Raw genomic sequence first — 121,896 nt, 5'->3', positions numbered from 1 at the left:
GTTGAGAGTCACAGTCGCCGCAAAACTTCCCCTACCAGGGATCAGTTTTGAGACTCCTAAGCTTTGCTTTGAATCATTATATTCGCTGGCTTTTTATTTATCAAGTTACAGGGATTATAATGATATCGTAAATTGCATAATCCGTCGCCATCGACTCAAGATAACCACTCGAGGTTCAAAAGGGCTCCTCATCCGCTGTGTCGTCGCTGTTCTTACGTGGTCGGGGTCTTTACAAAAAATCCCAGAGAAGGGCTCGATGAAGGACGTGTACGGAAAGGAAAGTGGGACAAAAGCTGAAAAACCGAACGACAACACGAGATGAAGATCGAACACACGCAATCTTCCGTTTCGGAGTAGGTAGGCCTACCGAATTAGCATAGGTTTTGCCTCCCTGGTCCAGGTGTAATGTTTTTAGACGTGCCGACTACTACTGAACAGTTTATTCGATGAAATTACTTACTAATGTAGGCTACTTGTACAGTATACACCTGTGGATACTGCGAACGGCACTATGCAATAGTGAGAAACCTTATTATTGCCTACTTTATCAGGGAGCGAGCACCAAATCTACCAGTTGGATATGACTGCGACATCAGTAGTCGGCTATATCATGATGAATTTGGAAATCCTTCCTGACCAAACGCAACAGCACAGCAGCAAAGTAATTCATCGCCGATATCTCGTCGCACTGCGGGTGATTCTAATTTTACACTAAACAAGCAAGGTAGTAGGTAGCCTACATGTAGGCCTACAATATGTCACTAAGTCTACATAACACTCAGTGATTCCCTAAATTCTCTGTTCAACCACGATCACGCTGAAGATTTTGGTAATTCATGATATATTCTCAAGCAACATTTTAAAATAGGTTCAACAATCGAAATAATAATGACTGAAATACTGTGAGCATTGAAACAAGTCCCCCTTCAAAAAAGTTACAGCACTGTCTGGTAATTCCGGTTCAGCGCCCATCACTAGATAAAATATGAACATTGGAAAACGGGGAAATGCCGCGTAGTTCTCGACAACCCTATACAGCGATGATTGCTATTATGAAAACATCACTCGACGATGAAGTTCCGCCAAGCACGGGTGAAACCTTTTTGACATGTGGATCCGAAATAAATAACTCAGCGAACCGCTGGTGACACATAGGCTTTCTCATAGTTAAAATAGCCTACCATCCCATAAAGAATTGGTGACGATGATGGTAATACTAATCAATAGAGTGCGATATCTGAATATCCGAGAACAAACCGCGCGAAATAGCTTCCATATCATTGAAGAAATTTTGTCAAAAATATTCTTCTGAGGAGTCAGCATATGCAATATACATATTCAAGTAGGTCGCACAGCATTCAAAAGTAGCAGTTTTCACATGTTTTGGTGTTTGAAAGCAGCGTTAGGACAGTTTTGTATCAATTTTAAGAGAGAACTGCGTCTTACACTGAAAACATTTTGTACCGTAGCGTTGGGTGAAAATTAAGGAAACGGGACTTTCAGGTACCAAATTGTACTTTCATATCTCTACAGTGGGTGGAAATGAGTCGAATACAGCCATTTTTACCGAGATATATTCCGGGGGGGTGGAGTGGGTTGTTTTCTAGTACCACGCCAAGAAATCCCAACCTACTCCTCGCCTGGGATATATCTACACAAGCATTAGTGCGTTTGACACACTTTCCCCACTGGAAGGATGTGAAAACTAAATTTGCCATGTGAAAGTGGCGTCTGCCTGATTTACAGCATACGGTGGGTGAAAATCTGTTCAATACACCTATTTTTCATCCATGAGAGAATATCATTTTGAAGATTGCATCTACTTGCACCGTCAACAGTCTGAGACGCGTTGTCCCGATCCACATAACATGTATATGGAAATTTTCAGACCTTTACTAGTCCTACCGCAGTAGCTATTGCACGTCTTGGAAGCGCTACTGCTACTTGCACGGCAGTATCATCCCTAACTACTTAAACCAACCCTGATAAACCGGACAGTGAACAGGAACAATCTTTACGAAATGAAAACGTGGCGCCGGGAAGTTACAATCAACATCAGCCGGTCACGGCCCAACAGGTAAGTGACATCAGCAACATACAGCGCACAATACTACAACGATACCAGTCGTGCGATATCACAATGCTGAGGATGAAAGCTTTTGTAGGATAAAACGGATTAAAATTATCCAACCGAGATGACACCGTTACAGAGCGAACAGCATTCGTGTGACAACAGCCAATCGTTTTGGCTTTGACAACAGTAACGGAAATCTCGATGAAAGAAAGTGGAACAATGATAAAGGGTATGTTATAAATAAGAGCTGAATTGAGATAATCTTTTGACGCTTGACTCGGGTACAGAAATAGGCATGGAGTCACAATGATTCGGCAAACGAGGGCACAATGTTCCAAATTAAAAAAAAACAAAACAGTAAAATATGAAAACGTAATGACAATTGGTCCACTATCCGTAGCGATCGCTTGAGCGGTAAGTTTTACCGTCGGCAGGATTCGCATTTGGGTTTACACATTACAGTACTGAATCCGAATAGCATTTCCCCGTCGCGATTACGGACTACGGCACCGCTGCATTCGGAATGGAATTCGCGTCTTGAAGCGCTCTTGTCAATGGCCCACGGGGTCAAAGTTGACTTCTCACGGATCGGAACGGTCGCTGGTATTGTTTTCGTGAGAAGATTCATCGTCGTCTTCGTAATGACTTGTGCCGCTGTGATGCAATCTGATATTTACAAAACGGAAGCCGTCGCTAACAGACAACGCCGTACCTGTGACTCGAAGGGTCGAATGTTCTTTGCAATCTTCCAGGCGGTGCTGCAATATACAGTATACACTGATTTAAGATGGTGGGATAGCCGAATTTGTAACTGACTTGTAATGTCTTGGAATAAAGGAAGGACAGAAAACGTACGGGCAAAGCCAATCAACAATCCGTTTGTTCAAATTAAAACAGCCTAATCGCATCCCAAGGCGAGTCCAAATTTGCATTATAAATAACGCTGTGTGTAATAATTCTAGTACTCGAATCCTGATCAAGTATTAGTTGTGGTTGTGTAGCGTGAGTAGGCAGAACGCGTTCGAGCACTCCAAAAACACATAAGTACTTCGTTACTGACCACGTACGGACCACATGACCATACTTTGTCAATTTATCACAACGAAAGCAATGTACAAGTGAAAATTTCCTGCCGGAGCGAACTCGCAATTGAATAATATATATACGATGTGTCTACAGTAGGAGTTTGTGTATAATCAAAAATAGTTTATTGAGCTTGAGGCCATCTGTTGAACACGATTATTCGAATTTGTATGCCGGGACAACACAATCAGCGGTACGAATGACATAAAAAGTTCTTTTGAACTCTCCGCTAGTTGCTGATGATTACCCCTCACAAGTGCCAGGCAAAAATATTGCTGTTCATTTCAATAATATACCATTCAATTGTACATTGAAGTTCTGTTTCTCAGAGAAGCTCTTCGAGTAGTTATGTTTTTAGACTACTGCCTCTTACACCCAACACATTTCAGCAGATCTGGAATGCTTACTTTTTTAGTTACTTGTAAATCACTGCTTCCACGTAGACTTGACAAAAAATTTACAATGTTATTTCTACTTGAGTGCCCACAATGACTAAGAGTATTACTTCTAATGATCTGAGTCGAGCCGTGATACACGATTTTTCGAGTACTGAAATTATATTTTCATTGCCACTAAAACCGAATTAAGATAATTAGTTTCAATACTATTTTTCTACTTTGGAAGACCTTAAACCTCGACTAGTCGTATCGTAGCATACGAAACACGTAGTACAAAGCTAAACGAACGTTAGTGGTAATGACGTATCTCATATCTGTGACTTCACACGGTAACACCAAGTAACTTACCCGACGTTGCGTTGGATATGTAACCGACCGGCGGCCGTGACTTTTCCAGGCCTTCATGTCTCGCCGCAGTCGACCCAAACAAACCATTTGCCATAAGCGACGGCACAAGAAATGAATCGCACGAATTGTGACGAAGAGACGCGCGAACCCCGGACAACAAAGACGGCGACGTTCCTCCGTTGTTGACGTGAAACGAGTTTCTGCTCCCTCGCGACAGTCTGGACACGGACGGATTACGGCTGCCTCGTGATCGCCGCGGCGTCCGTCGGTCTCCCGTGTCGGAATCAGACGAGCTGCCGAAAAGCGAAGTCCCGTTTCCGAGCCTCCGGTCCGCGTTGGACCATCTACGGACGTCGTTAGGCGAGGGGTTCAGCGAACGTTCGATGCATGTTGACGTGATGGGATTCTCGGCAGACGAGAATAAGCTGGCCGGCGCTGTGTGGTCTCTCCGGATGGCGTTCTGGGAAGCGGAGTGGCACAAATTTTAGCAGGTCGTAGTGCAATTCGTAGGATAAAATCGAGTATTACATTACCTGACAATTTGGTGGCGATATCAACTTTTCTAGGCCAACCGTCCAGATTTTAACACAGCTTAATGGGAAACCCGAGTTTTATTGCCGTCGACCAGGCGCGTAGCCAGCCGAAAAATAAGGGGGGTTGAAATAAAAGGGGGGGTTCGATTTTTTCGAATTTAGTAATGTGGCATCAATTCATTAGGGTTGTCACTCTTTAATCACAATCGCTAATCAGCATATACATAATAGCATTTTATCCAAGCCATCGAGAAATAGGAGCCAAAGCATGGTAGGCCCAAGACGCGGTGGTTAGGCTAGCGATATCTTAAGTACTAGGCCTATTGCAGATGCGATTGTGTAGGCCAGCGAAGATATCGTGCGCACCAAGCCAATGCAGATGTGATTGTGTAGGCCAGCGACGATATCGTGCGCACAGGGCCTATTGCAGATGCGATTATTCAAGCCAGCGGAATTAGGCTTGCAGGTGACGCGGTAAATCAGGCTAGCAAGGATTGCCGAACGCGCGACAATGAATGACCTGATTTCGCAATCATCTCAGCGGGAGATCGTGTCGCGTTACATTGTGCAGTACAATGTGCATTGTGCACGGACAATCTCGCTAATTGGAAACACGCGTTTCTAAAGGAGGGGTTTTCGACCCCCGAAACCCCCCCTGGCTACGCACCGGCGTCGACGATAGGATTTAAGAGTTTCAAGGGCAAATCCTGTTGTGGATTCAACCGTCAAATCCAAGTTAAAATCCTGAATTCCTTTCGTATCACAAACGGGTCTAAGTCCAAATCTGGTAATGTCCTAAATTCACTCTGGACTCGCAGGAATATTGAAAATCATTAAAATCACAAATCGAATTCAATCGCCAAATCCAATTCGAATAGAAAATATTAAAGCCAATCTGGAATCTCTTAAAATGTGTAATCTCTTAAAATGTGTATCCTAAACATTTTGAGGTACATGCCACCTTAACGATACTATAAAATTCCCACCCAACATATTGTCACTACTCTCAGGCTTAATTATTTCATCCACCTAACCACTCCATAAGGTAATTTTCAACATGCGTAAAAATCATACCAATGGAACGAAACACACTCACCAGGTTGGGTGTATGCAAGTCGTAGCTTGTCCTGCTCTGCCCTTCGCCGTATATTCTATTCGCTCTGCGTTGCTCTGTAACAAAAGAAGTGATAGTTTCGCCCAGTGGCTCTACTTCTGCCCCAGTCAGCCATGGGCGGCGGGCGCCTACCACAAAACCATCACGACAAGCTTGGCATGACCACTGACCAGAATCGCCACCTTTTTCAGTGATACTTGTGAGTTGTGACCGATCGATTCCTCAGGTTATCTCTAAATATCATAACGTGGTTGCCTATCATGCAAAGCGGAAAGCCGTCGTTACCAAATCGGGTGTCTTTTCAGAATATGACCGCTTTTGTAGTAAGACATTAGGCGCTTTCTCAAGTCGGCAGACGGCAAGTAAATTATGAGTTAGCGCAGTCCTACCTGTCGGTCAATATATAGTCTGAGGTGGTCAGTAAAAAAGTAGGTCTACTTCAATGTCTTTTGAGTGGTCACGCGGACAAGTGGTTCTCAGCTTTTTGTCAGTTACGTACAACCTGGAAAATTGCACCACCTTTTCGTACCACAGAATATGAAAGAGACATAATTTGGCCGAGTTCAACTATATACTGTCACCATAGTCTCATTCTTTCCGTACTTATATCGCAAGGAAAACTCCACGAGCCCATCACAAAACCAGCAACTTACCATAACGCCATGAAACCCGCGCTACGTGATTCAAGCAAAAGACTAATTGTGTTCTCGCTTACAGGCATAACAGGAAAAGGTAGTCGGAAACACAGTACTTCAACTTTGTCCGTGATGTTTCTTTGCGCTTGTATTACTCATGGGTCTGTTTTCCATAGCACATGCGAAGATAGTTATTAAACAACATAAGCCTTAACAATGCCGTCATATTGATACTAGTGATGCAAGCTGTCGCAGGATCTAGAAATTTGCCGCGAAATATATGGGATACTTGCATCTTCACTAGAATGATTTTTCCCAACTACACATTATATATTTCAAATCTTTCAATTTCCAGCCTCATGTATACTTGAGTTTGCCACAGTACTTTCAGTACTTTCAGATCTAAGTTGACATTAGTGACTACTTGATCCCCTCAATCACGAGGCAGGATGTCACAAATACATCGCAAGTTTTCAAATAGCGATCAGGCTATGAAAAATTGTTGGCAGTATACAAAGTACGTATACGTCTCATAACGCATCCGCGTATAGAATCAGCCGTCCAATCAAAGCCAAAGACAATCGACAACGCGATTGTCGCGAGTACACAATCTAAACTCGGCGGCCCGTGTTACCCGTCAGTTCAACAATTGAACGCAAACACTTCACAACTGGAGTGTGCACGACTGACGCCACATTCACACGTTTCAAACAGTCATAATCAAGCTTATGTAAACAAAGCAGAGAAACGGTGTGTCCTTATGGTACTACGCGGAGATTGGGCAGTACACAATCACATCGAACGTCATCAGACTGCAGATAAAGATCTTTTTACTCCAAGGGTTATTTTTTGACTGAATTTGTTTTAGCCACCACTGCCTGTATAAATGTACACTGTACAATGTACATTCTAGCATGTTATATGCACAGTTGTTCATAAAGTGCTTGCACCATTTGAAATTACAATGATCGCATCTGGTTGTGCGTCTGATCTGGTGAGAATCGGACAAATAGCTTCAAGATAGTGTAATGGTGATGCGTTAGGCTTCTTGATCGGTAGGTCGTGGGTTCAATCCCTGGCCGGGTCAGACCAAAGACCTGATTACTGATTAGTAACACTGGCATCCATGACTTCCCCGCTTGGCGCTCAGCATTACCGGGATAGCATCGAGGGTTGGTGCAAGACTTAGAAATCCTCACAAGGCCATACCGGTATCTGCACCTTCCTTGTCCAGCAGCATGTGCACATCATGCATATGCACAGATCGTGTGTATGTCATGAGTTGGTGTGTATGCCGCAAAAAAAACATCAAGGACAAAAATACATTGGCTTGGACATCACTACTTTGACTTGAGTATCCACAATGATTACTTTGACCAAATCTGCTGTTTACTTTCTCAAAGCCTAACGCCGCCAAAAGACCGAACGTTAAGTTATCACTATCAGTCTTACCAGCGAGAATTCGGGCCGTACTGCCCCGGCTGCCGTGCCTGCGATGGGTCTTTGCCGAGTTCGATCCGGACGGGAGGAAATGGTCATCTCTGTTGGCGATGGGTTGTACTGAACCTTGTCCTTCCGATGTCCTAAATGTACCATAGGTTTACTCAAGACGGCATGAGTGAGCTATATAGAAGGCCAATGGTTGTCGCGCAAAGCCATTACCAGTAGACTGCAAGATGCTTGCTGTAGACCAGTGGTTCTCAAACTGGGGGGCATGAAAGCATCTGAAGGGGGGCGCGAAGCGGCGGTTAACTAAAAAATCTTTTTGCGCTTTGCGCGATTACCTACAATCGATAGTTCTTGCTTTGTGTAGTCCGAATTTCATATTAGAGAATTCCCTCATCAACAGTCATAACCTTCAATGCCCTCAAACTATCTGTTGGGATTGGTAGCATTCTGGTTGCATTTTTTGATATGGCAATAAGGGGGGCGCAAAATTTTTCACTATCATAAATAAGAGGGGCACGTCTAAAAAAGGTTGAGAACCACTGCTGTAGACCAAGCGACAATACATTATGAGATCAGTGCTTTCCAACTGTTATTAGACTCATCCATACATTTTATTTGCAAACATTTCATCAGCTCAAACCAATCTCAAATAATTACAGGATAGGATAGGACGTTGTATGTTTATGTCCTCGATGTTTTTGCGGCATATAGGGCCTACACCGACTCATGAAATACACAGCCTGTGCATATGCATAGTATGAGTGCATGATGTGCATATGCTGCTGGACAAGGAAGGTGCAGTTACAGCTTTGTATGGCTTTTTACAGAAAGAGAAAATGAGAAGACTTAACTAACTCAAATATCCATTCGAGTATTCTTAACTGAATCCAGTAATGATTCTAATGTTTTGAGTCCAGCAGTCAGAGATGATCTTTCCGAGTAGTGAATGTATATACATCTTGCCACTACTAAGGCACGGAAATCTATTAAGAAGTATAGTTTTGGTACTATTTTCCAATGAGGAATGCTGTAAACCTCAAACAGTCGTATCTCAGCATACGAAACACATATTACAAAGTTACACATGTTACTGTAAATGACATGTCTGCGAAGTCGTGATCAGCCCACAGCTTTGCGCAATGAAATAGGTATGGTCGACAAAATAGAAAATAATCTTCGATGTGATGCAGAGCTGGAATCACATTCATAGTGGTCGCATAAAACTGTCCACATCATTCATACTGTTCCTATTATACTGTACTATTTCTGCCAACACAATTCACTGAATTACAAATCGTCTAGGACAGTGGTTCCCAACCTTTTTCGACTCATCGCCCCCTTTTCAAGCTCCACACCGATCATCGCCCCCCCAAATATTGGGAACCGAAAAAGGCCAACTTTTCGGCTCGACATCGAAATTACACTTTTACAGCTAAATTTTCGTTGGGGCGCCTATGGACAATAAAACATATATGTATATATATATCGAAGTTTTCGGTCAGCACAAGGGCATTCCTAATCGGCCAAGGTCTTCTCGCTGCTGATCGTTCTGGCATACTTCTCGGAGTCGTATGTTACATGGCCTATAACTTAATATGTCTTGGAGCGTCGTGGCGCAGTAACGGCCGTCGTCAAAGTCTTCATTTCCATAAGTCATGCGTATTGTTGTTGGGGGAAGGGTACCCCTAAATCAATATATATGACAATATTAAATCGCGCCCAGCGCGAAAAATTTTTGAAAAAGTTGGAAGAATTTTTTAAAATATTACTCTGTAATTTATGTTAATTCACGAAATGATTTTGGGCCCCTTCGAGTTCGTCCCCCAAATTGGGGGTTTGTGGTGCGGCAGTTACGGTCCTGACTCCATGTAGCCGTTTTAACGCGCCATCGACCCCCTACGTCCGTTTTCGCCCCCTTCGATATTTTCGCCCCCCTAGACCGCGAAATCGCCCCCTGGGGGGCGATATCGCCCGCGTTGGGAACCACTGGTCTAGGACCTAGGTAATGTCGGAGATATAAAATTGGGATTTCAATGGGACGAGGGTTTCGAGTTACTAATGATGGCTATGAGCTAGCAATGGCTGCAAGAACATCACACAACAGAACACCGGTATCCCGATTCACGTAATAGGACCACACATGTGTTCTAGTTGCTTGGCAATTAATTAAAAAACACTAGACCATCAATTAACTAGATTGACAGTTTGTACAAGCCGGTTCCTCAGCCCAACAACTTTTGACAAATGCATCACAATGACAGTTAAGGAACCACTGTACTTAATATCCTGGTATCAAGTTAATTTGAATCATTGCTAGTCGGCAAAAGTAAAAGATATGCACACTTTTCATCCGCACGAAATTTGTGCCGTACGTTTATGAACTTGTTCGCACAGAAGTGCATATACTTCATAATCAGTCAGACTAAATGTACCAGTAGATGAAAAATGCTCATCCAAACATTTGTGTTCAGCGTGGATTGTTTTCTGCACCGTGTTGAGACGTCAATCCAATGGAGATCACACAAACAATTCCCCCACAAACCTCGACAATTTCCTTTCCAACTGCATTATACACGAGCTGAGCTCAAGGTAGAGGTTGTTGGTGTGCTCCAGCTTCTGTTCGTAATGCTCCCGTATGTCTTGCGCGTGCCTGTGAAACATGACGTGTTGCATAAACAAGTAAACCACACCGCATACTCTCGGGCCTACCGCAGTTCCTCCTGTCTTTGTTTGATAAGATTATCGTTGACTTTGTGGATTTGCGTGCCGTTGATTTTGTAATTCTGCAAGCAGGCCGTGATTTCGTCTCGCCAATCAGCCTAGGTATGAGGAATACATGACAGAGATGGCGATGCAGACCGGGGCAGTAGTTTGGCAGTTTTCAGTCTGGCAAAGATTTTGCACCATGCGGCACCAAATAGCCACTTTTGTCCACGTCAATTCGGACAGTGATGACTAATTATAATGTTTATGCACGAATGATCATTCAGTTTCATATGATATTAAATAAATTACAAGTTACCACTAATACTTATAGAAATGCCTATGGTTAAACAAGCAATACTAATACGATATTACAATTCCATCTATCACGTCTCTGAAAAGCCAAAATCTGGCCTAGTGTTAGGCCGTGAAAGCTCTGTGTGATCTGACAACCGTGATATAAAAACATTGATTCAACTATTTGCAATCCTCACACAAACAATTCATATTCCGGCATTACGATGGATGTTTATTTTTTTGCAATTTCATCGATAGGCTACAGTTAATAAATATATAACACCTACCGATTCAGATTAGGGTTTGATCAGATAAGATGACCTCCGAAAAGGACGTATCCTTTCCTATCCCAGCACAGTTGATAGAAAATACACGGTCAACTCTCTCACAATGTAACAAACTGGAACATTCACAGATGGGTTGAAGATTAGTTGTAAGTGACAGTGCTAGCAGCCGCTGATATGCTGCTCATTTTAAATGGTAGTAGAGCTGTAAAATCTCGCATGTGGGGTAGGCTAGCATCATCCGTCGATCTCACCATTAGCAGGCTACTTTCCGAGTGTAAGCGTTCAAAAGTAACCAGTCGGAGTAGATGCAATGTACTTGATTATTCGGTTCAAGTAGAAGTATTTTGCAATTTTAAGGCAAACGAGACAAATACCTGGGATTTGAAAAAGGATTCTTGTGGCGTGGACAAGAGATCAGCCGCAGCAATTTCGATGTGCCGCAACACCTGTTCAAAGTTGGGTCTGTTACGGGGCTTCGGTCTCCTGCAAGTGGAGAAGTCGGTTGTTAGAAGCTGGACTGCTCTGTTCCAACGTGCACCGTACTTGAATACTATAGCGATTAGCAGGTGTGGTAACACTTCAACAATATTTGACAAATGTCTGTATCAAAAGCAGGGGAGACCCCCATGGGGTCGTTTGCCTATTCGCTGGGTGTCGCGGAGACAAGTACTTACCAATTACTATTACGAAAATGCCAATGAACAGGATGCTCTTCTCGGCTCATGTCTGAGTCTTGTCAAAGTAGTTATCATTGGTACTTGAGTAACAGAAGTGGAAGTAATGTATATTTCTACTCAAGTACAAGTAGAAGTAGCGATTTCGAAAATTAGATTTGCTCAAGAGGTTGTGCACTTTCAGCACTTAATCCAAGGCTTCTATTTTTGAAATTGCGGGGTGCAACCTCTTGGCTACCGTAACACAAAAAGGTCGATGACACTGCAAGTAGCTGCGATTATTGGAAAATGAATTCAGTGACCGTGTCCTAGGGTTACCATACGTCCTCCTTTTTAGCAATTTGCCCCCCGTTTAACCATGTTGGCTATTATAACCGTGATGCAAACGGACCCTAAAACTACATTCTATTTTACAAAATTCCAAAGTTTAAAAGTAGGTAAGTTTGCAAAAACAACTGTTCAGAAGCGGAAGTAGGCTAGTCTCAAAACACAAGCACTTGAGTAAACTATGCAAGAAGGCAAAACCTACAGAGTACCATAAAAAAAAAACGTAGGCACTTTATTACCGAGCACCTCTAGAACTTGATCAGTTCAGAAACTCACCAGCATTGATGCATCAGCAATCTAAACCCCTCCGGACACGACTGCGGAATGGGAAGACTCATAGAATCGCCGCCGACGCCAAAAATAACCGCCGACGGGTCCACGTCCAGATACGGGATCTGACCGGTCAGCAGCTCCCACAGAATCACCCCGTAGGACCTGAGGAGAGACACAGTTAAAGAGCCGTTCGACTTTTTCTCTTAATTGCGAGTTACCAAATGTCTATTTTCACAGAGATGGGTTCGTTTCTGATCACTTCCGGAGCCATCCATGCAACCGTGCCTGGTGACGGAAATGTTACATTGCTACACGAGTATGACTATAGGAATAGGACGTTTTTTGAATTTTTCTCTTCCTGTTTCTGCGACAAAATACTGGCTCATGTAGCTTAGCAATGCACGATACACATAGCCCAGACCCGAGATCTGTGCATATGCACACCATGCATAATGCGTCCAATGACATTATCCAACTCTGCGTACTGAGTAGCGACAGGTATTTCGAAATACTGCCAACTCGAATAAGACTCCAATATATCTCCATGCGCAAATCGAATCACTAGCCTTATTTAAAGAACGGTAATTATTAAAATTCACAGCAGTCAATCTGTCTCACCATAAACACTAATTGGGCAGTGTCAGCAAAGTCCTCTATGTAACGACAGCATTAAGTAAACATAGGAGCTCATTGACCTAACCAAGATCATGGTTCAAAGTGCAATTCAATTTTGGAATCATTCATGTCACTCTGCACCATTGTCGGTGTTGTCAATAGAATCCGTTTTTCACAATTACTATCATAAATGCGGGTGATGATTTCTGCTCATCAATGTCCGTGCCTAGCAAGGATTGAAGTAACAGTTTTATCTCGGGTTAGGAAACTTGACTGACCTGCGAAAGACATTTTGACGCTGACATCGTCAAATTTCTTTGACGTTCCGAAATCGGATATCTTCAAGATATCGTCGTCGGTCACAAGAACACTGAGAATAGGTATGATACTTTATTACCCTCGAGAAATCGTGTAGAAATTAAGTCAAGGAATTGTACAAATTAGCCACATGCAGCGTACGTTCAACATTAAGAGCAATTTGCTTCTAGGAGCTTACAGCGAATTACATATTGTCATCAATCATAATTGAATGAAGTTACATTACCAGAAAGTCTGAATATATTGCTTCACTACATGCCAGTAGGACAATTAAGATTATTTATTTGCCTGCAATAACTCAATCAGGCTCCTACTAAGGTACTGGCTGAGTACAGAGATTATCCTGCTTGCTGGCATATCTGACAACAAAGTCAGTATAACGAAAAGGCGTAGCCTGCAGGACAGGGGCCAGCAAAGAAAAAATTCAAACGGGTAAGAGGCAAGGTCTTCCTTAAACAATGTGGCATAGATTACAAATAAGTTCCATTTGTTCACATTGATACAGGCTAATTCCTTAAGAACTGATTGTTTTGATCGTTTTGGTAGCCTGCTGTAAAATCATCAATCCTGGTAATCATATACAAACCAAAAATGTGCTACTAGTATGAATGTATATAATTTGAAGTAATATCTAATAGGGCTAGAATGGTGGTACAGTCAACATCAGTATCCATTTTTAATGCATTTAGTAGATGAGCATCTGATCAATTCAAGATAACACAATCTTACCCAACATGATTCATACCAATTCAGATTAGCAAGCAAAATTAAGACAAAGGTAGTAGCCTATTCCATGTTCCAGTGCTCCACACACAAGCAGCCATGTGCACAGCTGTTACTCAACAAAGCCTGCATTATAGCACAGCCGTCATACTTCATCAATATTCATAAGCTCCACTTCATGTTAGGAGAATATTTCTATGATCTTCATTAGACAAACCCATTCCATGACTCATCTACCCAAAATGCAAGTAATATATTATAGTACAGAAAACGGTTGCATAGTTCTAGCTGCAGGTCTAAACATTACCTGTCTTTCTCCGATATCAAACAACATATTCATTACAATGCTACAGGTGTTATATTTCCAAAACCACAGCATCTACTAATTCTAGTGACTATAAGGGCTAGGTATAAACTACTGAGATGCCATTATTGCTAGTCGAGTACTGTAGATACTGTACTTATTTCTTCAAAACATATACGAATCTACACATCAAATTACAATTATTCCAGCATAATTCACAAACACACATTTCAAATGTGCCCAAACCTGACAATTGCAATTATAGCCATCTAACCCGAGAATTGCAATTATAGCAAGCTATGGCGACCTTCCCAATCGAGCAACACCCATGCACTCGCTACGTTACATAGCACAAACGGCGACTGTACTTTGGCGATTTAAGATCTCGGTGAATGACTTTATGCTGATGTAGATACGACATGCCATGTGCGATGTGCCTGGCCCAGTCCAACAGAAGATTTGGGGTGATGAGGCGTCCGCTATGCAATACCTCGTAAAGGGGTCCTTTCCCACAATACTCCATCACGATACAGTAACACGACGGCGATTTAGAACATATGCCGCTGAAATGATACGTTTGGCAAAATTTGAAAATCAACATCATACCGGCGGATATCGGATCTTGGCTCACATAAACGAAACGATGTTTTCGTGCTTTAATTTACAGATTTCAGCCGCCTTCAAAGCTTCGTCTTGGCGTTTCACTTTCTTAACGGCCACACATCGGTTATTATATCTCCCCGAATACACAGCGCCCTGACTACCGCTTCCTATCCATTCTTGATCCGTGATGCTATCGAATGGGATCTCCAAATGGCCTGGCAAAAACAAAACATAGTCAATACCGGCAGGGCACTAAACAAATAAGTCCTACACCACCAACTGCCACAGAACACAAATGCATCAATCGTGACGCTAAGTTACCTTGATATGTTCCATACATTATTTGTTTCTATGATAGCTTAACTATAAGTAAAATTTGACACAAAGCTTCAAAATGCAAACTTCGATATGACCAACGTACTCAGGGTCAGAGTAGTGCTACATATCAAACAAAGACATAGAGAAACGCACCTACTTCGACAGCAGTGCATGTGAAAGATAAGAATTACTCAACATGACTTCAGACCTGTTAGCATTGCGGTATCTCGTTTGCCAAACATCGACCAGAGTGGTTCCATGCAGCCCCACAGACCGAGCGTCCTCTGTCGGGTCGCGGTCTTGATACTGGCATTGTCGGACGCATCTTGCCTCGTACGTCCGACACCATTGGAGTGTTCGATATCTGTGAATGGCAAAACGAAACGCGTAAGACAACCATGGACGATTGATACCAAATCGATATTCATACAATCATAATAAATATCATATGATATAGGTACCACAGCACAGAGAAAATCATAATTTCGACGATTGCCCGGCATTTCAGCATGTGATACATTCTGATACAATGAAAAACAACAGATTGGCATGTGACACTTGAGCGTATAACTCCATAGTCCCAACTCAACCCTAACTCTAATTTAAACCCACATTCCACATATAAAGCTTATAATTATGCCAAAGGACCAATATCGACGCCAGGATCCCCATGAGAAGTGTTTCACAATTATGGGTTATCGGAAATTCTAAGTGATGATTTTTACTAATTCATGGAAATATTTGAGCAATAGCATTGTAGAGTAGAGTATTGTTCAATATGATGAGGAATCAGTGCTATCAACATATGGGAGCAAACAGGACTGAAACAGCACTTCGTCAGCCCCCCCCCCTCCCCATAAGCTGTGGATGATGACGTATTCGGAAATTAAGGGTATGCAATGAATAAATATTCAATTAGTAATTACACTTTGTCAGGGGGGCTTGTTATTAATTACACTATATTGTGGAATTACATAATAATTTTGGGTTAGCTTCTAAACCCCCCCTACTTGGGGGTTTGAGGTACCCAATAACGGTCCTGGGAAAAAGTATAAATAGAGGTACTTTACTTTGCACAGAACCATATGGTTCAGATTCCTCTGATGTACTCCTTTTATAATGTCCAGTTCCTTCCCCGTCAGATCTTTTACCGCGGATGGAGAGTTGGCTGAAATTGTTCAAAGATGAGAGAACTTGCAGAGATATATATTTCAATTATAAGTTATTACTATGAAAATGTTTTTCATGCTCTCATACCAAGGAGACCTTTGTGACAAATCCGAGCCTCATATCTAGTAATAGTGGTGAGATCATCCTTGTGTGCAGTCCAATAAACAGTGAAACCACGGAATAGTTTTTATTTGGAAGAGAGCAGTAATAACTGGCTATACAGTATACACACATCAAAGGCTGAGTAGCCTACTCAAGGAAGAAGGTAAATGATGTGGAGTGGATGACAAAAATAGAGCAGAAGATGATGCTGATTAAAACCAGTTATATCCTTATTTATTTTCTTCATTTCTAATACGTCTTTCATTTGATATAAATAGTGTAGAACTTATGACCAAAACAAATGTCATAGACCTATGTGTTGGTAGCGTCTTATAGATTCTTTTGTGGAATACGGGGATCTTCCTCAAGAGATGCGATAACTTTTACAAGGCCTTCTTCACAGAGTATGGATCAGATAGCTCATTACAAGAAAACAGAAGCAAGAAACAATTCGGCCCGGCATGAACGTATTATCTCAGCGAATAGAATGCGGCCTCCCGTCGTCTTGACGAAACCTATCACGTGTCACTGGTTCTGGTACAAGTCAAAAAATAATCTGAGGTTTCACAGATTAAACCAGTGGTTCCCAACCTTTTTTGGTGTCAGGGACAAGTTTAGAATTTCAGAGTACGGTGGGGGCCGCACGAATACACTCATTAAGTATAGCAAAAATTATAAAGTAGGGTTACCATACGTTCTCTTTTGAGAGGATTGGTCCTGTTTTTCGATTTTTTTGAAAGTGTCCTCGCCCAAATGTCCTTTTTTGAAGTTTTGTCCTCTTTTTACGAATTTTGGTTAAATACAGGGCAAAATCGACTGAGATACAGTAAATCATCACTGAAGTAAAGTTCCCGCGGGTATTTCGGGAGCTGAGCAGTAAAGTTGACATTTTTTGTAGTCAACCAACCACGAAGTGGGGAATATTCACCATTTTTTCAGGATCTTCCACCAGTTTTTTAAGTCTGAATATTTTTAAGAAGTGTCCTCTTTTCAGATTTCCAAAATATGGTAACCCTATTATAAAGCATCAACGCACGTATCAACTTGACCAAATGATTGCAGCTCTACAGAATTTTTGTCTGCTTTAGATCAATGAAAGTTCACTAAATAGAGTAAAATTGAGGAGAACTGGACAGCTGCTGCCGGGTTTTGCCTTGACCATAGATTTCTAACATACGGATTGACGCACACTGCACAGCACATCACACACGGTTTAAACGCTGAGAGGCCTACTGCTGAGCCCGGTAAAAGCAGCGTAATTGGTCGTCCTATAGTTTGCAATCCGAGCGTACAAATTTAATATGTCTGATTCAGAAAATACAAATTTAAATATGGCCAAGGCAATGAAACGAACACAAAATAGTCATAAAAATATGAAAATAGGCATTGCTCCGAACAATCGCTCGACGCCATTGGCAATTGTTATGGTCATTGCGTTGCCGCGCTCCAATTGTTCAGAACGATCGACCTTCGGCGGCAACTTTGGAATAGTTTTATTGCCCTGGCGAGATTGCAATTCGTATTTTTGGAATCAGTGCTGCACCATATCAATAAAGACCGGACATATCAAATTATTCGGACGCTTCGGTCGCGAGCTATAGGACTACCAATTATGCTGCTATTAGCCGGCTCAGCAGTACGCATCTCGGCGTATTCAACCACGAGTCACGTGTTGTACATCTATCCTTAGATTAGTTATCAATACCTATATCTATAGCTACTGCTCGTTCAACTGGAAAGTTAGGGCACATTGCATTGAAACAACAGTGACGTAACGTTAGCACTCTACTCACAACTTTCCCGCAATTTTAATTAAAAACTTCAAACTCCAAGCCAAGCAAGAGTATTTTATAAATATAAATTTTATTTTATGTCATAAATCGATTTCTTAATATTTTTGTGGGGGCCGCAAGAAGACTAGCTGGGGGCCGCGGTTGGGAGTCACAGGATTAAACTATGAAAATTGATAATAGTAATCAACATAGTGATACATTCTCACGAGATGATGTATTTATCAACACAAAAAATTCAAACATCGAGTTCAAATTTTACTTGACATCCAAACGTAAGACCTTGGTAGCTTTCACACTCTATTTAATGTCCCCTTGCGAATGAATATAACTTTATTATCCAAAGATATACTTCATTCAGGACACAAAATGAAGTTCATAAAGCATTGTGATATAAAATGAACATTAGTAGGAAATATAATATAGCATCAAGGCCGAGTATTGATCCTAACCTGCGCAATGAGTTACACTTGAGTACTGCTTGTTTGAGAAGAATTGGTTTCCACAAAAACTTGCCATAGGCCTGTGTACCGTAGGTCGTATTTCAATATTTAACTGCAACACATTACTGTGATTAACCTACAAGGACAAAATGAAATACTACAACTATCCGCATGTACATGAAGACACAAAATAATACCTTTGCGCAAAGTCCAAGTTGCAATCACTCCCATATGTCGGACTTGTGATAGCACCATTTCCAGTGACAGAGCTCAGGCTTGTTTTAAGTTCGACTGGTTCTGCAATTGCTTCATTCGACAGCGCCATTGCGTACTAGGTCAGCAAATCTTAAAGACCATTCAATATCACATTTTATTTACGCCTTCTTTTGCCATTGTCAACTGGTACCGGTACGGTCCGTCTCCAAATAATGATATTGCTATAATTATCACTATGACTAATAAGAATTGAAAAGAAAATTAATTTCAATCTACTATACAAAGAATTCCTCAAGAGTAGGTAGATAATTATAATAATAAATTCGGTTGATAAGTTCAATTTCACCCAATGGTACGGTAATCTCAAGCTTGCATGATTTACGGGGAACACTAAACGATGGCGATCATGGGGAACACTGGTCGCAGAGTGGAGCCTGTCAGTGGAGAATACCGAAGAACTGGAAGTGCCGTAAATTTTTCATATATCATCATTATAGTAGGCCTAAGATCGAATCATTGATGCAAAGGGAAACTAGAGGCATTTGGACAATGAAAGATTTAGCATTATTTACCTTTATCAACTTTAACATGAATATTGCGATTGCAACGGGAAATTTAGTTATGGTTATGAATGATGGTATATATACTCACTGTACTGTTCACTTAAAGACTCAATACTCATTACACATTAACCCCTCAAGGTATCGCCTGGTATGAAAAAATGCAAGTGCATTTTATTGAATATAACTTAACCATAGTAGTTTTACAAATACAATATCATATACATTGTAGATCTGGTACTCATAAATAATACAACATCTGCCTCTAGTCTCCCGAGCCAGCAACCACATAAACAACTTGCCTTCGTCACGCTTCAATTACTCGTAGTAGTCACAAGACCACTGAGTGGTTTCAATGAAATTTTGCTGTAGACAGAGAGAAGAGAGAGAGAGAAGAGAGAGAGAGAAGAGAGAGAGAAGGGAGAGATAAGAGAGAGAGAAAAACCATTTGGCCTAAATGTCGTTCTTTATGCAACACCACAGCAGTATCGTTAAAAATTGGATAATCCTGGAATCGAGTCGAGTCGGAAAGGTGATCTTTTTTAGTCAACGCAGCAAGATTTGCGGTAACAATTTTAAAATCAGCGGTTTTCTATCAATCAATCAATCAATCAATCGTCATATTATATTTTCATCTGCCGAAGACACACACAACATGTATAATGCGATATGTAAGACACACAATGCGATGGAATGAACAGCTGAGGATGCCGAACGACCAACCAGTTAGGGAATTTTGATTCCACAAAAAAAAACACCAAAGCGCACAATCATACCCTACTAACGGTAGCTGAACAATATATTATACCTTGGAGAAAGGAAGTTTTGGGTATAGCATTTTTTCGTCATAAAATGTGGTTTGACTGCGTAGTATTTGGTGGAAATATCTCCTGTATTTTACTGCTTGGCTGTTAATTTCCTTTTCGTAATAACCGATTCCAAGGTGGACGGCGACCGGCAAATGTCGCATAGAAAGGAATATGGAAGAACAGAGAAAAAAGGAAAACAGACATATACGTTGTATTCACTAAAATCAAAATTGCACTAATATCCAAAAAAAGATTTTGCAATCAAAACGATATGACCACATTCAAGAGGTGGTGTGGACAGTAATCATGACCATTATGACCCTGTTATATATCCGGCAATAATATGATATCCGAGTACGCATAGACCAAGGTGAGTCTTCGATGGATAGATAACAATTAACAATGCGTCGATGGTTTATGGTTTATGGTTGGATAGCGAGATTATCAAATCATTGAAGAGTTTTCTGACACTGTTTTTTACTTCAAATTTAGTCAGATTAGCCAACGGCTAGCACATTTTTCACGTAATGAGCAGTGAATACTCGTCGAATACCGTAGGTCTCATTCTAAGTACATTTTCATATACGCGAGGTGACAGCAAACAGCCCATTTGCTTACCATTTCTATTGATGAATGAACATCCGGTTGCCAGCAGTGAAATAGCCTGCCACAGCTACAACAGACTGTTGATGAGTCTTCTCGGCAGGACTGTCGGTTGTGGGCTATTGAATGAGTTATTGCTTTCGTCTATGAATCGTATTTTCCTTCTTGTTTTCACATATACACCAGGTAACCGAGGATATATACTGACTCACATAGATGTCAACTTCAGGTCCTCATATAACTCTGGCTCATGTAGAGAGTTTTTCTCCATTTCAGACGTCACTATACTAGTGGTAGTCAGTTTAGATCCGTATAAAATATTGTGGATCATATCTCAGATCGATCGAAGTTATTCAAGAATTTATTAAATTGTCGACTTTCGGATTGGTATATACACAGTTGGAGGAACCAGAGGGTGAACTCTGGGATGGAGGTCTTGAAGGCCACCTGCGAACTTGTTGATGACTTCGTTTCCAGTGGATCGTCAGTGGGGATTGATAGCTCGAGTGGATTTTGGAATAACTTGTCGAAGGATCATTCAGCTGCCCAGATGTAAGACAATTGGCGTTTTCCGCGATCTCGGTTCAGTGAATTCGAATGGAAGAATTCTGTGTTTCTTTCCATTCCTCTGATGCGGTTTTAAAGTAGCGTCATTCGCATACCCGGTTACGTGCCGCCCGTAACCGGGGACAATGACAATATAAACGGATGCTGCATAGTAAACAAATGGGATCACCTCCTCATAGTGATTTCAGTTACAGGGTGTTTTAACATTCTTAAAATAGTCGACATCAATGTCCTAGCTCTGAGTCATTTTGCGTGTCATGCAGATTGAAACGCGAATATTAAAGCCGGAAATCATGACCAAGCTAGTCGTGACTGCGTGCTAACTTCGGAGTCACATCATATGGCGGGAAAGTTGAGACAATTATGCTGTTATGACGTATTTTATTCAATTAACGCGAGTAGGTTTAGGCTACACTGCGTTTTCGTACTATTAGTTACCATGATCCGACGGCGCAAGGATGAGAAATATTTTCATTACATATAATTCACATCAGAGTCCACATATACATGTGGAAATACGTTGGAACATATAGTACTACCACAGATATCACATGCGTGCATGACGAATGCATCACGCACACTCGCACAGTCGCAGCACTCTCTGTAACTTTCTGCAAATAAAAAAATATTTTGACAAAGTGATAGGTCGCCGTCGACGGGAATCCACGTAAGGCATAAGCGCATAAATTTGTATATTGTCAGCGCGTGAATTATTCCATATGCAACATACATAATTCAATAGGCAAGTGAAATAAAACTATCATGTCGTGGTATGCGGGTTAGTAAAGTACGGATACATGGCTATAAATATAAAGTCACCATTGCTACAAGCTTTGCCGCGTGGGAAATATCTGCAATATTACACTCTAACGACAGTGTTGACAATGACTAGTGAAATTTGATACTCCCTATGTAGTCCAGACTCATTCATTCCGCCTTGCTCAAGGATCGCTCTGAAAATATGAGTTATGTAACAGAAAATAAACACGCTTCCCGTATAATATATCGCCAATAACGGCTATCGTGATTTAATGCTAGAAATTCTCAACGAAATGAGGAAATATTGGTATTCCCATAGTATTTATCATTTTTGCACTCACCAAGTTAAAGATACACTAGTGCACTACCCAGTAAGCGCACTGAATAGGCCTGTAGGTCGCAGTATGTCCACTGTCCAGAAATGACCAGGACAAATACTTGGGGTAAAATGAGATGCTATTGCGAGAATATAGAATCCCAATGAGGTAAACGCGCGAAGTTGGAAACTTTACAGGCACATAACCGGTTTAAAAGATTCTCGAGGTAACCTATTTAGTATTTATACTGGCGTGATTGGGCAATATCGTTATTTTGAATATTTAGCACCGGGTAACAGTTGTTGTCTATTGTGTGGCTCAAGTCGCCATGCAGCCAGTGTTATTTGCTCATATATCGTATTTCAGTCTGTATAGGTCTAAACCAGTGTGTCCTAACCCATTTCGACTCATCCCCCCCCTTAAAAAGCTCGACACAAATTATCGCCTCCCCTCCCCCCATATTTACGGATCCGAAAAAAGGGACATATAAATGGGAAATTTATTCGCGTAACTCTGAACGCTGGTAAATTGAGTAAGAAGGGTCGTTTTCCGTGACATTACTCGAAAAATTACTTTCCGTTGGGCTGACCTTTTTTAGTCAACGTAATACAATGAATAAGCCGTCTTTGTTTCTCAAAATCGCCCACTGGGGGCGATATCGCCCACTTTGGGAATCCCTGGTCTAAACTATAAAGTCATGACAAACAGATAGGAATCCTGAATTTACTAGTCGTGAATGTAAGACGTAGTTATATAACAATAGTGCTTGCTGAATGAATCATCATGGAATGCAGAGAAGCATTGCTTATAAGTTTTGTCCTGATGTTACAATGTTCAATGCGTTATTCAACTCCGCCTTAGCGGACGCTGTTTCTGAATTTATCATTTCTAATGTAGGTTTATTTTAATTCCATGTTTCCGAAATTGTCTGATGTGTTCTGGCCCGTGGTGATCGAGTGCCATATCCGCGCATTGAAACCTGTCGAGTTGTGTTATTGTGACACATTCGCTAGAACATAAGCATAATCCCGATACTTATTTCACAGGTATGCAGAATGTCTCATATACAAGTACATCGCTTTGTCATGCGGGCTGGGTAAGTCAGTTTACACAACATCAACGTGTATTTTTTTGATATTGTGGCGGCTGATGAATTCTATATAGCAGTGTGCTACCACCTCGATTAACATCGTCTGATTCTTAAATAGTGGATGTTTCATTTCCGGTGTTACACTGGCAAATGCGCTCGATTGAATTTATTACCACCGTTTCTATGGTGTAGTGACGTAACAGTTGACCTTAAACAACTTGTTGACACCGGTGAATCCGCACACAACCTGCTTCCGCCGATCTATTCATCGCTCCGCTTCTTCCGCCAGGCGACAAGCCCTTGTTTCCGACCTTGACACAAATCAAGAATATTTGCGCTCCTACCGAATCCGCGGACGGCATGACCGTGTCGCCGGTCGTGGCCGTCAAAAGTTCCGGGTCGTCGAAATCCAAACACCACACCGGAAGTGACGACGTGAAATCGACCCCGAAGAGAAAGTTCAACGTGGCTAGGCGACGGAGTGACGACGGAAAAAAGGGAAAAAAAGACGGGGTGGAGTCGGGCGAATTTCGCAGGAAGAATTCCAGGAACATGTCAAAGTCGATGCAGTCGTTAGAAGCTACTGATCAACAAGGTAGTGTAAACTGTTAAGTATATGTATAAATGTATTTGTAACATATGATTAACACACAGTATAGGTTTACTCACGATATTAGTTGAATACAATATAGTTTTGAACACAAAACGCAGTGTGTCAAGCATTAATACTGAACAGTTAAGTGGTCACTGGTCAGAGGGTCTCGTCCCCGTCTGATTTCGGTCCTCAGTATTGCAAATAGTACGAGATGAAGGTCATGTGTCAGACATAAAATGTGACTTAGCCAGAGGGGCCAAAAACTTTCTTACCCCAATCTAATTTTGGTTTCAAGATTGTGACGTCATTCATATTTGTGTCGTCGCCGTAGGAAATTTACCAGTTACACTCTTATTGCACACGAATATCAACCGTAGAGTCACCACGCTGGGTCTAATATAACGTGAAAATTTTGAATCATCGGTGACGTCAACCGGGGTCTACGTAGGCCCCGCGTCAACTCATTTACGATTCGCTTGGTCACTTAATTACCGAAGCCCCGTATCGTGAACGCTATGCGTTACCATATTTGGCAATATTTTGTCATTATTTCCAAAACGGTATATATCGCAATCTCATTTTCAACCTTCCTTCAAGACAGGAAAGTGTCGAAACGACTTGGGGTAGTCTTTGAGATCAGACGCCAACCTGGTCCTAGGCGATGGAAAGAGGAGGTATGCACATGCACACTGAATGAAAAGTAAAAGAAGTTAATGTAACAGAACAAGCGACAAAATGAGGTGGCATGTGACGAATGGCGAGATCGATATGTCAGGTCGCGGTCCGGTAAAGTAGAGAGCTGACCAGTATTCATTGGAAATTTACCATGACTGTCGTCAAATATTCGTACTCTTGACATGTCAAATCCGTTTGGCCAACCGGAGTAATTTTTTGCAAGCAAAAATTTGAGAGGCGAATCATACAGAACACTATATGTTACCATAAGTTAGTAATCGAAGTTGTCGAGACTGTATTAAGAATTTGCATTGGGCGCAAGAGTAGACAGACTGCATCTGTATATGCTCCTTCGCAAGACAGCAACGCATTTATTTGACTACAACATTCGTAGTAAGCAAATTTCGCCATTCCTGCGCGTATAGTGCTAACATACCGCCGCCGTATTCTCTCATTTTGAAAATCGTTTTTTTTCTTGCGTGCCGATGCATTTTTCTCAATGGAATGCACGCGAGTATACTTTTCTATAACAATGTGAGAAAAGTGCCGTTGTGTGTGTTTGTCGCGCATTTCAGATACTCTTTCTGTACTCAGTGCGCACCAAAGGCCACCACTAATCTGTTCACTCAGCAACATTTTCGTTTTTAGACTAAAAAATATCCGTATCGCCGTTCCTCTGTCACCTTACGGCATTCGCTGCAGCTACTTTCGCTGTTGCGTTTCGTGATACGGGGTAAATTCAGGTTTGCTATTCACGAAACTGTTCGCTCTCTGTTCAAGCATTAGACGATTTGCAAACGCAACTAACTCCGAAAAATATGGGCTCAGCAATTCAGCCCTGCATGCCCGATAGTCCGCACGTATGATATATTCGTTAAAATACAATACCTGATCTGATTGGGCCGATTTATTGTATGTGTAACACCTACCACTCTAACATGCAGTTCTCAATGATATCACAGATAACAAAGTCGACGAACAGGACAAAATAGCGCAACGCAGCGTCCTACTAACGCTCAATTACGTTTCGAAAATGTGCGATATGTCAAGATGGGACTTCACAAAATTAAGAGATGTTTTCCTTACCTGGAACAAAGGTAAGCGTTTGCTTTCAAAACTTCTATTGCACAAAAGTGGGAATGCGTTAAAGTGAACGCAAAACACGCTGATACCCTGCTCAAATTTCATATATTTTCGATCTATTTGTTCGGTTTTTCATCACAATATGATATTGGTGTCACTACATTACCGATATTGCAACCTGCAACATCAGTCAAAATGGAATCCTCTGTAAGACCTTGTTTTTCTAGAAAGCCGCAATTGCGCTATATGTTTTGTATCTGCATTGATATTGATTGTTATGCAGTACGCTGTATTATTTTCCTGGGTTGTTTGGTTGCGTAAGTGTAGTGATTGGCGGCAGCCGATAAATATTGTTGCATCTTGCGATTCCCGTACGGTCTCAACTCGAGAGCATTTGCAGTCTTGCCAACATGTTTATCACCTCAGGAGAGTTTGTTTTCGTTGTAGTAGCAAAATGTTTGAAAGCACATCCAAGGAGGCCCTATTTCATGTTAGCTCGCCATTATAGCTTCCTTCCTCTATACGGCACGACTAGCAGCCCATTCATGGTGTAAGCGGCAGAGACATCGCCACCGCTTTCTTGTTGCGACGGACGCCAAGTTTCGGTGCTTTGGCAGCAGAAAGCAGACTTGCGGCCGCTTTCGTGGTAACGAACTTTGGTCACTTGCCAACTGTCTTTTATCGTGCCACATATTTGTTTTGGATAATATATCTGACAATCCATTTCCTGGCATATCCGATATCATTATTTATTCATAATATGCAGCGAGTGATTGCGGTGATCCCGTCGTGTGGAATGCAATCTTGTTCCGATTCTCAGATAGCGCTACTCGATATCCGATATCTTTGTAACGAGTTCAAAATAAACATTAATCAGTGGCGATATTCTTTAAATGCGTCATTTATGGGGGAAATTAGCCTTATTTGTAAGATCGATGTATATTTCAATATTGCATGGATTGAACGCCCGTGGAGGGAGGTCATCAGACGCTTTGAACGCATTTAATAGGGGAGATGTGGTACCGATGGATCACTGGGACCGAAAATACTTTGAAAATTCTCCATGATAATTCCATGATTGCACTCCGTGAACTTGTCTACAATTGCATGCTGGCAAAATCTTTCCACACATACAAAAAAATTCGACGTGCGCGAGCAATGGGGTCTCTCACAGATGATTTTTGTTTTAGGGGGTGTGAACTAAATTTAGATCGACATATACATTTTTCTTTGTAACCTTCAACACGAACAAACCAGCAATCATTTTTATTGTGAAGTGTAGGGCTTGTATCAGGCTATGTAATGGCACCTATTATTTTTTTCAGTACTTTCCTTGAGTGGACTTTTTTTCGATTTATGTATAAAATTCGTAGGGTGGGGACCGATGATACAATAGCCAAATCAAGCAAAATAATCAAGCATACTAATCACGAAATAAATGAAACATGCCTATGTATAGAAAATCTTTATGTAATAATTGCATGTGATGTTTTATCGCTATAACGAGGTATTTGGAAGTCACGCTGTCTATTTTTATGCAATAGGTAGGTACCCTCAAATTTATAAGTCCGAGCCTAAATCGAAACGTGATTTTATGACAACATTTGAGTTAATATTTATTATATTTTTTGACAGTTGCGACCAAATATTCTTCTTTGGCTTGCTGTAGCTTAGATTATAATACTGAGAAAGAAAAGTAGTCACATTTGAGTTTTTTGGGGTATATGTGTCATTGGTCCCCGGGTCGTGTGTCATTGGACCCACCGGGTGGGGACCGATGACACGTTCGAGCAACAAATTTTGAACGTCCAATAATATTTTTTGAGAAGACGGATATTCATGTATATGTGCGCGATAGGTAGAGCTTGTATCAAAGTGCTGAGCCAGCAAAAGATCTGCTGTTTTCGGCTGAACATTTCAGGGTCAGCGATCATTTTCCGATTTTTGATCCATCGGTACCACATCTCCCCTACATTTTATATTTCAGCACTTGTACATACTGCATATCCAGCTGTGTCAAAGTAGTCAGCGTTGCTGCTTGAAGAGTAACGCAATGAATGCCCACTAAATTGCGAGCTCGTCGACGAGTCGCGTTACTTTAGCAGTTTATTGGAACTGACTTTTTGTATGGTGCATTTTCTTGACCGTCGTAATACGACTGATGACGATAGCAATAGGTGTAATTTACGAAAATATGTTCGATCACTGAGATAACCGCCAGATGACGATTTGACTCGTAAAAGTGACACAAACATATCAAAAACTATTTTCTACTTTACAAATACAAAATCTAAAAAGTGAGTAGACTTGCCTTAAAATGTCAAGTAGAAGTAGAGGTTGCATGAAAACATAACCAATCGAGTAAGCAAGACCTACTTGAGTACTCCAAAATTAAGTAAAAGCACTTCGTTGCTGACTGCCTCTAGGCATATCTCAGAAACGTGTTGCATTTGTTGTCAGGAAAGAAACATTTTGTTTCTTCCGAAATTCGTGTCTTGATGCGTCTCTGGCTCATCGATACCGATAAAAGCAAGGTTTCTCAGAAGTACAGAAAGCATGTACGTGTACGGTATAACTTGGCTATACACGAACAAATTGAACATGGCATATTCGTGTATGGCTCGCACCAATCGTCATCTAAACGTCTAACAATGACAGTATTAATATTCATTACCACGTTAGTGTTTACATCATGTTGAGTGTTAACCAGTCCTCAATATTTCAAAATAGGAAATTTGGTACATTCTGAAATCGTAAAAATTATGCCAAATTGGTTTGTAATGACTTGAGTCGCGATTTTCTGGTTACTCGGCTTGACTCGAGAGTCATTTTCTTAAAAACGAAAAAATGTCTTGTCTCGACTCGAGTGAATTTGTGTATATTGACTCGACTTGTACTCGAGTCATTGCGGATGACTCGGACCAAGTCATATGACTGGGTCTACCAAGACAGACATTGCATTGTAATTTCGAAGAATAGCAAAGTTATCACAGTATTATTATTTCATCTATCAGTACTGGTACTTGAGAATGTTACCAGACACTGTTAAAAGTAAGAAAAATTAGTATGTTATGAATGCGAAGCATTCGATATCACCGAGCAGAGTTGTAAAAAGTGGTATTCACATGACATTAACTAGGAACTGAACAGTGTACACAATGACTTGGACTCGCGTCAAAATACTATGCCTCTGCGTCGACACCCGACTCCGTGACTTGGACTCGGCTTTGACTAGGTGGTGAATTGAAAATGACCCGACTTGACTCGAATCAAAACCATAAAAGTGAGATTGACTTGTGACTCGGAACCTTGTGACTTCGTTACAACCTCAGAGTTCTAACACAGTCACAAGGTTCTGAGTCAAAAGTCAATGTCACTTTTATAGTTTCGACTCTCGAGTCAAGTCGAGTCATTTTCAATTCACCACCGAGTCAAGTCCGACTCCAAGTCAGTGAGTAGTGGGTCGAGTCCGAGTCCAAGTCATTGTGTACACTGTTCGGTTTTGAGTTCAATCGGGTTCCCAGCCCACTTTTTGCAACTCTTCTCGAGTAATATAGAATGGGTCGTATTCATAACATCGTAATTTTCCTCAGTCCTAACGGTTTCTGGCCCTATTTTCCAAGTATCAGGACTGATAGATGAAATACAATAATGTGGTGACTTTACTATTCTACGAAGTTACAATGAAGTCTGTCTTGGGCATCCTAGTCTCGAGTCATACGACATGGTTCGAGTCATGCACAATGGCTTGAGTACAAGTCGAGTCAATACACAAATTGACTCGAGTCGAGTCGAGTAATTTACGCATTTAAAAAAGACTCGAGTCAGGTCGAGTCACTAAAAAAACGTGACTCAAGTCGAGTCATTACAACTCTGCTTACGCCAGTTGTGCGTTTGACCTGTACCTTAATATGGCCGTCTTTCGCGTTTTGAAATTCTCTATAAAGACATAGGATGCGAGTCATCCCATCAATCGATTTAGGCGTCGGGCAACTGCCAGTTTGAAGAAAACAGCCTCATCAGTGAAACTAAACTCATTCATAATTTTCGTGTAATATCTCACGCCAATGTGCTTATGAATAGTACCTTAGTCTGCGGCGAAAACAACTTGACGAACATACAAGTCTTGACACGAGTTGAGGAAAATATTTCCTATAAGGCAGTAATTCCGTTCAGCGCGATTGTACAACAATATCTGTCGTGCTTTTGATGCATTTTGATGCAATGAATTGGGTGGAAGGTATAGCGTTAATTATGATGACTTGTTTTGAACGATACGACGTCACTTCACTACCAGAAAGTATAGGCAAAGATTTCCGTTTACCTGTTTATATCACCCGAGAGCCTGAAAACCTACAATTCTGTTCAAATCCGTCAATATGATTGAACGAAATTTTATGACATTTTACTGGAGTTGTTTCGCCATGTTGTAGTAGATTGGCATTATATTTCATCTTCGGTATTCTGGTCTTGCAGAACGATGAATAATTATTTCACGGACGAATATACGCTATACTAAATCAGAACGAATCAGGCAAAACACGTCACGTAAATTCATCATCATCATCATTGGTTTATTAGCAATTTTTATCAGTTTAATACACCACAAAATGCGATACAATGAAAAGATAGGAAGATGTCGAAGCGACTTGGAGTAGTCTATGGAATCAGACACCCACCTTGGCCTAGGCGATGTAAAGAGGAGGCATGCACATTGCACATGCACACTGAATGAAAAGTAAAGAAGATAGTATAGAAAAAAGCAATCAGCAAGAGTTGGGGTGGCATGTCATGGAAGGCGAGATCGATAGGTCAGTCGTGGTCCGGTAATTGCAGCTCCGATCCTATGTATGTTAATAATTGGTGCCATGTAGCAATAGTTAGTGTGGCTAGATCATGAATTGTTTTCCGTGCATTGCTTTGACTTAGAAACACGCCTTTGTTTTACCTAGTTATGGATTTTGACCATTGTATCCTCATCCCAATGACATGACAATGTGATCACGATCACAGTTGTTGGCTTTTCTTCCAATTTGATTTTTCCATCCTCGTTTGTTCGTATGGATACAAGACACTGCGGAATCGCGGTAAGAAATCAGGATACACCACAAGTTTACATGAATATGATTATCATGATCACATTCTGGCAACTTTCTGAAGATTCGTTAAATGGGCGGCGATCATCTGTGTTTCATCAACACGCGGCGTCAAGTTGGAAACCCACCACCGCAACTTCGCAGCAGAATCATACGAAACGCACGCTTCGCACCTTTTCCAATTACACATATCATAGGCAATTTTCCGCAGACGCATTGTCGGAGCCTAGCAGCGACTTCGGAAATCACCATAAATCTGAATCAATAGACTTCCACGGTATAATATGCTAATGTGCCGGTTGCACTTAACACTTATTTTCGCGCCTGCCGACGGGGTCACGGATTGTTGCGAGTTCATTTGGCTGTGTTGTTTTGATCTCCGCATGTGCGTGGAAATGATATGAATCCGCTCACTGCTTTTAGCGTGGAAGTAATTCCATATCCGTATCTGCTGTTGTTATAACGCCGCCTCCGTGCACTTCATTCGAACGAGGATTCCTCTTGCATGTAAATTAGATGGGTACTGAATAATCCCTTCTATATGTGCTTCTATCGTAGCGTACCTCACAGTAAGATGTATCCTATCGCACCGTAACTCACCTTTAGAGTATACCGATGATGTCATTCGTTATTGTTCGGGATTATGCATATTCCTGCATGCATAATAATAAGAATTAGGTCAATTTACATTCGCAACAGCTGTATCGGATTTACTTGTTTTCCGGCCTTTCCGACAAAGTCGATAAAAGCCCACTTGCCTGCACGCCGTGTATATAGTACACAGGTCACCTTATGCTGTTTTATGCTGCGGACAATTCTCGCTCATACTCTGAACACTAATACCGTGAGACTGCATTGTGATTTGTGCATGATCATTGAACATGATCACTTGTATCTTTCGGGCTATGGCAGTCACCGCCGCCAGAGATGGTCAGTAACGAAGTACTTTTTCGGAATACTCAAATAGGTTTTTTACTACTTGGAGTACCTGAGTGAATAAACTAGATATGCTCTTGGTCTATTTCCACTTCTGCTGGAACAGTTTTTAGGCAAAAGCGCTTACCTTATACAATTTGGATTTTGAAAAATATCCTTTAGTTTATGGTACGTTTGCATCGCGTTCATCAATCAAATATATAGCCATACAAATATAGCGCCCCTGGATGTATTTTTGAATATTCTACCTGTGTGTATTGTCATTATTAATTTTGCGTTGGTCGAGAAGATACATTTTGTGATATCAATCTAAGGTGATTACTTGAGTCTGCGTTTCAGACATTTCATTTTCCAATTGCACTTGAAGTAGTTTTGACTGCCTTCGAAATGGCTATTTCTATACTTGTAATTGCTTAGATATTTAACGCGTTACTTATATGTGTACTTGAGAGTAGAAACAGTGACTTCTTCTACCACATCTGATAGTAATTTATATTGCTGGTTTCACTCCGCGTTTCAGTTAGCTTGAAAACAACAATGCATTCATGAAGTGGACACTGCATTTTGCACAGCTGCACGGCACAAAATTGTACCAAATGAGTTCAAAATTATCCCCTGACTTCGTCTTCCACGTCTATTCAAGGACAAACAGATATACTGTTAAGCCGGATCATACAGGGGTCATTTTGAAGTGTGATCGATTCCCTGCGCTCACTCTCATAAAACTGTGACAGAGATTCAGTACATCGTAAAATATATGCTACATTAATTGAAATATGGTTGAACCACGAATCAGTTTAGAGAGAATGCGAGTGCATCCAACAAAATACACCCGATATTGTTTATACAACATTATTACAAAGTTTCACATCCCGTCAGGTTCGGTTTACCATGTCCTCATGCAAACAATAGCAGTGTCGCATGATTCGCGGTATAGCTACCGCCAAACGGTTAAGTTTCCCGGAATATCTGTTTTAGAACACGCTTGTTGGCCACCACAATGGAGATCTTAGTTTCCTTTTTTGTCTGAAGATGAAAGGACAAATGTCGACGAGCCTTTGTCATTTTTACGCCACGCCAGGTTACACTCCAACTCAGTTACTTCAATATTCGTTCAACGTGATCCCACACACATTACTGAAACAGCCAGTGGCGGCTCGTGACAATATCGGGTGGTGGGGCAAGGGCCGCAAGCGACTTGTTATCAATATGACGTCACAGTAGCGTTTTTCAACGTTCATGATGGCCACATGAATTTCCCGTAAACAATGATTTTTAACGTAGGTGCCGCGAGAGGTTTGCCGGTGGCGTGACTTGAAGTGCGGTAACAAATGTTTTATTCATTGTTTTTTATTCAAATGATTATTTTACAAAATGTACGCGAACTAAGAATCGTTCCCATGCCACGAATCAATCATCAGGTTATCCTTAGTAGCATGCGTTATGATTTCGTGGTAGAGATTACGCAAGCGCCGAGTAAGACTATACCAAAAATACACAGACCAACTACCTACAAAGAGCATTCGCATGACACCTTGTGGTGTTTTAATCGTTCCATGCTCAGCAATTCTGTAAAGTGCTGCAGCGCCTCCGACCCGATTTGTATATGGATTCTCGTCCCGAAAGCGAGTCAAATCGATTTGCCCTCGTCCGAAAGTGTTTGGTACACGATCCTGATGCGTTACGACCAGGGGATAGGCAATCAAAGCGGTGGCACCCATAAACGTAAAACATTATAAAAAGCCAGCTGTTATCCATGGAAGATTGAGCTGATGCGCGTAGCAATGCAAAAAATGCGCATGCGGGTAAACTTCTTTCATTAAAACTTGTACGCTATGTCGCGATCCGCTCATGACTGCTGCGCCGTCGTAGGTTTGCGCAATAAGTTTCGACTCAACTGAATAGGGCTGTAATGTTTTTTTTAATACGTAAGAAATTCCGACAGCAGTGCGATCGTCAACAGCCACAAAGCTGTGGAATCGTTCGACTGGCATACCAAATTTCGTGAACCGAAAAATCACGACTAGTTGTGACAAACACGTAATGTCAGCTGTTTCGTCAGACTGAATAGATAGAAATTCAGCGTCAACAATCTCGGTAAACAAATGCTGTAGATAGATGTGATATATCGAATCAAGCACATCATTTTGAATAGTCTTTGAGGTACCCTTAGCTACTGTCGCGGTGTCGAGATGTTCGCGCAAAATGCTATCAATGGAAGCCGTGTATTTAATTAGATCCAAAAATACCCCCCTATTGAGAGAGCATTCCTTCTCATCGTGGCCTCGAAGGGGCAATTCATGAACTCCTATAAATTTAATGGCATCAATCACCCGAGAGAGAACATGCCTATTCTTATCTACAAGCTCATTGTGCTTGCAGACTGATACGCGATAACTTTCATTGAGCTGCGACATGACATTTACTCTGCCAAACAATTTATATTTAACTGCACTAGCCATGTGCACTTGGGATTTTTGGTGCGTTTTCAGACGCTCTGACAAATGCTTCAGATCGCGATAACCAATTTTGTTCCAACAAGAGCCACTGCTTCCGGTACCGGCACTGTCGAATAAAAGACAGTAAAAGCAAAACAGGGCGTTTTTATCCTCGCCATAAGTAAGCCATTCATTTTTATCGAAATGCGCTGAAGAAAAGGCACGAGTGCGCTTTCCTCCGGCGTACGATTGGATCAATGGGCAATTTCTAGGCTGATACGGACCTAGTCGCTTTACCTCTAATTTTTGCTCTAAAGGCAGCTGGCTAAACGGCGTACGGAGCAAAGATTCAACACGATTCATGTTCGCACTTGACCTGACTACTTATCTGCAGAAATGGAAATGACTATAAATCGAGAGATTGCGTATGCCTAACTGGAAAGATCAACGAGTTCGGACACATACGCAATTGTTATCTCATAGATTGGACAAGGAAATGTCATATTGAATCCAAAACATCATTCTGAAGAACTACGGATAGCAGCCTCGGAAATTCGGTCCCGGTACAGCTTGGGAGATTCTGGCCTTGAGGCTGGAGACTGTCACACGACACATACGGCTTACGGTCTATAGTGTCTATATGTCTGCTGCAAAATCGCCTTCGGAAAATATATTACCGAATAAATACGTGGATGAAAGCCGAAAACTTGGTACACTGTTACATGAAATCATCGAGAAGTATAGCCTCATGACCGTTTTCGGTATGGTACACTGTCAAAATTAATACGAACACATCAACGCCGAATTTTGCGTAATATTTACTGAGGAATCGGCTGATCAAGCGATCAGCTGTTAGCCGCCATCGAAAACGAAACAGCTATCGCGCTTGACAGGGGTTGTAATTGTGAGCAAATGGCCCGAAGGCCACCATTCCACGGTGAAATTGACATTGGAGAATATAAAATAAAACTAAATATTTGAATGCAAACCGAGGATGTTAGTAAACTGTTTCATGATATCATCATCTCATCACCTATCTCAGTATAGAACACAGATACACCGGCTTTTGCGTGAAATCCGCAATGCGTTAGGTAGGCTAAGTGTCAGATCAGCGCACATCTCTACCATACTCGAACTTAATAACGAAATTGCTGCCCTAATCATTGAGTGTCAACCTTGAGACTTGGCACAGCGTTCGATACTAAAATCAAGACATACCATGTAAAAGTTCATGACGGATCTAGCTAAGGAGCATCGTTAAAATCAATGGAGACCAATACCGGCTTTGCGTGAAATATGTTTGCGATACATGACCGATCAGCACACACTCGACTTTGGAAACGGAATTACTACCCTAAACTTTGAGTAGAAACCCTGAAACTTAGGACAGTGTTAAATACCACCATCACGACATGACATACCCAGTTTCAAGAATTATCATGGTGTGAAACACCATCAAAATCGACCTGTACCAGCAACGGTCGACTCAACGCATATCACGGTATCCGAGTTCAGATATAGATACGATTGTTACATCACACCTTAGGGGCGAGCAAGCATATTTGCCCCGGTTGCTCGGCCATTTTACGAATAGGAGAGAGTAAAGCAACGTTTCTTAATTGTGCGCAGCTTTGAGAGAATAGATAGTGAAAGCTTGTTATGAGCGCTACCGGGGCAAGCCCCGGATAGGCATTCACAAAGCGAAAACACAGAAGATAATTCGATTTTCGCGGAGACTTCGCTATGTATGGGCATTTGCAAGCGAAAGCACAAGAAGAACGCGGGTTTCGCTGTGATCTCGATATATATTGAGCGCTGTGCGTCTATAAATGGTTAAATTGTTATTGAACAGAATTTTAGGTGGGGCAATGCCCCAGTTGCCCTATAGGACGAGCCGCCACTGGAAACAGCTGATATGTTGATGATTCAACTATTTGAGTTGAGCTATATGTTATAAAGTTTCGCAATGACGACCGTAGAAAAGAAAACATAGATCATTGAAATAGGTTGAGATGGCTGCATATATTGCATCCAGAAGTGCAATCCGGCCACTATTGCATTTGGTGTAGTGAATTGAAGTTACCAGATACGCATTCAAGCTTTACATTGTTGGAATCTGCTGTTATATTTTGATCCAATCGATATTGATTATGATCTTACCCCGTTTTCCTATTTTGCAGCCCGAGGATGGGAGAAAACCTCATCGGATTACGAATATATGGTATAAGATGATATGCGTTACGCAGTAACGTAACAAATAACTAACCCTTTTTCGCAGGTAATGAAAAGGTTTTCAGTATTCCCGTCAAATAGTCCCAGTAACCAAGAGCATCTGCGAAAAGCCACCAACGACATATTCTTCTCGCTCACGAAAACATCCGATGGATTTCCGATTGTCAGCGATAAGCAGAGTGAGTTGTTTTGTCAATATATACATGGATTCATATCAACACAATCGCGTGGGCTGTTTTTGTTTTTGGTCCGAAAATAACAGCATCGTGTTTATCTTGCACCGGACTTTCGTACCTTGCAATCGAAGGTCGAATTGCAATCTGAATATTTACTCTAGTCTTAACACACATGTTTTGTGCTGCGTAAAATTTTTATTCAAATGCTGTCGTGGTGAGATCAGGACCGAAACAGCACTTCGTCAGCCACACCCCCCCAAAAAAACCTTGGTCTTGGGCCCCTATAAGGTGATAAACCGAACTTATGGGGGACTTTACCCCCCCAGATCCCCCATCAGTTTGCTTGTTTTTGTCGCGACTTATCACCGAGATTTGTTGTGCTGTTTAGTGACACGGCTTGTTTCGCCTAAGCGCTCGAAGCGCGGAAATTTTCAATAATTTATGATTGAATCAGTCAATATGATCGGGAATTGCATGTATATTGGTATCAATTTTTATTCCATCTGCTCACGTAATCAAATTTACCGATAGAGCTTAGCTCTTTCCCTCCCTCGACTTGTTCCCCGTTCAGTTTGTATTCAATTTATCGTAGTCTCTTACAACTCAAGTAATCTAAGGCAGGGCTGTGGAGTCGGTGGAGTCGGAGTCGGAGTTTGGCTAATTTTCGCTTGATGGAGTCGGAGTCGGAGTCGTGTAAAAAATACTGACTGGAGTCAGAGTCGGAGTTAGTGAAAATGACCCCGACTTCGACTCCGACTCCGACTCCAACTTAATTATCATGTAAACAATTTCTTTTCAAAGATATCTTTGAAATTACTAATAATAACTATAATAGGATTTTTATGTACTATCAATCACTGTTATTAGTAACGATACAGATCAGGGGCGGCCAGACCGTGCCCCGAAGGCCAAATGTGGCCTGCGAGAAGGTTTTGTGTGGCCTGCGAGATAATTCTCGAAATTCGATATAACAATATGTAAAATTGCACCGCCAACCAAAATTTGATTAGCCTGATCGCGAAATTTGCTGATGGCTAAAACATCAGCCTCGACGCATTGGTGTAACCAGGGGCCAGCCATATTCAGCGTAGTCGTCGTATCTGACCATAAAGTAGAATATTCCGTAGCAGATTTATTAAACTAGAAATTGTTCTTAGCACTTCGCATGATTTATTGTCACATATCTTGCATTTAGTATTGGAAATCCTCCTAGAAATTATAAATACGCGTAATTAACAGAATTGAGTCCAACTATACTCATTAGGAGATAACGTGTCGTCCAACACGGGACTTCGCTTGTGCGCTCGAAGCAAGATCGTCGGCGATCAAACATTTGCGCCAAATGACATAGCCATGTTCACCGAAACCGTTGATATTGCTATGTCTAAAACGCCCAATAATCCTGTCCTAGCCAAATGAGCCCATTGCTATACAGAGGCGACCCCCAATATGTGCAAGTAATATATTTATTGATCGAATTCATTCATTACCTTTGAAAAAATTTCGTGCTTCACGCGACCAGGGCATGACTGCACTCTGTACAGTTGCACACTGCGTGTTCATGACATAATTCTTATCAATTTTAAAATGTGGTCATATCAGTCTTGTTCCAATGTTACCGAACTCGGTTCGTTCCTATCGGGCGACTAAAAAATGTTATCAACATTCAAGTTGCCCGAGCAATTGTTCGTAAATCTCATGCGACCCTTTGACCGAAAAGGTTGGCCACCCCTGACAAATAGTATTGAACATTCTTTGCAAAATACAATTCAGTTGCATAGAGGAAGAAAGAAGCAATGTGCATCTTCGCGATGCAGTCACGAATTGATGCAATTTTGGGAATTGTACCATGATATTGTGACACGGCAAATATATCGTCTGGTTGTAAATTGATGTAAATATTACCAAACGCTCCTTCCCACTTGACAAATTAAAAATATTTGTGGTGTAGCTTAGCTGCTAGGGTCGAACAAATGATTAAGAAAGACTGCAAGTCCTAGTCCTAATCCTATTTGACTAGGCTTCCTAAATTTCATTTATGACTAATGTTTATCAGTAGTGAGAGTGTGTGTGCTTGTAATCAGTACAGTGTGTAATGAGAAAATTAGTAAGATGCATCTCTGTATTAGTTGCTGACTCATACATAAAAGCAACACTTCGATTGTTTTATCTACATTTTAATTATACAGTATGGGATGTATGTCGTGTTCGAATGATTCATACATATTAGGTTATTAGAGAGTCCATGTTATGAAAACTGATGGAATATGAAAAAATGAAGGAAATTTAGAAAGGCAATCTTTCCTGCATAGTAAATAATTCGATCTGTGCCACAATGAAACAGTTTTGAATGCCATCGTTAATCATATGTTTGCATATGTTTAATGGTTATATGATAGTAATTTAGCCGTCACTGTGGCATATAATTTTCGAAGTAAATTGGTAATACTATTGGAGTCGGGTTGGAGTCGTAGTCGGAGTCGGTATTTTGAAAGACTCAGGAGTCGGAGTCGGTCCATTGAAAATGTGTGGAGTCGGAGTCGGAGTTGGAGCCCTGCTGAGGCCCAAAGCTACCTGACTATATCCACATATCCACAGCTTTGATGGTTGCAACGACCATTTATCCGTCTAACAGTGAACTTTGTTTAAAGTAGAAAAAGGTCGATGGCACTGTTTCATAACAGTATGAGTGTACTGTACAATATACATTATACATGCTACACGAATGTTCCTACCAACTTTGATGCGTAGGTTACTGAGAGGTGGGACGCTTCTGCCAAGTGGTAGGGATGTGCGAATACTGGGAATGGGGCAATCGTGATTCGTAATTATCATCATAATCGAATATTTCTCACTATCCCATTGATTTCATTTTAAAGTGACCCACCAGTCAAGGCTATACACTGCCCCTGTTTCCGATTAATGCGGAGAATCGCATTACCAAAATTCGCGTCTCTTCAGATATCCTATTCCTAATGTAGACAGCCTTGGAATCGATGATGTCGCGAAATGTGACGGAAGTATTTTTAGCAGTGTTGCAATTGTTTAGGTTCCATGTAGCTATGTAAATGGCACCATGTCATGATGGCGCATTAACAAGTACGCGTATTTAGTCCTTTGACACACAGCGATAAGAGTTTAAAAAGTCTCGCGAACCTGATTTATCGGAACTTCATAAAATTGATTCATTCTTCGATCACGTTTTGCGTAGCAATGTGAAGCATTGTGCGCAGGCCTCGTCTTCGTAAAGGTGTGTTTATCGAGACGTATGACAGGTCGACAAAGTTCAGGAAACAACTTCGCATTAGCTGATTAGTCAGGATGAGAAGTGTAAGTCAAGACGAATCGGGTGATTTCGCAGGCAGATGCATGGTTCTAATGTCGTCAGATCGGTGTGTCTGTAGGCGTAGCGTCGAAGTTAGTATGCAGGAACTAGCTATGCGTGATGACATGCGATTTGCGTGCGACGTATTCTTTCATTTATGCATTAAATATTTCAGTTGCCTCAATTTATGAGATCGACATTGGTCGATTCAAAGATTTCATGTCATAGTGTATAACAGTGAATAACATCGCGTATATTTGTGGAATTTCATTGTGCCTGACATAGAACAAATTGTCGGCTGAAGTTGGTTGACCTCGGTGTATTTAGGCTATGCTTGGAACGTGTAGTTCAAAATGCAGAGGCAGTCTTATATGACGAGAAACTGGTCAAGGACAAAATCATTTTTCGGAGGAAGTCAGATGAATAGCAGGAACGTTGTAATGTTGGAATTAGAAGTTTGGAAACGAAAGCCGCTAATGTTCCGACTGCCTGCTATAACGAAACCGCCACGAACGAATTAGTCTTTCAAGTTGAACTGAATATATACAATACACTCCCTCCCTCCCTCCGATCGTTATAGAGTCCCCTAATTACTTTCAACTTACTTCCATCGTAAGTAAATTTGGTAGTTTCGACATTGTAAAGCAACAGCTTTGCTTGAAATATTTGCTCCGTCACCAACCTTTCAGCCCAGCCCATGCGATCAAGTGATAATTCTTTCATTGATGGAATAGAACGCAGTGCATATACAGCATGGGTGACCAACTGACCAACCTGCGGCCGTAGAAGGAAATCTGTGCGGCCGTTGACGCGTAATTTGATTAGTATGTGTTGGCGGCCGTCGACACGCAATTTGAATTTACGAAGTGACTCGCTATTTCTTAAGAGATTGTAATTAGTCTTGAAATTCTGTTCGCGCTGCGCGCGATTCAATGTGACTTCAATTTTTGATTTTAATATAGTAGGACTATTTTCAATTGCAGCCCCACATCACAGATGCGAACAGCTTAGGAAAATGATGCACCCCATATAGATATACCAACTAAGAGTCGTCTACTCCTCACGATACCGACAATCCTGATGGGAGGTCAAGAAATAACAGCATGCAACAAAGTGACTAATAACAATTGGTCCACCCGAAGATGCATCATCATTTTTAACTTGGCCTAAATTTTCGAAAACTCCCCCTACATCAACTCTATCGGTAAACCCGATCACATCCACGGGCTGCGAAAGGATATATGTTTCATAGTAATATGTAAAACCACTAATATTAATGACGAAATTCATTGGTAAATCTGAAGATTTTTCGCGCTTCGCGCGACATTACTCTGTCCCATAATATGACCAGTGGCCACTCACGATTTCGGTGCGTATAGCAAGCCTATATCATTAACTCAACTGAAACGGCCGGCCTCGAGTCCAAATTTCAATGCATTTAGAAAAATGTTCATAAAATCCGAACCACGAGACTTGAACCGACACCCAATATATCGCTGTAATCGTGAAACAGCCGCCTAACCAACTGAGCTACTCTCAAAGCGAGAGAGAAACAGGTGATGCCCCTATACCAAGAAGTGTTCTCAACTTTTTGAAAATAAAAGAGAATTTGCTTCTTGAATTTGCGATTACGTCATACATAGACGTGCTCGGGATAGAATCATCGCCTGACTGATTTCACAGCAATATCAGGATTCCAAAATGACCTGAGTGAGGTTCTTACGATAATACAATCGACTGTAACGACCTCTGATATACCGATGGCTTCAGTTGGCTATAGCGCGATTGATGCCAGGCGTCTCGCATTCAGTGCACATACACGCGCCGCGTGTTATTGTAGTATTGACGACGCTCATTCAATGATTCAATTCACAGTGCCGGACGCCGATGTATGTAATCGCTTCGTACGAGTTACTAAGTACTAGATAGTGCTTTATCGAAACACACCTTGCTCTTGTACAACAAGTAGAACTGAATATATATTGGTTGGATTGACAGGTAGTCATATCTGCAATATAAAATGCAGTGTTTCACTGCTATTTTACTGGGCATTTGAAGAAAGATTAGGTCATACGGGGCCTACGATAACTTATCGTAGGCCCCGGGTCATATTATGCAAGCCTTTCATCCACAATGGTGATGTAGACAATCGCTTTGAGACAAGGGCTGTCTATTGAACCAATAGGCATCCTGATAACCCAGCTATCACGACATGCGCATCGCAGCAATCAGTTTCGAAGTGCACAACTCGACCGCCGACTCTACATACCTATTTATTCGCTAATTTGACAATGGACATTGAACATTCAACCATATTTAGGTTTTGTTCTCTACCATGGGCCAGATCTGAAACATTTTCACCAGAAGTGAAGCCATTTACGGACATAAATTTTCTGTCATATCGATTGCGCTTTGGAGATCTTGTAGCTCGCTGAACTGAATACCATCATGTTGGTAATTCTGTATTAGTATGAAAAGCAGCAATCGATATGCGTAATCTGCAACAGCGAATCTTCGCTAATCACAACAGCAAATATATTACCGCGTGTTATTGTTTGGGTGATAACATAGTATCGCGGACGTTGCAATGATTCATTTCACAACGCCGGTATATGTAATCGCTTGTCCATCCTTTGTACGAGTTCGTGCCATGTGTTGAAACTAACATTGCTGTTGTACAACACGCACATCGCAGCAATCAGTTTCGAAGTGCGTTCGTGACCGCAGACTCTACATACCTCGATCCGCTAAATTGAAAATCGACATTCAACCATATTTTTGTAAAGTAATTTATTGCGTGGCGCAATATATGCCATTGGCTTTGCTGGTCGTCAAATTTTCTTGAATGACCTGCGCGTTGTGGACGGAAATCTCGAGCAGACACGAAAATACCTTTCAATACCAGAATCGCGACCGGAGCTTTGATCTGCCGGTGCATTTCGCTAGGCTACTACGGGAAAGACGTGAAACATTTTCACCAGAAGTGCAGCCATTTACGGACATAAATTTCCTGTCATATCAATCGCGGAGATCTTGTAGCTCGCTGAACAACATCATGGCAGTATTGGTGTATTAGTATGAAAAGCAAAAATATTCAATATGCGTAATCTTCAACAGCAACAGAAAATACATTGCTAAAACCCGCGCATGTTATTTCGTAAAATATTTTTACTTCCAGTTCAAATAATCTTCTGTGCGACTAATTATTGATTATAAGTATTCCAATAGATGGGCAATGGGCATAACCAACGCATGTTAGGAGAAAAGATCTGCAAATGAATTTGATGTCTCAGCGATGCGCTGATTTAGGTCACGGGCGCTGGTTTATCTCACGCGCGCACATTCACGCGAACGCCGTGGCGAATTGTATTTTGCGCAAAACGTTTTTATGTATTCAATCTGCATTTTGAACAGGCTATTCGATAGTATAAGATGTTATTTATGGCTCGACGTATGCGTATTGATAATAGCTATCCATCTGTAATAGTTGTAATTGTCTACGACCAGAACAACCCAGGAAATTTTGGATTAAGTAAAGCGTGTTCGTGAAAATACGCTCAGTTATCATTAATGAGTGTGCCGTTTCGATCGGGTTAACTAGATTAGTCCGAAGTTCACCAAAAATGGACAATGGACATAGACACTCTAACATGGGCATCTGGTGCCCAGCTAGTTGATTACGACAATGCCCCGGAATGCGGCCGTAGGCTACATGAGTAGGTAAATGTGGCCGTGAATGGCAAAAAGGTTGGCCACCCCTCATATCCACGATGCAGTTTGGTATATCTCTTCCTATTGTGAATTACAAAAATAAATTGACGCCAGGTCGGGTGATCTTTCTGCTGTTTATACATTGTAGATGTAAAGAATCCGTATTATACTTTCATATTATACTTTTATATTAACTTATCAATAAACGTAACATGTTACGTTCGAACGGAATAGCTCGTACCAGACACAAGTGGAGACGTAAAGCGAGGAAAAGCAACACGAAACGGTTTATCCGTAAATTATTGGATACATACGCCAAGTCAGACCAAAGACTTGCGGAAACCCTAACGTGGACGATATCTTTACTTAGCAAGCAGAAGTCCCTGAATACGGTGATCGGTTTCCCCCCTGCCCAACAAGGTAGACAATGCCTTAAGAAAATAGTCGTGTGCAACAGACATTGTACAAGGTACATTGCGCAGTGCATGTACAATTTGTACATTGCCCGATTGTGTCTAACTAGACGAAAATCGAATTAAATTTATCTAATTCACGACATGGCATATGTTTTTGTATAGCTGATGTAGTTTTAGGGCTCAGTCAATTGTCGTATATTGAGTTTGATAAATTATAAGTTGCCGTTTGTGCATCCATAGTCCGAACAAGGACCCTCATTCAGTGATTTGACAATTTCAGATTATTGTTAAGGCAGCTGAGATCATGACAAATTGACAATCAGGCACCGCTCGTTCGAATAGTAGGGACACGAGAAACTGATCTATATCGATGGGTGGTTCTGTATCTGGGTGTGCGACGAGTGGTTATCCATGGATCACCTCAGTAGAGATTCAGAAATGACTACACTGCACCATTGCAGTAGGTTGACAAGTTTGTTATCTAGTGTGGTGGGTGATGAAGACAATAAAGTGACTTGTTCGTGTAGGTGTCACTCATTTGTTCCGCGATAATCCAACAATGTATTGGCTCAAGTTGGAATCCAACCCATGACTGAACTGGTAACTACCTAAGTTTTGCACAGATATAATCTTGGAAAGTTTTTCACCAAAGGTCGATGTACCGATGCGTCATTTTTGGCTCTGTCCTGTTTGAAAATATGTTACGTCTTGCATATAACGGATGTACAATGCACTCCAAAGGACTACACATGATTGTAGAATTGTAGACGATGCAGGCCTACATGTGACGTTACTATACGTTTGCTGACAACGGTAGTTTGTGTTGGACTTATAAATACTCGAGTTTCTCATGTATTGATCAATGTCGTAAAGCTAAAGACTGTACGTATAATTATAAGGTATAGTTTTATACATTATGATGATTCATTTTCAGTCGGCGAAAGCGTGAGTTACTGGGAAGTTCGACACAAAATCTTGACGAGGCCGGAGGTGTCTGCAGCAGTTATCAAATGCTTGACACAGGTCGCGAAGAAGGTAAGAATAAACACTATTTTTCCATTGGATTCGCGAAGAGTACATTCACGATAAAAATGCTCTTCGTTAAAGAACATATCCATGTGCCCCTTTTTTCGCAATCCGTCCTCTCTTTTTGTCCTAAATGTTAGGCTATTATGAGACAACCAAAACGGTCAATTTTTTAAGTTAACCTGTACCGGGGGATCAGTATTATCTGTATAACTTTCCCATTTTTATGTCTCGTCATATTGTAACTTGAAAAAAGTGTGTGGTGACCCTCGTGTAAGACCAAGACATTTTACAACATATCTTATCACCATTTTCAATGTTTTGAGCGATAGCGGTTGCCACACCGATATTACCATTTTCATGATAGATATCAGCTATTCCAAAGCTCATTTGTACATTACAATATTATGTAAAACATAATTATAGCTCCATGTGTGAAAAACACTGCCACTTTTGATTTTCTTTACGATAATTCGCGTTATGCCTATCTTCTTGACCTTCAATTTTGCGCAACGAGATAACTTCACACTGTTATATCGGTTCCGCGTTCCCAGATATAATAAATATGCAGGCATCGTGAGTCGATGTCGGTTGTGCTTCGGTTCCGTATGTTGATCATATTCCGTATGCAAATTTAAAACATGCACACAATGCATTTGTATCGAATATTGGTATCGATATACAAATCTTCGCGGTGGCCTAGCGTAGTGATAGTGGCCATGGGTAACAGAAAATGATTAGTGCATTTCACACATCCAACTGCGTACGATGCGTAACTGTAATGAGCGCCAGTCTCAATACGTTGTCATCGCTTGCACCGTAGTATGACGCGAGATATCTCATTAATGCGTCAATTCATCTTCATTACTAGGCAGCAGGAAGACTTTCACCCACCCACTTTAACAACAAATTCGTTGCAATCTGTGTCTTTTTAACGTACTAATTGTTATCATTCTTCGTGTGTCACAAGCGTTTCTATATTATTGAGTCACAAATGCGGGAGTTTTTGTTTGTTTGTCTGTAGTATTCATAGTGGCCTATATTCTTTTGTTATGATTCCGTATCTGCCGCTTTGTAGCATGGCTCACTTCTATAGGCTTTTTTAAAAATACAGCTTACGTGGATCAGATGGTAAGGAGGAACTTGTGTTGAAACACTGTAAACCACTATATAGTCCCTACTCACAATCCCATGTTACACTATGAGAATATTCATGCTAATATTCATGCTAATATTCATGTTATTCATGATAAAATCGTGATAATCAACAACTATGCCTTTACGATGACGGGACGTTTGATCTAAATGCTGAGAAATGCCGATTTTAGTTCAGGGGGAGATAAAAAAGGGTTAAAGTTTTCAGCGTATCTCTCTGACACGGGGCGGCTGTTTTGTCTTCGTACTTTGCGCGCGACGCTGCTCGTGGTTACCGCGATGGTGTCGACCTACAAACTTACTAGTTTTGTATAATTTCCTTTCCTATAACCGACGCTACATATCATTGTACTATGTATCACAAGCAATACTTTGATTTCAGATAATCGAAGATGGAGACGAAGCGAAGATACTGCCTACATTACACATCTTATGCGAAACCTTGATAATGGTATGAGTCACCGAGAAGAGCGACTGCTCAACTGCTATTTCCATATACGCTGTAGCGGCAAATATAGTCACCATGCATGGTATTGAGTCATAGGAGTTTTCGATTTCTATTATTTAATGTCAGTATTAAAATGCAGACGCTTGTAGATTCCGGCTCTTCTCAACCCTTATGGCCTCGCCTTCAACTTCCGTGACAGCGCCTCATTGCTTACTAGTGGTTGTCGGTTTATTGGAGTCCTGTGTCGATAGTCCGTAGCGAGTTTGCTCCTAATTCAAAAACGTCGTTACTTATATATGGTACACATAATAAAGAACTTCTTTTATTTATTTGAGTTGTGTTAGGCTATTTTTAAGACTGGCCATTCATACTTCACCAGAGTCCGCACACGCCCTTGGAAGTGCTGCAAGAATGCTACTCCACCTTCGAACAATTTTACATATGGCCGACGTATGTCGCCCACCCAGTCAGAGAAGTGCTGGACATGATACACATGGAAATGAAATCGCCAGGTAGAGTCATGCCTTTTCACCCATTACGGCAACTACAGGTCAGGGCTAATGACACCCTTGCGAAAATGATTGTCGCGAATTTGTCATCATGCGCAATGCATTCGTGTCATGCACCTTGTATTTTCGTTGCGTAATCTGTCGGGCTATTGTGTCACGATCACGTGACCGAGTAGAGTAAGTGCGTTGTCCACGCGAATTTTATGATATGATCCATTGATGATATTATTACTGTAAATCAACAATAGAAAACAAACATTGTAAATATACTTGGAAAATTTGCGTATTCACCATAGCGTAGGATGCCAATCAGGCTATCGACACTTTCGGGTGACAAATATTGCTTTCTTGCTTGTAAAAGCAAAATTTGGTAACAACAAGTTCTGTTTGCCCTTGTAACTTGCACACAAGTACGAGTCTAGAGTAACGCCAGCTATACCAATTATATCGTTCTAATGAAAATGAACATGACTGAGCTTGAGTTGAAGAGTATATCATATCTCGTGGCGTGCATGTCTAATAGTGTATCCTTTTTGCGTGGCAGGACATTTCTACCGGATGATTTTCCTGCAAGACTGTGAACTAACCCTACCGTCCCATCTGTCTGCGAAAATGCCGTAAGATTGATTACTTTTATCATACTTTCCTCAAAATGTTGAACATTATCATGTCGCGATGTACTTTAAAAGGTGTTTTCGTATCGCGGTACCTTTGAATGATCGATAATTGCGCACGCGCATGATGAATGATAGCTAATATTCATTGTCTGCATGATTACGTCGTTCCCGCAGGTATATGCATTGCTGACGTATTTCCCAATCGTCTGTTGCGTAATTGTATTCGTTCGGGCACAAGAAGGGAGTCGTGCAACGGATTGATCATAGACTCATAGGCTATTTGGTCATTTTTTAACACGCGCTTGGGTGTGCTGACGGGAATCGTGCGCTTTTCAAAGATTTTTACGTTGTGTGTTATCGGATATGTAGGATCTTTTCCACAATTACAAATGAGGGCTTCTCGGAGGTACAAAACTTCAATATACATTTGAATAGTATATTTACGTTGGAATGAACCCGACTATTTTCGGCTGACACTCGCCAGGGGTAATCGTCAGCAACTAGTTAAGAATTGGAAAGAACATTGTAGATCAACCATCGTATCATAAACTATGACGTCACCGGCATGAAATTTCGAACAATCGGGGCAAAGAGAGCGCATAAGCTCAATGTACTATTTTTAGATGGTACACAAACTCCTGATTTAGGCACAGACTTGGTTGGCGTATTTTGATGAAAGTCGACTCCAAGGCACCCAAGTGAACGTGTGAACGGCCTCTCCCGAAAAAGGAGTTGATGAATCAAATGAAATATCCGGATTGGGAATATTTATCAGACCAGGTTATGTGGGTAGCAAGGATGATATATCAGAGAGTGTATAGTACGTTGTTGTTTGACAAAGAAAAATGGCGCCACCATTCCCAACTCCAAGATTGTAATAGGGTAGAGCGGGATTCCCTCCGACTACACCGTCGCGTCAATTATATTATACCTTGTGCAGTAGGGCTTCCACAATGTATTTTACGACTTTTACTGTCAATTGAACATCTATGAAATCAGGTTTATATTGAACAAGGAATGTTTTGCATCGATAAATATCGCCACGAAATTTCCTCTCTGGCGTTCAGGAGCTCGGAAACTTTCGTCCTGATCGATTCGGACCTCGCTGACGCGGACGCGTTAAAAGAGTCCTTCCGAAAGCTAAAGCTGTCGCAGGCCGCCAGCTCGAAATTGTCGGCGGACGTAGAAAAGCATCGCTTTCTGATCAAGCACGTTTTCGAGGCGGTGTTTGGAGACGGGTGTTGCGACATGATCACTCTCGATCAAACTTTGAGGGTATGTCGCTGTTTTGTCGGTGCCCTATCGATTCTTGCTGTCTGCTAGATGCGATATGCTCGAAACTGTCCGCTAAATGAGCACTGGCATCTGCAGGCGTCTTGAAATGAACAGTGGTTCTTTGATGTACAACATAACATAACAGGAAGCACATAAATAGACATAGACATCTATATTTGATCTCTATAACGACAACTATCTGATTTATCTTTACATTCGATATCTATCTGATTTATCTTTACATTCGATATCTATCTGATTTATCTTTACGTTCGATATCTATCTGATTTATCTTTACATTCGATATCTATCTGATTTACATTCACAATCGCGTAAGGTGTATTATATTATTGTGCGTTACGCTGAAGCCTACGCTATGTCTAATATGCACAAAATCATTGGATATGATATATTCTGTATGTGTATAATGTATACTTACAGGGTATGCGCAGCTCATTTCAGCAGCTTGCGAACAATGTCTGGTGTATGTGCGGCAATACAATTCTCTTTTTCGTCTATTCCATAAAATAGCTTTTCAATGATATAGTTACAATATCAGTTACAGTTTTAGAATTTTACACGAAGCGCTGTTTTTTTTCAAAACTTCACTCTTACACGCCTTTGACGATACGCGAGAGACCACACAGACTGATAGATGCACACGATGAAAATACGTGCAAATATATCGTCCCCATTGTATATGCAGCGTATAAGATTGCGTGCAGCTCTACGCCGTATATTTTGAATACGATCCATTTATACGGCATATGATTCATTTAATCATTTATGTCCATTGTCTATGGTACTGCCTTGGACGCCAAGCTCGTCAAATGAGCTCATCCGTCCGATTCAAGTCAATATGCTCATACATTTCGTCGTTATATTTAGTACGTTGTACGGCATTTCTGGTATTTTGATGGTCTCTACGCGAAATCATGCGTCGATGTTCGTAGAATCTCAGAGTCCAAAGACTGAATAATTACAGTCGTACCATGACAGTTGTTTTGATTCAGACAGTGCAGTGCACGCGAACACAAACGCGCAATATCGATCATTACCACGCGAGAATTATCACCCGCAAATGTTGATCTGTCGCCGGAACGAGACGGCAGTTTTGTGATTGAGAATTTCACAACACTACAATAACGATTCATTTACATCGCTAGGCCTTGCTGTAGGTCTGTAGATATGGCGTTAGTAATCCAGACAGTGCCAACGCCAAGGACAAGCCAACCGTTCCCAGGAATCAGGAGTTACAGTATATATTTTTGGAAAAACTTTGCTCTATTTTGAGATCAACGATATGGATTCCGGAATGTTCGCGACTACCATATGTAATATGGCACGTTTTCCCAGTTTCGTGACTGCACACATGTAACAATAGTGCAACAGTCGTTGTCTGAGGTATAAATACGAATCCCTCAGTCATTCGTGATATGCCGGCTACGTCAGCGTGATATTCACCGCAATTTATTAAGATGTTATACTGATACCACAGGTAGCCTATACGGTACACGTTAAGAACATCTGCATAACACATCTTGTCTGTCACCGATTTGAAATGTGAACAATCGCGAATACCCCATGCTCAAAATTGAAGTACCAGGCGTTAAGCCGGCATCGAATTGAGAAATAGGTCTCTTTCCTCGCCTTTTTCTAGAAGGGAATTTGATGCTTGGAACCAAATCCTTTTTTAGAACATCATAACAGATGTTAACTGATTGAACTCTCAAATCAAATCCTGGCGATTATTATACCCCACTCAACGTGATATTCACACACATCTTTACGTTGCAGGCTATTTCCGACGACATAGTCCGGGAGAAGTGTTTCGAAGTGTTAGCGATAATGGAAGAGGCTTCCATGAAACGTAGCTACAGAGAGGCGCAAGACTTTCTCCGGTTGGAATTGGAGGGTTTCTCGGACGCGCTTTCAGATTTAAGTGAAGGTGCTGCATTAATATATCTTATAAATCGCATATGCTATACTGCTGTTGTTATATTTGTGAATTTTGTTCCACTGTTTGCCGACTTGAGCATATGACATTGATTTAACGCGAATTGATGAGTGACTTGCGGGAAACATGGCGGAAACTACACGTCCTCTCTCTGTGTATCCTATCTATAGCGTGCGTGCGCCGTTTCATTGTGATAATGATCATAGGTGTAATTACCGCTGCCTCAATATAATGCATTAGCGAGTGCTGATAGCGGTAACGTAATCAGAATCATGCATTGGTGAAAAAACTACGGCACTGAGATGACGGTTGCATTGTTACATCTAGATTCCCGAATCTTGAATCCGGGCTATTCCGATAAAACACAGATTTACCCCGTTGATACGACTTCTGGAAACAGGCATTTTCTTTAGACAATTCATATATAGCACACATTCGTAGGTGAGGTTAGGCCGTTAGGGAATCAACACTACCAAGACCAACACTACCAAATCAACCATCTTCGCTTAGCTGCAAAAACTATGTGATATCTCGACATATACTTTTCGATATTACTTATTTTGAGTAATTTCACACCTTTCTGTTTACTCCCACTTGAAGTAGCTCTGATTCGTTATAGAAATATCAACTTCTACTTGTGATTGAGTAGGAATTTACGACGTACAAGCGCTGAATATATACTATGACCATCGCTGCTTTCGTTTATCGAATTCTATTGGCAAAATAATTTCAGGAAAAGCAGTCGGATCCCCTGATCACGATTCTAACTCGCCAAAAACGTCCCAAGGACGCCGCCCGAACGTTATCCACGACAAATGCCGCATACGAGACAGTTCCGCTTCCTTCTCCGGACTACTCCCTTCGCCAACCAAGAACAGCCCGAGAAGAAACACGTATTCCGCGACCGGGCCTGAAAACAGGAGTTCGATATTTTCCTCACTGTCCGGCGAAAGCCTCGCGGAGCTGATAGGGGCAAAGGTGCGACTTTCGTGAGTCTGATGCCAGTTTTCAGGTCTTTACTTCATCTTCGTGTCGCAGATATCCACGCGATCGTTCACGCACGACGATATCTCTGACACCTTGTACGATTTAGTGCGGGACACCGCTAAGCAGTACGTGCAGGAAAAAAAACTAGGCGCCAAGCGCAGCTTTTCGAGAAAAGGTAAACTGGTTTTTGAATTCGTTGACTCCTTCATACTTTCTTTCCGGGTATTGGGAGGGAAAGGTATTCCCATTTCCCATTTTCATTTATTGCCGAAAAGAATCTACATTTATTGGTCATTCCGATATGCACTTTTCTTCCAAAGTTGGTCGAATATTTTTTATATTTACGCGATTCCCTGTTAAAGGGGTGTATGACGTATTGTTGGCTCGTGCTGTTCGCCACAATTCTGGTACCTTGTAAATGATGGGTATTCAGTACTTTTACATGTGGGTCTGTGTTATAAAAAAACACTGCAGTAAATACATAGACTGAGCAGTGAATACCCACTGGATTTGAACTCTGACGGAGGTATGTGTGTGTCGGTATACTGACTCTGAAATCTACAAATGTGCGTTCGCGTTGCCTATATCCGACTATTTATGGCACTCTAATCCACGATAGGCGAAAGAGATGAGGCGTTACGGGATATCCGTTTTCGCTGGTCTTAGTACAATAAAATCAAAATAGTTGAATGAGCAGTAACCGCGAACTTGCGATGAGTCGAGTGATGTGTAAACTTGGTTAGTTGTTTCCGTGTGGATTGTCGCTTGTGAACAATAATCTTCCCGAGAACTGACGGATAGTGTTTGGGGCTTAGTCAAGCTTAATTTCCGCAATCAAATTTCAAATATCGCAGCAACGGGGTTGGAAGCTTATACTAAAACTATAGAAGACGTAACGTATTTTAGAAGCTGATTTCACTACTCATTACTAAAAAGAGACACGTACGAAAACGCGCAGTTACGTAATAATCATTCAGAACAGCAGTCTGTTGTGTAACAGAAGACTTGGACAATTAGATAATTCCAGTTGGAATTATCATTCTGATACGAGCTGAACTGCATATTTGTTGTATTTCTCCCGAATTCTATAACTCTAATTCCAATCTGACTCGGGAAAAACTGTGTAGCTATAATTCTAATTCGAATCAAATTAGAAAGATACGAGTTTTCTAGTTACTGTTCAACTTTGGTCGCAGATTCCAGGCTTCTCCACGAGGACCAAGACGCTTATAGAGACAGCGGCGTAATAGACGACGAGGATGCGTCAGCGGAGGAAAAGAGCAACATCTCCTTCCGGATTGATTCCGGTGATAAAGACGACAGCAAGCCTGAATCTACTTGCGCCGAGCCGGACGCGCCCGAGAACAATGCCGACGAGGATGACTTCTGGAAGGAATTCTTAGAAAAGGGTTTCGATTCGGAATATGACGATCTGTCGATGTTACTTAGGTCGATGTCGGTAGACCAGAGGAAATCGTTCGTGTTTGATAAGCAGAGTAGAGACGCCGTAAATAAAAGACTTTCAGGCGTTCCGCTGTCGCCGCACATACGCGTACCGCCGATCGATACGGACTTGGAAATCACACCTGAATCTCCACCCCTAAAGGTGGAAATCTCACATGCACCCGAAAAGGTGACGCCTACGGAACACGAGCCAAGTAATAACGGGTTGGAGCAAAAGCCGGTTATGGTGGCGCGGCGCAGGTCGTCTAAAACTGAGAACAAGACTCTGAACAGGATATCGCGGTTTGTGAAGCAGAAGAAGCGATCGGGAAAGAAATTGCGGAGTGACGGAGAACTCAACACGCTGTCTTCATCCGATTCGAGTAAGCGCCTTCGTCTTATTATTAAGGGTAGTAAAATCGTGATAGTGACCCTTATCACGTCACAGGTTTTATACCCCACGTCTATTATGGTTACTACTATGGGGAATTATTATCATATATTTCGTGCACTGGTATATTTAATATACGGATTAGACTACATGACAGAGGCGATCCAGCACTTTCATCAACTTATATGTCATCGATGCAGACCTGCATCATACAAATATATAGATATCAATAGCTAATTCCTATATCATAGAATATAGATTATAATAACAATATGCGTAGTACAAATTCAACAACATTAGTTAACATTAGAGCCCGACCGATATTGGATTTCTGGGCTGCTACCGATAAAACCGATATCTATCACCTTCGCCGATAACAGCGATATATTCAGCCGATATTCAAAGAAGGAAGAATCTACCTCAAAAGGCACATTTTCAAAACTGCAGAGCATTTATATCGACAGCTTTCCAGCCATTGTCATACTGGAGCATGAAATAAACTAGAAAGGCTGCATCTAGACACTTTGAAAGTGCAAGCTATATGAAATACAGCAATATTCCCAGTCTAGCGGTCAAGGATTGTAGGTTTCTGACTCCCTACCACCATGTTGTGACGTCACGAATATTGCCGATATTCACCTCTAATGGCCGATACCGATAATTCTTCCAAAGTGTGATATCGACTCGATATTATCGGCGAACCGATAATCGGTCGGGCTCTAGTTACTATATTGGAGTCAGTGACATCATCTTTTGTTTTGTTCAAGGGTGATTTTTTGTGATACACCCTATCAACACGTTCGGTCGGTAACAACACTCCATGGTGACTGTTCCTGAAGGAACACGGTTTTGTGGGTAATCTCGTCTCGCATGATCACATAATTTTGTGAAGAATACGAACGATAGATATAATGTGCATACCGCTGGTCATATATCTGATACGTGTATCGTCTAGACTTGGAAATTCGGAAGCATATGGATTTTCAAGTGCGTATGTTGCTATCCGAAATCACGGTCTTATTGGTTTCGCATCTTACACTCTAAGCTCAGGATTATCGAGCTTGTCTGATCTGCCAGATTATTTATGTGCTGGTATATGTGCTTGTACAACTTTAAGTTGGTTGTTGTCGGAGTTTACTTGCGTCGCACCGCGCATCACCCACATGACGAAACGTCCCCGCCTTTCAGTGACCTCCATTTCGTCGTCAACGACCTCCGACGACGTGACAGGCGAATCCAACTCTCTCCGCGTACGTACGTCGTCCGAGACCAAGATCGCGCGCAAAAAGAAAAGCAAGTTCGGCACCGTCTCGTCCAGCTCTCCCAAGAAAAACCGCGACAAACTGCGCCACACTCTCGGTCAGGACATTCTCCCGTCGCCTCTCAACCTGAGCGTGCGCTCGCTGCCCAGCCGCGAGAGGCTGAGCATATTCGGGAACGAGTTTTTGATCGAGGACAAGATGATGGAGATGGCGAAGCAGCAAGAGCCAAGCGACGGAGAGCTGATGGCGGATTCGAGGAATTCGTTGCATCGTTCTCAGTCGGCCGGACTCGACATCGGTACGTCGGACCTAAGATTTAATTGTCCATCTCATCGATCTATCTCACGACACTAGTAAAAAGTTAAGAAGCCCAAGTTATGATATACACGTATTCTTTAATAGTGGCATGATAATGACGCTCCGGTCCCTCTCAATCATTTGAACATTATGGCATCAATTTCGTTTGTTACGTCACCATGTACCGGTGTCGTCACTTCATTGGTGAAAATTTTTGGGCTTCTGAACGTACTGCTGGCTCTATCTACACAGGCAATCTTCCCTCTAATTTCTCACGAGTATGCGCACACGCGCCAACTCACCGCGCGGTCCCATGGACGACAGTGCGTAACGACTAAAACAAAAAGTCATCACTTCGTCTTTTTGTCTGTGCGCGGCGACTTTGTCAGCAGTGCGCGCGCAGCTTAGAGGGAACACTGGTGGTCAGTAAGAAAGTACTTCAACATTTTCGGAGTATACTTAAGTAGGATATTCCTATACTTACACATCTCACTAAAATGTCTTTCATTTCCGACTACTTCCACTAATACCAAGTATTTTCTTCTGCGTAGAACTAGGCATGGGAACAATTGGGAAACTTGCTTTGTAGTTATGCATCCGATTTGTTCCTTTTTGGATATCTCAGGACGGAATCGGATAACTTGATGGTCAACTCGGTATTTCGCGCGCATAAACAAACCTAATACTTTTTATCTTGTTGGAACTGCGGCGACGGAAAAAGTTTGCGCTCATACCCATCGGAAGTATGTAGCCTCTTATGCAACTCAAGTCTAGGAAGGGGCATTTCTGCGGGTCTCGAGCATACCATATGCGCTCTACTATACCACTGTGTGCTTAATTCGTATTCAGCTCCAAGCCAAGATAAAACTATTGAATTTGACTGTCCATAATCGCGACATACATTGCAGAGTTTCGGAAACGCTTATCGATCGACTCCACGGGTAAAGACGAAGACGAGGAAACGCGGCGGAGGTTGTACGAAGGGTGATTCATTGAAATTTCGCATCCGGAATACGAATTTGTACTCGACAGGATCGATTCCGGAATCGGGGCCGACGGCGAGAAAGAGGAGGTGATAAGACGGCGAACGGCGTCGTCCTATTCGCAGAGCAGAGAGCAGGAGGATCTCGGTATAGGGGGCGTCAAATTTGCACTGAAGGAAACTTTACGGTGAGAGGTTTTTTGTTGTCACTGTCCCTTCCGATGTCAGTGTTAGTCATGAATGTGCGCTAATCGAATTTTCGCTATCCGAGGTGGTCAGTAACAAAGCACTGAAATTGATTTTTGTGTTAAACACAACCCCAGTTCTAATAGTGATGTGCCGAATCCCATGTCTTTTATACGCATGTAAATGTAAACAACACATTGAAACCGACGCTGGTGGGATGGGAAACTCCGCATTCCAGTGAAAGCTCTGGAAGCATTTTTTTTTGAAACCAACGCTGTCAGTTTCAAAAAAAACATGCATTCATTAATTACATTATCGGTTGTTGGCGACTGTTACATATCCGCTACGTGAATGATTTCAATAGTACGCCATGATTTTCGATTTCGCAGAGACTACTATATTTACCGCACGCCGAAGGTTATTTCCACTGATTGATTTGATTTGCGCTGCAGTGTATTGTAAAGATGTACCGTTCGCTGAACTGTGTTTATACATAGGCGGCTTCAGGTTCAATCGTCACAAACTTGATGATGTGGCCAACATACAACCCTTTTGCACTACACTTTGATACGTCGAATCATATTTATAATTCCGCAATTCTCGTTGATTCAGTATATATCATGTCGAACAGCTTATTGTGTACCACGAGCACTGAAAGACTGTCGACTATTGCGTCCTAAGACAAAGCTCGTAATCATACACACACCGACACCGTGTTTGTGAGTTCGGTGTGGTCTTGTTATATGTGTCAAGGACGTGGCAATCTACGATGACTATCCACATAGTGCGTGGTACAAAGACTGGGAAGCATTTTTATTTGGTGGATCGAGGTACCTTCATATTGCGTAAAGTCCACAATAACTACCACCGAAATTCCCGCATCATTAAAGCAATCAAAAATGATTGCTGCGATACTTGATGGAGTTTTAAATAAATGTAAATGTTTTCTGGTAATAATCGATTCTGTTTTGATTACCCATTCGCATAATCGAGACTACCTACCAGTTGTATGCATTATGGTCAATTGTGTGGAAATTTACCGGATGCCTTACAAATTGCTGTAACTCTATAATTACATCGAGCGACCTCATGTCCCGTACAGTGTGCAATGTAGCCTGGTAAATAGTTTGCGAGGGACGCGAATTTTAAGTTGGAGTAACAGATCTACTAATCAATTCGGAATCAGAGAATAAATCGTGGTATCGCAATATCTCACAAAAGGTAATAAATCTGGTGTCAATATAACTGATTATGTATCGGTTAAGTGTCACGGAGCATGGCAGCAACGACATATCTGTCAAACCTTCCAAAGTCGTACAAACACGTTGTTGATGAAGTATATATATAGCCATATATGCTATACAATTTATCATGTCTAGATCTTCGGCAATGTCATACATTCTGCGGTACTATTCAATTCGCGAGGTCGGCCTACATGATCAGATCTGCTTCACAACGAGTGTGCACAATGCACAGAAATTAATTGGCCACGCGGGATCGTCACATGTCCGGTGACGAAATCTTGGTCGCCGGCGAATGACGGCTGTATTTCACGATATTTCGCACACGCACGGTCAATTGGTCACTACGGGCGAAGTCCGACTTATAAATATTGCTGCGCGGGGATAGGCGAAACAGCCGAAAGGCATGAGATCTTCATGTGATATTCCTGAAAATATTTGCTGACAATGCATCTCACTCTTGCTTTCAGGGCGAGCAGACGGGGTAGAATATCCGTAAGCGATGACCTGGAGGAGAGAACGGTCTATAAAAAAGTTCTAAAGTTAATTTTCGTAGGAAACGACAAAACCGTGGGGCACTTATCGAGAGCGTATTACGAACTGAGGTGGGTTGCGAAATGTGTAATTATACTGGCGCGCCGAGCTTCACAGCAGAAACTTTGTAATTGATAGGAGACGTCTGATGACCAGGGCTCCACTTTTCCATCACATTGATCTGCGCATCTTTTTTATTCCTGTTTCCGCCAACAGCTGTGCAGCCAAAGATGATATTTTGAGCGGTCAGTATATATTTGAATCTCCAGTGCCAGGACACTCAGTTGTTTTTCCGTCACTATGGCGCATGAGACTTGAATGAATATACGTAATATGCATGAACGAATGTACGCAGGCATGAGGGGCGAAGTTTACGTGTCATTGTGTTCCTGATCGTAGCCACACTGCAAATGCAATGGTGGGAAATAGGCTTATATTTGCTAGTCTTTCACACTAGCGTAGGGTGCAAACCAATACATTATATCGACACTTTCTGGTACCAAATTTTGTTTTCACCATATCCAATGGATAAGAACGTCAAGCACACTATTCTCTATGGAGATATATTCGAGGAATGTAGTAGATTCTGTTTACATGTAGGCTTATACCACCAATTTACTGTTTCCTGTGGGATACACGAAATCAGTGCCTACTCATCCTCTGGGATATCTCTGTAAGCGTTTGTGCATTTCAATACTTCCATTGGAATGGAGGTGAAAGCGTAAGTGTGTATCAGGAATCGGTGCTTGCGATGTCACTATCCTCCGCATCACGACTACCTCTTCTCTGAAGTGAAGTCCATAGTTGATCGTCTCCTCGCCGGGATATTCATAGTATCTTACCAATATCCGTTCGACCCTTGCTTCATTTATCCAAGTAGAAACTTATGTCTCCACTTCATCTTCCTCCTGAGTAGCGTCACAGACTACCGCTTTGATTACCTCAAAATATGTATTGAACAGGCCTAGTCCTCGTTTGAAAGCACCGTATTTGTATTCCCCCATTTTACTGGTTCAAGAATCCCCTTAGTTCTCGTCACTGTATCTATCGTGTTTGAAGATAGCGTAATGGCGAAGCGTCCGGCTTCTTGATCGGCAGGTCGTGGGTTCGATCCCCGGCCGGGTCAGACCAAAGACCTGATTAGTAACACTGGTATCCATGTTTTCCCTGCCTGGCGCTCATACATTACTGGAATAGCGTGGAGAGGTGGTGCAAGACTTAGAAAGCCCTACACGGCTATATCTGTACCTTCCTTGTCCAGCGGCATATGCACTCATGGTATGCATATGCACAGATCATGTGTATGTGTAGGCCTATCATGAGTCGGTGTATATGCCGCAAAAACATCAGGGACAACAATATACAACGTCCTTTTAATCTCTTCGTCGGCAAAAAGCGATTGAAAATCGACAATCTGGTGATATCATCAAACTTGTTCATTCAGGCATTCATCCCACTGCTTGTGACGTGAGAATGGGCGAATTACTGGGGAAACACGACCCTTGGTATCATACGGTCGTGGCGCTCAGCGTGAACAACCTAATGAAGATATATCCGAAAGTGAGATTTTGCTTGGTTCAGCGCTCGGCCCCGATGTGTGATTGATTTTTGTTTTTGTAGATTTCGCCACCCAGCGTGGAAAATGACAAGACTTCTCCTAAAAAGGGACTCAAGTCGAGGAATATACTTTCTCCACAAGAGGTCGGTATAGGCACGACATTGCAAACACTGTTCTATATTTATATAAATGTTGCCTTCAACTCCCAATTTATATAGTAATGTTTAATCAAGTCCGCTAGTTGTAGGCACATACTTGCACTTTGATTATAGTATAATTATGCAAGACGAAAGAGAGAGAGAGAGAAAGAGACAGAAAGAAAGCGCGAGAGATATTTTATTGCTTCGTCAACCGGAACATTAATACCAAAACATATTGAACAGCTTCTTGGAGGTACAGAACTTCAATATACAATTGATCAGCATATTCATATTGAAATGAACCCGGATATTTTCCGCTGACACTCGTCAGGGGTAATCGTCAGCAACTAGTTGAGAATTCAAAAGAACATTGTATACCAACAATCGGATCACAAAATATGACGTCACCAGAATGAAATGTCGAATACGAGAGCGTTCAATATACATTAACGAGTAAATATTACGTCAAATCCCCCTCACCTAGAATTTAAAGTCGCAAAGGTCCCCTCTCGCCACGCCAGTGTCGCTTCCATCGTTGTGTCTAATATTCCTAGCGTTCTCGTTTCCCAGAAAGTCACGTCATGGTCATAGGCTCATAGCGTCTTCGCAGAAGAGATTATTATCATTGCCCTCTTTCAGGTGATTGCCAGCACGCTGTTGAGTTACTCTCGTTTCGCTGTGAGTCGCACAGATCTAAGCATGTTCAAGGTAGGTGTTTCACTATGCTAGATTCGCCCGATTTTACCGAACATTACCCAACGTTGCCACTCCAGATCAACATGGTCTCGAGTAGCGGCGACGTGTTCACGGACGTGTTCTGCTTCGAACTGCAAGTCGGCCATAACGCGTATACTACCGCTGTGAAGTCAGGTGACTGCGTCTGGGACTGTATAGGCCTGCTGTATACACTGTATATAATGATACTTTTTTGCAGGGTTGTAACCAAGTCACAAGGCTCCGAGTCACAAGTCAATCTCACTTTTATATTTTTGACTCGAGTCAAGTCGAGTCATTTTCAATTCCCACCGAGTCAAGTCCGAGTCCAAGTCACCGAACAGAGTATCGAGTCCGAGTCATGGTATTATGACTCGAGTCCGAGTCCAAGTCATTGTGTTGACTGCTCAGTAGGGATGGTGTGAACCTGAGGTTCGCGTTCGCGTTCTGTGTGTGAACCTCAGATATTTAGAGGTTCACGTTCACAAACGAACCTTGGTAGGTTCTGCACTGTGAACCTATTTCATATATTACAATTTTCACTTCATTATATCATCTTTGGTTGAAATTTATTGCATTTCAACTGTGGGCTAGGTATATGCATGGCGCTGGCAATATAAAAATTAACACTAAACGAGCATGCACCTGGACAATCTCAAATATTTTACTTGCTTTGTTACAATTGTTTGCTTGAAATATCCAGCTTTCCGTTTGCGAATATTTAGTGACTCATCTCTGCTGTGAGCTTGACCCGCAATCACACAACATCAAGAGCGAAACACTAAGTGTAGGTTGTCAACGAATGACTCTTATCCAATCAATCAATGAAATTGATATCGTTGTCCGATGTAAAAAATCTAGCAGGCGTACGGGGTCAATCTCGATTTCATAGGTTTATTGTATCATAAAAACCAACTCCGTGGATTGGGATGTTGGCTACTGCTGTATAACTTGTTAAAGGGGCAATATTGGTAGCAAATATAGGGAAACCCGTTTTACACTCTGCGCTATATCAACTTAGCAATACTCAGACGCCGAATACATTGTCCGGTCTGACCTTGACCGTTAAGGCGTAAGCGTATATTCCCTTGCAAGTTCTCGTCGAAATTGTGGCAAACCGACGCAAGAAATTGATTTTCTGAGATGATGTTATCAATTGATTGCCCTAGTTGATACATCTGTAGACGTTTAAAACATCAATATGTATTTCAGCATTGTGGTATTATGTGGCCCGAATCGTCGCCAGGTATTGCAAGGCTATCACTCACTGAAATGTAGGGTTGGAATTAGCAATATGACGTCACGTGACGTCACAAGGTTCACGTTCGCGTTCACACAGAACCTTTTAAAAAGGTTCGCGTTCACACGAACCCGAACCTTTCAGAGGTTCACACCATCCCTACTGCTCAGTTTCCAGTTAAAGTCTTCCTAAACCCACTTTTTTAACTCTGTTTGGTGATATTGAATGGTTCGCATTTATAGTATATCAATTTTTCTCACTTTTAGCAGTTTCTGGTCGCATTTTCAAGCACCAGTACCAACAAACGAAATCCCAATAATGTGTTGGCTTCGAAATTACAATGAAATGTTGGTCTTGGCCGTCTGAATCTCGAGTCAATGACTTGCTTCGAGTCATGCGCAATGACTCGAGTCCAAGTCGAGTCAATACAAAGATTGACTCGAGTCGAGTCGAGTCATTTCCGTATTTTGAGAAAATGACTCGAGTCGAGTCGAGTCATCCGAAAATCGCGACTCGAGTCTGACTCGAGTCGAGTCATGACTCGAGTCATTACAACCCTGCTTTTTTGTCCGATAGGCCGCTTTGGAAAACTCGGAAAGCTGGTGGATTTATCGAACGACACCGGGCCGCCAGCGGCGTATACAAAGATAGAATATTCCAAGGTTGGGACGCTATGAACTTATTACCATTTAGGAACGCGGCCGAATGATTTGGGTCGCGAAATTGCTCACTTTCAACTAACGGTCTTACCACATGTTTCTTGCTGTACATTTATTATGGCTTCCATGTGCCATCAACCAGAGCGATGAGATAATAGATAAAGCGGTCAAGCACGAGTGATGCGGTCATGCACAGTTGGGTAAGGCATGACGTCATACCTTGCTACTTTACAGGGAAGCATCATCATAATACATACAATAACCCACGTAACATCCCCTTCTCAAAACATCACAAAATAATAGAAAACGAAGCGAACCGAATTAGGACATAAATTACAGCAACGAATCAAGTTGTAACATAGTCTTGCAAGTATGCTGGTCGAATTACTGTACGGCTTGGCCTGCTGCTACTGGAACCAGATAACGACCCATTAGTGTCGCTGTTCACTACCGCTGGTCTGGCAATCGAAATGTCGTCAAAGTCAAATGCAACCTGCGGGCGAGTTACAGTAGTTCGAATAAACTTTCTGTTGCGTCGGTAGATCGTTCCATCTGTCGCCTTAACAATGTACGATCGATCATTCAGTTGCTTCATCACCACCGCTTCGAGCCACAAGCCATTTTCTGTCCTTTTGAATCGAACCTGTTGACCAGGACTCAACAGGGCGAGGTCTTTTGCACCACGATTGTAATACTTTGCCTGTTTTCTTTTCCGATCCATAAGCGATGGGATGACATCAGAAACAATTTTCGGCTCAAGCAGTTTAGTTGCTATTGGCAACAAGGTCTTGGTGCGTCTTCCAAATAGCCTCTGTGCTGGAGAGCCAGGAACAGTCTCGCCTGGAGTGTTCCTCCAATCCAACAGTACAATATTTATGTCTTTTTTGTCAGTTGTCGCTTTACGAAGTAACGATTTGAAGATTTTGACAGCTGATTCCGCCTTTCCATTCGATTGGCTGTGTCCTGGAGAGCTGGTCACATGTTCAAACTCATATTCCTTTGCAAATGCCTCGAAGTCATGAGCAGCATAGCATGGACCATTGTCAGTAATCAATTTCTCGCAGATTCCATGACGTGCCATATGTGATTTTAAACGGCGAATAACTGCTGTAGAAGTCTGTGAGGTCAGTCGATCTACCTCAAAATAATCCGAGTAGTGATCAACTGTAATCAAATAATGTTGTCCGTCAAATTCACATAAATCACTACTGATTATTTGCCAAGGACGTCCTGGTACCGGATGTGAAATCAGACTTTCCTTCTGTTGGTTGGGTTGGTGTAAGCCACATGTGGGACAGCTTGATACGAAGTCCGTAATATCGTTAACCATGTTGGGCCAATACAAACATTCACGAGCCCGGCGTACACAACCTTGAATTCCAACATGACTGGCATGAAGTCTCTTGAGAATAGTGCCTTTTATGGACGACGGTATGACAATACGATCACCCTTCAGAACGATTTGATCCTGAAATGTCAACTCCTCTTTAAAACAGTAAAAATTTCGAATTGATTGGGGTACCAGCTTGGCTTCATTCGGCCACCCATGTTTTATAAAAGAGATTAACGTGTTCGCAAAATACCGCTGGCCTTGAAGCACAAGTGAAGGAGAAAATTGATAGTTTGGTTGATGCTGACATAATAGCTCCCGTGGATTGCCATACTCCCTGGATATCTAATCTGGTCACTGTAAAAAAGCAATCTGGAGATATCCGCTTGTGCCTGGATCCCCTGGCGCTGAACAAAGCCCTAAAACGTAACACTATTACAGGCATTGGATATTGTATACTTCAACTTCAGCAAGTTTGTAGGACAAACTGCGTACTTTTTAGATTTTCAATTTTACGAAGTTTGGATAGATTTACAATGCTCTTATGAGAGAGATTGTCATAGGGGCCGGCGCGATTGACTGACAAAATACTGCGACGTATCTCCTGCCTAAAAGGATACTAGTTTTGTATACAAAACTGTTAAGTTCAAGTGGAAATATTCAAGAAACATAACCATATTTGAGTAGCCTACACTGTTAAAAATATTCTATGCCAAATTACTGGTCTGGTCCTGGCAGCAGTTTTACGACTCTGAGACCAGTAAATTTGAAAAATATTTTCCCGTAAATATTATTGACCGTAATTTATTTTTACAAAGACTGACTGTTAAAATTTTTACGGAAAATTCCCGTTACCTGATGTAACGGAAAACGGCTGTAATACCAAGTTACTGGTCTAGTCCAGTGCAGCAGTTTTACGCTGATGAGACCAGTAAATTCGAAATAACTCTCCCCGTAATAGGATTTTACATATGCTGACCGTAGGAAATTTTACGGAAAATTTCCGTATCCTAAGGTAACAGAAATCTGCTGTAATATCAATATACTCGTCTGGTCCCTTGCAGCAGTTTTACGTTCCTGAGACCAGTAAATTTGAATCAGGTTTATTTGGTGCAGGAACACGTTAAAAAAAGTAAGTGTGGATAATGACGAAAATCCAGTCTTTCTTGTGGAGATCATCGGTCAGCAACTGCCTGAATGAAGAAGGCTTCATCAAAACTTCAGCAGCAGTTGAAGGACTGTACTTTGGGCCATGCTCTTTTGTAGGTTCTTCTATAATCTGAACAAAGATTATGCTGTCATCAACACCGTTAAAATTTGGAAACTTTGAAACGCTATAGTATGACATACTGCGACTTTTCATATTCTTGTCAATTTCTCACATAATGATGGCCTAGGATAGCGATGTCGAACATAAGGCCAGCAGGCCGCATGCGGCCTGCGAAGCAATTCTGAGTAGTCTGAAAAACCCCTGTATTACCCAGCACATTTTCTAACAAATGTTGAGATATTATTGTAAGAAATGCTTCCCGCAAGGCCACAAATGTCAAGATCATAGACCGTGATATAATTATCCGACAGTGGTGTTATGGTTTTACTCTAGTCATCATCAGGAACAAGTTGGTGATACTGACATCCAATTCCAAAAACTCCAGAAAGTGCACACTGAGTTCATATTTTTATGAAGAAATGAGCCAAAAAGTAGTTATTCGTGAAGTGAAAAAAAACTGTTATATGCAGGTCGCATGGAAAATATAATAGTTATTAAAAATACAATTCAAATATATTTGGTCGCACTGCTGTATCACTTCTACTCAAAGGCCCCAGACAGACAGAGAAACCCGAATGACGATTAATAATGAGCCACATTCTAACGTCTGCGTTTACAATTAAATCACTTGTGTTCCTCAAAGCGCATATGATGAGTTAACGGCAGATTACGATTAAAACAAAGGGAGCATACAAATATGTCAGCTTATTCCGTGGTTAGAGTCAGTGTTTAAGCGGTTGAATTCAAACGATCAATCTTTGAATTTTTGCCAAACTTCCGTTGTTTGCGAGTAAAGGTGCTGCTAGAATATATCCATATGATATGATCGTGAATGTTATGTAATATACCAAAATGTATACAGGATTGATAATAAACTATTTAAGCGAAAAGTAAGGTCGGGCTGATTTGACTGATCCGGCCCGCGAGCGGTTTGAAAGTTTGAATCTGGCCAGCGACGCAAGTTGAGTTTGATACGGATACCCTTGGCCTAGGACTTCGTACCTGAATCATCTTTTCCAGCGTGATTGCAAACTTTTCTGGCAATACTCCTTTGCATCGCACGTCCAATGTATTTCGCACGGCATCGTGCTAGAAGCGAGAGGCGAAATGATCCCTTTCTATCACATAAGCATTCGACGTCATGATTCATAATGCCATAACGCTTCCATTTTCGTGTAGTTCAATGTCAGAAAATGTAATACATTCTTATAAGCCATAGCTTCTGTTCACCATTAAACTGTAACGAAAATACATACGTCTTCAGAAACAGGACTGAGAATAACTTGCCAGATTTGAGCTCGGATACTGCTATACCTACAATATCTGCTATCAACACCTGCAATATTCTAAAGCTAGAGTTAAGCTGTGGCTTCGAAACCCTCAATATCTTACAGCAACACATCTTGTTATTATCCAATACGAAAACATCGCGTCGATATAATATCTATCTCGGAACATTCAGCCGCACGTGCTCAGGCTCAGATATGTCTGACGTCTGACGCCACTATGTCTGGAAAATGTATGACGTCACAATGTACTGTTCGCTCGAGCAGCTACGAATTCATGATCAAACAATTCACAAGGCCATTCGCAGGAAAAAGGTAAAGGACGTCTACTACTCTCGTCTCAATGGCAAAGGAGCATGGCGGCTAAACACCAGTTCCAGTGTTTCGATATATAGTTTGCATCATACATGCGTTAAGGAGTCTACAATGGTGGCAGAACTGGTCCAACAGATAATTACACAAAAGATCATACCTGCAGTAAAACTACATAACATACCAAATTCGCTTGCCATGCTACTATTGCTAGACCTTAATGTCTCAAAGGATACTATTTATGAAGCGATATAAACGATGGTATCTGCAATGCCCAAATGTTCGGATACCATTCACCGATTAGCAATCAGCACGGCCATCGATGTCGTAATTTGGTTGATGATTGAAACATGATGTAATTACGAAAATCACATATATATATATATGTACATAAGACCGTAAGCGTGTAAAATGATCGAACTGTGAGTTCAATAGCAATGTTGCAAATAATGATTATCCAGTAAATCGCTTTTACGAATGCCAAAGTAAATCCGGAATACTTATTATCCAGTTAATTGCTTTTACAAATCCAAAAGTAAATCTGAAATACTGGTTATCCCGTAAATTGCTTCTACGAATTTAATCTGTAATTTTTTTACCCTCTAAAAACAAGTAAATTTACTTTTGACGTGCCCATATATTAATTTAACGGGCATTTACCGTTAATATAACTGACGGGACAAATTTACCGGTATAATTTGGGTAAATCTACGAATATTTCTAAGAGTGTAGGTATAGTGCAAATGGAAAAATCCTACTTGAGTACTCCAAAAAGTATAAGTTCTTCACTACTGACTACTCATGCTTGGCTGCGCTTTCACCGTCTCCGGTGTAAATATGAGGAAGTTTGCGAGAGGGTGAATGTCATACTTTTGTATCACATTCCTTGCAAAGGAAGGTCAACGCTGCATTGAAAGCTTGCATTGGTATGCCAGACAGTGCGTGCTTCCGTTGTATGCGTTGCGTCAAAAACGGGCTATACTACGAGGAAAAACGGATATCCAGCGCATGCTGTACTACATACGGCCAAGTTTAACCGCAAACGTCTCTTTTCACGCAGTGGTCTATGGAGGGTCACGTGGCGATCACGGGCGAGATCGGAGAGTCATTTTACCACACCGTGTCTGTAATACCGATGTCGCTGTTGAAGACCGACTTCAGAGGAACTGACATTTTGCAACTGCTCCTGATTGACGACGAAAAGCGACTGAAGCAGGCGCGCAAAACGCCCAACGCAAAGGTGATATTGATGTTTCGCGTGTTTTTGCAATGCTCCGAATCGTCTTCGTCAATTTGACACCGTCCTACCCACAATGGTTGCACTTGACACGATTTTATCAGAGAATCGGATTCAATCTTTACAAATCCAAATATTGGTGTATTAGAAGTTTGCGAATCCAGATTCTGTTCGGTTTTGGAGTTCCGAACGCAAGTCCAATTCAGAGTCATCACTACCAACAGTAGCGTAATACCTAGTAGACACGGGGTGGGTTTTGGGGCTCGAAATCCCAATCATTTCAAACTTGTACCGATTTTCATGTGAAAAGCCGATCCGATTCCAATATAGTCAAATATGTTAGTTGCTTCGACATTGAATTTAGTTAGTTTTGTTTTTGTTAGCTAGTTACCGATTTTTCAAATTCGCAACCAGTACCAGTTGTTAGTTTCGAAAGAGTGAGCAGTTCTAGTTTTAATTCTAGTACTAGTCTGAGGTTCGCAAACTCTGCTCGTAATAATCATTGGTATATAATTGTCGTCTCCTCGTTTGAATTCATTTGACGGCATCGCGAGAATCCAGGATCCAGTTTCATTTCCAAATCCGTATCCTGATTTACAAAGCTTCTCAATCCAAATCTGGTCGAGTTCTTCAAATCTGTACTTATTATCGAATCCAATCCCATGCTCTGAGTATTCTGCAAACTGTAACGAGTTTCGGCTCTTTTATGGATACAAACATACACAGGAGGTAAATCCTCTACTCGGTGTCCCAGTAGAGTTACGGAATGATAACGTCTTACTAATTTTTAATAGGCCATACTGGTGGCAGTATTTGGTCGTTATGATAATTTACGCCGTATTTTATTTTATTTATTTATTTATTATTCTATTTTAATTTATAATACACCTATCGCCATGCATTTCGTGATGAAGATCTTGGGGTTTCAGCATTCGCTCGTTGAGCTGGCCGAAATGGTGGGCAACGTTATGGACATCAGCAGCATGAGAATGGAGGTAGTGCGTCCGGTCCAGGGAACGTTCACGCTTACTCTGGACGGCACGAAGATCTACACCAATATCAAAAGGTGAATGTCAGCGAGATGCATTTAAATCTATGTAGGCAGAACAAATATTTGGAGGCACAAGAGATGATCAAAGTGGTCAGTGTTGGTGCTAAGTCGACGTAGGAGTAACGGTGTAAAACTATACTCAATCACAAGCTGAAGTGGCGATTTTCGAGGCAGAGGCGAAACAACCCGTTTTTCACGCGTATTAGTTAGTTAGATTGGTTACATATAGTCGTTCTAACATTTTAACCGACTTCGTACGCTTCCCCCCATCTCCCATTCGTTATTTACGACCCCTGTTTCTCAAAATCGCCCACTGGGTGGCGATATTGCCCACGTTGGGAACCACTCAGTTAGCGTGATACTGATGCTATTTCGGCCAATTTTTACGAAAACTTTACTCTTAAAGCGATGCTATGCTACTCTCTAGTTTACAAAAAAGGTGTAAAAAGCAAATAAGTTTGCCTAAAAATGTGCAGTTGATGTAGAAATAGTCTGAAATATAACCACAAGTAGTGCAAATCAGAAAAATGTACTTGGGTAGTCCTAAAAAGTACATGATTTTCATTACTGACCACATCTAAAATACTAAAGTAAACGCACATTGCACAGTTTGACTATTCCTGTTGATTCGAAGGATCTGATTCGACTTCAAATGTGTGCTACGGATCCTGCAGTATCAAAAGTGATTGGAGTCGATTTCCAATGAGGGACTCGTATTGCATTTCCGCGCATATGCCTATATGCTGTTGTAAGATTTAGTAGATGCATTCATATTTTACTGCAGTATCGAAATCGGACCTTGCATTTCGCCGGGCGCGGAGTCATTGGAATGGACATCTCGCAGTTCGTGCCGTCGCGTGCGAAGGGACCATCTAATCAAGCTCCCTTTGCAGACCTTCTGGCCTGTGAAACACTGACCCTTTCGTGGAAAGGTCGGGATGTTTTGGGAAGAGCGCATTCCGAATTGGTGTGGTTTTCGAGCGGTGTAGTCACCATCAGAGATGTACGTTGGTCGATTTGGTCGGCTCTGAATGAGAGAATTCGAGCCCGAATTGTCGACAGTAAACAGTTCGATTTTAACCCAACGACACTGGTTTGAATGCAATTTCTGCGATGATTTATGCGCGAAATGAATTTGAAATTGGCTACAGAACCAATTGCAAGCACGCTGGTCCGGCAATTATGGATACTACGAGTTTGTTTGTTTGTTTTGGGGTATTCATGGTGTTTGTCGACTACTATGGTCATTTACACCAGGCCGATATTCTTGTTATTTTCCGTAACTGCCGACTTATAGCACGGCCCACCTCTAGGCTTTTTGTAAGACACCGCTGACGCGGATGAAGTGGCGAGGAGGAGCCTAGGTAAACCTCCAACACTTAGATATCGGAATTCAGAAGTCGACCTCGGTCGGACTCGAACCCGCACCCATTGGTGTTGCAGCCGCGGATTATACCACTGCGCTATCTCGCCACGATACTACGAGTTGAATCCGAATGTAAACCCAGAAACTCGGTGTCTTCAAGGTTATAGCTATAGTCACGCTTTCACCATATGTTATTTCGATGCGAGTCGTCTGGAGTTTTAAATACTTATTAGAGGATTTCCTAAATATAACAGGCATCAAACAACACACCTACCTCCACATGCGCCGTCTTATTGCAAACTATAGCCTACATCAAAATGCCGGACACCCTGTATACTAGTGGTTACACCATGTTGTCAAGATGCATGATCCGAATTCACTTTTTACTAGTCTATTTTACCCCCTACAACGTTTTATGCCCTGCCTTGTACCGCTCGGTGGATTAAAGTTTGCGTAGCACTTCGCTCTCAGTCCAATGTGATGACTGAAACTTTCGACAAACTCATTTTCATTCTATGCGGTTTAGGTTATATAGTTCTTCGTGTTGCTTGCTTTCTATACAAGATTACTGGAATTCGAGTCTGTAATTTTCTGTGCATAAGTCTTACTACGAGATAACGCTAGCTGTGATTGTTTTTCCAAATGTTTATCAACTGCCAAGCATGCTATCGATTATAAAGATTGCGACAATGAAATTATTTTCTCACTATGCAACTTTATCTGTTCGCCGCGTAAACTCGTCGATTGCGATGGGTTGTGATACCTTCACGCGAGATGCCGTTGTTGAACGAAAGTCTTTCGAGCTGACAGGCGTAGATGGGACTTGGGATAAAGACTTGAGAGAGGGCCTGATGTGGAGCAGTGATGAGCGGATATTTATTTTTGAGAACCGAATTCGTCCGACATCTCTAGCCTCTGAGGAACTAACCGTCCGATTCCGAACAATCTTATCCAAAAATTCATGCGAATTCGAATAATGTAGCCCAGAATCGGAATCGAATAACTTTTTCGGAGAAACCTAATTGTACATCTGAGCAGAGTAGTCTTTCCAAAGGCTAAGGAAAGGGTTAGCCGATTTATATTTGCTTGGACGTTGGACAAAACGACTTAGAGTGATGCCAGTCCTATCAGAATGTGTTTATACTGTCCGTGATGTTCGGTTGTCGAGCGGACGATTTTTTCTTTGGCCTTGAAATAGCAAGTCACGTCCGGTCAGAACTATTCAAAAATATCCGAAGATAGAATCCGAATCAGGGATATATAGAACTCTATATCCCTGATCCGAATCTGATCCGACCGTCTCAAAAGTATGTTGAATCAGGTCCGAACCCTATCCGACTCCGTCCGATGCTCATCACTTCTGGTGTGGAGATGTATAAAATTGGTCACTGCTATTTTAAATACAATGGTCTGATGAAAAACAATCACTTTCTAAGGTAGCCAAGGCAAGGTGACCTCCTTGACTATATGTCAGGCGCGATGCGTTGGGCTTGAAATTACTCGTAAGAATGGAACGGACCGATTGATAGCTATCAGATGTAAATGGGTTGACACGGCAGTGGTGGTGTGGGGATTGCGGAATGCCACGTAAGCGCCGTGACATTGTTATCACGAGGATGTCATGGTATCAATGACACAAAATTGTGAAGAGAAAGATCTCGCACAGAGCAATGATAACTTGCAGAAATTACCGATAGACACCGACGCCCCATGCTTATAGGATAGCGAGTGGCGACGTTTGGCCCGCCCGCCCCATTATTAATATTTAATAAAAGCATTCGTCAACATAACATGAATACAATTGCATGGATTTTCCCGCGAAAGACTTATTGCTATATTTTTGACGTAATAGGACCACTCAATTGCCTGTCTCTGTAGCAACAGACAGTTTACCACATGCATGATGTTGCAGCTTGTGGTGCCCAATGTTCCCTCCAATTTTTCACGAGTCTGCGCAAATACACCAACTCACTGCGCAGGCCCTTGGACAACAGTGCGAAACCAGGCCCCCCATAGGGTGATAAACCGGACCTCTCGGGATCTTCGCTTTTTTGCCGGTACTTGTCATGTACATTGGGAACCCGTTTAGTGGTTGTGTAGCCTAAACGCGCGAAGCGCGAACAATTTATTAAATTCATGATGGAATCGGTCAATATGATCGCGAATCGCATATATTGCTATCAATTTTTATCCTCTCTCTTCTCACAAAATCAGATTTACCGGCAGAGCTGATCGAGTGAGGTGTGTTGGAAAACGTAGGCCCTCTATAATAATAATAAAACATCTTCGTGCGTACCCGTTGGTATAATGACTTCGTTACAGGATGGTATTTCGTGACCTCCTATCCGCTATGTCAAAAGTTATTGAAATCGCCCAAACGTATACTAAACTAAAAGATTGTACACGATTTGAAATTGGTACTATTCTTTTATTGGCAAATACTATATTCCCTCGATATGGTATTTGTCTTGCTTTGGGACTCGGATCGCCAGGACAGGAACATTCAGCGACAGTCATTTAGGCGCCTATATGAACAATGAGAAATATATGTTTGTATATATATCGAAGTTTTCAGTCAGCACAGTCCTTTTCGGCCAAGGTCTTCCCGCTGCTGATCGTTCTGGCGCACTTCTCGGAGTCGCATGTTACATAGCCTATAACTTCCTATGTCTCGGTGCGTCGTGGTGCGGTAATGGTCGACGCCCAAGTGCCCATTTCAATAAATCATGCATATTTTTTGTTGGAGAAAGGGTACCCAATAATCACGATATTTGACAATATTAAATCGCGCCTAGCGCGAAAATGTTTCTGAAAGATTCAGAATAATTACACTATGATTTATGCTAATTCACGACATAATTTTGGGCCCCCTTCGAGCTCGGCCCCTCCAATCGGGGGGTTTGGGGTACGGCAGTTGCGGTCCTGCGTAAATCTTACGCAATGTTCATGCCACGGGGAGAAGAATATTCGTTAATTTCTCGCAGATTAACTTCGAGCTAACCCATTGTTATTTATGATTTCGTTAAACCATTTTGTTTCGCCATTTCAAGAAAATAATGCGCTATTGAAATGATATCAGTATCGATGACGCATACGAGACCATACTAAAAGAAAAATTTCTTTCGTGAGGCGCACGTGATTGCAAATCCACATTTCTTCACGGAGCGAAATACCTATGCGGGTCGCTATTTGCCCCTGGTAATAAGGCAATGTGCCCTTTAATTTTTCAAGAGTCTGCGCGCCTGCGTGGTCCCTTGGACAACAGTGCGCAACGACCAGAAAAAAACATCACTTCCGATTTTTTGTGCGCAGCCTAGATTTTCTGTGCGCAGAGACCGTTTCAGCACTGCGCAATTGCGCACGTGCGGAGCTTAGAGGAAACATTGGTGGTGCCACTCCTAAGTGTTTTTACACTACATTTAGTGTAATTCGACTTAACCTGGTGTTCTAGTGTATTTTTGTAATCAAAATTCTGCAAATGTAGTGTTTTGACATGAAAAAATATACATTTAAATGAAAATGTTATTTTGATGTGCTTACATAATATATACTTCCAGGAATAATAATTATTTATCCGTCCACACTTGCTCATTTAGCACAAGAACAGACCCAATACGAAAATCCCTTGCTGTCGCTCATTTCTATCACTGGTTGAGTGAAGATCCTAGCGTGAGACCAGATTGTAAGTCCAAAAAGGGAACCGATGTCAGAAGCGAATATGATAACTTGCCCAAATTGCCTGGCCAATATTCATGAATGATTGCATATTCTGTGTAATCCTGGGATATACAGTTTTTATACACTCAGATATGTATTCTTGGTGTCGTCAAGGATGTAAATGTCTTGGGGTGCAATATTCGAATTGAAAAATGGTGCGACGTCATAACGTTTAAGTCTAATTTTGCATGGAGATTATTGCATGCCTATAGGGATTTGGCTTTGATGTTTTTAATTTATTGAAATGTCCCTGTGTAGCTTTCTTTGATCCTTTGACAGTGGAAAAGCTTGAAAACCACTCACTGATATGTGAGTGTATGACGCTCCACCAATTTTTATATCCCTCAATCGAATGTATTGGATACTATATTTATATTCGCCAGAATTTGTTTCAGTTTAAAGCAGAAAAAAATTGACTTTGCTATGGGGAAAATTATCAATAGTGTCTTATGTGAAATATATTACAGAAAACGTGATGAATTTGTCATTTGTTGTCTTCTCGTAACTTCGTTGGTGTTAATCATATCATATTTTAGGATTAATGCAATAGATTTGCCCTAAATTTCAAAACTATAGTGTAATCTTTGTCGATCTAATGTTGTTTAGATGGCAACTCTAGTGTTTTTATTCACGGACCTCGAGTGGCTGCATTGGTTGCTGCTTGTGAAGGTTTAAACTATTATCACAATCTAATTATTTAGGGTGACCAAATTTGGAGATCCGAAAATCTGGACACTTTTTACAAGTTACAAAAGATATGATAGCGGACGAAAAAACAAGTAATTTAAAAAATACTGGAATTATTATTGGGTTGACTGAAATAAAAAAGACCGGCTCTCACGTAAATTCGGTTGACGTTAACCCTTTTTTAGTCAACCTCATGACGGTTCTGCCGTCGAAATCCAGATTTTGCGTCATTTCTGACAATTTTAGTTGCCGTGTATAGCCTTACTGTCACGGCTAGAAAGGTGGACGAATTGTCGAAAAGGAGGACATTTGGGCGTTCTCTGAGGACATTTTCGATTTCCTGCAGAAGGAGGACAAATCCTCCTAAAGCAGTGGTTCCCAACCTTTTTGTCTTCATTCCCCACTTCAGATTTATTCCGAGCCTTCATTCCCCACCAGGACCGTAACAGCACTTCATCAGCCCCGCCAAAAAAATGTTGATCTTGGGCCCCCACAGGGTGATAAACATAACTTCTGGGGGGGCTTAGCACCCCAGTACCCCCTCAGCCCCGCTGAGCCTGTACGCTTTTTTCCCGCTACTTATCAGCTACATTTGGTATACTGTTTAGTGCGTCGCCTTATTTGTACTAAACGCGCGAAGCGCGAAAATTTTTTATAGTTCATGTTTGAATCGGTAAATATGATCGGGAATTGCATATTTTGTTATCAATTTTTTATCCCCTCTCTGCTCACCTAATCAGATTTACCGGTGGAGCTGAGTGAGGTGTGTTGGAAAAGGTAGGACCCCTCAATAAGAATTAAACATTTTCAGGCGGACCCGTTGGTATATTACCTTCATTACATAATGCTATTTCTTGACCTCCTCTGCTATGTCCAAAGATATGGAAATCGCCCAAACTAAAAAGCACACAAGATTTCAAATTGGTATTGCTTTACTGGCTGCTGATCGTTCTGTCACACTTCTCGGAGGTGCATGTTACATGGCCTTGGTGCGTCGTGGCGCAGTAATAGCCGACGCCGAAGTCTCCATTTCTAAAAATTCTACGTATTTTCGTGGGGGAAGGGTACCGAATAATCAGATATTCGGCGATATTAAATCGAGCGTCCAGCGCAAAAAATTTGTGATAAAGTGGCGTAAATTTCCAAAAAATACTTTAATTTATGTTAATGCACGAAATAATTTCGGGCCTCTTCGAGCTCACCCCCCCCTAATTGGGGGGTTTGGGGTGCGGCAGTTACGGTCCTGCTCCCTACTGACCAGCACTTTTGTCATCACAGAGCAGCTATCTGTTGTTTTGACTACACAAGACACACAACCACACCAGTACGCATAACAATCGCCTTCAACTGCAACATAAAACGTATTGTGAACCGATACCATAGTAACGCTCAAAATTTCGCGAGAGCGTTATTTCACGTCATATTAGTCGTGCTAGATGCGTTTGTGACGCCATTATTGGCCATCCAGAGTTAAAATGAGGTTTTGTGAGCAACACGCAATATAATTTTCGATACATACATTCCAGAGCAGTTAACTGATAACGGTAATTGCGCATGTGTCTCCGTGAATATGTAAACTGTCCTGTATATAATTTTGAACAAATGCGTCTATTCCCCACCTGAAATCATTGAATTCCCCACCAGTGGGGAATTCCCCACCATTTGGGAACCACTGTCCTAAAGGATGACGAATGGTAGCCATAAATTATTATCATTCCTTAATTCGTTTTTGATCAAGTCACAGTTTGGAAGTCAAGCCCTCAAGATTACTGGACCACAATCTGACATATCAACATTCAGCATCGCCTACCTTACCTACACAACACATGCCGCATTCATTTTTTGTTGTGTTTATACTTTTATGTTATCCTTTCTTTTATCCAGTACGCATTCCTCTTTTACATGCTGTAGGCCAAGGTGGGTGTCCGATTCAAAGACAACTCCAAGTCGTTTCGGTACCCGCCTATCTTTTCATTATATTGCAATCTTATGGTGTATTGATTTGATAAAAATTTTATTAAAATGATGATGGCGATCAATATGTCAATGATGCGTCGCGATCTAGAGCAGTGGTTCCCAACCTTTTTCGACTCATCGCCCCCTTTTCAAGCTCAACGCCGATCATCGCCCCCCCCCAGATTTTGTGAACTGAAAAATCGTTATACAATCTGTAATCATCGACATGTTGAGTTAAAAAAAAAAATAAGTCAACACTTTTCGACTCGTTGTCGAATTTTACACTTTTGCAACTGAATTTCCGTGAGTTGACTAAAAGAAAGGTCATTTCTCCGTCTTGACTCCAATTATCGCTGTTTTAACGCGTCATCGCCCCCTTTGTCCATTTTCTCCCCCCTATCGCCCCCTTCGTCATTTTCGCCCCCCCTTGGCCGCCAAATCGCCCCCTGGTGGGCGATATCGCCGACGTAGGGAAATACTGATCTAGAGATCTCACGTCGGGTTTTCCCCCTTGTATGTTTATTGTTGATTTTGGAGCGCCACGTGGGTTTCTGTATTGGAAATCAAATCGTCAGTGGTAGTGACACTGCTAGTGCTTTTACAATAGATTTAGTATATTTTGGCTTTACCTAGTGTATTTTTTATCAACATTTTGCAAATCTAGTGCGTTGCTGCCTCTATTTTCTATCACTAGCAGAGTGCCCAGAGTGTAGATCCTGAGAATACGGTAACCCATGATTTTCGACACTGTCATTTATAAATAGCCTATGCAATGGCGATGCGGATGTGTATTCAGGACTAACCGGACTATAGAGAACATCATTTTCGGGACTTCATGTTGAATCTTTAACCAGACCACGACTGGCAGTTTGTTTTCCTAGCACAGGTGAAGTTATTATGACAACAATTGAGATAAACCGGACCAAACGGCAACCTACTGACCATTGTTTTTATTCTAACCTGAGACCGGTTTTATGTCGTCAAATCGAACTGATGACAGAAGCGAATGTGATAATTCACCCAAATTGCCTGGGCCCATTCATGAATGATTGCATTTCTGTACATCCCTGGATTATACACTCAGTTATACATCCCTGGTGTTGCCAACGATGTAAATGTCTTTGGGGGTACAATATTTGAATTGAAAATGGCGTCTCGTCATAAGGCTAAAGTCTAATTTTGCATGGGATACCGTATTCTTGCTTGCTCAATGCCCATAGTAATTTGGCTTCGAAGGTTTGAATTTATTAAAATGTCTCTGTGTATAGCCTTCTTTGATCCTTGACTGCGGAAAAGCTACAAAACTACTCATTGATATGCAAGTGTATGACGCTCTGCCAATTTTTATATATCTCTCGCTCGGATTGGATCGAATGTAATGGATAGGCCTATTATATTGGCGAGAATCTGTTTTAGTTTAGAACCAAAAAAAATCAAATTTGCTATTGGGAAATGTATAGATTTCAGAAAATGTGATCAATTCGTCAATTATTAAGTCTCCTCGTAAATTCATTGGTGTTAGTCAATGCATTCCCCTCGTGTTTTATAGTTAATGCAATAGATTCAACCTAAATTTAAAAACCAGTGTATTTTTTTGTCGATCTGGTGTTATTTTTGTTGGCAAATCTAGTGTTTTTTCATGAACCTGGAGTGGCAACACTGGAAATCAGCCATAGCCATGGTAAAAGCTACATTCAATCTGGATAGTTCTCAGGTGAAAACTCTTAAAATCACTCACAAAAGTTGGGGATTGGCATTATTACTGAGTCAATGTACTCTTTTCGCACATCATTCAATTTTTTTACTGATTTCACCCATGAATCAGATAAGATTTTCCTTTCACGCTAAAAATCCTTTTATCATGCTAAACTTATTCTCGAAAATCACTTAGTTTCCAGTCTGGTTTAGCTGTGATTTCAAACTTACGGACATTCACTTCTTACAATGGACAAAGGACCATCGACATGCAATGAGTTAGTACCAGTACCCAAAAAGCGGCGATTACAGAGTGATGTATGGAGAGATTGCTCCCTGATATACGAGAATGGCGAGTACACTGGGTTTGCTAAATGCAATATCTGCAATGGTACATTGAAACACCACAAGTATTCGAGTGGTACGACACACCTTCGCAACCATATCCGAAATTGTAAGAATACAGCACAATTGCAGATAAGCTCTTTCTTTTCTTCGAATAAACAAGTCCTCGAGGCAGCACGGGAGAAGGTTTGCAGTGCTATGGTATCCTTCATAGCGCTTGATATGAGACCGCTGAGTTCTGTTGACGGCAAGGGCCTACGGAAGTTTGCCAATACGTGCATCGAAATTGGGGCGAAGCATGGCAAACTGAGTGCAACGGAAGTTTTACCATCCAGAGTTACCGTGAAACGTAGGCTGGATGAGGAAGCAGCCTGTTGTAAGCGCCAGCTATTGGATGAGCTAAAAGTTGCTATCGAGTCCCATGGACTAATTGGCGTAACCACTGACATGTGGACGGATCTAAAGGATCGGAACTTTATTTGTTTGAAGGTTCATTATGTAGGAGAAAACTTGAATATCAAAAGTAATGTTGCTACTGTTCGGCAATTCATGAATGATGAAGAAGCAGGTCTTACTATCAGGCTAGCTATCGAAAATATCAGTGAACAACTTGACTTCACTGGCGAAAAAGCGGCTGAGAATTTTGTGTACGTCAGCGATCAATACAGTAATATTAACCATGTATTAGCTCCGTATAAGCATGTACCATGCGCATGCCATATGATAGCTACTGTGGTGAAACATCTACTGCAGGTAGAGAACCTGAGTGCCACTGTTGCACCCATGTCAGAAGACGATGAAGACATGACCTATGTCAAATCTATTCGCACCACAATCAATGGAGTCGAAGACTTGGCGGCTTACATCAAATGTTGTGACCTCAATGAAAAGCTTGGCGCCTCATTGGTTCAAAGTAATGCGACTAGGTGGGGATCAACTCTTCAAATGCTCATTTCTTATATGGAAGTCAAGGATCAGATTGGACCTATTCTCAGTGAAAGAAACCAAGAGCAACTAATGGACGGTATTGATGAAAATGTGGTCTCACTGCTCATCTCTTTCCTCAAAGACTTCAATGATAGCAGTGTTGATCTAGAAGGCGAATCTAAACCAACTCTGCACAGAGTTGCTTTACATAAAGAAAAGTTGCTGAGAAGAATGGCATTTGATGATGAATATGAAAAGGGATTGACTGTGTTTTTGAAGAAAAGAGGAAAATTGTGTTTGGTATCGGAATTCAAAATATCTGATCTGCATTACCTAGCCCTCTTTTTGAACCCAAAATTTAAATCCATGCGGGCAGTTCCTGATCAAAAGCAAAAAGTTGTCGAACATGCTGGGCTCTATCTCAAAAAATTGTCTCCTAAGTCAGAATCTTCAGTTTCAAGTTCAAGTACTGACATCGACGACGAGTTTCTGGAATTTCAGGATAATGAAATTACTCGCTACTTGCAAGAAAATTTTGTTGACTATCATGGAAATCAATACCAGGATGCCGCTGGAGCATTCTGTGCACTTGAATTTTGGTCTGACTCAGCGATATGCCATAGATTCCCAACTTTGAGCCGATTGGCCAAAGGTATTCTCAGCATTCCAGCGTCACGCTGCTCTCATAGTGGAAAAGATTGTGGGGATACCTTAGGAAAAAAGCGGAGGAGAGTATCTGCATCCACTGTTGAGTCTCTCATGATTGTTCAGTCCTGTGGTAACAATTAGTTTTTACTACACTGTGGTTGTTACAGTCCAATACTTGCCTAGTAATATCTGTCATTTGCCTTCGATTCGAGATGCAATACCGGTGAACTTTCATTTTACACCTGCAAATCAGTGGCGTTATCTGTGTGTTGCCCTTCCTATACTTACAAGTACAAGTACAGGTACAATTTTTGTTCTTACCTATTTCTTTCTAGAGATACGAGTGATATTATAGTGCATCTTAGATTTGTAATTGGGAATCTTCGACAACACGATTCAATATAAACTTCTAGGATTCTTGAAGGAAACTCTTCGAAACATGAAATTCTGCTGGGAAATATGGATTTCTCCTGAGCGATCGTCGTAGTCAGCCGTGTGGAAATATTTCACCTCTAACCTAACAGTTCCTGGTTGCCGTATGGGCAATTGTGCATACATACACATGCGAGTCGTGATAATTCGGTTCCATCGAAGATTAGATGGTTGGATGCGAAGTGATCGTGGAACGAAAAATAAAAGCTCTTTTGACGTCTTAATGAATGGTAAGTGGGATTACTGCTGATTCACTTTTCGGTCTCAAGCATAGGAATTGCAAAGTGACTGAAGTAATTTCAAAGTTTGGTGGTAAATGATGATAGGCAAGATACGCCGGAGTCCAGTTGAGTTGTTTCTCCACTTGACAAATGTAGTCACGAAATCTGGACTATGACTTTCAGCCTAGAAAGATCTGATTGCCACTGTAGCTAGAAATTAGCCCGTGACGTGATGAATATTCATTTCACAATCATAAAAATAATTTTTATTTACAGGGACAAGTACTGGACTGCTGACTGACTGTAGCGCGTGATACACACAAGAAACAAAAATGAGGCATGGAAATTCCACAGACCTGGGCCCAACGAATAAAACATCAACGCAGAATTGAACCCGAGCCGCCTGCGTATCTAGGGCTGGATGTCACCACTACGCTAGCTCCCTCTTTACTATACCACAATTGCTCCATTTTAAAAAATCTGCTATTCATCTGTCATATTACGTTCACTACCGCACTACCAATATTTTCGCAAGCCAATTTACAAGGATGCTAAGTGTGGCATTCTGAACTAATGAATTGAAAATTCAACACAAAATGCAGGCAACCAGTTATCTCTATATATTCAAACGACAATAACCATTTTAAATGAAACAAAGACCATTGCCAACATCTGATCTCTTTGTACATTATTATCCTGTTTAGTTCAGCGTGTATGGAGAGTCTCAGGAGTTAACTTTCGATAGCATGATTTGTGGTATATAGTGTGAAATTAGTATGGTACATTCCTTGCGACCCCTCATTTGTGATACTCTGGTCTAGAGCGCTATGAAATTGCCCTCAATTTCAAAACGGGCATGACTGAGCAATTGAGCATGTGCAGAGGTAGGTGTTCTTTTAGGGTATCGGTATTCCAGAACAATACAAATAAGAGAATAAAATTGATTCCATTTTGGAAAATATGTAATCAAATTATCGGTCCCTCAACCATGACCAGCGTCACAAGGCACACTGGACTTGATAATTCGATGGTGATTTTGTGGGTAACGGTAAGGTATATTGCAAGAATTAACTTGGTACTATGTAACCAAGTTTGAAAAGTAGCCCAAGGTTCTTTATCATTGTTTTCTCATAGTTGGCACAAAATCTTACAATATCCGGGGTATCAGATTATATAGTCCCATAGGACAGGTGACTCACTTGATTCGAGTCATTTTTTCAAATGCGTAAAGTGACTCGACTTGAGTCAATTTTTATATTGACTCGACTTGTACTCAAGTCATTGTGCGTGACTCAAACCAAGTCATATGACTCTAGACCAGAACGGCAAATACAGACATCTCAATGTAACTTCGGAGTATAGTAAAGTTACCATATTATTGGTATTTCGTCTATCATGACTGATACTTGGAAGTAGGGCTAGAAACTGTTAAGACTGAGGAAAATTACTAGCCTATATTACGAAAGTGAGCCATTCTATATCACTAAACAAAACTGAAAAAGTGGGTTTAACGGGAATCGGGTCAAAACGCTATGACTCGACCCTCATTTGTTGACATGGACTTGACTTGGAGGTGAAATGGTAATGACTAGAGTCAAATCTATAAAAGTGAGATTGTGACTCAGTTCCTTGTGGCTTGGTTACAACCCTGACGTAGGACCACTGCAAAACAACCAAGGACATGCCTGATGTTATGTATGTTACTTACGTATGTCGTGCGAATGTGACTGCCTGCAATTTCCTATCAATTGAGCAGCAAAATTCGCGCTATCTGCCTGCAGGTAGAATTGCTGGGGATGGAGACAGCACTCATAATATTAAACCTCGCCTTCTAAAATTCAACATCACTCCTCAAATGAGCTAACCTTCACAGGCACAGTAAGCATTAAAAATCGATTATTCAGTGATGACTTTTGTCCCGCAAATAAGTTTTACTCTTTTTATAGAACAATGGAACAAATAAAGAATAAGCACACCATAGTTGGAAACGCGTACCGAGAAAGCAAAACGACAAGTACCCAAAAGGTATCGCAGGAATATTCTACCGGTCAATACAAAAAAACAGCTTCGTCGAGATTCACAAAATCGCTCCTCACGGAACGTCGAATATTAGCAATAGAAAAATAAATAATCTAGAACAGCGTTGTGAGGCACACACCCGCAGACAGTTGGCAATTACAAATTATAAGGTTGCGATATTACAATATTGTCGCCGTAACGAGTCCTGTCGTAAATCTTCTTCACCGCGTTGCGGTTCATTTCCACTGTACTGGCGCTGGGAGAGATGGCCTGGTCGCTATCGCTGTGGTCATGGTTTGGGGTTTGCGATCTGGTTTTTCTCCAGTAGTTGTTGATAACAGAAGGCCTCTGATTTCGTGATGTTTGGCCGCGTTCGTAACTACGACTCGCGGGGTTGTCTACGTGCATGCTGTGTCTGTACGCGCTCGGGGCTGGGTTGTTACTACGATTCGGCCTACGCATTACGACGGGCGGTGGCTCTGGACTCTGTTCGCGCTGAAATGTTCTCTTGATAGTCGAAAAATCAGTAGTGCCGTTTGCAGTATAATCCGACCGTCTACGTGTCGGTGGGCTGTCTTCTCTCCTGCTAAGGTATGGTTGAGGTGTTTTACTTCTGTTCGATGGAGCCGGCGTAGAAACGCTATGATTCAAAACCCTTGCTGATTTTTGCCTGTCAGACCTGCCCTTTCTAGTCGCATTGTTCGCATGTCTGGACACGTAATCCGAGGTTTGTTTCGGTGATGTACTCTCGCGTCCGGACGGCGGCTTTTGCGTGTTATAAAACTCTAAATTGTCGAAATCCGTTCCGTTGCCCGGCGACGTCTGCATGTACGAGGATTTCCAATCAGAATAGTCGGATTCCTCGTTCTCCACTATAACTCCGTCTGAATCGTTCTGCAACGCTCCGGCGTTGGACTCAGCGCCCGGTTTTCTGGGTTGGAAGATCGAGAATTACAAAACGAACGCGCTGTGTGGTTAGTTAACGTCATAATATGAGGCAGCAGACAAAGATTCACGCATGCACTTGTCGCATTCGAGCTGGAGAAATTCAAACCGTGCACAGAGCTGGGATTCTACAGGCAACAGACAGAATGCATGTTGGTATCGGTAACGTGAATGGTACTGGCGTGTGTTGTAGAGTGAAGTTCTAGTCGAGGCTAGGTTAGGTTAGAAAAACACTCGATGGCGATTACAAGTCTTGCCGTGAGTATACAGCAGACAGTATTCGGGTGTAAGTCCAATAGTAAATTTACACGATGCACAATCCATTCCGACCACAACAAATGATGAGGTAAAAAATGACGTGCAGATTCAACTTAAGAATGATATGAGGACACATTCATTAACTTTAGTGTTTCCAACCCTTCCGTTTCTCCATGGGCAAGAGAGGGAGTAATTATTGGGAGACCACAACTTGGAACTGACATGAAAGTCTTGAAATTATAGGGTGCCATGAGTTCTAGGATATTCCCATGGAGTACGTCTACTTTTTGGAGTACGCAAGCAGGTTTTGCGTACTTACAAGCGGTCGTCTTTTGACTACTTCTCCTTTTACTTGAACATTTGCATTAGTATTACGACTCAAGTTGTTTTAAAAACCGCATAGGTCTACAGTAGTCACTTTATCAGAATAACTGAATATATATTCAAAGAATGCACCTATTTGTAGTAGCAGCCATCTATTGACTTCTTAAATTACGCGATACCTCAGCCAATTGTACTTCTCGAAAATACCGGTACTTGGGTAGTTTTCAGACCTCTCATTTACTACTTCCATTTCAAGTAGTTTTGACATATCCTGGGAATATCTATAGCTACTAGTAATCAAGTATAGATTTACACAACTTCTACTTTTGACATCTTTTCCCTAACTGAAAGGAACACATATACTGCACTCCAATCCAATTACCCTGGCAATCATGAATGTAACAACATAACTTAGAAGGGGAATTGCTGAAGTGATACACAAATGTCTCTGCTGTGCCACTGCACAGCTAACTTCGTCACAACACTACAATTTCAAGACGTATTCGATGGCTACAATATAAATATGATTGTAACACTTGTTAATCATATCAAATTGGAATTTTCTGAAAAGAGAGAATGAATGAATCATTACACTTTTGATGATTTTGCATACAGTGTTTCGAAGTGAGTCAAGAAACGGCAGACAAGGATGAAGTAGCGTGAAGATACTACAGCATGCTGATCAAGACTACAAGTGATCATCGTACCTGTATGGATTTATAACACCGCGGTAGCGGATGTATTGACCATTTACTTTTCTGTGCAAAAAAAGTTTGTCTGATGATCACAATCGGAAATCCGTAAAACATTCTCGAAGGTTTGGAAGAAAGGAGTAATCATTGATCGCAAAACTATGATTATAGGGAGAAATACAAAGTGTGCAATCTTCCATAACTGTTTGCCACATTCCACATAGCAGTGACGTTTGTAAGGAAACAAAAGTCATTCTTGCAAAGATCGCATTCCTACGAGTAGCAAATGACCTACGCGGTGCCACATACAAAATAGCCTATCAGCAACTTCGCAGGGGAATCATAACTTATGGCCTATGTCACTCTCAACACTCTGGCCAATTAATCATCCAGTGGAATACATATGGCATAGATGCTTCAAACTCATGGCATACATGTCTTCAAACGACAGCAATATTGCAACAAGAAATGTTATGGGACTACGTCTATACTTTGGATGACAGACAAGGCATATCAATAAATGCTAACCCCTTCAAAGCCAGGAACCAGAACCTGACAGCCGTTCAAGGTCCGAGCAATGTATATTCTACAGCTATTAGAACTGGTGAACAATCAAACACAGTAACTGATTGTCAACACTCCGCTAACCCAATCATAAGAAAACTCTAACACCGAACACAGAAAAATCGTAAGACCACGTGTCAGACTGGTGGGGGTGTTAGCGTTAGGTTCATTCCATAACAGAAGTAAGGTTTCATCGAAGACATAGACAAGAGCCCGAAGCAGTTTCAGCATACCTTGGCGTTGTTGACGATGTCTCGATTTGCTGCTAGACTTAAAACCTCTGAGAATAGCAAAACGTTCGTCACGAGGCGGCACTCACATACACGACACTCGCATCCCGATAAACAACCCAAAAAACACATCCTCACGAAAGCATCTCACATAGAAAACTACATCATAGCCGGTACGAAAGCGGTATCTACAGCATTTTCAATGTCGCACATACCTCGGAAGTGAGCTGTAATCTGGGGTAGCTTTATGTTTAGAGACACCCGATTTTCTTTGCCTGTGCGATCTTGGCTGATAATCCACAGGCGACGTGGGTCTCTTTGCTGTGTTCCAATCAAAAATGGATGACTGTGAGTTACGCATAGCGGTCGGATCTACCGATCGCCGCCCGGATGCTTCGGTGTACGAGACCTAATTGCAATACCAGCGTTAATCATCGTGAAGTCCACCTTTCTAGAATCAATATACATACTCTAGTGTCAACCGTCATCCTTTGCATCGCCGTTATAGGCACGCTCGGCGCTCGGAAACGATCTTCGACTTGTTTCTCAGATTGATTTGATCTGAGATAAGCATGTTGTGAGTTCAAGACGAGTTGATTAAATTTCAAAACAAACCTCAATCGCGCCGAATCTTCTAATTTCCTTTGTTGCTCTTGTTTCTCTCGCATTTCTTTGGCTTTGGCTTGTATCCTAAATACGACCCAAACACCACTAGATTAGGTTACCATACGTCGGTGTGAAGCGCCGGTTCTATAGAAGCGTCTCACGAAATTTTATGAGATCAGCGAACCAGTTAGCTTCACAGGTTGAAAAATTAGACTTTTTGATAGAATCGGCTGGGAACAAATTTGAATCCTATCACTGCAGAGTGAAATTTGGCGGCAACAGTTTTGACAGGTCTAGAAAATCGCCACTTTTACTTGTAATCGAGTAGAAACTCACGGCTTTACTTCAACTAACAGTGATTTCTCACAATCCCTGAGCTGGAGGGTAGGCTACTTATGTTTAAAAAATTCTTCAAGCAAAATAGGACCCAACCAAGTCTGCGGTTTATGTAAGGATGCTTTGTTACTGAACACCTCTGGACAAACAATGTCGGTAACATGCCTTTCGTTTTCTTCCTGGTGCTTTCTGAAATCTTCTTCCCTCTTTGCTTCCAAATATTTCTTGTGAGCTTCGTTCTCGGCAAGCCGTGGAGACGAAGACGGCGATGAATTAGAATCCAGATTACGGTCCGACGACGCGCTTCGTTTGTTCTTCCCAACCCTTCAGTTGGTAAAGAGAAAAAAATTTGAAAACGGCTCAAAACCCACCTATCAAAGTAATGCGAAAATCTAGGCGAGTGGCGTTAGAAAACAAGGCATAACCGAAAACCGTAATCTCAACTATTAACCGAAATAGAATTATAACTAGTTTTAATAAAACATGTTTTGGATAGGCTATTTCAATTCGAGTGCAAGGCATTGACTGTAATTCTAGTTGCTTTTTCTAGTCAAATTATTTATACAGAAAGGTATGCACTCGACTAATTAACAAATTAATTGAAGAATTCTATTATTATGGAAGTCACATCTATCTTAGTACTAGCCTCGATCATTATTACACATAACCAGCAATCATTTTAAATCAGTAGGCTACGTACTAATATACTTACCAATCTATTCATGCCTTCTCTAATTCCAATACAGCCTGCAGCTACACAATATACTTCCCATGATACCTGACTGAACACAACTTCACTTCGAGCAAGAACAAAATTTAATAACATTGGAACTTTGCGATTGAAGAAAGAATGCACTGAACATTTCCACCTCTAATATCAAACTGCATGATGCTGAAATAACATAAACTCGAGTTTTTGATTTTCGAAAGCAGCCTATCTATGCCAGCAGCGGTCTGTGTCTCAGAAATAGCGATGCTTGCTCACGATTTCAAAACACTGTCATAATTCCCATATCGACGCAGTAAAATAGTACACATAGGGCTTTGGCTGTTCAACCTGATCTGAGCCATGTCGTAAGTACGGTTGAAGAAGCAAAAAAAAAAAACTGTGGCAAGGGTACGAATACAAAGCATAATGAAAATAACAGCCTGCAGTGTCTCAACTTTCCCTCGTGGAATAATCAATATGGTAATAACATAGCAAAAATTGCAACTGTGAATATGTACGAAACGACTGTCAACTGCTCTAAATCTGCGTGAACAGTAGCGATCTCAAACTTGTCTTTCTTTTGCGTCGGTTGTCCACTACTTCCTGTTTTCTGTACACTGCCAACAGATTATGCACGTTTCTAAAAGCGACATTTGCCATGATATGGAATCTGTAAGTATGGGGGGATAAAAACGTAAAGACTCACTTGAAAATGCCGAAAAGCTTGTAGCCCTTAGGGGCCCGCTTTTTGTCTTGCGTACGCGAGCTCGAGTCGGCGTCAGTCTTGGCGAGAGGACTTATGGTGGAACCGTTGCCTTCTTCTGTTACTTGAACCAACAAAACTTTGATAAATATTGAATATTTACAATAAATACCTAAAGTTGTTCACGGAAGCGACATATTACGATACAACCTTAATTTTCAATTGATAGTCCTTGTTTAAGAAATGCGTTCCCGCCTAGATTAACTTGAAAAGTGTATCAAGATATCCCCCATAACAATTTTCACAAAAAACATATTACAGGATAATAGAAATAGTGCTACAACTATCCATATAAAGACCGTTCGTGACAACTGAAAGTGTGAACAATGAACATGCCAAAAAATCACGCGTGACTACGATGACACACACACAAACACAAGCGATGTACCTACCATTAAAAACACGAAGATGGATCAGTGGGTATGCCAAACAATGAACGTTTCCGGTGATGTGAACCACACACAGGTAGGCAGAGCATTATCCGATGAACAAATCACAGGCAGAAATGAAAAACACAAACTCGTTATTAGCACACGGAAGTGTTATATAAACATGCGGAACACAAAAATGACAAAGTGCAACATGAAATAGTGCTCGGAAATCGTGAAATATGCAAATACAAATTAGCGGTGTGCGTACTCAAATGCGCCGAGTTTGCTGACAATCATTATTTTTAACTAAAACAAATCACATCAGCAGTCACATTTTCCCTATACTTCGGTTACAATAGTGGATTTAATGCAACCAAAATGAATTGTGATAGCCATGCCACAGAATAATATGAAGATCAGAAAATGACATATCGCTACAAAACCTTCGTAATTCACCTCAAATCTCTGATACTAATTTAACAAAAAAACATGCATTTTGTAATATCTCATAGCGGACTAACTAGTATCAAAATAACAAAAATCTAATAATTAAACTTTGATAGTGGGCGTTACTTGAAGAGTTTACTCAAAATATACTCAAAGCAAGTCTGCTCTGAAGTGACACACTTCAACCTCAGCATCTGTGTACTGGTGGCATACAAAACAAACCCAACTGTACTCATTCAGAAGATAAGCGGGTTGAAGGTAAACAAAACAACCAAGGTCGTGTTTCGAGCGGATACATTTTCAACGGATTGTGTTTATTTGCTCGCAATTAGAAGTCGTACCAAACACAATGAATATGAAGTCGCCAGAGCAACGGTGAAGAATTATTATTAGTTCCTAGGATGATAGAAAAAATGGTGATAAAAACAATCCTTACGTGTCGCCATAGGTTTGGTGTTCAACGCTACGTCGTACGGCTGGTCCAATGCGGCACGAAAGCTTTCGTTGAGGACGCGCCCACGTAAAACCTGACGGCAACAAAGAAAATACTCGTTATCCTGAAGGTATGCGTGTATAATAAACCAGATGATGGCCGGTGGGTTAGAGCTGGGTAGAATCTGAATTGTATTTTCAATTTTCTTCAAGACCCTGCGTGGGTTTCAAGGGCTTTACTAGCCAGAGTGTAAATAACCGTAAAACCTGTTATTTTATATGTCGGTTCGGAATAGATTTTGAAAAAGTCGTATTGGGTCTGAACACTGAAAGGAACTCCGCCACTAAAACCGATATGGGTACGTTTAATGTAACAGTATAGAAGTTTCTCAATGTTAACCACGGCAACAAAATCCTGAGCATAATCACATGAGCATCAGGGATGAGATATGATGATTTTACCCGGATTCAAATCATATCATCTCGTGGCATTATAATCATTTTTGAGGTGGGTTCGAAGAAATGATTTCTAAATTTCATGCGACGTTTGTCTTGGCGTGAGATATGAAATAAATGTAACGTTGATTCGAGTCCCACATCAGGAATAGGATTTGGAAATATTAAATCCGCTCATCTCTGATCTACGCCTGCTACAGTAGGCAAAATTATTAACAATTTTTCTCTGAGCAGATACAAATTAGAAGTAACTATTCAAATTAGGCGAAAAAACTCATCGAGCGGAGCACGAATCACTCCTTAATAGGGTTGTTCAAAAATAATTTCTTCCATTTAGGAAAATTGTTAGCTTGGCTAAAAAAACAACGCTGCACATCAAATTTGGCTGAATTCTAACCCGTAGAAGCGAATCTATTGAAGTTAAGATTTTTCAAATTAACTGAAAATGATAAAAATAAAATATTTACTCCATGGCGTAGTTAAGTCATCTAAAACAACGATGCATAGTAAATTTGCCTCAATTCCAACCAGTAGAAGAGAAGTACCCAAAATTTTAGGATTCGCAATGATAGTATTTACGGTAAGGGGTTCTATAATTGTTAAAGAATTCGCCACCATAAACAGGCCTTCCCTGAATTTTTTACTCCAACAAATTCACTTCTACCAGTTGGAATTAAGTCAAACTTACCATGCAGCGTTTTTTTTAGCCAAGCAAACAATTTTATTGAACAGCCCGTAAAAATTGATGAAAAAAGCATTATTAAATAACCCTACTCCTCAAAGTGTCAATACATCCGCAACAAACCCGCGGCTGTGCCTTGGGAAATCCGCCCTCTTCGTTGAGATTCCTCAGCGCCGACTGTAAACTCTCCAGCGAGCTCGACTTTGCGATTCCCAGCGTCGGTCCGACCTGCACCTCCCTTTCGACAGGCTCCTTCCCGGCGTCGCGCGCTGTCAAAGGACTGCGATGCTTTTTCGGCACTTTGCGATACGGCGGCGACAAGTAACGCCGGTTCCAATATCCTTCCGGCGCCAGCGCGCAGCATGCCGCGATTTGGTTCAAATCGTCGTTCGGAAGGACTGGGGATAGCGACATGCAAGAAATCGAATTAATCAGGCAAATTCGCAGGGAGACAGGAATTAAACAACATGCAGATTAAATCCGATATAATCAGTCGATTCGACAAATTATAAACCATTTTGTTAATACGTGTAAGATATCAGTACGATTAAACATAGGCGCACTTCACTTCATTACACTTCATGGAGAGCACAATTTCAGGGTTTTGCGTCAAAGTATTTTGATGCGATGTTATAGCAAAAGACAATACCACACATCAAAGCGATTTTGATGTGAAAACAGGCTGGATTGAGAAGGCAAGAAACGTGCGACATTGCTGCGATGGCCGATATGCGTTATTTCAGAATTTGCAGAAGATTACTCGAATAAAGATTTTGTTGAAAGCCCACAATTTAGCTGCTGTGGCCAGGGTTGTAATGACTCGAGTCATGATTCTCTGAATATTCGACTGGACTCCGAGGGTCATTTTCTCAAAATGCGGAAACGACTCGACTCGAAATAATCTGCGTATTGACTCGACTTGGACTAGAGTCATTGCGCATGACTCGAACCAAGTCATATGACTCGAGACTCAGACGGTCAAGACCGACATTTCGTTGTAATTTTGAAGAATAGTAAAGTAGCCACCCTATCGGGATTTCGTCTATTGGTACTGGTACTTGAAAATGCGACTCAGAATCTGCCGAAAGTGAGGAAAGTTAGTATTTATTTAAAATGCGAATCATTCAATATCACCAAACATAGCTATAAAAAGCGGGTTTAACAGGACTTTAATAGGAAACTGAGCAGTCAACACAATGACTCGACCCTCTGCTGAAAGTGAAAGTGACTCGACCTGACTGGAGTCAAAACTATAAAAGTGAGATTGACTTGTGACTCGGAGCCTTGTGACCTGGTTACGACCCTGCCAAGCACGCAAGTTCAAAAATCTGAAAGTAACGGGCGGCGAAGGGGTTTGACAATAGAATTTACGATATTTTAATATTTCACCGCGAGACTTCACCAACACCAGCACAGCTGCGCTCGCAGCGCCAATTCTCTACCTGCCCGTGACGGGAAGACCGGAAAGTCCCCGAAATCAGTCGAATCTCGAGTCGGTTCAGGCATCGCGAACGCGCGGTCGCCGGGAAAGCAACCGTAGTTCATTAGCGAGTCGGAAGAGTTCGACTTTTTCAAAAGCGACAAGGAATCGCGGCCCGGGGAGCCGGCCACGTCGCGGTACCGCGGCGGCGGCTGGGGAAAGGGAAAGTCGAGTCCGGACGGGTACCCCGGGCCGGTACTATCCCACTGCTGTCCCGCACCGAACGCTGCTTACGAAATAAAACATGCCGTCACGCTACTGACAAGAAAAGCCGGGCATAAATTGTAACAATTCGAGTTATCACAGTGTCCACAACATGTACCGTACAAAGCTACGAACGTTAACAACAATGACATAGCTTTGTTTCGTGATTAACCCAGAGCATTGTCACAAACTGCAATGACACAGTTGCAATTATCCGAACTGACATCATCAAAAATAACATGCACTCTTGGTGACATCACGAGCGATACTCGAAGTCTCGTACTGAACGAGGAATCTAATCACACCAGTACTCCATTTTGCCCAACCCTATCGACGAGCATGCGCTAGCTAACACTACCCACAAACGGAACACACACCTGGCAAATTGCTGCTGTTATTCAAGTTTCGCCTGGCCGGTATCGGAGCCGCGCCGGAGTCGGCTTTATTGATTTGTTTCGAAGGAGTCGAATTGGACGCGCTGCTGTTTCGGGAGTGGCTGGGCTTGACCCACTTCACGGGGGTTGACCGCGGCGAAGACGGCCGTTTCGGAGAGTCCAGCTCGGCTAGTTTCTTTTCGACTAAAAAAACAGTCGAGTTGTTCGATCTGCTATAACCTTGCCGTGTAATCAATCAGAAGAGACTGAATCTTGGAACAGATACTGAAATTTCGTCAATCGCCTACCGAAATGTGATCAAATCTCAAAAATGACACAAAGGTTTAAAAAATACACTCTTTGCGGATGAGACTCGCTGACATGAACACATACAATGTACACTCTTAATGACAAACGGTAGATCCGATTGTACTTTAAATTTACAAATATACAATCAGGACCAACACGGATTCAAACCCGAGAATTTGAATACGAATCACAGCGCCCAGTACTACCGACACGTCACACAGGCGCCCCGACTACGGCATGTACCCCAATATTCCTCGACTTTAGTCGAATCCACAGCAAAGCTGAGATAGCAAGTGGAGAGAGCCTTCAACAGCTTGATAGGATGGATATCTTCGAAGTGGAAGTATTAAAACTTCAATTCACAGTTCCAGAGAATATATATATATATATGCATATATAGTAGGCCAACTGGTATCCCAATATTTCAAAGCATTGAAACATTCTAACAGTGAATTTTCTAGAATTTACAGAGTAACCGATGTTTATGGGATTTTTTAGCATTTTTATCACATTAATTGAGACAAATTGCATTGGGGTTGATGTTGAGGACACCTAGACATCGATATTTATGCAGAAATGACGTCAGAGAATGTGCAAGGTTTAGAACCACTGCTCTAGGTGCTACATATTCTTCCATTTTGCAACCAACAATATCTTAATATCGCCAAATTGATTCCACTCACAACTCACAACAGACGTAAACGTCAGTCAATGCAGTGAACCAAACTCGAAATATAGAAAGAATTGTCACGTTGTGTCGATATGACCTAAAAGATATTTCTATAATTAGAATTTGATTAAGCTCATCGAGGAAGTTCGTTCGGCAATATTTTTTTGCTGTGATAGTGAAGTTTTGTAAGCCTATATAAATACCTCGTACAATTTGAATGAAAACAATAAGATAAGCAATTGGCAAAGTAAAATCTCCGTAAAACAACCCCATCTCACATACGGATAAAAGCGACAAATCCAGATGACATACCTTTCTCAGAAGCCAGCTGCTTATTCTTCAGCACTTTGACAATATCCATGTTTTGCGTGTCCCGCGAAGCGGCGCCTTTCCGCTTCTCCGATATGGACTGCCGGAATATTGACTCGCGCGAAAATGGATCCCCGTTCGGGTCTTCAAAGTCCGGGTCGGAACTTTGCCGGTCCCCGTCTGTCAAAGGAGAGAAGAAGAGGCGGTCAGTAACGAAGTACTTTTACCATTGATTTTTTGCGACACTGAAGTTTTTGCCAATTTACACCAGTTACCGTATATTTTTACTTCCATTGGAGTAGCAAAGTTGACTGTTTTGACCCCCTTAGTAGAAGCTAATGTCAAAATGAAATGAGAAAAACCTTCTAGCTTCAACATACCGCGGTGTTTCGAATCGAATGGGCTGGGGTCAATTTGATGAGGTAAGTTTTCACTGTAGCGTCCGTGGTCATCTTCCATTCCGTTGTCAAAAGCTGTAAAAACAGCGCAATTAAAACCCAGAACACTGCCGTCGAATATCGAAAATGCTGTTAAAACATGCCGCATCATCACTTCCGCGTTACAATGTTAACAAACGACTACGCACGGCAGATATCAAGATGCACAAGGCACAGCGAAAAGGGCAGAGCACACAGCACGCTGGTTAGAGTCTTAGAGATGTGCCAAAGCGATTGGAAGGCTCGCGCGGAAACACTGCGTATCACAAAGAAACCGTTTGAAACAGCCTATAGCTATGGTAATCGGAAAATCCGAATGTCAAGTAAAGTGAGGTCAAGTAAAGTCCAATTACAACAAAGTAAGTATATCCTATAATCTCCTGTGTCATGGAGTACACAGCCACTGACAAGCCTTTGTGATGTACGGATTAGGGATGATACACAGCATGAAGATGTCATTCGGATGTGGCTTCACTCCAAGTGTCATCAAATAACATCATTTTCAGAAAGAGCGGAGTTTTGGTTCGAAAACAGCCTCGATTTTAATAAGTCATGCTGTGAAATAAATGGCCAACGCGTATCAAGCAATGACAAATCACAAACTAAACCACAGAGGCAATTAGTTAGTCCGTACATATTAGATAATCCGATTCCGAGCGGTATTAATAATGAGTATGGCTGTGAGATGAAGTCGCAAACCAGGCAGAGAGCTACCGAACGTTCGACAAAAACCAGCACGGCAAAACTCTTCCCACAAAATGCCGGGCCGCATTCCCTCAAGCGGTGGGATACCTGACAAGCGTCTGGAAGTCGAGTTTCGAGCCTTGTCCCGCGAAAGATCGAACTTAGCTTTCGTAGGCACCCGCGTAGGCAGCGTCGTAGAAACCGTCGGCCACACGGGGCTCGTAAAACACGTGTGACGCAGTAAACTGTTTTGTGACAACGATCTCTTGGCAGTAAAGTCTGCATTCATTTCAAAATATCCTCCGCCTTGCTGGACGGGTTTTCGTACTATCCTCTTCGGTTTATAATGATTGTCTATAGCAGCCGTGCCGACCATATTACCTACGCCGACTATATCCTTATATTGTAGTGGCGACGGCTTGGAGGTTTCTGTGTATCTATTAACCTTTTCGGCAAAATTCAACCGTTCCTTATTGGTAGTTCGTAGCGATGAGTGTCTCCTGAAAAGTGTGCTCTTCATGTATGGAGTACTCGTGGTGCCGGCAGACAATTTCGGCGTGTATGTTTTTGCATACGTTACAGCAGAGTCAGAACCAAGACGGTGTCTGTCCTCTTCGACGCAGGGGGGTAAGGAACTGTTTGAGGAGCGTCTGGGGCCTTTCTGGCGTACGGTTCCAGGGTAGCTTTGGTTTAGAGCGGTCAAAAATGACGCGGGTGACGAAGACTGACGTGAATGGCAACTGCTCGCTTGCGCTGCATGGTTTAAAGTTGAGAATAATGAAGCAAAAAGCGACTGCGTGATATAACGAAAGCGAAAAAGCACGACAAACAATCGAAATAACTGAAATAAAAGTGCTGATTATAAAACACAAAAACAAGGAAAAACAACTTTTCCAACATAAACATTTTGTACGACATTCAACATTGGGTGAAAGATGTTCTTCGAGCTAGGTTCAAGAGTAGCATAATGGTATCTCACCTCAATCAAATGATGGAACACCCGTGGACAGTCGTTATTCAAATTTTATTCATAATTTTCCTATTCTGGATATTATCGTCAATTATCCAACTGATTAGCTCCTGATATTGCAGTTGGAGCATCACTGGTATCAGAGACACGAGTTTGCGTGTCCAAAATTGGATTTGGTTATTTCAATTATATATTGAAAGTTACCAGTCAATCCCAGAAACGCCAATGTACCGCATTTATGTGCTTCCTACTGGGAAAGGATAATCTCAATATAATTAAGCGACCTCGTTTCATAAATCAATGGCTTGAATGCGAATTACACCATACACAGTTACTTCCATGAAACGTCACCCACCGACGCATGCAACGCCACCATATACAAAGCGTTTTTAAACAAAATCGACAGCTTACATGAGCGGGAGCCTCTCTCATTACCGATAGTGTCGGAGATTTCACTGCTCGCCTCCGAAGAGAATTGAGACGACAAAGGCTCGGCCGAGGACGCTTTCCGGCGTGCAATCACCATCTAAGTGAAACAGGAATGTATTGAAATATTGAAAGATGAAATAAGTTTGAAAAAACATATCTATATAACAGGCCTAATTGTAAATGCATTGAACATATTAAGTAACAAAGCAATTTTACATTTTTCAAGTACTCAATTGAAGCCAACACTTCCTCAACTAATTCTGTGGTTTTGTCGACGGCCTGCAATTTCCTGCGACACATCCGCACCACAAACCTGTATCATCCCTCGCACGTTTCCAACGGTGGACATCGACGTACGTAAAGTATCGATTGCTTCATGATTGGTCATCCCTATCAGCGACTGACCGTTCACCGTAATCAGCTGGTCGTTAGGTTTCAAGCGGCCGTCCTGCAAAAATGGCGTCAGCGATTAATACAAGTCAATGTCTATCACACAAAATGAGAAAAATTTAATTATGTAACAAAATTTCAATCTTGTTTTTTATGGGACTCGTCTCTTTTGGTGAAAGTACGCTTGATCGGCAAGTAACTATAATAAGACAATTAGCCAGCTGCAATTAAACGCAACAAATTAAGGCAATATTCACTAGGGCTCTTCAAAAATGACTTTTTTTCTCAAATCGTATTGGCTACTTGATAAAATTGTTAGGTTACCTAATTTAAGCCTACACACAAAATTTGGTTCAATTCCAGCCTGTAACCGCTTTGCTACAGGAGAAGAAAGTTTCTATTTATTATATAAAAATAAATAATAAAAAATTTCAAAATTTTCTGTCCACCCCATGAAAGTGTTAGGCTGTCTATAGAAACGATGCTCACCAAATTTGGTTCAATTCCAACCAGTGAAAACAGAGATATTGCCGTCGAAAAATTTGGATTTTAATAAAATAGTATTTACGGTGACCGATTCTTTGTTTATTTATTATAGTTGTGCTAACCGTAAATACAATTTTATTCAAATCAAAATTTTTCGACGGCTATAACTCCGTTTTCACTGGTTGGTAAGCATTGTTCTATAGACAGCCTAACACCTTCATGGGGTGAACAGAAAATTTTGAAATTTTTTATTATTTATTTTTACATAATAAATAGAAACTTTCTTCTCCTGTAGCAAAGCGGTTACTGGCTGGAATTGAACCAAATTTTGTGTGTAGGATTAAATTAGGTAACCTAACAATTTTATCAAGTAACCAATATTACGATTTGAGAAAAAAAGTCATTTTTGAAGAGCCCTAATGTTCACCAGTGCATAAGACAATGTTTTAAAGCCCAATAATCACGTAAAATCACTTGACCAAAAAGACACCAACCTGATATGCAGCCCCGCCGTGAAACACAGACTTGACGAAAATACCAAGATCCCGTTTCGTCTTCTTGCTCTGATTGCCTTTCAAACTAATACCGAGACCCGCTGATCCTAGACAATAACTCGTAATTATCACAAAGTCACGGAAGCCGACGGAAAACGCTCGCAAACCTGTGTCGTTAAGTGCGATTTCGAATTGGAAATATTCTCGATTGGCGGCGTCGCTGAGTGTTTTATCTGCTACGGGATCGTCATCCTACCACAAGATCACGGTAAAGAGTCGATTGTATAGAGATGAAGGATAATTTCTCACCAGCTTCCGAGGTAACATCGTCACATGCCTGCTGACGACCAATTTAACAGTGGACCCGACATCAATACCCCGCAATACGTTCACGGCAGACTCTTGCGTGTGACCGGTCAGGTCAACATTGTTCACTTGTAGCAGCCTACAAAACATTGGCCCTTTATTGTCACCAAATCCCGATATATCGGACGAAAATATCGATACCGGCCATTGCTCTCGAAACTATAGGCAACCCTATGCAATATTTCTTGTAGATTTACCATTATTCACTGTATTTTTTATCCAGCCTTGGAAATCAGACAAAAAATTTGAAAAACCGCACGAGTTCATCAATCACAGCATTGGAATCTGGATAAGAGTGCTGCGATACTGCACAATCCAATGACTATTATGTAGATACAGCTGGTGATCTTCCAAGCATGAAAATTAGCTTGGCCTAGAGTCTGGCAGCTTTCAAACCCATAACACGCCCATCCGTTATCAACGCAGCTAACGGCTTATCATGAAAATTTCAATGCCATCATCGAATATGACATAGCGCTGATGAAATGACAAAATCACGAGTAGTCAAAATAGGCATTGCGGTAAGGGTATTTGATCTTGGAAAGGGGACGTTACGAAATACGAAACCCGCACCCAACTACATTACTGTTACCTGTCCCCGGCACGCAGTCTTCCATCCTGTATCGCCGCGCCTTTCGGTAGAATATTCTTCACATAAATAGGACCGCCGCCTCCAATCTGAGTGTCCCTCGTGGTGATGCTGAAGCCAAGCCCTTGATCGCCTAATTATGGAAATGCATCAACAAAAACTCGCGTCACATCGGAAAGGCAAATCAACCCACCTTTCTTAAGTTGAATCTCGAACATGTTTCCGATTTTTCGAGTGTTATTCGACAGTGTATCCAATGACATGCGAGCGACCAGGGGCAATTTTCCGTCGGAGCTCACATCCTGAAAAGAGAAAGAGTTTTGAATTCAGACCCCATCACGCTCAAGGGTTACTAAACTCTTTTAGAGTGGACCCCTTTGGGACTTAGTCCCATAAGATTTGTTTGAACTGCATTGAATGAACATGACACAATGAAATTAGAATGAATTGGTAACAAAATGTTTGATGTTTGCGATAAAATTCAAGGAACAACGAATGCTTTTCAATAAATTCGTTTATATCAAGGTTTCTCCGATTGTGTGTGATTTTTCCCTGGACAATGCGATGAGCAACTTTATATGGTGCTTTCAGATAAGGTTTTTATGTTGCGATAAATCCATGCTTTGGTCAAGTTCTATCTTTCTCAAAAGGAACCTTGCTGCGTAGAAAAACACTGGGGCTTTTGTATTCAATCGCGGTGAGCAACGAAAGTAAAACCACAGTAAATAGTAAATTCGCTTAGACATTATGTGATATGGGATGATAAGTTAATTAGGCGTACGCCCAAACAAATTTAAACCTTGATACAAAAACAATAAGATATCCAATGGTCTTTCATGGACCTCTTAAAAATAAGTCTGTGGACCCCTGCGTTATATCAATCTGTTTTCACTCACTTCAGAACCATCATCGTCCGCTGGGTCGTTGAGGTTCGGCAAACTTTTGGCAGAGGATAAAGCACGAGGTTTGTTAGGCGAAGGTTCAGTAAGTGACAGCACAGGTATGCTCGGAGACTTAATGTGCCTGAGAAAAAGTGTAATCCGTTAGCGGGTTTATAGAGAGAAACAGCTCAGCCCAGACAAGGTAAATATGTTGTTGAATGAAATATAGTTAATAAACACGAAGGTTAGGCAATAAAACAGTGCCTGTCCCACTGACAAGACTAGCATGACACGTTGATGAAATTTTGTTGGTAAATAGCCCCATAAAAGCTGATAGACGCTTGGGTGCTGGAATAAGAAATAGCTAAATATTGAATTATCATTTGATAGCAATACTGATTCATAAAAATATCAACACCTCAATACAATATAGAGCTAGCTAGCTTCTCCCTTCTTTGACAGACTAGTAGTGAAAACTGAGCAAGTGAACATGTTCAATCCTAAGATAGCTAGATTTACCTGCTTTCAAAGCCCTAATCTCATATAAAAACAGATACGCTACACATGCTACATTACACACCAGCTATACCGACAAAGTACTGATGATAATAGGCCTAAGCCAATCTACCTGTCAAGTACTACTTCAGATAGCAAAGCCAATGCTACGGTTCGCCCAGATAATATGTGGTATAGGCTGACATGTCACGAGGGTGTACTAGAGTATGACTACAATGGCATCATTAAAGCAGGTGTCAAAACAAAGGCATAAACAATTCAGATAAGCATTGACTACTAAGTAATAGTTCAAACTGACTGTACCAGTAGTTAGTACTTTCGCCACTATCCCAAGTTTAAATCATGGCATCTTACACAATATAGTTTGCCACTGAAACTGTTAAATTGCTATCTTCCACGCCAACAACCCCACTAAACACAAATTTGTTCCTGTATTGAAGCAAAATCAACCAACTAGCAACCTACTATTTCTGTAATAACTGCAATTCTCGGCTTGCTGTGCAGCAACAATACAAGCCCTCGAGATTTCTATATAGATTTCTACAATAACAGCAGACCACATGGTGAGGAATAAATTCTGCTAATCTAGTAATAATTCCCTATCTTCCCTCTTCCAGTATTGAAACCCTCCGTCTTGATAACAGTCAAGCATCCACAGTATCATATTCGCCATCTGTCGACTAGCAACCCTACCATGGTTGCCAAGCTTATACAAGAGCGACTTGCACATCTAGCCATTCCCACAAAATCTATTTATTATTTATCACTCGCACTTATAAGTCTGTCTTTCATCGCTAGAAAGTCAAGCTCAATGGAGAAACTAACATGGCCTTAACGACAAGGCGTCAAAACTGTGATAATCCATGAATGACTGTTTGATTTAAATAACCGTTGAACTGTGCTAAGCAAGCGTGACTCTATACATTATGCCAGCGCTACTATGATAACGAACAATATAATACACTAGGAAAAATTGCAAGATTACTTTAGTTAATCATTAACCATAACCAAAAAGAATAATGACAGCCAAGTATAGATTGAGGCCTATTGCAAAAACTCCAGCTTCCACAACAGCGCGAGCAACGCACTACCAAGATTTGGCCCCAAAGAACTGAAAGCAACGTTCAACTTAACCAACAATAACTCTCATACGAAGAAGAGCTGTTTACTTTGAGGGAGATATATTAACTTAGCACTATCCCAATGGATCACACAGGAGAGGTATTCAACAAAAAGATGAACGCATGAGAGCAATAAACCGGGTCATTCTTCAATTGAACAGTCATAAATGTACACATAGTTCTTGGTATTACCTCACTGATGGCGTCCTAACTGCTGTTGGTATTGAAATAAAATCAACAAACCCATTCATGATCAGTTGTCAGTAGCTTAAACCAGTTACCAATTGCATGAGACTAGAGAGAAAAGTAGCATCGTTGGGGTCGAGAACACTAGCATGCTACTAGGGTGTAGATTTCAGGTTTATTTTACAGATATAAATGAACAGTATCAGAATTGACAGACTCCAGGAAATACCAACACAGCAAGATACAAATTTGGATTTGGCTAACACAAAGTGAACAAGGCATGAGCTTCACTTTTTTCAAACTAAGTCAAGAGCGCGATTTGATATCACCCACTGCACAACAGTCGAAAAGATGAAGCAGCACCGCCATACTGGGGATTTTGGACAAAAAAGCGATGACAAACACCCACCAATGAATCACCATTGACTATTGTACACTATATCGAGTGATCTCGCACAAAAAAGTATATGCTCAAATCTCTCGTTTACCATGTACGTCGTTGTAGATGTACCTTCAAATCTTACCTACCCTAAAAAAATTGCAGACGCTCAACTAACATTTCATGCACCTCAACCATTGAAAACCCAGCGCAAGTCTACAGCCAAATGTGACAGGAAAAGAAACATTAACAACATGCCACTTTGCACCAAGAATCACTAAAGCACAACGCCTATGTTATGACAAGCATTCCGCAATGATATACCTAATCGAGTGAAAAGATTTCATTAGCAGACGCTCACACACTCGCCAAAAAGTAAAAGACAAAACATACTTGTGTTTGAGAGGAGATTCGTTCGTATCTTGTTCCATAGACGAGATCTCGCGCTCTCTCTCTTCGTGAGGATAGACCCGCAGCTGCAGCTCGCGACTCTTCATGGCGTCTTTGAATAATTCTTGTGCACTGCATTCAAAATATATTCGAAGGTCCCAGTTCAAAGAAAATTGGAAGTGCGAATTTCAAGATTTCCAAAACTTACATATGATAGTTGTAATGGGCGAGAACGTGGTTGTTTATTTCAACGATGATGTCACCCTCTTGCAAAAGGCCTTCGCGGTCCGATCGCCCACCTTTCTGGACCGATTCGACCATGAGTCCGAGAAAAACGTTCTTTTCCTTGTAACTCCTTATCTAAATAGGAGTGATATCGTGTTATGCGGAAAGGCCAACTAAACATATTTTGGGGTCAATTGGTTATTATAGCCTACTGTATTCAATTGTCTCTAAGTAGCATATTATTCATGCTAACTTCATCGGACAGTAAGGCCCTGTCTTCTCGTCATATACATCACGACAAATTACTTAATCATTCATATATATTAATTGTTTAACATAAAGTCAAGCTCAATTTCTCTGAATCACCGCGATAGGGATCATGCATGTCTTGCACATATGTGCGTAAATATTTAAGCAAACTGCCCAAGAAAATACATCCGGTTCTACTGATAGATCGTGTGAGTAATTTTGCTGGGTCTATAGGTAACCTTGATGCGGGTGGCACCCAAGCGGAACACGAACCTGCACATGTTATTATGAAGGTGCATCACAAAGAGATTAGACATTTTGAAAGTAACTTGCAAGATGCAAAAGTGTGAGCAATCCTGCTGTTGACAGTATATGTTTTGCGAAACATCGATCGATCACACTGATAAGTGACATACAAGCAGATGTGATCAGCAACAAAGTAGGTCTACCCTACTTCTACCTCTTGGAGTAGCTTTTTCCTACTCGCACTACTCAATTGGTAATGCCTTTAGCGTACGCATTTGATTTTCACTTTTTCTCATGTTTTTTAGCCAAAACTACTTGGAGTAGAAAATTGTTTTGGGATATATTTTTAACAGTGAAATATCACAATAACCGGGCGAAATAGCCTGCGTATCAAGTTAACCGAATATTGCGGGATGCACCCGGCAATTTAGAAAGTATCCACCTTCGGCCAACTGCTAAAAGTATGCAGGCCCTCTACCAATTTATGAGACTAGTTATTAACAGAATGTAGTGTTTTCTACTAGCACCTGATGAGTCTTGGAAATTCGCCATGTCTACTTGTAATCCAGTAGAAATGTAGGGTGTTACTTCTACTGGCGTACCATGTTTGTAGACCATCTCGAAAATACAGACATGATTTACAGCAAGTGCAGGTCTCCACCGTTAATTTAAAAGTGTACCGCTCATTTTCATGAAAGTAAAATACCGTAAACCGGGGTAACTTTGGACTTAAGGGTAACTTTGGACACTAAGCAGTAAAAGATTTAAATGGTTATTGATGAAAAAGGGTTACCGCTGGATGTCCAATTCTTTTTCATGAGGCAACAGTACTACAAGTAGTCTCTATAAAAGGTGGATTCATTTCACTACCAGATAAACTTGACCCAACATCGATAAATTAATGGAGGGGGTCAATTTCGTCAAAATTGATGGCCAATAAACTTCTTACAGCCAAACATAGATAGCATGTGATTCATAGATTCAAAACTTGACAGCAGATACCTTTAAGTAGTCTTAATCCATGGCTAAAATCTCAGTGGGCTCATCCTTAGATCAATACAAGAAAATGTGATGTCCAAAGTTACCCCGTCAAATTTTATCAGAACGGGGCATCTTTGGACAGTGAAAAATGTGATATTTAGAGCTCTGGAAAGTGGCTGCTTCATCTGTGTTAAAGGCTATCGTCAACTATATTCCTTATGACCGGCCTGATGGCTTCTTAAAATGGAATTAGAAGGTTAATAAATTAAGAGTTTGCCAAAATATGAAAAAATGGGTAGGCAATGAGCTGAGAGATTATAATCGGGTGTAAGCTACTTGAAAAACTTATCACATACTCCTAAAGATGCGCCTGCTGAATATGGGATATCGTAAATTACGACAAATATATCTATCAGAGGACATAGGAAAGGGAAAATACATCTTTTCTAGAACAGTAATATATTCGAAATCGGCAATAAATCACGCTAACATACTTAATGTTTGCTGTCGATTGCTGACACTGCCAGTGGGATACCCCATTGTCACCATACGTTATTATAAGTCCCAATTGGTGAAGGCATGAGGGAAAATTGAGTAAAGGGATGGATAAGGGGGCATTAGCCTTCATAAACTACCTAATTTTTTTTTTTGGGGGGGGGGGGGGGGGGGGATTAGGTAAAAATCATGCAATAGGCCAGACATACACTATTTTGTTTCAGTTTTAGTCACTGCTCTCATCAACTGTTACCAAACAAGCCTAATTTACGAGGTTTCATAAACAATAGAGGGTAAAGGCATACGAAAAACTACATTGTCCAAAGTTACCCCACGGACACGGATAATTTACAAAAATAAGGTACTTATTTATGACCATGAAGATTTTGGATTAGTTTATTCTAATCTTTGCTCCATGACTCCAAAAAACACGAAACTTTCCCTACCCTACACCCTAGCATTTCCAAGACACAAAGCGGAATTGTTGAGAATTGTCCAATGTTACCCCGGTTTACGGTACTCACTTCGATACCCAGCTTCCTTTCGTCAATATCAACGAACGTCTCCTGCGCGTCGTTATAGAAACGGGGATAAAAGTCTGGGTTATCTGGAGGCGGGGGAAGATACTGATCTATTCGGACTTGATAGGAGTCGTCTTCGTAATCGTCTTCATAGACGCAATCGCCGGCGAAAGGTCCCATGATCGACTGCCGGCCGCCGCCGCGGATAAAATTGTCGTTGTACTTGCGAATCTTGATATGGGGCTTCTCGCCGACGTGGTTTTTCTCGGGTTTTTCCGGCGCTGAGGTGAAACTGTGACCGTCTTGGTGGTCGATCGAACTCATTATGTCGCTGGCGTAACTGTAGTCTTTGTGCTCGATTCCGGAATCCGAACGGTTATAAATATTAGAGTGGCCCATGTTCTGTGAAAACGGCAAGCGACGTAGCATTTCATAAATCATAGCAAGATGAGGCCTACATTAAAACCCTACTGCTCATATTCAAAAGGGAATGGATGATATATGAAATATAAACAAGACGCATAACACAACACAAAGCTATGGTGTTCAACGTTCTCAGCTTTTGGGGGATTCGTAAAATGTCAAGACAAAATTGGCAGAAAAGTGAGCCTTGATAAACCAAAATTGACTTAAAACGTAATTGCGACAAAGGTACGCAGCTTAAAAGCAAATATCGGAAACTTCAATTCAATAAGAAATGTGCTCCTGCATATTTGACGTATGTATGTGTGATGCGTGATTCTATTGAAATTTCTGCAAAGCAAAGTCCTCATAAAATCTATTAACTTGATTTTGATTGTTCAATGTTCAGCTACTGTTGGAATTGAGGGCATTTTGTTTCATGTCGTCGTCTTATACAATTGAATAGTACTGCATATTGAAGTGTCAGACGAAAATATCCGGGTTCATTTCAATATGAATATACTATGCAAATTGCAATTGTATATGGAAGTTCGGTACCTACGAGAAGCCCTTCAAATAGTCTTCTTAGTTTTCTCATGCACTGAAAGTCTTAAACGAGTTGTAGGCTACTTATAAACAGTTTAGTACAACAATTGAAGCACGACACAGAGCAATACATTCCCGATTCAAGAATCAATTTAAAATTTGATATCACATATTTCTAACCAATGGATAAGCGGCCAACTCATTGCATTTTGCAATGAAATTATGTATTCTAATGTATTTGTTGGACCGTTTTGAAAGTTCACACGCACCGGTCCGCAAATCGGCTGTTGAGAACCACTGTATTAGAGCCAATTAGTTCAATTATAAAAGTTGATTGATCCAGTAAAAATTTCAAAGCACAGAAGAGCATGACAAACAGTTTCCATACGGTACCTTTTTCAGAGGACTTTTGATTCTGTCATCGTCTCGCATGGTGCTACCTTTATGCCCACGAACAGTGATACTACAATTGGACCCTGGAATAATAGAATCAAAGCTTAATTCCTCAATAGCGGCAGATTGGATAAACACATTATTACAAATAGGAAGTTATATTGACAGTCGCCGAATTTATTCACACAGGAAGGCGTTGTCGTTTTGTAGCAGAATATTTGAAATTGTTGACAGGCCAGGGTTTAATATCTGGTAGTAATTCCAAACAACAAACTGTTCTGAACTTTAAAGTTAGGATCACACTGAACAGTTGACAGCAAATGACATTTAAACCAATACCTCTACCCAGCCATAACAACACTTAAATTCAATGCAAAACACATATACGAATTAATACAGCTAATCGAGCCTAAATATTGAACTATATTTACTACATCAGTACACGTTTTCAATCTTGATTTCACTTACATCAAGCAACTCAACGAATATTGGAACACTAAAGTCATGCAATGTATATTATATCACCGCCTATTACCTCCTAACATGAAATTATGCACGTACAGAAACGGCACTCACTGTATTTATAGCACATATAGCCAGTATTGAGCCTGAATGCTATTAGCACAATGAGAAAATGTAAATCGATAAGCCCCAGTTCATATGAATCTAACTATATCTTACACAATCTACTCAGCAACGAATTGGTACGCGATTCATTCAACCGGCACATAATAGAGAAATGAGGCATAACAGTAAGCAGTAATCTTAACCGATATTGCAACGAGGATTGTAAAACCGATTACGATGGGCGTCACTTCACGACACGAGTAAAGACACCCGCATTGTGACATTCTTGTAACTCATTCCACAAACACTATATCACACGCACATGGTACGCAACCATTGAAATATTGCCATCTTCAATATAAGAACATACCCAGGACACACCATCAACGTTTCGCAAAAACGAGACGCTTCCGATTGTTATTACTATGGCGTCATACGAAACAATGCTTTTGACGATTGTGACGCAAAACAGACCATACAATGACGAAGGTGCGATGAAGTCATGGTTGCAGCAGCAATCGCTATATTACGACGGACGAGACAGTAGCGACAAATTGTAATCTGCGCCGGTCTAAAATTTCCAAAGCGTTGCCGAAACCGTCGACAACTAATACATTACCAACGTGCTATTTACCGTAGAGAAATACTACAGCCAAGGGCACTTCAACAATCATACAAATCAACGGAGAGTATATTGCATTCAGGAGTAAGATCGCACCACTTGAACTAAACCGCCATCAGCTCGCATTGCCAACCGAAAGTACTCAGATGCGAATAGAGATAAATTAGCTGATTCCACTGACTCGACGGTTTTAACAATAACCATTTAACTACCGAATTGGCAAGCTTCGAAAGCGCACCTCGATGGGAGCCCAAATTATACATTCCTTCGCATCTTGAAAAGGAAATGTTTTGAATGGCACAAAGCGCAACGCGGGAGCCTCGCAGAGGTTGGCCGAATATTTTAGCGTTCAGGGTACGTTGATAGTGGGAATCGCTCGCGTGGAACGAATAATAAACCGACATCGACGCGTATGAACTTGAAAAGTGGATAAACATCGACTATTTCGCCTCTTGGTCGGGAGGTAGAGAAGCTCGTTAATTAACAACTTTTGAACCCCTACATGACGCCGTGTCCCAAGAAGATCTCCAATAACTCGATACTCGACAGTCGTTATTTGGTGAGAGAAACCAGAAGCTTTCTTGAGACTACACTTGAAAGAACCGGCAAATTGATTGCCAGACGCAGTAATGACACTTGAACTGAAGAGCCTAACCAGCGGGATATTTGTCGTGTAATATCATGATTGCTTCAGAGCGATGGACGGTATCATCGAAACAGACGACTCTCGAGAGATTTTGAAACACAAATTACCGCACGGAGTATTGTTATTATCCTGCAACTAACTGTTCTAACCTCAATAGCGAGTCAAGTGACTCCGCAAAGATACTGATACACAAATGCTCATTGGTCACTGCACGACTTCATATTGCCGTCTGCGTCTTCGACACCAACAGATGAATAAATCTAAATTTGTATACGATCATGGCCTACCAAAAACCATGGCCATGATACGATGCTTCTTCTCGAGTATACACGCATACATCCTTTAGCTAACACCCAAGCCCTACTTCGGAGGGTAGGTAGCGATGTCCGAGGGCAAACATAGTGCGGCTTCGAAAATGTTGACGCATCCCCCAATTATCCCCTCGATTTCAACAAGGTCATGACCATCTGATTAGTGCATCGATTAAGTCATAAAGAGGCGAAACACTGCAGCATAATCCGATGAATCAACTGTCACGCACAAGTATCGCGAAATTTCTTGCTCATAATCAGGCGCTACAGGTGTGATTGAAGAGATTGAGAGATATTGCAGAGAGACAATATTCGGTATAGAATACGACACAATAACCAGTCGCGTGGTCACAGGGGATGCAGAGGGAACACGATGGAAGCATGTCACTCAAAAGAGGAGTAGGTTTATTCAAGTCCGGTGACTATTTATCAAGCACGAGCCAGAAGAAGACGTTACCATCACAAATCGTCACTATTAATCGTTACATCTCTTGTTGAAAAACCATTTTATAGTTACGCCTCAGCAACTTGGAATATCCGTCGATTGTGCGCCATTGCATAGCACACTGCTAACCCATACACAAACAACTCAACGTCATGCTCTTGCGTGATAAATCAGTTATACTTAATTGCGTGTTGAACAATTATGCGTAGAATAAGGGTAATCACTGAGTCGTGTAGAAAATAGCAAGCCCCTCTTGCAATGTGACACAAATGCCGAGTAAACCTCGGCGAGAAAATACTTGTCCGCTAGCACAATTCCAATGCGGCTTCAGTTACGCGATCGCGTGCCAGTAGCTGATGAGACCTTTTGTTACAAGGCGAATGCTTTTGCTGCAACGGGACAGTTCACGTCAAGTGAATTGAAAACACCGCAAGCCGAACACAAAAGTACAATTAGCTTCTTGGAAAGTAGAGACAATCCGTAGCACATCCCGATACTTTTAAAAATTGCAAAATCCCTCGTGCGCGGCTGGCGTACACATGCACTTCAAGCCGGAAACCGCAGATGAGCCGGGATTTGGACTCGGAAACAAAAGGTATGAATGAAATTGTACTACCACCGCTGCCGGATTAGAATTACGGAATTTGGATCACTGCAGTCACTCCCGGATACAATCTTGAAGAAGCGAATTCAAGATTAGAACTTTCACGGCCGAAAGCAGATTGATTTTGCAATCTCAAATACGCCAAAATCTGCCGCGAAAGCTTTGCCGGTCAGCTAACGTCCGTACTGATATATCGGAATAACCGAAGGTCACATAACGTAAATTTCTACTCAAGCTCAAGTAGATGTAAACATTTTCAATTATGGTAAGTAAAGAAGTAATGAGAAAGTAATCTAGGCCAGTGGTTCTCAAGCGCCGGTCCGCCGAATATAGTATAATTTTATATTTCAATTCCAAAATTCAAGAAGCTGGTCGCTTGTTCATAAATAACAGAAATAAAACATCAAACTTCGAACTGATCAAGTTTGGAAAGCATTTTTGTATTGTGTAGTAAATCACGGCATACTTTGGGCGTACGCCACAACGAAGGTGTTGCGCGAAACTGATTAAAATTAGCCTATGTAACTTGTTTCAGAAAAGTTATACGTGAAAGCTACAGAGACAGTTAAACAAACTTCATTCAACTCCGACAGTGCAATTAAGCGACACTAGGCAGTATAATAGACGCTATAGCAATCGGCAAAAGTCGCATTCCTATCAATTGATACACATTACACAATCACAATGGAGTTGCTAGTCTTTAACTGGACTTCGCGAGCTTTGCCTTTCAGAAGTTCTAACACAGCCACGCATAAATATATAGCGTCAAAAAAGCAGCGATAAACGAGGTTTCCAACGCTTACATCCGCGATGAAATGATTTGTCGTAATAAATTTAGGGTTTACTTTTAATTTTTGAAGGTTTAGCGGTCCGCCACATTTGAGTTTTACCGCTGCGCGAGGTCAAACAGGTTGAGAACCACTGATCGGGGCCTAGTTTATAGTTTTTTTTTCTACTGGAAAATGTCATGTAGAAGTCGAAGTAACATCGGAAAATACTACTCTCAGGCACAAGTAGAAGTATAAAGTACGTAAAATGTAAGTGTTCGAGGCCTGATTTCGCGAGTAGAAGTGCGAGCAGACTAAAAACGTGAACACTTCAATAAGAAGTGCATGTAAACAAAAGATACTCGAATACTCCTATATTGATCAGTGACAACCTCCTACCCGTATCTCCATTCATAAATAAACGTCAGAACCAAGTCACTAACTATACAGAACACCCGACAAAACACAAAACCCCAATTCACCTGGTTTCATCGCGTCCGCGCCCACGTTGACCTCGTGGTCCGCCTTCCTGTCCTCGTGCTTGATGACAGTGGCGTTTCCGGTGGGCGCCTTCAAACGTCTACTACTTTGGACGCCTTGAAATATATGCGGGCTCCTGTGCCCGTCGGAACCGGAATCGTCTAAAACGCCGATCCCGTTGTACCGATCTGATCGGTCGCTCTCTTCGTCGAAAATGGCATTGAGCTGACGAGACAAAAGTGAGGTTACGAAACGGCTTATCAACGGCGGGATAACATTGAAAATTCACCTTCCGAGACCAGTGTCTGATAAAGCGAATCATACCCTTACTCTCAATTTCAATTCAGACTCGTCAAGAAATCACTACCGCGATTATATTCCCATCAATTTCGCGAAATGATCAATCCCCGATTACGGAATGTTCCAGGGAAACACCATTTCATCTCATCTGCACGCAGCTTTTTCATTTGACATTCGACGCGACATGTTATAGCAAGTGGCAACCGCGTGAAGCTACTGACACAAAAAGGTGTCACGCGGAAATAACTGTGTCATTATTGGTGACTGGTGAATAACTGAATATCGCTGAACGCGAATGCATGAGATTAACAGCACAATTCTCGAGCGAGATCGCTAGTCATTCGGTGAGCGAATACAAGTAAACGTAGAGATATGTCACTTTTTACGCACGTGCTAGATATATCATGCGGCGGCGGAGGTGAAAACGATACTGGTATTGGATCAAAGGATAAAAACATCGACCGATATTATTAAAATGGCAACAAATATCTTTGAGCGTACTGTGCAAGCACTGCTCATCCGTATTAGAAACTGATTAGTTACGTCAAATGGCCAAACCATGACGCATCACTCCGTGCATTCCTAAACCATTATAAAATAGTAGTGGTCAAAGTAGTCACTGTCAGTTAGTACCCAATGAGACGTAGTACTAACGCCGTGAAGTCCTGCTCAAGTACATGTAGGGATTTAAAGTAAGTAAAAGATCAAGTATTCTATCTGGGCCTAGTTTTGCCAGGAAGCTAAACTGTTCAGAGTAAGTGGTAGCCTGGAATCAAAACCACTTGAGTATATATTGCAAGTACGCAAAAACCAATTTGACAGCTCCGAGAATGTAGGATTTCGTTACTGACTACATTTAGTATCAAGTCACGAAAATGCGATGGCTAGGCGGCTTAGGCTAGACTGATCCTTGCTCAAGCTCACGACTTAGCACACCAGTCTATCACAGGTGCAGTCGACAAAAAAAACAATGCGCAGTCGGAAGTAATCGCCCGTTTAAATCCGCATATGCCGCCATCCGCCCCGAAATCGCAAACTCCCAATGCAGGAAGCAATCCGCGCGCCAAACGCAAACAAATACCTGATCCCGATCTTCCGCGACGTCATAGATGTAATCGGCCAGATCTAGGATTCCCCCGTCGGACGCGTGCTCCAACTGGCGGATATTCACCTGGTATCTCGGACTCTGCGGGAAGATAAATTCCTATGTCAATTCTTCCTTAAATTAATCGACCAATAACGTTTATGCGTTGATGGCAGTCAAGCTGCTGGACTTAACTAGGTCGGTGCCATTTTTACCACTTCTGAAAGGTATTTTCGTGAAATAACCCTAAATTCCTACACATGTCGCTACCTGAACATATATTTACGGCCAAGAACGGATAGGAGTCATGACCAGAGATCAGTTTCATCAGTAGTGTTGTATTTTCACTTTCAAGAGCGGCAAGGATTCTATGAAGGAGCATTCTATTCGGCGGCTGGAATTCCACACTGCGCTCTGCGCAACAGTTGATTACTTTCAAACATAACATTGATGCGTCATAATATGACAAACCGCGATTTCTCGCCAAGTCAGTTTCTTTTCACTTTCGAATCGCAACTAGAACTTGGCACAAGGATTAGAGTTCTCGAACACGAACCAAGCATAAATTGTGATGACGTCAAAATAAATGATACTAGAATACTGACAAGAAGTCCGGTTCCCCAATCGGAATAGAATCACTGAGCCACTGAGGCACTCGATTTTGACGAGCCGTAATCACAGGATAGAGGTATAAAAATCGTCTTCGCGCCACACTGACTGCAATTATAGTTCTAAGAAGTCGGAATTTACCTGTCCAATGGCTCTTTTGTACCGGGCGCAGGCCTCTGTCACCAGCTCCGCAACGGTGGCACCGCCCTTACAAGGAACTATGACGCGCGTCGATCCAAAACAAACGGTAACTCGCATTTCGACCGCAGTACTCTATTCCCTCCCGGTCAGCAATCACGAATTCGCATAATTTCTTCCAGCAAGCTACACGCACACAGTCACGGCGATTATCCGGAGACGCAGTTCAGATTAGCTCAGTCGCCTGGGAGAGGTCGCGGCGGGCGATGTAAAAAGTAAGCTGCGCAAACAGCGAGCGAACAGGCGAACGTAGGAATAAGATCAACTGTAATGGGATCAAGTATACATTGAAATTAGAGCTCGAAACAGGAGCATTGCAAACAGGCGCTAATTTTCGTTTGCGCGGTCCGCGGAAAACGCGCGTCATAACACGGCAGTATATTAGCGCTATAGCACCATCTATCGTTCATAATAACTTGTAATATCGAGACATGATTGCAGAGTGTGCGAGTCGGAGCTGGTCAATCCCGTAAACGGCAGTAAATTAACGCTATCCAGGACCGAATTAGCGGCTTCGCGCCAGTATCAAGTTACGTCACGTCGCTTATTCTTTTCGGGCTGGGCTGCAATTTACGGGGAATTCGAAGGTCACGATTTCTAATGTCTTCTAATGTTTCCGGAAATTGAATCGGAAAAGATAAGTCTCGGCGCGATCGGCTACTCGGGTGGACGGTGGTTCAACATGAGAAAACACGCAAATGATCCCTAACGGTACGCTGATCAACCGTACATATATACAATACCCTCGAACGGGTGTTTGATGAACTTCGTTTCACACGGCGCTAAGTATCGGTAATTCTTCCTGCCTGTTACATACAGAGTCTACCAATAGCAGTGTAACGTGTTAGTTAAGCGGTACCACAGCATACTAACTAATCCCTTTGTTAACGTCTATCCTTGTTTACACTAGCTTTTCGTTACAGAATGTGTCGGTGTTGTACTGCGGCATTGCATCAAACATTTCAGAACGAAACTCACGGCCGGACACGGTACCGTAACTGATCGCGTTTACGAGACGCTCGCATTTAATAGACGCGTACCAAGGCACCCAAAGCGCGCGCCGGAGGAAGACTCTCAGAATTCTTGATAGCTTTTTAATCGCTTATCATTTATTCACAGCACCAGATCACTGCATAAAGCGATATCAGGCGAGCACTGTTCTGTTACAGTGATAAAGTAATCCGAATTTTATCTTGGGTGAAGGATACCCTGATCGCTTTCCAAAATTAATCAGGATTGTTTGTTTTAGTAACTTGTCCAATTACCTATATGTCTATATGTATCCAGGTGGGCGATCGAGGGCATAAATGCTCATTTCTTGATAGCGCAACGCGAATAAGCACAATGCAATGAAGGACACACAAGCTTAATGTCTATTTCAAAGTCTTATCCGCCGCTCGCCGCGTTACTGTATCACGAAATTTTGTAAGCGAAAATAAATAAAATTATGCTTTAATATAATCGTCCTTTCGTAAAAATTAAGCTCGAGAACGTGATATATCCCTGTCGGACGAATCCATACATTGGCGAATTCCAATCAGGCTTGGCATTAAGACATCATGCGCTAAGCCGACATCCAATCGTATCAATCCCGCCGTGTAATCAAACGCCGAGATGAATATTCCTCAAAACACTCATTGTTGACGCTACTCAATAAATTATTCATCGTACGAAAATACGCACTGTTTTCTCGGCCCGATACAACGCCTCAGAGCAGAGTCCCCAATATGCGAATTCCAAGTGCGGTATTCGTCACTGGAGTGAACGAATGATGACTCAGTTTCAGTAACCCAAAATAGAACCCTTCACTATGAGATTCGGTGACGACGTAATGTGTGTAATGTGTAATGTAATGTCTGGCGAGTATTTCACTCGACTTGAGTACGTATGAAATATAATTCTTATAAACGGATCAAATCGTTTAAATCCCTGAGTTGCCGAGGTGCCAAAGTCATAAATTCCTAAATGAATTGAACAACACACACGCCATACTCGATTCGCTTGTATGTTGTAACACAGGCACTCTACAATAAACGAGACACTCGATTACACTTTTAACACCCGGATGGCTTCAACCAACTAGTAAACACTGGCACGAAAAACCACAAGTACCACAATATCGATTCAGCGCGAGAAATTTCCAAGCACAATTCCACATAAAGGCGTTACGGCCGCATTTCTTCGCGAACCGTTATATAATTATCGCAGATATTCCCGATACGAACAGTAATTATAACGAGTCGGTAAATTATCGAAATGACACAAAAACACGACGAAAACGCTGCGTCCATAGAGTCGGGTTGGCAAAAATAATACGCGTAGCGATATGCAATTTTGCCGCCAGATATAAAATTAGCGAGCACAGAGAAAGCCATGTATTATTATCCACTTCTGCCGTTACTGCGAAATCACAAGCTTACGCCTTATTTTCGAATAACCTTCCCGATTCGGTCGCGGCACTTACAAACGGTATCATGTAACTGCCAGTGTAGCCTTCCAGTGAGAAGTCATGTGTGACAAATAATAACCCGGGCTAACGATTCAAAATGCGGTCAAAGGGGCGACTGAAGTCTCCCACGATTCAGAGATAGTGTGCAAATCACCCGACGCCGGGTATACGCGGACTCAATGACATGCGGATTGATGCAGTAAAGATACCCAACATTACCGATAGCCGCGACGAACCATTCTGCTATAGCACTAAACAATACCAGTATCGGAAATATGATAACTTAACGTGTAAGGTAGGCGCTTACAGATAAGAACCTGCACACGCGCACTGCGGGTATCGTAATCCCGCTTTTCGCCTTAATCTTCTCAATGTAAGCTAGCTCTGCGTGTAGCAACGCCGCGGCTAAATGAATAGTCAAAATATAACAGATATCGCAACGTATCATATCAACGTTCACAGCATGGGATATGCAATAATAGCAGCGAAACGGCACCCCACGCGTAGCCTGTCGTGATTCTAAATTCATATAAATACCTTAATAAGCTGGCTAAGTTGCGTGCGCACAATTTTCTCTGCGATTACTGCGACAAGAGCTAAGATTCACGAAGGTTTAACCGAGTAGCTCAGAACTGATATTGAATCGAGAACACCGATTTGTGGCAGACTGTACATTCAATACAAGTAAAAAGATACAGGTTGCTAATCGATCTCAAAAGTGGTTACAGAACGTGGATTCTAGCGCGCTCAAGACCTCATCGAAAATTACTCTTGGAATTTAAGATATAGGATTGCCAAAATTAAATTAGGCATAGTAGCAGTTGGCGCGATTCGAGACCGCCCTGCGGCTATTTCTCGAGTTGAGGTAAGTCTAATAACAATTGACTAAGCATACTGATAAAAATCAGATGACAATCAAATATTACACCCGTTCACGTACGGTAGTACATGCTCCATTGTCAAACAACGAAAATTATTACAATGCCATTGCGATGTCAATTAAGCGAAAGCACGTCAAAACATTACATAAAATAGTAGCGAGGGCCTACGATCGTAGCTATTCACTCGATTAATTCATTGACAATGCTCACGTAATATCCCATTCAAGACGCAACAGCCCACCATACCTATTGTCTTCCGTTTATAATTGGAATTGAAGCCATGTGTCGTCTCAAGTTAATGCTGATGTACTCGGCATCTGCTAGGTAGTCATAATGTCCAGACAAAGGAAGGGAGCTAATTGATGCTAATATATCTTAAGACATTACCTGTCGCTGTCATATCAAAGGAGCTAGGCACAACCAGTTCAGGAAGAGGGCAGAACAAAAGGCGCGATAGATTGTTCATCAACGCGTAGTAGAGAGACCCGACGTCCGTCAACTGGTGCGTCTTGTAAAAAGGGCAAACGAAGTCACCCATGAGATAAAAATGCAGATAGAGGTGGGCTACATGGCTTCAAACAAAAGTGCACGGGTAGGCTACTCAAATACACAAGTTGTCGCCCTTCCAAGACCTATGTAAAACTAAAGATTGAGAGAGCTTCTACTCCATGGGATTATCTTCAAGCAATCCACCGAATTCGCTAACCAATATGAAAATATAATCACACAGTAACATCATTAGTCATTAGTAAAACATAATCATTGCAAACTGCATCATCAATATGAGGAGCTCAAATGTCTCCCATTAATGGTAACCAATTACTGTAGTGGTGCTAATCACATATAATTAACTGATGTAAACAACATCATACAGATAAAAGACTTTCAGTGCTTATCATTTCACACATCTAGGTCTGTCAGTAAGCACTAAGCATGATATAAATTACATTGTGCATTGTGCCCCACCACTGTCTTAATCTTATTCCACAGATTGAAATGTAATGTAAGCCATCGCACTAAGAAAATATACTATTCATTGAATTTCCCTGAATTCGCTTATTCACTTATGCGTGCTCAAATCACCGGCACATTTCTGCCTCACAGGTCCATAGAGTTTCCTAGCTTACAGAGTAAGAAGCCCAGGTTCAACACAAGGATAAGTAATAATATGCAGACTTGAATATCATCATCCAAACAAAATCCGTAACTGGAGAGTATGGCAACAACACAGTGAAATGCCAATCCCAACAATGCCGTGGGCATAATAGGCATACTTTCTACACATTAGGACCTCCAACTCATCTTGAATAAGTCACAATTATGCACACCGAAATAACTTGTCGCACAGACATTTTACGGGATGATGTCTCTTTGTCAGTTGACAAACACGAGAAATTACTGTCATTACACAGGAATAGTGTCGCTGTAATACCTAATCAACGTGTATTAGGAGAATACGTCATATCTATGGATAAGGTAAGGGATGCTTATTTGGAATGAGCATCAAGTGACAAAACTCAGGAAGTCGGCTGTCCTACACCTGATTATGAGAAGTACACAAATAAAAAATTCCACAGAGAGAAGAGAATGACACCCATCAATGAGTAATTGACATAGTAGTCTTCACAAGCAGTTAATATAAATACTTCTCTAAGAGTTCATATGTGGATATGATATATATGCTATGTTAGCTCTGCCTTCACACAAATACATCTCCACAACAGCAAATGACTGCACTTTATCCTTAGTAAAACTCATTTCATCTTGTGTGATCGTAGAACCGAGCAGAAATCATTGAATTATTATTGTGCGATCGAAACATTAAATGTCGATTACAAATCAGATATAATCTAGCTGATGCTGAGCAAGCAATGTGATTGGAATGTGTGGCAATGTAGGAGATCAGGAAAGCTTTACATGTGTTGTGGTGCAGGTACAGCATTTTTCGAAATCAAAGTGGTCGCAATAAGAAACATTCAACTTCAGATCGATACTCACATTCAGCAGTCACAAACCAACAGTGGAATAGTAATATTGAACAGTGTCGTAACATCGAGATTGAAAATGACAAAGAATAAGAGAAACGGTTCCATAAGTACTTGTACAGCCATCACATATAATGAAACCATTGAGATGAGACATGCAAATAATCCAACTGCCACTGATTGGTGTATGGAAATTTCCTGGTCAGGCGGGTTCGTAGAAACACGAGCTTCTGGACTTGTTTAACATTCAAGACGCTAATGGAGATTTTTCTTGTAAACAAATTGTACCCCTGTATCACTTGGATTAATCTCCAAACATCGGTTTCCTTCATACCTACTGCATGACTGATGGAACAGGCCTGCTGGGCTATGTTTACATATCATCGGTTATATATTACTACTGACCTCATCTCCTTGATAAATTGACTAGCTTGAGACCTTTGGAACACAGATGCTTAAATAAACAACATGTGTGCCCTCAAAGAAAAGATGGCATTAGAGTTGAGCCTGTGGGTCAATAATTCTAAAAGCATGTCACACAGAAAGTTGAAACTATCTACTGTACTTACATATTGAATGTGTAGATATTCTATCACTCAGATAACTCACAGGACTACAAGCTCTCATTTATAATACATACCAATCAACCTACAAGTTACGCAAATGGTGCATATCAAATGGATCTGTTCCAATTATAGCCATATATGAACCAAATTTCACATTGCCTTGAGAGGTCTATAAATCCTAGGTAAACGTAAGAGGCTTTGGAAAATCCAAATTGGTGTAAAAATGACACTCAAATGTAGTACTGTTTACTGGGACAAAGAGATATAGCTTCATACAAGAGTACGGTAACTCAATTGGAAAAAGTAGACAAAAATGACCACATTGCGATGCAAATATTTTGAAATTTTCATACGCAGCATGAATTTTCATATGAAACATGCCATTTGTACCAGAAAACAAGAGAAAAATTTCACGACCTGTAAATAATATACAATAACAGTAACCGATGCATTTATCAGGACGTCATCTTTCGAAAGCCATTAGTGTCTTTGTAATATATGTCTAATCTCAGATAGCATCCCAGTGATGTATGCAAGTAGTTTCCATACAATACACCCAAACAAGGAAAATTAGTTCATAACAGCAAAGCAAGGACATGTACTTTATTACATCTATTCCTTTAAAATTGTGAATTCGCAGCTTCTAGCATAATTTCTGGATGTGGAACCAGGATATTCCCTTATACTAGCAGACTCAGCAAAAACCAACTGACGATTATAATATGTTTCATAAAATAGATCTGGGGAGCCACATTACTATACAGCATACACATTATCATAATCATGTCAACAAGAGGGAGAGAACAATAGAACATATTTAAGGAGGTACTGTAACACAAACCAATAAAGTTGCTGATGCCAGCCTTGAACATTGTTCTTAGGAGAATAGGCTGGTCATTTATGTAGTAGGCCTAATATTAGAGTATTGCAAGATATTGTATCAGTGTTTCCTACTACACAACAATGCTAGAGTCTCACATTTTGTATCAAATAATTAGGACCATACAGTAATACGATTATCAGAGAAATAATATTTTAGATGCCTTCAACTTGATAGCCTGATCTGCTTTCTATTGGAACTGACTTTTGAATTTCACAACAATACCTAGCCTATATTGCAAATGTGCATCAAGCAAGCTAAATAATGAAAACAGTCGGATTGTTGTTGAGTGATACAAGTTGATTGTCTCCGCTGGGTAAACCTCTGCACGGGACAGAATGAATGCCATAGAAGTTGCCTTGAAACTGTTGGCTACTACATTGCAGGTTGCAGGGTGATCATATCACTATAATAATGATATAATATGACGATAAATTATACTAGTGTCAGTAAATTCGGTACGGTACCTATCTGATGGGAATGGATGTAGCTGCTATTTTTATTGGGCCGGACATACTAACCAAATTCATAATTTCATATTCATTGTTTGTTAATAATTTAGGTCTAATTAGACAGTTGAGAGCAAGAGCATGTGGTCAAATGATACTACCAAGTAGCCTACAAGTCATAGGCAACACGTTAAAATGTGTAGAGGTTTCAGATGCATCTCGGTTCACACAAACATTGGGACAATAGTTGAAACAGGTTGGTTCTAGCAAAGATCCATAGTACAGCTCCAAAACTAACCGGAAATTAGTATTTGAATGAATAGAAAAACTTGCTTGATAGCAGAAAAGGAAATGGTAACACAAGAAATGAAGATCAATTACACAGTGCATTCATAAATCTTACTGAATTCTAAATATATCTATTATTCGTTCACCAGGAAATGAGCTATCGTATCCGGAAAGTTGCACAAATCTCATGACGTGCCTAGTGAAAAATACACACGGCAATTTAAACCAACCATAATCGACACCAAGGCATGGGCTAGTTCTACTTTCCATGCATTACAAGATGAGGGTTAGCGATGATTTAAAAACTTCCCAAGCTAATTACTGATAAATAATACTTCAAGTACAATTTTCATGTAGGCCTACTTCCTTCCAGACTGATTAAAACAGAAAACGACTTATTTCTGTGTTTTCTGTCCCACGTTCTGTAGCCTACTTCAAATAATAACCATCCATCCAACCACATGTAGGGACACAAACAGAGTAATAACAATTGAGTACTTATGTTATTTATAACATTAATACAGATTATCTCTACAACTGGAACAAGAATGCTGTTACAGAGTGCAGAAATTCCAAACAGCCACGCAGGAAAAATCCTTCAAGCAATACAAAATGAAAACATTGAAAATCATCAAGAATGAACTATCAATCATGCCACAATGTATCCAAACAATCAACTAAAAAAGACATGTTACATTATCCAGTCACCATAGAATGTGAAACGGTCAAAACCTATTACCAGGTGCCTGCCACAATCTCCTGTTAGCTCATTGATTCAGGAGCAGTCACAGGGACAAAATTCAAGAACATCACCTCTTGCCTTGAAGAGCATTGGACAGAAACTAATTGATTTTAGTGATGCCGCAATAATTTAACATAAGGGCCGCATCTGTGCAACCATGCTGACAAGCGGAGTAATGTAA

At 41.4% G+C, this 121,896-nt stretch overlaps 4 protein-coding genes and 2 long non-coding RNA genes across 7 annotated transcripts; 2 read left to right on the top strand and 4 right to left on the bottom strand.

Annotated features, from left to right (window-relative positions):
• Window positions 1-1,997: 1,997 nt before the first annotated feature.
• LOC145439244 (mitogen-activated protein kinase kinase kinase 13-B-like) lies at window positions 1,998-19,064 on the bottom strand. Its single transcript, XM_080316743.1, has 16 exons — window positions 18,779-19,064; window positions 16,147-16,244; window positions 15,285-15,440; window positions 14,787-14,973; window positions 14,524-14,718; window positions 13,089-13,180; window positions 12,414-12,480; window positions 12,199-12,357; window positions 11,296-11,404; window positions 10,344-10,453; window positions 10,177-10,284; window positions 7,638-7,768; window positions 5,533-5,606; window positions 3,904-4,363; window positions 2,787-2,832; window positions 1,998-2,728 (listed from the first exon to the last, which is right to left on the bottom strand). Exons 1-16 carry the CDS (start codon window positions 18,904-18,906, stop codon window positions 2,656-2,658), a joined length of 2,193 nt encoding a protein of 730 aa, XP_080172869.1. The 5' UTR covers window positions 18,907-19,064; the 3' UTR covers window positions 1,998-2,655.
• Window positions 19,065-20,875: 1,811 nt separating this feature from the next.
• Window positions 20,876-70,488, top strand: LOC145439241 (uncharacterized). 2 transcript variants are annotated; one of them, XM_080316740.1, is made up of 28 exons: window positions 20,876-21,321; window positions 23,459-23,508; window positions 23,792-24,097; window positions 25,735-25,869; window positions 36,506-36,546; window positions 36,604-36,736; window positions 45,120-45,220; window positions 46,749-46,817; window positions 47,194-47,326; window positions 47,868-47,940; window positions 49,008-49,215; window positions 51,013-51,163; window positions 51,906-52,150; window positions 52,211-52,334; window positions 53,356-53,985; window positions 55,182-55,553; window positions 56,461-56,524; window positions 56,585-56,722; window positions 58,432-58,566; window positions 58,634-58,740; window positions 59,940-60,055; window positions 60,116-60,196; window positions 60,833-60,901; window positions 60,967-61,063; window positions 62,724-62,809; window positions 68,065-68,244; window positions 69,171-69,307; window positions 70,077-70,488. In XM_080316740.1, the coding sequence occupies exons 1-28, from the start codon at window positions 21,197-21,199 to the stop codon at window positions 70,207-70,209; spliced, it is 4,239 nt and encodes a 1,412-aa protein (XP_080172866.1). In that variant the 5' UTR covers window positions 20,876-21,196; the 3' UTR covers window positions 70,210-70,488. The 2 variants fall into 2 exon arrangements, with proteins under 2 accessions (XP_080172866.1, XP_080172867.1); XM_080316741.1 differs by lacking the exons at window positions 20,876-21,321; window positions 23,459-23,508; window positions 23,792-24,097; ... (1 more) ...; window positions 36,506-36,546; window positions 36,604-36,736 and adding an exon at window positions 41,450-44,189.
• On the bottom strand, window positions 30,404-31,479 carry LOC145439243 (uncharacterized). Its single transcript, XR_013915125.1, has 2 exons — window positions 30,789-31,479; window positions 30,404-30,744 (listed from the first exon to the last, which is right to left on the bottom strand). It is a non-coding gene; the product is annotated as an uncharacterized LOC145439243 (long non-coding RNA).
• On the bottom strand, window positions 64,820-67,640 carry LOC145439242 (uncharacterized). Its single transcript, XR_013915124.1, has 2 exons — window positions 66,409-67,640; window positions 64,820-65,415 (listed from the first exon to the last, which is right to left on the bottom strand). It is a non-coding gene; the product is annotated as an uncharacterized LOC145439242 (long non-coding RNA).
• Window positions 70,489-79,256: 8,768 nt separating the features above from the next.
• LOC145439992 (zinc finger protein 618-like) lies at window positions 79,257-80,774 on the top strand. Its single transcript, XM_080317656.1, has one exon. It carries the CDS (start codon window positions 79,257-79,259, stop codon window positions 80,772-80,774), a length of 1,518 nt encoding a protein of 505 aa, XP_080173782.1.
• Window positions 80,775-83,182: 2,408 nt separating this feature from the next.
• LOC145439991 (uncharacterized) lies at window positions 83,183-115,352 on the bottom strand. Its single transcript, XM_080317655.1, has 29 exons — window positions 113,419-115,352; window positions 112,666-112,770; window positions 111,287-111,509; window positions 106,843-106,925; window positions 105,505-105,903; window positions 102,993-103,144; window positions 102,788-102,916; window positions 100,208-100,334; window positions 99,505-99,613; window positions 99,315-99,444; window positions 98,666-98,801; window positions 98,524-98,608; window positions 98,357-98,463; window positions 97,300-97,434; window positions 96,969-97,083; window positions 95,696-96,340; window positions 94,847-94,939; window positions 94,470-94,646; window positions 93,182-93,382; window positions 92,563-92,826; window positions 91,244-91,518; window positions 89,987-90,077; window positions 88,676-88,796; window positions 87,315-87,584; window positions 86,934-87,032; window positions 86,789-86,879; window positions 86,534-86,727; window positions 85,540-85,590; window positions 83,183-84,236 (listed from the first exon to the last, which is right to left on the bottom strand). The coding sequence occupies exons 1-29, from the start codon at window positions 113,533-113,535 to the stop codon at window positions 83,462-83,464; spliced, it is 5,499 nt and encodes a 1,832-aa protein (XP_080173781.1). The 5' UTR covers window positions 113,536-115,352; the 3' UTR covers window positions 83,183-83,461.
• Between the last annotated feature and the right edge of the window lie 6,544 nt (window positions 115,353-121,896).

Source organism: Botryllus schlosseri, chromosome 5 (genome assembly GCF_051294905.1).
Source record: "Botryllus schlosseri isolate E-star chromosome 5, Bs_hap1, whole genome shotgun sequence".
In the NCBI taxonomy this organism is placed as follows: Eukaryota; Metazoa; Chordata; class Ascidiacea; order Stolidobranchia; family Styelidae; genus Botryllus; species Botryllus schlosseri.
Note: the sequence above shows the minus strand (reverse complement) of the source record. Positions and strands in the feature narration are given on the sequence as shown.

Bases quoted from the DNA above. Each gene is read 5' to 3' on its own strand.
- LOC145439244 (XM_080316743.1), bottom strand. From the start codon at position 18,906: ATGGCGCTGTCGAATGAAGCAATTGCAGAACCAGTCGAACTTAAAACA. The intron at 10,454-11,295 runs GTATTTGTCTCG...CCTCATACCTAG, and splicing joins AATCCTTTTTCAAATCCCAG to GCTGATTGGCGAGACGAAAT. The intron at 2,833-3,903 runs GTAAGTTACTTG...TGTATATTGCAG, and splicing joins CATATCCAACGCAACGTCGG to CACCGCCTGGAAGATTGCAA.
- LOC145439241 (XM_080316740.1), top strand. From the start codon at position 21,197: ATGGAGGTCTTGAAGGCCACCTGCGAACTTGTTGATGACTTCGTTTCC. The intron at 52,335-53,355 runs GTAAACTGGTTT...CTTTGGTCGCAG, and splicing joins GCGCAGCTTTTCGAGAAAAG to ATTCCAGGCTTCTCCACGAG. The intron at 60,902-60,966 runs GTAGGTGTTTCA...TTGCCACTCCAG, and splicing joins CAGATCTAAGCATGTTCAAG to ATCAACATGGTCTCGAGTAG.
- LOC145439992 (XM_080317656.1), top strand. From the start codon at position 79,257: ATGGTATCCTTCATAGCGCTTGATATGAGACCGCTGAGTTCTGTTGAC.
- LOC145439991 (XM_080317655.1), bottom strand. From the start codon at position 113,535: ATGCGAGTTACCGTTTGTTTTGGATCGACGCGCGTCATAGTTCCTTGT. The intron at 103,145-105,504 runs GTGAGTACCGTA...ACTCCTATTTAG, and splicing joins AAAGGAAGCTGGGTATCGAA to ATAAGGAGTTACAAGGAAAA. The intron at 99,614-100,207 runs GTGAGTGAAAAC...TTCTCTTTTCAG, and splicing joins CGGACGATGATGGTTCTGAA to GATGTGAGCTCCGACGGAAA.